The 144179-nt window shown below is 34.0% G+C and overlaps 10 protein-coding genes, 2 non-coding genes and 1 pseudogene across 27 annotated transcripts in view; 9 read left to right on the plus strand and 4 right to left on the minus strand.

Moving 5' to 3' along the window:
• Window positions 1-1588, plus strand: part of LOC108346883 (protein NUCLEAR FUSION DEFECTIVE 4) — a 5582-nt gene extending 3994 nt beyond the window's left edge. Inside the window, exons 2-3 of the mRNA XM_017585944.2 lie at window positions 1-664; window positions 1028-1588. The exon at window positions 1-664 is cut by the window's left edge and continues 211 nt beyond it. Coding sequence (XP_017441433.1) covers window positions 1-664; window positions 1028-1505 — 1142 coding nt within the window. The 3' untranslated portion in view covers window positions 1506-1588. The remainder of the gene's footprint in view (window positions 665-1027) is intronic.
• Window positions 1589-16266: 14678 nt separating this feature from the next.
• On the plus strand, window positions 16267-63532 carry LOC108347374 (uncharacterized). Of its 6 annotated transcripts, XM_017586571.2 has the most exons (27): window positions 16268-16636; window positions 18319-18399; window positions 19324-19461; window positions 21474-21584; window positions 21666-21716; window positions 21828-21928; window positions 22765-22858; window positions 23419-23550; window positions 24985-25245; window positions 25342-25420; window positions 26594-26685; window positions 26793-26876; window positions 28917-28991; window positions 29754-29801; window positions 29984-30079; window positions 42972-43201; window positions 43672-47168; window positions 47242-47330; window positions 47468-47548; window positions 48311-48382; window positions 48454-48550; window positions 48720-48774; window positions 49191-49319; window positions 49411-49528; window positions 59522-59604; window positions 62702-62769; window positions 62845-63532. In XM_017586571.2, the coding sequence occupies exons 1-27, from the start codon at window positions 16472-16474 to the stop codon at window positions 63120-63122; spliced, it is 6405 nt and encodes a 2134-aa protein (XP_017442060.1). In that variant the 5' UTR covers window positions 16268-16471; the 3' UTR covers window positions 63123-63532. The 6 variants fall into 6 exon arrangements, 5 of the variants coding, with proteins under 5 accessions (XP_052724154.1, XP_017442060.1, XP_017442058.1 ...); XR_008245181.1 differs by lacking the exon at window positions 59522-59604 and having other exon boundaries at window positions 16267-16636; window positions 62845-62985; XM_017586569.2 differs by having other exon boundaries at window positions 16269-16636; window positions 62702-63532.
• Window positions 63533-70946: 7414 nt separating this feature from the next.
• LOC108347651 (uncharacterized) lies at window positions 70947-74784 on the minus strand. 3 transcript variants are annotated; one of them, XM_052868425.1, is made up of 4 exons: window positions 74528-74784; window positions 73111-73147; window positions 72356-73025; window positions 70947-71857 (listed from the first exon to the last, which is right to left on the minus strand). In XM_052868425.1, exons 3-4 carry the CDS (start codon window positions 72961-72963, stop codon window positions 71164-71166), a joined length of 1302 nt encoding a protein of 433 aa, XP_052724385.1. In that variant the 5' UTR covers window positions 72964-73025; window positions 73111-73147; window positions 74528-74784; the 3' UTR covers window positions 70947-71163. The 3 variants fall into 3 exon arrangements, with proteins under 3 accessions (XP_052724385.1, XP_017442526.1, XP_017442525.1); XM_017587037.2 differs by lacking the exon at window positions 73111-73147 and adding an exon at window positions 74315-74369; XM_017587036.2 differs by lacking the exon at window positions 73111-73147 and having other exon boundaries at window positions 74528-74782.
• Window positions 74785-85893: 11109 nt separating this feature from the next.
• On the plus strand, window positions 85894-87751 carry LOC108346932 (uncharacterized). The gene has a single exon (XM_017586002.2). The coding sequence runs from the start codon at window positions 86122-86124 to the stop codon at window positions 87532-87534; it is 1413 nt and encodes a 470-aa protein (XP_017441491.1). The 5' UTR covers window positions 85894-86121; the 3' UTR covers window positions 87535-87751.
• Window positions 87752-88264: 513 nt separating this feature from the next.
• LOC108346357 (glycine-rich protein A3) lies at window positions 88265-94992 on the minus strand. Of its 5 annotated transcripts, none has more exons than XM_017585431.2 (3): window positions 94937-94992; window positions 93756-94127; window positions 88265-88738 (listed from the first exon to the last, which is right to left on the minus strand). In XM_017585431.2, exons 2-3 carry the CDS (start codon window positions 94114-94116, stop codon window positions 88524-88526), a joined length of 576 nt encoding a protein of 191 aa, XP_017440920.1. In that variant the 5' UTR covers window positions 94117-94127; window positions 94937-94992; the 3' UTR covers window positions 88265-88523. The 5 variants fall into 5 exon arrangements, with proteins under 5 accessions (XP_017440920.1, XP_017440918.1, XP_017440919.1 ...); XM_017585429.2 differs by having other exon boundaries at window positions 94837-94946; XM_017585430.2 differs by lacking the exon at window positions 94937-94992 and adding an exon at window positions 94714-94828.
• LOC128194143 (U1 spliceosomal RNA) lies at window positions 89898-90042 on the plus strand (annotated as a pseudogene).
• LOC128194175 (U1 spliceosomal RNA) lies at window positions 90879-91038 on the plus strand. The gene has a single exon (XR_008245489.1). It is a non-coding gene; the product is annotated as a U1 spliceosomal RNA (small nuclear RNA).
• Window positions 92728-92887, plus strand: LOC128194181 (U1 spliceosomal RNA). The gene has a single exon (XR_008245494.1). It is a non-coding gene; the product is annotated as a U1 spliceosomal RNA (small nuclear RNA).
• A 778-nt stretch (window positions 94993-95770) lies between the features above and the next one.
• LOC108337408 (uncharacterized) lies at window positions 95771-100099 on the minus strand. The gene is made up of 8 exons (XM_017573928.2): window positions 99806-100099; window positions 99145-99201; window positions 98365-98440; window positions 97964-98043; window positions 97768-97817; window positions 97607-97691; window positions 97361-97459; window positions 95771-96384 (listed from the first exon to the last, which is right to left on the minus strand). The coding sequence occupies exons 1-8, from the start codon at window positions 100043-100045 to the stop codon at window positions 96163-96165; spliced, it is 909 nt and encodes a 302-aa protein (XP_017429417.1). The 5' UTR covers window positions 100046-100099; the 3' UTR covers window positions 95771-96162.
• Window positions 100100-107373: 7274 nt separating this feature from the next.
• LOC108346232 (uncharacterized) lies at window positions 107374-112102 on the plus strand. Its single transcript, XM_017585249.2, has 5 exons — window positions 107374-107640; window positions 108451-108567; window positions 110031-110065; window positions 110618-110718; window positions 111756-112102. Exons 1-5 carry the CDS (start codon window positions 107462-107464, stop codon window positions 111840-111842), a joined length of 519 nt encoding a protein of 172 aa, XP_017440738.1. The 5' UTR covers window positions 107374-107461; the 3' UTR covers window positions 111843-112102.
• Window positions 112103-121248: 9146 nt separating this feature from the next.
• Window positions 121249-122216, plus strand: LOC108346779 (protein FAR-RED IMPAIRED RESPONSE 1-like). Its single transcript, XM_017585826.1, has 2 exons — window positions 121249-121527; window positions 121674-122216. The coding sequence occupies exons 1-2, from the start codon at window positions 121249-121251 to the stop codon at window positions 122214-122216; spliced, it is 822 nt and encodes a 273-aa protein (XP_017441315.1).
• Window positions 122217-124018: 1802 nt separating this feature from the next.
• On the plus strand, window positions 124019-135011 carry LOC108347425 (ribose-phosphate pyrophosphokinase 1). Of its 5 annotated transcripts, none has more exons than XR_001833883.2 (10): window positions 124019-124180; window positions 124260-124445; window positions 126363-126611; window positions 127192-127335; window positions 128169-128336; window positions 130005-130074; window positions 131700-131781; window positions 132812-132971; window positions 134393-134795; window positions 134872-135011. XR_001833883.2 is itself a non-coding variant. In XM_017586654.2 (9 exons), exons 1-9 carry the CDS (start codon window positions 124073-124075, stop codon window positions 134612-134614), a joined length of 1389 nt encoding a protein of 462 aa, XP_017442143.1. In that variant the 5' UTR covers window positions 124019-124072; the 3' UTR covers window positions 134615-135011. The 5 variants fall into 5 exon arrangements, 3 of the variants coding, with proteins under 3 accessions (XP_017442143.1, XP_017442144.1, XP_052724351.1); XR_001833882.2 differs by having other exon boundaries at window positions 134393-134791; XM_017586654.2 differs by having other exon boundaries at window positions 134393-135011.
• Window positions 135012-135141: 130 nt separating this feature from the next.
• LOC108347426 (glutathione S-transferase F9) lies at window positions 135142-136793 on the minus strand. The gene is made up of 3 exons (XM_017586656.2): window positions 136564-136793; window positions 136438-136486; window positions 135142-135779 (listed from the first exon to the last, which is right to left on the minus strand). The coding sequence occupies exons 1-3, from the start codon at window positions 136705-136707 to the stop codon at window positions 135292-135294; spliced, it is 681 nt and encodes a 226-aa protein (XP_017442145.1). The 5' UTR covers window positions 136708-136793; the 3' UTR covers window positions 135142-135291.
• Window positions 136794-144179: the final 7386 nt, after the last annotated feature.

Genomic DNA, 144179 nt, shown 5'->3' on the forward strand with positions numbered 1-144179 from the left:
TTCCAGTCCTGATATCTCTTCTAGTACTCCTCCCAATTCTCCATCAACCAAAGCCTCAACCACATTCTATTGACACCATTAAGCATGATTCATCAATCTTCCTCTGCCTCAACATCCTTGCCCTTGTAACAGGCCTCTACCTCATCTTCCTATATTCCTTCTCTTACACACTTGCCACTGCTCGTGTAATCCTTGTAGGTGCCATTTTTCTCCTTGTGCTGCTCATTTTTGTTCCTTCTCTTGTCTATTCTATGAAATCGTCTAGCTTTTCTCTCCCCACGAGTTTTTCCTTCTTCTACTCAATACTCACTCGCGTTGACCCAGATGATAAAGAGCTTTACCAAGAGCTCATTACCATCGAAGACAGCGCGGAGAGTAAAAGTGCACAAAGCACAAGAGAGAAGAAAAGTCTCTTGGAGAGAGAGCAGCTTACTATGCTGGGGGAAGAGCATTCAATTAAGTTGCTAGTGCGTAGATGGGACTTCTGGTTGTACTACATAGCATATTTCTGTGGAGGAACAATTGGTTTGGCTTACAGCAACAACTTGGGGCAAATTTCCCAATCACTAGGACACTATTCTCACATTTCTTCTCTTGTCACACTCTACTCCACATGTTCCTTCTTTGGTCGCCTTCTTGCCGCCGCACCTGACTTCTTAAACAGGTATTGATAAAGTTAGCTTATGTTAGAAGTCTTATATCGACTAAAGATAATAGGATTGCTACATAACTTCTTAAAGAGGTATTAATAAAGTTAGTTTGTGTTGGAAGTCTCATATCGACTAGAGAAACTGCATGATATAATGTGATATAATGTGGTCAAAACATGAGTTAATAAGCATGTCACTAAATAGGTGTTAGTTGGGAGAACTCTCCCCTTAAATGGATTCAACTCAACTTACACTAAGGATCTAACAAAGCATGGAACTTATTGTACCACAAGTTCTAGAAAAAAAATTGTATTTAGGATCACTTTGATTCCTTTTACAAAGTTACTAATGAGCTAATATGTTGCATGAGAATGCAGGAGAATGCACTTTGCAAGAACAGGGTGGTTTGCAGCAGCCTTGGTGCCAACACCAATTGCATTCATTTTGTTGGCCATATCTGGTAGTGGAGCAGCATTGCACATAGGCACAGCCTTGATAGGGTTGAGTTCAGGCTTTGTGTTTTCTGCAGCAGTGTCTATTACCTCAGAGCTATTTGGTCCAAACAACGTTGGAGTGAACCACAACATCCTCATCACCAACATTCCTTTAGGTTCATGTCTCTATGGCCTTCTTGCAGCTTTGGTTTATGATTCCAATGCAATTAACTCAACCCATGAAATTTGGCTGCAAGAAATGTCCATGTGCATCGGGAGAAACTGCTACCTGCAAACATTCATTTGGTGGAGTTGCATTTCAATGGTGGGCTTGGTTTCAAGTTTCTTCTTCTTCTTAAGGACTAAACAAGCTTATGACAATTTTGAAAAGAATGATAACAGCAACAACATAGCTACATGATAAGAAAACTCTTATGTGTAAAGGAGATTGTATCATTATCTTTCAAGTGTTCATCAATTATAAATACAAAGCAATATCAGAGAGATCTCACTTTCACAAAGAGACAAATTATAATAGAGTAATGGTACTATGACATACTTTTATATTCATTTGACACAGAATATAAGAATGAAATAGTTATAAAAATGTAAATTTTTATATTTTTTAAGAAAAAATAAATAAAAAATTAGAAAAAGTAGTATCTAATAAATGTAAATGTTTGTCAAAGAATATTTTTCATTTATAATATATAACTCACTCGTTAAAACGTTGTTTTAGATAAAGATTGTTGATTTTGAAATGAATGGATAACTTTTATTGCATGTACTTTTAGTCCAGAAGTTTAGGATAATTTTTATTTTGGTCCTAAAATTTTAAAAATATTTGCAGTCCATTAAAAAGATAAAGAAAAGTTATTTTAAATGTATGTCAATTTTAGTTTTGCACTAAAATTGTAAGTTTTCTAAAATCATGGAACTCAAATCAAAGAAAAGATAAAGAAAAAAAAAATCTCATATTACAATTGATTAAAATTAATTTAACTCGAAATTTAATGGTTAATGCTATTTGAAAGAAAATATTATTTCAAGACTAATTATGCATAAGTAAAAAGCATTTTTTTATCAGTTTTAGATATATGATTTGTACCATTTTTTTTCGTTTCATTTTACGTAGTAACTATTAAAAGAACGTCAATAAATCATTTGTTTTTTAGTGTTGAAGCTTTTGATTTTATTCTTATTCGAGTTTTCAAATGGCACTTGAAATATTCAACTTTTATCCAATTACTCTTTTTTTTTCACATACTACATTTATCTAATGACGGCTATAATGATCAAAATAAATGTATTAAAATAATAAAGAAAAAATGAATGTATGTTGTTTTAATGTAACATTACAGTAATATATCTTATATAAAGTGGTAAAATGGCCCCAAGTCAAATAAGGGTCAATGCTTTTCACCTCTAGTTTCTTTCAATACTTCCATGAGGTGTATAAAATATAAAAAAAAAATACTTTCACATACATATTTTTTTTACATTCATTTGATATTATCTTTTTTATTTTTTATTTTCTTTTTTCTTAAAAAAATATAAAAAAAATTCTCTTTTATAACATTTTATCTTTGACTAATATTTAACATAACCTAATTATACCATAAACATAACCTAATTTTATTTTATCTGATCCTCCGGACATTTTCTACACCCTTTTTGTTTATCTCCTTTGTGTCACAGTCACCACTATTTCTATTATATGTCATTCATATAACAATGAAAGAAAAATAGGAATGACAATATAACAGAAGAATGATTTTTCTTATTTCATATTCATCATTAAAGAAAAATTTTATCTTCACTTTCATATTCAAACACAATAAATATGAAATTTTTGTTTCATTTCCATCTTCACCAAATAACGGATATACTCTTATATTTGTACCTACACCATATTTACTTTCTTACCATTTTATCATCAATTAATTAATTTTTATAAAATTATAAAAAAAATCCTTAGAAAGAAAACATAATATTATCAAATATTTAATATCATAAGAATTTATTATCATTTCTTCAATATCAAATATTTAAAAAAAAATTATAACTATATACATTTTAAATTAGAATAGCAAATAAAATTTCAAGAAAACCAAAACAATTATTAAATTTGCAAACGTTAATAAAACAAAATTGATAAAATTTAAAACCATTTGTAAAATATTACAAAAAGAAAACATATATTTAAATTTAAAAATATTTTAAACGTCTCTTTATTATCATTCTTTAAATTATAATGAAATCTTTTTTTTTACACACTAATACACATCGTAATACACCACTTGAATAAAATCACACATAAAACAAAAATTAAACTAATATTAATTGAAATTTAATATAAATATTTCATCTTTTAAACTTCAATATAGGTTGGATAATGATAAAGAAGATTACATTAAATTATTATAGTGTAAAATAAACAAATCTTTTTCTATACAAGTGATATAATTACTAATGAATTAGAAAATAAAAATATTTATATAAATATATCAAAACAATATTTTACATGATAAAAATAAGCAACAAATAAAAATATTAAAAAGAAGTAAAAGTAATTATATGTGTGTTAGAAATTATTTGATACACCACTAAATAAAATCACACAAAAGAAAATAAAAGTATAATTAAAAGTATGATAAGATGAAAATATCTTAAAGATGGAAGAAAACTTTTCAGATATGAAAATATGAAACTTTTCAGATATCTTAAATATGAAACGAGTGGTATTGTTGAAAGATAATGAAAATTGTTTTAGTAAATAAAAAAGGTTCTTTAAATGAAAAAAAATTAAGAATAAGAGAATAAAGGAGATAATTTTTTAATATTACCTAATAAACGAAGAGTTTATACTATTCAACACTTAAATTGACAGATAAGCATTCTCATGAGAAAAAATAAATAATAAATAAAAATATTAAAAGTTAATAGAAATATCATATATGAGATATAAAAAAATATTTAATTTACATATATCATTTAAACATAACTACATAAATGTTCTAATAAGAGAAAAAATATTTTGAAAATGTGAATTGATTTTATGGTAAGTTCATCCATTAGACGAATGATGTCAAAAGTGGAAAATTTAACCAAACTCAAGTAACAATTTATGTTAGTTATTATTAAAGGTTTAATTGCTTGCATTGTCCACAGTTTGGCTGCAACGTGTCAAATTAGTCCATCTTTTTAAAAAAGTTTCAATTACGTCCAAACTTGGTTTAAAAGTGTCAATTTTGTCCAAACGTATGTAAAATTTGCTTCAATCAAGTCCCTTCCGTTAAATCCACATAAACGGAGAGAGAAAAAAAAATTAACGTCCGTTTATGTGGATTTAACGGAAGAGACTTGATTGAAGCAAATTTTACATACGTTTGGACAAAATTGACACTTTTAAACCAAGTTTGGACGTAATTGAAACTTTTTTAAAAAGATGGACTAACTTGACACGTTGCAGCCAAACTGTGGACAATGCAAGCAATTAAACCATTATTAAACGACTTCACGTGTCAACCGACTATATATAATAAAAAGTAATGCAAATAACAATAAGGAAATAATATGAGAAATGGGCATGTAATAGTCAATTCTATTAATGATCCTAGAGTATAGAAAATAAGGTCGAAGCCCAAACAAGGTAGCCATGCAAAAAGCATCATGTTTGGCCGACGACCATCAAAATTATACTTAACAAAAAAAAAATTCATGTGCTACCACCCTTATACCAGAATGGACTTTTGTGGCCTCACCCAACCGTTTAGATAGATCTTCATTGGCCTTTTGAGAGTCTTCCATCTCTGCCTGAGTGACCTTTAAATCCTCCAATGAGGTAGTGTCTGTAGTGTCAAATTGGAAGGCCTAGGCCATGCAAATGCTTGCCCGCACGGTCAATAGGAGTGCATTGGGGGACAATAGTAGGTGGCCTGGTGATACGTGGGTCATGCATAGGAGCCCTTTCCCCCAAAGAAGGACACTTGGAAGTGGGGGCCAATGTAGAGGTCGATCGGGTACTAGACATACCCTTCTTAGCAATTTTGTTGCGGCTTTCCATCGAGCGATAATCTTAGCGAAGACATCGTTTTCTGGATTCAAGGATGCCATTATGTTTGAAATAAAGCATAAAATTTAGCCAAATTAACAACCACAGGTTAGAAAACACAATACAATTTGTTTCGGTTGAATTGGTCTGAAGGTCGATTGTCCTTCCTTACTCTGCTCTCTTTTAATCTTCAATCCTCTCTGAGAATGCGATCCACTCCAATGGGTTATTGACCTGTATAGGGGTGGGCAAATCAAACTAAACTGCACTGCACTACTAAAAATTGTATTGAACTAAAGACTAGTTCAGAAAAACTAAACTGCACTAAAAAATAGTTCAGAAAAACTGAACTGAACTGCTTTTGTTTTATTAAACTGAACTATACTTAACTGTACTAAACTACACTATAAACTGAACTGAACTACTAACTATACTAATTTTGAACTGAATTATACTAATTTTAACCAAGAACTGCACTAACTATACAACACTAACAACTACAGCACTAACTAGTAAAATTGCATTAATAAAACTGCACTTCATCCTGTAAATTAAACATGAGAAGAACATCATTAATAAAAATCAAAGAACATATCATAAATCAATCTTGACGAGTACATATAATATAATGCTAAATAAAACTTACAAACTGAAAATAAGTCTTTATAAACTCTTCAATACAAAATAGAACTTCAAAACTCCAGCACATAATCCTTTTCTAAAGACAAAAGGTATTAACACGCCATCACATGTATCATAAAGCAGTAACCAACAAGATTAACCTGTCTCAACAAGACTGACAATATTCTGCGTGTAGCTTCATGCATTTCATTGTCACGTGCAGCAGCAAAAGAATCAATCTGTATCCAAAAATGTAAAAACACAAATAATACGTAAAGTAGTTTTCCAGAAAATCAACAAGTGAAACAAAGCAACTCTATATCAACATTCCTCGTTTTGTTACCTCATCCAGAAATATAATAGCACCATTTGGAAGATTGTTTGCAAGCGAAAACACTTTCCCTAGAAGACGTTCACTTTTACCATAGAACTCAAACATTATTGCCTCAAGTGGAACATATAGTAAAGGGACACCCTGCCAAATCAAGTTCACCGATTTCAGTTCACTCTATATTTACCCCTCATAATTAATACCATATTGCAGACAATGAAGAACCATATGCATAGTTATTATTGCCCTTTATGTGATCATATTGAATACAACTCTTTACACATGAGCTCAGACGTTTTATAGTTGTTTTCAGTTAACCAGATAACATGAAAAAGGTTATATTCAGTTATGGATAACTTAATTTACAACTAGTTAATTTGATCAGCCCTACCCCGCCCAAAACACCAGCCCAAATCAAAGATGGAGGTACAATTTTATCAATCTATTTCCCTTACCCCCAGAATTACAGCTGGCAAGAAGGCCAGCTCTTCCCCTGTGCCCAAATAGTAACTCTATTTCAATTAACAAAAGGAGTCCTTGCAGCCACAGTTGCAAAAAGAAGAGGTATTTACAACTATTGAAGCAAGTCTCTTTGAAGCACCTAGACTCATCAAATGAATTCATTCTTCACTGTGACCACAACATTCTTAAAGCATAGCTCTGAAATAAAAAAATAATTCTACAGAAAATCACAATCAACAGTGTAGCTTTGAAGCTTACAGAACAGACATACAAACCAAACTGTGTAGAATGAAAACATGCACAAACAAAGTTAGGATATATTGTAATATTAATCAACAGTAGTCAATACATGGTAGAGCTTTCCCCATCAAAAACACAAGATCAATTGAGCAACAGTTTGAAATGACAAGTTAAAAAGGTGTTATATTGTACTCACAAAATCAACTCCGATGGTGCTTATGTAGCTTTCAATGTATGAATCATCCTGTAGCAAAGCATTGAAAAACAATATTGAGCATTTGTGTATTGTTTCCTAGACAAAACAACATGAAAAACAAAGGGTTATAGTCTTACGCACATGTACTTTAGATAACTAACAAATTGTGGCAAAACTTCAATAATCCAAATTAATAGCAACACTTGAAGGTCCCACTTCATCTTGAGAGGTTATCTCTACAAAAATAAAATAAAATATTTCATAATTTTTTAACACTTAAAATATAAATTAAAAAGTATATAAATTTGTCATATAATCTCACCTTGCTCAAATTTATCAAGTTCTTTAGGATCCTCATCAAAAAGTATAGAGAAAGGTGTTCCTTTTAACCAATCTTGTGTGCAAACAAGCACTTCCACTATTTTAGGCGTTAGGCAACTACGATAAGGACTAACCACTCTTCCTCCTGTACTGAATGCACACTCTGATGCTACGGTAGAGATAGGAATGGCTAACACCTCTCGAGCCATGTTTGCAAGGATAGGAAATCTAGTCGAGTTGACTTTCCACCAATGTAAAATATCAAGCTCAACTGACTTCATATAAGGTTCAGGATCCTCTCTCAAGTATTTATCAAGCTCTGATATATAATCAAATCTACGTCCTGTAGCTCTTAGGTAGAAACTCATGCCATGAGGATCATCATCATCATCATCTAGTTGAGATTCTTGTTGGCTACTTTGAGAACCCTCCTCAATACCTTGATATTGTTCATAAAGTGTTTTTAAAGATGACAATAATTTTGATTTCAATTCACTAGCCATACTAGATTCAAAGAGGTAGTCAATGAAGTAATTAACAAAATCCAACTTACTCCTAGGGTCAAGCACAACAACAATCAATAATAAGATATTAATTCCATTAGGATTTCCCCAATATTTTTCATACTTGCCCTTCATCGTCATTGCCATCAATTTTATGCTCACATCACTACTCTCAGAATATTGTCGAATCCTTTTACCAATTCCAAACACCTCCTTCATATACATATGACTCGTGACATAAGATGAACCAGAAATGCGTAGGGTAGAGTCATAAAATATCTTTAAAAATGGTAGAATAGACCTCGCATATTCCCAATCTTCTTCTAATGGCACACCATCATTACTTTTGGCCATTTCAACCCCAAATTTCTTATCTTGCATATCTAGCAAGACAAAGGCATCTTTATACTTCAAGCTTGCCTCTAACATTAAGTAAGTTGAATTCCACCTAGTTTCAACATCAAGACAAACAATACCTTTGTAAGAAATTCCCTCTTGTTCAACACATGCCTTGAATCTAGCAAATCTAGCCGGAGAAGATTTCACATATTTAACTGCACTCCGGATTTTTGAAATTGAATCTTTTATCTCTTTTAAGCCATCCTTCACAATCAAACTTAATATATGAGCACAACAACGCATATGAACATATTCTCCCTTCAAAACAAGACAATTCCATGATAACATCCTTCTTTTAAGGTACTGGACCCCAACATCATTTGCGCTAGCATTATCCACTGTGATGCTAAGGACTCGCTTCAACTCCAAATTATTCAAACAAGCCTCAACATGTTTAGCAATGAGCTCTCCTAAATGTCCCGTTGTTTGAGAAAAATTCAAAATTTTCTTTTGAAGTTTCCAATCATTATCAATAAAATGAGCTGTTAAACTCATGTAATTTAGGTTTTGGATTGATGTCCATGTGTCTGTAGTTAAACAAACCCTCTCACACTGCTTTGATAGAAACATTTTCAACTTTGCTTTTTTCTCTTCATAGAGTTCCCATATTTCACGCCTCAATGTAGTGCGGGATGGGACTTCAAATCGTGGTTGCAAGGATCATACAAAGTCACGGAAGTCCTCATTTTCCACAAATCAAAAAGGAAGCTCAGACTTCACAAACATCTTCACCAACTTCATTCGAGATGCATTTTGGTCAAATTTAGAAATAGTTGGTGAAGGGCTAACACTAACTTCTGCAATTGATGATGAAAGCTTTTGCCTTTTGAATGCTTCTCTATTAGGATTTTCTTTACATCTCGCCAAATGATTCCTTATCCCACTTGTTCCAGCCAAATATTTAATCAAATCACCACAATAATTGCATTTGGCCTTCTTCTCAGAATGTGGTTTTTGTTTAGTAAAATGTCCCCACACATCTGATCGACCCTTACTATTCTCAGTTGACGATGAATCGATACAAGGAGGTAAATAATCCATTCTAGAAGTATTTGGTGTGAGGGTTTCTACCGTTTCTGACATTCACGTCACTACATTAATTAAGAGTTCAATCAAACAAAAGGCAAATTTATCTAAATGATGATGATATTACGTATCTAGTTAAGTGTTAAAGTACCTAGTCAGTCTGTACTCACCCAATAATTTCAAACATACTAGTTAGATAAAAAAAGATTAATATCTATTTAGATTTTGAGTTAACAAAAGGAAGAGAAAAGAGGACCCAATAGAAATAAAAAGAAATAGAGTAGATCAGCAGACTGCACATCAGCAGTCATAGGATGATGATAATAGTTTATAAGCTTTGGATATGTTTTTAATTTATAGACTTCTAATGTATTCACTAATGGTTTATTTAGCCGATCTAATTTCTTTTTCAATACTTCTATTTTTAAATTGGATCAATATGTTGCTGCAGTGTACAATCAAATGACCTTTAATGAGATTCACTTTGTTTAAAGCTTACCACACTCATTTTTGAAATTGAGCTAGTTTTTAATATGTTAATATGCACAATCTGAAGCGATGGTAACAACACCATAAAGACTGATGCTGCACATTAATGATTTAATTCAATATTTTGTATTCCCATCTGTTTTCATGTATATATCAAGAATAGACTAGATGAGTATAAGATAGGGATATTTTGATATCAAATAGAGGTTTTAATCATGCTTTTGGATACCTAAAGCAGGAAACAATGTAAATATTTTTTGTATAAAGGTTGCGGCACCCAATTGTTCCAATATATATTTATATATATATATATATATGCTGATAAAAAAACATATGTACATGGATGTTAACTTTGACACAACACAACAAAAGTTAAAACTAACAGCAAATAAGTGGAAGGTAATTCAAAGGTTTAGTAAAGTTATGCCTATTGATTTATCATATCTAGAACATAAATAATCATAATATTTTGTCCAAAAAAAAGATGTACTAACACCATTTTGTTTATACTCGGCTGAAAATATTCTTGTTTTAGCTTTGAACTGTGAGGTGAGAATAAGTGTCATTTCTGCAACAATTTGTTATTTTGTCTCTATTTTATCATATGCTTTTCTCCTAAACAACATAACCCATCATATTAAACTCCCTAGACCATTTATTATAATAGTAAAATACTCATGCATATCTGCATCACAAGATGCTCACACGTTGCAGCTTGGAATTCATATCCAAACAGGTAATGCTAACACAGTTTATGGTAGCTCTCAATGTGAATCCAGCAGGGTCGTGTCTTGTATATTATGCCCACAGATTCTGTGGCTACTTTCTCTGTCTCGTGAACCAACAGGGACACAACCATACCATTTCTTGTATTCTCATACAGATAAAAAAACAAACATTCAATTAAATAAAACAGTAGCTACGAGATGAAAATTTAGTGGTAACATACAACAGTCATACCAGATGGTAACAATCAACACAGAGAAAAAATATTGGGAGAGCATGGATTCCATCTGTCAAAAGCTAAACAAGACACAAATATGCCAAGGTAAAAAAAATGCTGAAAATCACTTCGAACAATGCGACTAGGGTTCACAGCAAAAGTTCACAGTAGCCTGGTAAACTCACCTTTGACGAGGGCGAGTCTTCGACAACAGTTTGGCGACGGCAGAGTGCGGCAAAGCCTTCAACAGTGGCAAGTCTTCGACGACGGCAAGTCTTTGACTACAGAGAGTCTTCAACGGCAACGAACCTTTGAGAACCTTCAACGGCGGCGAGCGAACCTTTGACGAGAGGACGGCGAGTCTTTGACTACAGCAAGTCGGCAACGAACCTTCGGAAACCTTCAACGGCGACAAGCGAAAACTGTGATGGAGAAAGGGAAAAGAAAACCTAATTTTGAGAGAAATTGTGATTGAGAAAAAGAATTGGGAAACTGAAACACAGTTAACTGGTTAACTGTACTAGAATAAAAACAGTTCAATATTTTTAAACTGAACTATTAATAAGTATAATTAGTTTTAAGTAAAATTAGTTTAAGTTTTTTAAGTTTAAAACAGTAAAAATAAACTATAGTTTAAGTTTTTTTAATTAACTATGCCCAGCCCTAGACCTGCAGAATACACTCCGACGCTCAAGTCAGATATGTTTCATAAAGAGGTATATATTTTATTATGATAGAAAAGGATGATTGTACCTGACATCAGTTGTATTATTTATAGAGTTTGTGGCAGTCAAGTCCATTGAATAGTTATCAGTATATTTGTAAAGCATAAGGTAATCTGACCTATTAATACCTGATAATTGCCCATGAATGACCATTAACTCCAATCGGTATATTTCATATAGTACATAAGCCCCCCAAGCCCAATCAAGCTCTTTTATTCGAAAGAGGTGCATAAGAATTATTATGAGCTTTAAAAGAGGTCGCTCACGTTGTATTTAGGGAGTCTATCTTCGATGCTTCAAGTCTTCATTGCTCTCTGTACCGAGCGGCGAACTCTAGGAGTTCTCTTTGGATCTGTTCCCTAGACTGAACAGAAAATGCTAAGAGTTCTCTTTGACACTTTTTCATGTGCAAGAGATTTTCACTCCAAAAAATATGCTTTTAAATAAAATAAAGTAAACGCTTCAATATTTTATAATTTATTTTTATAATGAAAAGGCATTGGAACCTGACAAAGTTGAACCTGTTGAGTAGTTGACTAATAAGAGTTCTTTTTCGAAGTTCCTGGGTTGAGCGGGGATTTCTGAAGTCATTTTTCTGACTTCCCCCCGAGCGGCCTAAGGCAGGAGTCATTTTTCTGACTTCCTGCGTTGAGCGGGGATTTCTGAAGTCATTTTTTTGACTTCCCCCCGAGCGGTCTTGAGGCAAGAGTCATTTTTCTGACTTCCTACGTTGAGCGGGGATTTCTGAAGTCATTTTTCTGACTTCCCTCGAGCGGTCTTGAGGAAGGAGTCATTTTTCTAACTTCCTGCGTTGAGTAGGGATTTCTGAAGTCATTTTTCTGGCTTCCCCCGAGCGGCTTGAGGTAGGAGTCATTTTTCTGACTTCCTACGTTGAGCGGGGATTTCTGAAGTCATTTTTCTGACTTCCCCCCGAGCGGCTTGAGGTAGGAGTCATTTTTCTGACTTTCCCCCGAGCGGCTTGAGGCAGGAATCATTTTTCTGACTTCCTGCATTGAGCGGGGATTTCTGAAGTCATTTTTCTGACTTCCCCCGAGCGGCCATTATAACCTGACACAGTTGAAGGTATGTCTGAACCTTTATGCACATGATATTTTATATTTATAAATTTAAAATTAAGAGTTGGTAGAACCTGACCAAGTTGAGGTCTGAACCTTCCTGCACATAATATTTTATAATTTATAATTTAAAACTAAGAGTCAGTAGAACCTGACAAGGTTGAACGCAACTGTGAAACATCATGTACATAATATTTTATAATTTAAAATTAAGAGTTGGTAGAACCTGACCAAGTTGAGGTCTGAACCTTCCTGCACATCATATTTTATAATTTATAATTTAAAACTAAGAGTCGGTAGAACTTGACAAGGTTGAACGCATTTCTGAACCATCCTGTGCATAATATTTTATAATTTATAATTTAAAATTAAGAATTGGTACAACCTAACCAAGTTGAGGTCTGAACCTTCCTGCACATAATATTTTATAATTTAAAATTAAGAGTTGGTAGAACCTGACCAAGTTGAGGTCTGAACCTTCCTGCACATAATATTTTATAATTTATAATTTAAAACTAAGAGTCGGTAGAACCTGACCAAGTTGAGGTCTGAACCTTCCTGCACATAATATTTTATAATTTATAATTTAAAACTAAGAGTCGGTAGAACTTGACAAGGTTGAACGCAGCTCTGATGTGCAGAATATTTTTACTCACAAAAATATGATGAGTTGAACAAATATATTATAATTTATAAATTATAATGAAAAGTGGAACTTGTCAAGGTTGAACGTAGGCCTGAAACTTCCTGAAAGTTCTCAAAACAAAAGACATGCCTTTAGGAATTATTACGAAATTTTTTACTCTTGTTGCAAAACCTGGTGTTGATGCGAAGTAGCGATGTCGAGATCGAGCGTGCGTCTGGTTCTTCGTGGCTTCATGGGGATGTTGCTCGGTCCCACGATGGGCACCAAAATGTTTCGATTGAATTGGTCCGAGGGTCGGTTGTCCTTCCTTGCTCTGCTCTCTTTTGATCTTCAATCCTCTCCGAGAACGCGATCCACTCCAATGGGTTGTTGACCTACAGAAGACACTCTGACGCTCAAGTCAGATATGTTTCATAAAGAGGTCTATATTTTATTAGAATAGAAAAGGATGATTTTACCTTACATCAGTTGTATTATTTATAAAGTTTGTGGCAGTCAAGTCCATTGATTAATTATCAGTATATTTTTAGGGAATCAAACCCAATAATCAATAATTAATACCGTATATTTGTAAAGCGTAAGGTAATCTGACCTATTAATACCTGATAATTTCCCATGAATGACCATTAACTCTGATCGGTATATTTCATATAGTACACAATTGAAACCTTACTGAACACCATATTACATATATCGTTACAGTCAATGAGACCGATGAGACTTCGGGAAGGGAGGCAGAGAGGTAGCTGGTCAATTAATCTAACCTCTTATAACTTCCCAAGCGTCATCATTGACTTTGTCCACGATGTTAGTTAACTTGGGTTCTCCATTTAGTAAAAGAGAAATTTCGGCTGACCATTATTAGTGTAAAACTTCGACTGACAGGTCTTCTTTATTACCACCTTAAGGTAGTTCGTCTTGAATCCCTTAAAAGAGGCATTAAACAGAGTGAACAATCACTTCCCTTTCTCGAAGATCAGAGACACCCAACCTCTTCTCACATGCGGGCGGGTTCGAAAGAAATATAGAAAGCAGGGAAGAGTGAGAGTAAAATTGAGGGCCTTGCAAATCACCTCAAAAGCCTACATAAACGCCCACCCATTCAAGTATAGTTGGGTGGGAGCCAAGTTCAGCTCGCTCAAGATGCTCATCTAGAACTTGCTGAAGGGTAGCCGAATGAGCAAATCCTTAAAGAGCTAAGAGTAGTCATAGAAAAAAAATCATACTTCCTGTGGAAGATTCACTCGTTCTTCTTGCACTCAACAAGCTTGAAGTATTCGGCCTCCTCCACTTCTTTAACCAAGGTCACCCTACCAGCAAACTTCCCTAGAGAGTACCTTGTGTTGAAACATGATACATACTCTCCATCTTCATGAGGAGCCCAACCATACCCTAGAACGGGCGAGACAAACGATCGCGACCCATCTCACTCCCCTGTGGCATCCACATCAATCACAACTACTTCCCTCACATTATCTCGAACAATGACATTATTCATATTTACATCAGTCGCCACATCTCCCGACTCTATGTCCCGCTTAGTTGATCTGAAGATGGATGACCTGACCGATGACACAGATGATGACGACACATAATCGACATACCCTTGACCTCCCTTCCCTTCAGACTCCTCAGACGAAGACAAAAGAACAATATACATTATTACCTTAGAGAGAAAGATATAAACGTTCGGTACTTCAAAGATAGTTGAGAGCACTGGTGAAAATGACGTTGAGCCCCACTCATATTTATTGTTGAAATGGGTGTCCTAATAGATAAACCCCAACCATCAAATAAAGGAAGATCTAACGACCCATATCTTGTAACCCTTCGTTTCTTGGGGTGCACGAGTACCAACGTGCCATGTGTCCTACTTTCAGTGGTTGTAACTTCTCCTCAACTATCACATCTCCTCAACTATCACATCTCCTCAACTATCACATCCCCTTAAATTGTGGTTGACGGTTATAGCTTCCCAGTCGATCGGTCATAGAGAGAAATCAACCTCCCCCAAAGTGTCCAATATCGTTTTTGCAGCAAACCCCTTCACATATCATGGTATGCTCGGACTTGGGGGACCTGCGTACTGTATGGTCGTCCAATTAACCTAGGACCAAACGGTCCACACAGTTAGGAATGTCAACGAGACCACCCAGAGACTGAGTAGTTGTACCATACAGACCTAAGGTCACCCTTAAACAAAAATTAGACTTGATGAAAATTAGTTTACAACAAAACATGATTAACACCAATCGGGCCACGATTAGGTCGTCAGTAATCAAAACTCATCCCGAAATTTATAAATACAAGTTTGAGGTAAAGATGTACGGATTGCAATTATTATGTATTAACTTCTGAGCTTGCCAAATCTTTACCAACTTTGACATCGAAGTACTTTTCGAAGGACAAACGATAAAATAGATAATCTTAACTCCATGGAAATAATTATAATATAATTATTAAAAATTAAACATGTTTAATTATTTGAATTTTTAATTAAATTTAAATAAAATTATTACATTAAGTTTTTGTATTAAAATAATACTAAAAACCTTAAAAAAAAATTGATAACGTATAAAATAAAACTTATTATTTAATAATCTTGTGTTAAAGTAAACAAAAGTTGAAAAAACAGAAAACTGATTGACAAACTTATAAAAAGAGAAACCACATAAAAATAATTATAGACTCTTAATCGCAAAATTAAAATTTGTCTTGACGTAAATTTTAATACAATCTCTGAATTTTAAATATTTTTTATATTAACGATATTTTAGTGATATTTAAACTAAAACGTATCAAATAAATAGATCAACATAAAATATCATTTACCACGTAATTTTTTTTAAATAAATTGAATTAAAAGAAATATATTTTTGTATTTAAAGTTTCAAAGTGGATAAAAACAAATTCGTTAAAATTTAATGGTTACAAATATATTTAGAAAAAAAACTAATTATTTAATACTTATGTGTTGAAGAAAAAAAGTTGAAAAAGCATACCAACAAAACCGATTGTTTTATGATTTTATATTGAATATTTATCCTTCTATAATTAATAATTAATTTAATAAATGGATGCAACTCATAAATGTTTTTCTATATTCCAATTAGATTAAATTTAATTTCAATTTAATTCGAATAAATGCCGCCTGTGCAGTGGAGGGTCCAAAACATATTGAAGGCTTGGTTTGGGTTTTCTTTTCTTCTTTCCAGTGTTGTTATCTGTGTCTCCATGAGTGACACAATCACAGTGCAACGGAACCAATGCATAACATTAAAACCATAAAACCCTAACGATTCACGGAGTGAGCGTTTTTGTGTTGTGAATTGTGATTATTGATTGAATCGGTGGAATGGAAGTGGAGTTGGAGCCTCGCGTGAAGGCGCTTCCGTTCAAGGTGAAAGCCACGTCGCGAGAATCGCCGTCGCAGAAAGCTCTCCATGTCCTCGACACCGACCTCCGTACTCATTGGTCCACCGCCACCAACACCAAGGAGTGGATTCTTCTAGAACTCGATGTCAGTCCCTCTCTCTCTTTCTTCAATGCGGCTCAACATTTTCTTCAATTTTCATTCTAATGCTTCTCATAATAACTGTGATAATAGTAATTTTCCTCTGACTTATTCGGGTTTGTAGTGCTATAATCACTTCATATACGGTGAATGATTGTTTCCTTCGTTTACTTTTTGAACTCTAGGTCTGCTTCCTGATCATGAGCTTTATGAATGAATACAGCTTGAACTTAGGTTTTGTACTTTCGATTATAAACGGTGGATGACTGTTTCTTTCGGTTGGTTTTTGAGCTATATGGCTATTTTAAGATGGAGAACCTTGTTTGTTTGTTTAATTTGGTGCATAAAAGACGGAAACTGGTACTTAGGTTTTGCACTTTGGATTATAAACGGTGGATGATTGTTTCATTTGGTTGGCTTTGAACTCTACGGCTGCTTCGAGACACAGAACTTAATTTGTCTGCTTAATTTGGTGCATAAGTGAGTGAAACTACAACTTTGGTTTTGCACTTTCAATTTTTTTTTAATGATACCTCACTCTCTTTATATACAGTTAATGATGTTTCCATTAGTTGGATTTTGAACTCTAAGTCTGGTTCAAGATGAAGGACTTCATTTAATTTGATTCCAAAAGGAGTGAAGCTAGATCTTAGGTTTTGCACTTTTAATGTATTTCAGTACTTGATTGCTTGAGCAGGCAGTAATTAGTTAATATTAACAGAGTATTCGGAATCATATTTCTGGGGTTTATTTATTTTCTATGTCTCAACTCTTGAGTAAGGTTTTAAATTGCATTTTCAGTTTTATTGGGTTCTGTGACACTGGGAAATTGTGGAAAAATGTGGCAGAATGCTGCCACAATTGTTGTTGTGTAGACCTAAAAAACCTTGATGTTGTGGCTGAAATCACAGTGATGGACTGTTTTTTAAAACCTTGTTTCTTTGCAATAGTTATTGAAGGGATTTTGGTTGGAGTCACAGATTAGTGATATTGAAATGGCTTAAGTAAGTTTCAGGTGTCCAATATATGATCAATTTTTAGCTAATAATTTTTTTTTTCAAATTAGGTACCTAATAAAGTATAAATTTTTTGTTTTAGACCTTGAAAGAAATGTTTATTTGTATTTCTTCCGTACTATTATGTTTATTCTTTTAATTGATCCCCGAAATATTTATAATCTTTTGATCCCTCAGCTAACTATCAAAATGTTTTTTATTAAATGATGATGTATCCTTTCGGTACACATAACAAAAGGTACTTGATGTTATCATTCCTCAATGTTCTAGTTTGTGTGACATGTTTTTCAGCTTAACAGATACTTGAACAGTTAAATTGAAGCAGGTAACGGAAGAAACTTGAACCAACACGTTTAATTTTTAGGTACCCACTTTGAGAAAACAATAATGAGTACCAAAATAAAAGAAAAAGTGGTCATATATATTGGAGACCTAAAATTTATTTAAGTCCACCCAAATTTGAAAACGAAAAGGAAGGGTTTGTTGTTGCATAGACCGTGGATAGGATTGATGCAGCAAATGGTTTGTTTGTTGTGAGTTTTTGGGGCCTGTAACAGCTTTTTCTGTGTTGCACATGATTCAGTTTGGAAGCAGTTGGACATTTGTTATTGTATCTGTGATGTTTTGTGTCTCCTTGTGTAACTAAATGGTAGTTATGTTTGTTTGTTGCAGGAGCCTTGCCTGTTGTCGCATATACGGATTTATAACAAGTCTGTACTTGAGTGGGAGATTGCGGTTGGCTTACGTTATAAGGTTACTGGCTGGAAGTTGTCAATCAATGATCATTGACAATTCTTATTCTTTTCCTCTCGTAATTTTTATTTCTTTATAAAGCCCGTGTAGTCAAATCTTTTTGGGGTCATTTTTGGTTAGTCAATAGTTTTTAAAGGGAAAGCATATGGTGTACCTCATGGTGGGATGCATATTTTTAGATCTAATTAGTGCTGAATAAATGATGATATAACCTGACGACAACACGAATTAGCAAGCAGGTATTACAAAAAATTGGCACCTTAGACAGCAACAAATATAAATTATGTTAAGCTTTTATTGGATCAACTGGTTTGGACTGTTTGATATTACATCTTTCAAAAGCATAATTGTGGTCTGGACTGGAAATTGTGGATAAAATAATTTACTTTAGTGTTTATTTTTGGGTTGAATCTTTGGTATTACAATACAATGAGAATTTATTAGTCTCATTGTCTTTTATTCAAGGTTTTCTGGAGACATGTTCTGGTTTTTTACTGACATAGTATTATCAACATGGTGCATGCTTCTTGAAATCTTTCTAGACAAGATCATTCTTGAATATGATGTAATTAAGCTGTGCTGATTAAATGAAATTATTAAATAATTGATTGGGAACAGTAATGTTGGCTAGCATTCATCCCACAACTTGTCTGTATGGAGGGTGGAGGTAAAATCGTTGAGTCACACTTCACGTGGATCCCACTTTATTTTCAACTGAATGTTGGTTGTTTCTGTTCAGCCTTTTAATAAAAGAAATGCACTTACAATGTTAAACTGTGCTCCTTCAATTCCTTATTTTGACAATGATGATGTGTTATTCCTCTGTAATTAGACATGGTTTATTTTGCTTTTAATTATGCATATTGCAAGATCAATGACACTGTGGTCCATGCTTTGTTGATTACTTTCATATTGGCTTCCCAGCCAGAGACATTCCAGAAAGTTCGCCCACGTTGTGAAGCACCTAGACGTGACATGACCTACCCTACAAGTTACACTCCATGCCGATATGTGAGGATATCTTGTTTGCGTGGAAATCCCATTGCCATTTTCTTTGTTCAGGTATTTTATCATAGCTTTACCATTTATGTTTCCATCATTTTTTATTATTCTAGAATCTAGAGTTAAATCCTATGCATGAGTGAGATCTTTTTCTTTATTTACTTTAAGCCATTTGGTTAGTTAGTTGCTTATTTATAACAGTATATAAAAGGAATAACCTCTGTTGGTGTACACTTCTTTTAGATATCTTTATCCTTCAAATATAGTATAACCGCCAAATCTTTTTAAAAAGAAAATGTTAGAGATATGAATCAATTACATTCTAATATTTTCCATTATTAGATATTGATTTTGTTCCTTATTATTGTATCTCTTCTTCATTATCAATAAGAATAATCGTGTGTACCTAACATGAAATTCATTATATTCCTACTCAGTTTCTCTTCTCATCATGGTACATGGTACCAGAACAGTACCATCCTCCATGACCTGTTTTGTCACTATTCTTTTTGACAGAAAAAGTAGAACAATTAAAAAGTAACCCTCTATACAATCCGTTCACTTAATCTATTTCATCTTGGTTTGTGTAGAAAAGACTCTCACATTTTGGTGTTCTCTATGCATTCAATGTATTCTCTTTCCTCTGTATCCCTCTCTCCTTCTTTCTTCTCATGTGGATAAAACTTTTTCATTCTCTCTTTTTACTTCCTTCTTTATCAATGGAATGTGATAGATACTAGAAATAAGAAAGCACACAATAGCTGAATAGTCACTTTATTATCAAAGAAAAACAGAGTGCATATCCCAGAAAGAGAATACAGATCTGTAACAGCACAAAAAAGGGTAATTCTAGACAGTTAGAGAGTGTCTAGTCTCTCCCGATTCCCAGCCAATTCCAGCCCCCCCTTCTCCCCACTCTCTTTCCACTCCTTATACCCCAAACAACATAATCACTCCTTTCCTACTGTGCCAGCTCAGCAGTTTGTTATATAGAAAGATTCTTCTCATTCTCTCTCTGACCATTTTGATCCCCTGCTTTGCCCTTCCATCTTTGTCTAACATACACCTTAGATATTTTGGGTTTGGGCCTAACTATTTCCGGGTTCCTATCAGAATGCCATTAATTTTTTAAATTACCATGCCTGTGTTGCTGCTATTTATAACTTAAACCTGAAAGCTAGATGCTCAACTCTTTTTATTTGTACTTTTAAATTTCTGTCTCTGTATTTTGTTGGGTAGAGGGAGGAAAGTATGCAAGACAGAAAACCAACACCTGACAAATATAAACTGCAAAGAAAAGTATTTTAAAGCTAATGTATGCAAAGCTGCACTTAAAACCCTCCCAAAGATTTTTTGTTGTCACCTGCCTAATATTTCGTAAGCATTTTCTTGAAAATCTCTTCTAATCTGTCCTGTCTCAAAATAGCAACATTGTAAACCAAAAGGCTTTTCATAAAACACTTTGTTAAGTAGTGAACTTTAAACTTAACTCAATCTTACAAAATTAGCTAGTAAGGTGATGTTTACATCCACTTACATACTTTAAATTGGCCTTATCACTAGTCGATGTGAGACTTTTAACACAATCTCCTCATGCCGAAGTATATACATCTTGTGCATGAGACTAGATATTAATGAATGGTCTGATAGCGAGTGGAACAATATGTCCAACAAATAACAAATTTCGCTAGGATAAATTCTAAACCATGACTTTGATATAATGTTAAGTAGTGAATTTTATGACTAACTTAACCCTTCAAAACCGACTTGTAAGGTGAGGTTTGCACCCACTTGTATATTCTAAACTAGCCTTATCACTAGTCAATATGAGACTTCGAACACACTTCTTGACAAAGTTTTTTACTTTTTGCTCTGTCACTGTCACACTTGTCTACATTGATTGGCTTTTTTGGAACTTACGTTTCTTTGTTGTTGTTGTTTTTATCTACTTCTCTATCCTCCATGATTGTGTACTCTTCTCTCTTTCTGCTTCTAATACAATTTACTTTTTTTAATGAAGAAAAGGTTCATTTGTTACCAACTAAGCTTGTTTTGTCATCTGTGTCTTGCAGCTAATAGGAGTTTCTGTGCCTGGTCTTGAGGCTGAATTTCAACCAGTTGTTAATTATTTGCTACCTCATATTTTATCTCACAAACAGGATCCTCATGATATTCATCTCCAGGTGGATTACCTTACTGCTAATATTATGTAGTTTAGTTATTCTATTATCATTCTTTCTTTTCTGATATTTCATAGTTTACAGTTGTTGCAAGATGTGACAAGTCGGTTGCTTGTATTTCTTCCACAATTAGAGGTAGACCCAAGCATTTTTACTTTCATGACTTTATTCATCATTCCTCCTTTTTTCTCTTTTGTTTGTCCATATTTTTGTTTAGGTCATTCAGCATTGTATGTAAAACTGCAGACAGACCTTTCCAGCTTTCCAGATAATCCTGAATCTAACCTACGATTTCTTGCCATGGTTGCTGGTCCTCTTTATCCTATTCTTCATGTGGTAAATGAAAGGTTTGTTTGCTTTCTATATCTTTCCCACTGGACAATTATTTTTCTTTAATTGGAAATTATGATCTATAATACCTGTTTGATAAGAGAAAACATAATTTTAAACAAATTTTTTCTGTAAAACAAACTGACAAATTGTTATTTGTTAGATATTTTAAATGATATGCTCTCATATTGAAGTGATACTTAAATTGCATATTTTGCTTAGTCGGACATTGTAAATTTTACGAGTTTTCATCTTGAATACTGAGCCATTTGATGGGGGGAAAACTGCTAAAAGTTCTAAAAATTATGTAGCAGACATGCAAAAATTAAGGTGGATAAGAAATATAATAGAAAATATCATTTTTGGAATGAATGTGTTTGGGATGAAGTCGGAGTAGCATCAGTTGAGGGGAATGCAAAGACTTGCTTTGAAGTGGTTTGGTACAAGAAGACATCCCATAAAGGCCATTAAGGGGATAAAAAAAGATAGTTTAATACTTCAAGTCAAATGGACAGAGCAGGGACACCTTAAGTTTCGGAGGAAGCCTTTGAAAGAGGCTATGGTTAGAATGCTTTTATTGATAATGTGGTTTTTTATAGAATTCAATGTTGTTAATCGATCCTTGTAGCCTACTATACATATGGGATTTGCATTGTTGTTGTGCTTGTTTTTGAAACTAATTCATGTGGTTCTTGGTTGAAAAATGGTACAGATACCATTGCTAAACACAAACCCAATACGCATAAGTTACCTGAATTTCTCTAAGTACATATCTTTTTTCAATGTGTGCTTGTTCATGAATGGTCTATTTGTTGTTCATAATTTATCTAGCAAAGATTTTGTTTAATTACAGGACAAATTCAAAACCTCCAGGCAATATCACTGATCTTGATGTCTCTAAAAGCAGTCAACTGTCACCAACACTAACAGTTTCCTCTAACTTTGAGGTACATTCCCCTACGTCTATTGTTTGCTACACCATGGTTTTCCTTTCTTTGATTTTTACACAATAGGTTTGACTGTTTCCATAGTAAAAAATGAGAGAACGAGCTCCAGTTAACCCTGGAAGTAACTTCCTTTTAGGTCTCCGAAGGTCCAGATAACCTTCAAAGTCATTTTCCATTAGGTCTTGAAAGGTGCTAAAGTGACTTCATGACTACCTGTTTATTTTGTATCTGATACTGGAATCTTGTATAATTAACCATCAGCACACATAGGACTGACATATCCTAAACTGTCCTATTACCTGCTTAATCTCCTTAAGTTTGACATTTGGTGAATTCTTACTGTATATTTCTGCAGGGGGAAGTGATTTTAAATGATATTTTCTTTGTTGATACAGATTTTTTTTTTAAAACTTTTTCCGTTTTAATTTCTGAAATCCAATCAATATTTCGTGTCTTGTACATGCTTCATATTACTTACCCTCCCTGTATTTTTATTATGTGATGGTCATTCCACATGTATGACCCCTCTATCCATTAACCTTATTTCTTTTTTCTTGCAGCCAAGGAGATCACGTAGTGCATCACCTTTAATTTTATCTCCATACCGTGCCATAGTTTTTAGGCCAGATGCAATTTTTGTGCTTCTGAGAAAGGCATATAAATATTCTGAACTGGGCTCTGTTTGTAGAATGGTATTTATCTCTCACCCATTTAGTTGTTTATCTATATATATGCTGTCAATAAAGTCTGCTCAACATCATCTAGAGTACTCTCGCTTGAGACATTATTTTTTTTTTCCTGAAAGAATAAGAATAATATCATGTGGACATTTCCTTTCATCTTTCTTATATATATATATATGTGTGTGTGTGTGTAATAACCATAATATGATTGTAATGTTATAAAAACAAATATTTATTATAGATTATCTACATCCAAATAATATTATTAAAATTGTATAAAAAACATTTTATTATATCCAAATAATAATTTATTACAGTAATATTGTCATTATTTATCTTAAGTAATACTGTGATTATTTATTCACAGTCAATATATAATTTTTATTTTTATGTTATTAAACTTTAAAGTACATATTAGGAATCATTCTATTTATAAGAGTTTATTTCTTTATTCTTTATAACTTATGTATTAACTTTTTTTTGTAATTATCGTAATAAAAAAATTATGTGAAATAAGTCTTTAAATAACTTTTAAGAAACAGAAATATTTATTTTTTCATTTTAAAAGACTTTTTATGCTTTAAATCTTTAAAAGAAAAATATTGATGTTATATTAATATACAGGTAACTAAATAAATAATTTAATATTTGAAAATGAATTATTGAATTTTTCTTATTGAAATATATAATCTATATTCTATATTGTAATAAAATGTGTGCAATCTCTACTACAGTTTTCTCGCATTTTATCCTCTTCCTTTTTTTGTTTTAATTTTTACTGTTACAACACTCTGTTTTATGTTTTATCATCAAATATTATATTATCATACTACAACAATACCAAAAGAACAGGAATAATACTAAAATAAAATTATATTATCCTATACTGTTGTAAAAAGTTTTATATTATTTTTTTCTTATAGTAAACATGACATTTTTTTATACCTTGAACTAAATTATGAATTGTTTCATCTAAATATTGACTTAAATATTAATTTCATATATTAAATAAATCTCTGAATTATTTCGTTTCTTAATTTTTAAAACTTATGTGACATGTTTCAACTATTTGAATAATAACAAAATGTTAAATAAATGTCTTAGAATCTATGTTTGTATTTTAATTCTTTTTGATAAGTTATAATATTGAATTTTTAATAAATTAATAATATGAATAATATCAATCTAACTAGTATCATAATTAATAAATTTTGCATAATTCATATTATAAAAATAAATTACATTAACCTAATTAATAATAAGTGAAATTTAAATAGTTAATGTAAAAATAAAAAATTTACTGCACAATGCATGGATACATGATCTAGTTCAAATGCTCTTGTTCTTTTGAGCAGAAAGGGGAATATCTATGTTTTTCTTTTATCTGTGTTCAATCCATTGTTGCTAATGTGTTCTTCTGGCATATACTGACCTTTATTTCAGGCATCTAAAATTATGCTCAAGCTCATAAATCCTGATACTGATCATGATATATCAAACCCTCTAGACGAAGTAACTTCTCTTTTGGAAGATAAATTAAATTTGGAACTGTCTAGTCCTTTAACTTTAGTTGATTACTCAAACCTGTTTGGAGACGAATTCCGGATGCAAGATGAGCAGTGGGATTGCAGCTATCTTAATGTATTAGATATGGCGGTGGTAGAGGAAGGGATCCTACATGTCCTTTATTCTTGTGCATCACAGGTTTCTTTCAAGAAATGATATATTATTCCTTGGTGTTGATTATGTTGTCATAATTTGCACTAGTTTGTGTACATTGTTTAACACTGCAGTTTACAGCCTGTTCTTTGCAGCAAGTTGGCAGAGAGATCCTCGGACTTTTGGGCTGCACTACCACTTATACAAGCTCTGCTGCCAGGTTAAGTGTTTCGAATGAATTGTGCTTGGTTTTGGTAGCAGATTCCGGGCACAATGAATCCATAACAATACTGAATTTTGGAATGGAAATCTTGCCATGACCTTTTTCCCTATTTGAGGAAAGGAAATTTGAGTTTGACTTAGTTGCACTTTTTCCTTTCCAACAAATGATATTAGGCCTTGCAGCTTTCCCTGATACACTGCCCCAATTTGTTCTAGTCATAGCATGCCCATGTGCTGTCACTTCCACTGGTGTCAATGTCTAGCTGTGTCAAATCTCCGATCATGCTCTGGCCATGTCAATCACCAGCTGTTATTAGAGAGTTCATTGGTCCTTGTCTGATTTGATCCATAGTTATCAATCATGCAGAATAGTATCACAAATGTGGTGGATGAGGTGCTTTTCAGATGAGTTGCTGCCTCGTCGTGTCTTGTCATTTTCTAATTTTCCGGGTTGTAGAGCACCTTGCAACATCTTCCTTTTTCTTCAGTCTGGTCAACCTCTCTCTCTGCTTGTGTTTTGCAACTTTTGGCTAGGAAAAATGGTTGAGTGAGAAGGCCGTAACTGATTTTTCTATGGAGGCTTCCTAACAGATTTGCAAATTGCATAGGAAAGGGATAGCTTTGTTCCATTGATAATTTCCCTTTTTTGTGTTGCTTTATTTATACTTTTTTGAAAATGGAGTTTCTTATATCCCTCAAATTCTATATACATTATTCGCTTAATGAATTTATTCCTTTATTAAAACAATTTGTAAAAAAGAATAGTTAGCATAGAGTAATATCATGGTAATTTAGGAAACTAGTAAAATGTGGACAGGGAGTGGGGAGCCCTAGAATATTGTTTGTCTATCGAGAAACTGGTATATCCCTTCTAAACTGTAAATTATATTCCCTGTTTTATAATTCAATATATGTCAACAACAATTTCTGTTGTTTCATATTTTTATTTCAAAGGTATCATTTAAGAGATAGATTATCATCCTTAATTAAATTAGTTAGCATAGATGAAAATTACGTTTTCCTAAATTATTGTTCAGGAACATAAACTTCCAGTTGTTTTAAATTCTGACATAAAAATCACATTGTTTTAGATTATATAATATATTTTTTTTTGTCATAGTTGTTACGATTCTGCTATGTTCAATATTTGGCTTCTGCTTCGTTTTTGTAGCTCTGCGCCCATGGGTGAGCAATTCTTTTGATGTTGTTGATGATACATTTTCTCAGTGGAAACAACCTATTGTTCAACAGGCTTTGTCTCAGGTTATATTCCTAAGGCATTTATAGACCCAACTGGCAAGATGTTTAAATTGTGTACTCTGTAGCATCTTATACTTTTCTTCTCTTGATTATGTGTATTATATTTGCAGATTGTTGCTACAGCAACATCAGCCACCTATCGTACGCTTGTTCATGTTTGTGCTGGTTATCTGTCATCCTACTCACCGTCTCATGTTAGTCAACAAATTATTTCTCAATATTAAACTAAAATCTTGTTTTTTTTCACGCATAGTATGTGTCCGTCTGCTTCATTTTGAGCTGTATAAATTGAATATATCCTTTTTCAACTATTTGCTTTTCTATTCTCTTTATTTTGAGGTAGAAACAGTTTACTCTAGGTTGGATTAAGTTTTCTATTGATAAAAGAAAAAAAAATCTGCAAGATGAATTATAAAACAGAGAACAGAACCTACAAAGAAAAAGTAAATATGGTAAAACCAAAAGATGCACAATCCCTTAATGTAATTAGCTTCTGTTTCAATGAAATGCTTTTAAAACCATCAAACCTGCATTTGCCAAAATGTCCAAGATATATATTTCACTGCAAGACAGCAGCAGGACACCTTTAGGACAAAGTATGGAAGAGATTGAAATACTCAATACAGCCATCATGTATGTAAACAATACTCATCCTTGCTAGATCTTGGGCTTAGATGTTTGACAGATTTTATTTTGTGTCGAATGGGAGAAGACTCTTGTGAAAAGAAAAGAGAAGTTCTGGTTGGAGAAAAAAATAAAATTTAAAAGACCTTAAAAAAGAAGGGATATTGATGGTATGAAAAATAAACATACCAAATAATCTTAGGAAATAAACTTTAAGTCTAGCTCAAATTCACAAAACAGGTTTATAAGATAAGATTTGTACCTATATACTACAATGGTCTTATCTTTAGTCGTTGTGTGATCTTTAAAGATGTGTTTGGATTAGGAAGAGGATTTAAGGAGACCTAGTGAATGATTTTGAATGAATGAAAAGCGGATTGTGTTGTTGTTTGGATTAAGAGAAAGATGGTATGATTTAAGTGGATTTGAGATGAAAGTTTGTGGAAGTTTGTGTATGATATGATGAGTATAACAGATTAAAAAAATATTTTAATAGATAAAATTAGATGATTACCATTTTAGTTCTGAAAATAAATATGATATAAATTTAAATATAAATATTATTATTCTTGTTATTTTTATTATTATTTTATTGTTATTTATTATTATTATTTATTATTATTATTATTATTGACCACCAACCTGCTTCTTCATCTTCCTTGTAATGGTTCTTCTCCAGCAACACAAAAAGCAAGCATATCTACCCGCCATACAAAAATATTATTATTCTTATTTATTGTTTGAATCAATTCTTCAATTTGGGAATCGATTCTTTAATTTGAGAATCAATTCTTTGCAACAAATGAATCTCCCGCAGCTCTTGTACACAGCTGTAAAATGCAAAATGCAAAAGAGTTGAAAAAATATGGTAATTCCTGTATTTATCTGCACAAATCTTCTCATTTTTTAAAGATGGAAATCCAGCACTCTCCCTCGACACATTCATTTTCTTGTAAATCTGCTGAAACAAAACGGAAGGATCACCCACTCTCACTTGCTCATCAACTGTAAATCTGTTGAAACAAACAGAAGCTAACGAACCAGATGAATTTTACATTCACTTATGTATAGTAATTTGGTGATATCTTTAGTTGATATAATATCTCTAACACACCCCATTTTGACGATCACCATCTTAAAAGGTGTGAATTTTAGGCCTAAATTAGTTTCACAAAACTGATTTTTAAGATGAGGTCTACACCCTTGTATGTACTATAACTTAATCATAACTCTAGTCGATATGAAATCTTCAACAGCCATGATAGATAGATGATTGGAAGGTCACACCCATGGCAAAGAGAAACTACAAAGCACGAGTTTGGCAAACTTGAAGAATGCCCACTGGATATGAAGAAAAAGGACCAGATTAATTAAAAAGGACAAGTTATTGAATAGTTGACTTGAAATTTAAGATTAGAAAATTTGTGCTGTTGCAACTCTGTTTTGTATAAATTTTTGCTAGTATAAATTATCAAATGGATGAAAGTTCTTGCACATCCATGGTGATATCAACAAGTTTATAATGTAGATAAACCAACGTCTCAGAAGGTTCTATTGAAATAATTTTCTGTTCTGGGCCATCCACTGATTGGATCTTTTCTTTCATGAAGGCCAGGGCTGCTTGTGTACTGATTGATCTGTGTTCTGGTGTGCTAGCGCCATGGATGACTCAGGTGATTGCAAAGGTACAATTGAACCTTCTAATTTGATTCCTGTGGTATTTTCAGCTATATTTTTGTCAGTCCTTTTTTTGGATCCAATTTTATCTTCATCTTTACTGTTGTAAATAGCATATTATTATGATAAAAATTGTTGAAATGTAATGTTTATTATTATTATGTCTGAGAACCCAACTATTAGGTTAGGGTTTAAGAAAGTGCCTTGACTTTTTGTATTCTGCTTCTTTGTACTCTGTAAGTATAGTAGTAAAATTGTAACAGTGTAATATGTTTTACTTCGTTCAAGTTCTTCAAGTAAAATATTCTCAAATCTCTATAGTAATTGGAAAAATATCTTCATAATCTTCGCATTCATTTCAACATATTTTTATTTCCTTATTTTAAAGGTTTTTTTATTATTACAAATAGAGATGATGAGAATTTAATTTGTGTGATTGTTATCGATAAAAGTAATTCTTTATTTTTTTCACGTAGTTCAAGTATTACCACTATTATAATACAAAAAACTGGTGTTTAAGTTTGGTCTGTCCTTGTCATTTTTAAACTTCAGGTCCTGGTTCTTGCTCACAATCAGCATGTCTGTTCTTACATTAATTGCTAATTTTTCTTTATGAAATACATTGTTAGGCCATTTTGGTTAATGTGAGTGTTATTGATTATTGAGCTAATTTTTTCTGACCAGCTTAAATAGTGCTGCAAGAAGTTATAATGTTAATTCTTTTATAGCTATGTTTTATGTTCACTGTCTATGGACATCTTTTTGCACAGGTTGATCTCGCATTGGAGCTTTTGGAGGATCTTTTGGGTATAATCCAGGTATGACTGTAGTTCTTGCTTTCTTAACGTATTTCACAGCACTAAACTCTGTCTCCATGCACACGACCTTTTCAACTGTGTTAAATGATTTTAGGTTGCGATGCTAGAAAGTGTGTTCAATACTCCATCATTCTCTGGCTTTTTGTTATGGTTCCAAATTAAGAAATTGTCATGTCTGTCAGGATGCTCACAATTCACTTGTTCGTGCTCGTGCTGCCTTGAAATATATAGTGCTAGCTTTGTCGGGGCACATGGATGACATACTAGGAAAATATAAGGTACTTGCTGGATGAGAATAAGAATTATTATCTTTTCCCCTCCTTATCATCTTATTGATATTGTGCTTTAGCTAATAGATCGGTAGTTTCAATGCCCAACTAATGTGCTATATATATATATATATATATATATATATATATATATATATATATATATATATATATATATATATATATATATATATATATATATATATATATATATATATATATATATATGAAGAGGCACAATCTATATATGAAAGATAAAATTGTCTAATTAAAAATAGCACAAAAAATAGCTGCAAAAGGTGAATCCCTGTTATATAATGGTATAGGTTATTTGTTAAAGGATAAAATTGTCCAATTAAAACATGACACTAAGCATGGTTACAAAAGGGTGTATCCCCTTTATATTATGATGATGCTATAGATTTGTTAAAGGATAAATTTGTCTAATTAAAAGATAACACAAAAAGTAGTTACATAAAGGTATATCCTCTTCATATAATAGTGTACATAAGGAAAAATGGTTGTGTTGTCTTAACCAAGCTATTGAATATAGTGAAAAACCTAGATGGGAATAATATCCCTTGTGTAGAAAGTACACATAAGGTAATGTATTTATAATAAAGAAAATATGGACTAAGTGCAAAATACAAATAAAAGTTAATAACAAAGTAACTGAAGGTAAAAGATAAAGATAAAATATCTAAGATATTTAATAATCTAATATATTTAACACTTTCCCTCAAACTGATGCATACAAATCGTATGTACCAAACTTGCTACAACTATAATCAATTCTCAGTTTCAGTAAACACTTAGTGAAAATATTTACTAATTGGTCACTTCAGTTAATGAACTTAGACATGATGTCTCCATATACAATTTTCTTTCGAATGAAATGACAATTAATCACAATGTGTTTGGTCCTTTTATGAAAACAAGATTAGTACTAATCTAAATCGCAGCTTGATTGTCTATGTCATTTGATTGACATCTCCAAATTGTAACTCTCTAATCAATTGCTTAAGCCAAACAAGCTCACAAGTGGCTGATGCCATAACTTGATATTCTACTTTCACACTAGACCACAACATTGTTCCTTGCTTTCCCAAGAGATTAAGTTACCACCAATGAAGACACAATATCTAAATGTAGATCTTCTATCAAAAGGAGATTCTGCCTAATCAACATCTGAATAACAAATTGTATGGTTATTCGAGCAATATAACAACCCCTTTCAAGGAGACCTTTTAATGTACTTTAATACATGGATGACTGCATTCCATTGATTTTCACATGGGGAATTAGGAAATTGGCTTATCATACTAATTGCAAAGGAAATGTCAAGACAAATAACTGTAAGATAATTCAATTTTTCAACTAGTTTTCTATATTGGTTAGGATTGAACATAAGCTCTCCCTGATTTGGTAAAAGTTTAGCATTAGGATCCATGGGTATGTTAATAGATTTTGAATTCATCAATCTAATTTCCTCCAAAATATCCAATGCATATTTTTTGAGATATAACAATACCATCATTGGATTGTGTACCTAAGAAATATCTGAGTTTGTCGAGATCTTTGGTTTGAAAATGGTTGCAAAGATGTTGTTTCATCTAGGAGATGCCATGGATGCCATAGTTGAAGAACAACCATGACTATACTTAAGATTGAAACTGTAAAATAATTCTAGAGGGCTTAATTGATCCCTCTCACAATCTTCTATTTATAAGAATAAATTGATACACAAATACATGATAAATAGGGTAACCCTAGACACAATATAATCATGATAAATAGGGTAATCCTAGACATAATATAATCATGATAAATAGGGTAACCCTTGACACACTATAATGATGATAAAATAGGATAAATATCCTAACACTCCCCCTCAAGCTGGAGCATACAAATTGTATGTACCAAGCTTGGAACAAATAAACTCAATCCGAGGACCCCTTAATGACTTGGTCAATACATCTGCGAGTTGATCGTTTGACCCAATAAACTCAGTACATATTTCTTTGGTCAACAACTTTTCACGAACAAAATGACAATCAATTTCTATATGTTTAGTCCTCTCGTGAAACACTGGATTTGATGCAATGTGGAGAGCAGCTTGATTGTCGCAATACATCTTCATAGTATGGATGTCACAAAATTTAACCTCTTGAAGGAATTGTTTCACCCATATAAGTTCACATGTTAGTGATGCCATTGCCCTATACTCGGCTTCCGCGGTTGATCGAGCTACTACATTCTGTTTCTTACTTTTCCATGAAATAATGTTTCCTCCCAGAAAAACACAATATCCTGTTGTAGACCGTCTATCAATAGGTGAACCTGCCCAATCTGCATCACAATACCCAGAGACATGAATGCTTCCTTTATCTTCATATAACAATCCTTGCCCGGGAGCCTTCTTTACATACCTTAGAATGCGAATGAGAGCATTCCAATGGTCAATACATGGAGCCTGCATGAACTGACTAACCACTCCAACTGCAAAGGATAGATCTGGCCTTGTAATAGTGAGATAAATCAGTTTGCCAACCAGCCTCCTATACCTCTCTGGATCGGAGAATAATTCACCTTCTTCTGTCCTTAATTTCTGGTTTGGGTCCATGGGACTGTCTACCGGTCTACAATCAATCATGCCTGTTTCTTGTAATATATCAAGAGCATACTTCCTTTGGGAGATTACAACTCCATCTTTTGATTGCGCTACTTCAATGCCTAAGAAATATTTGAGACTTCCAAGATCCTTGGTTTGAAAATGTCTACACAAGTACTCTTTTAGTTGAGATATTCCAACAGCATCATTTCCTGTAATGACAATATCATCAACATATACTATTAAGTAAACACATTTCCCGAGAGAAGAATGACAATAAAAAACTGAATGGTCTGCTTCACTGCGTTTTAGCCCAAATTTTTGAACAATGGAGCTAAACTTTCCAAACCAAGCACGTGGGGATTGCTTGAGGCCATATAGAGATCGATGCAATTTGCATACCATACCAGACTCCCCCTGAGCAACAAACCCTGGAGGTTGCTCCATATAAACTTCTTCCTCAAGATCACCATGTAGGAAGGCATTCTTGATATCCAATTGATGAAGTGGCCAGTGACGAATGGCTGCCATGGCAAAGAAGAGACGAATAGTAGTCATCTTGGCTACAGGAGAGAAAGTGTCACAATAATCAAGACCATAAACCTGAGTGTAACCTTTTGCAACAAGCCGAGCTTTGAGCCGATCAATTTCACCATCAGGGCCAACTTTAACTGCATACACCCATCGACAACCAACCGCCTTTTTTCCTGGGGGAAGGGGCACCAGCTCCCAAGTATTACTGTGGTCAAGAGCCTGCATTTCTGCAATCATAGCTTGTCGCCATCCAGGATGATCAAGTGCTTCTTTCACATTCTTGGGTATAACAACAGAGGACACTGAGGATAAAAGAGAAAAATAGGAGGGCGACAATCGATGATAGCTTAGAAAATTATAAATGGGATGAGGGTTCCGAGTGGAACGAGTACCTTTTCTGAGGGCAATAGGCCATGCTGAATCATTTGCACCAGGAGGCGTGGGAGGAGGTGACGAGGGAGAAGAATCTGAAGTAGGAGATTCACCATTGTCTTGGGGAGGTGGACTATCCATTGGGGCCCTGTGTGGGATGATCTCAGTATGTGGAGAAACAGGTGTAGAAGGATTGTGATCATGACTGGGAATGACAGAGACAGTGGAGCTATTTGACTCAACCATTGGAATAGGAAGGACCTGCTGGAGGATAGAAACATCCTGAACAGATGGAGAGAAGTAAGGAGTCTGTTCAAAGAATGTGACATTGGCAGACATGTAATACTTCTTAGTTTCAGGAGAGTAACACCGATATCCTTTTTGAAGTCGAGAATAGCCTAAGAAGACACATTTGAGAGCGCGAGCGGAGAGTTTGTCTAGACCTGGAGACATGTCATGAACAAAACATACACAGCCAAACACTCGGGGAGATGTATGAAAGAGAGGATCATTAGGAAACAAAATGGAGAAAGGGACTTTATTATCAAGAGAGGAGGAGGGCATCCTATTAATAAGATAACATGCAGTTAAGATGGCATCCCCCCAGTGATGGACAAGAATATGGGCACCAAGCAAAAGGGTACGAGCAGTTTCAACCAAGTGTCTATTTTTTCGTTCTGCTATACCATTTTGCTGTGGTGTATGAGGACAAGTAGACTGATGTAAGATACCATGGGAACTCAAGATGGCAGAAAAGGAGGATGAAAAATACTCTTTGGCATTATCACTTCTTAATATTTTGATTACTTGACCAAATTGATTCTTGATTTCATTCAAAAAGGATGTAAAGATAGCTAACAATTCAGAACGATTTTTCATAAGATAAACCCAAGTACATCTTGAATATTCATCAATAAAGGTAACAAAATATCTATAACCAAAGGAGGAGATACGACTAGGTCCCCATATATCAGAATGGATGATGGAAAAACTAGAATTACATATTGATTGAGACCTTTTAGGAAAGGAAGATCTAACATGTTTTCCTAATTGACATGACTCACATTCTAAGGTTTGGAGACCACTAAGTTCAGGACACATCTTTTTTAATTTGGACAAATGAGGATGGCCAAGTCGATCATGTAGCACTTTAGGATTAAGAGCAGCAACACAAGACACCCTTGGACGAGATCCAAAATGGTATAATCCGCCAGCTTCATATCCTTCTCCAATCTGTCTCCCCGAACCACGCTCCTGTATAACAAAAGATTTATGATCAAAGGTTATTGAACAATTTAACATTTTAGTCAACTGGCTTAAGGAAATTAAATTAAAAGGACAATTAGGGACAAAAAGGACTGAGTTGAGATTGAGGGAGGGAGACAAAGAAACATGACCGACTCCTTTGGAAGAAGTTTTAGATCCATTTGCAAGGGTTATGAAATGAGGTTTTTCTCGAAAGGAAATAGATGAGAACAAAGAGGTATTACCAGAAATGTGATCAGAAGCACCTGAGTCAATTACCCATGAATTTTGACATTCCATAGATTGAGAAACGCAGGCTGTTGATGTATTGGGAGATTGAGATGGTTGTGCCAAGCTGTTAGACTTTAACCTTAAATACTCTTGATATTCATCCTCAGAAAACATAGAAGTAGAGGTTTCAGTTTTCAAAGTGGAAGTTTCAGTCTTCGAAATATTGGCGGTTTTGGAAGGGAAACCATGTAAGGAGTAGCAATTCTCTTGAGTATGACCCATCCTTTTACAATATGTGCATTGAGTACGTCCCCGACCTCCTCGTCCTCCTCCTCTAGTGCCACGTCCTCCTCTTCCTCGTGTGGCAACCATGACAGATGGTTCCACTAGTTCATGCGCTTCTTGAGTTTGAGATACCGGGACACACAGAAGGCGAGTGGTCAATGTTTCCATAGAGGGGACCTCATGACTAGTTAGAAGTTGATCTCTGAGATGATCAAAATCGGGATGTAGGGCACGAAGGATCAACACCATGTAGAATTTGTCTAGTTTCTTTTTTATATCCTCTAATGGATCTACTTCCAAAAACATCCTAAGTTCTTCGACAGCAGATTGGGCTTCAGTCATGAAGGACACCATATCATGGTCTGCCATTTTAAGAGATGCAAGTTTATTCGTAGTGTCATAGAGACGTTGAATATCGTTGGCATAAATGCTTTGGGCTTTCTTCCAAAAGGAGTGACAAGTTTTGAAAGCCCTCAAAGATACAAAAAGTTTGGGTTCCACTGATTGCCATAACAGGGCACACAACTGGAAATCTGCTTGTTTCCACTGATCAGCTTTTTCAGTAGGCACATGGCTTCCATCTCGCTCAAGGTGGTCATAATGCCCTTGGCCAAGGAACCACATTTCAACGGCAGCAGACCATGATAGATAATTTTTTCCATTTAGCTTCTCGGAGGTAATTGATGGACTTCCAGAGAAGGAAAGAGTACTGCCAGACGCCATTTCTGAAGAAGACGAATAGTACTAACGAAGAACAAGAAAACCCTAAGGGTTTAAACGAAGGAAACTTTGACAGTGATGGACGACGGTGGCCGGCAATGGCGGGCGGTGGCCGACGGTGACGGTGGCCGGACGGTGGCCGGAGACGGTGGCCGGAGACGGTGGCCGGACGGTGGCCGGCGACGGCCGACGGTGGCCGAAGGTTGACGGTGGCCGGCGGCGGGCAGCGGCGGGCAGCGGCGGGCGACAAAGAACTGTGGCGCCGAACAAATATATATTACGAGACAGAAACCAGAGCGGGATCTACCCGCTCTGATACCAACTTAAGATTGAAACTGTAAAATAATTCTAGAGGGCTTAATTGATCCCTCTCACAATCTTCTATTTATAAGAATAAATTGATACACAAATACATGATAAATAGGGTAACCCTAGACACAATATAATCATGATAAATAGGGTAATCCTAGACATAATATAATCATGATAAATAGGGTAACCCTTGACACACTATAATGATGATAAAATAGGATAAATATCCTAACAACTATAAAGAAATGAACAAAAGTCATCTTGCCATTGGAGAAAAAGTATTACCATAATTCAACCCAAAAATTTAACCTTTAGCCACAAGACGAGCTTTGAGGCGGTTAGTAGTATCGTCAAGACAAACTTTGATAGCAAAAACCCACCTGCAACCAACAATAGACTTCCCAGACGGTAATGTGACAAGCTCCTAAGTTTCACTATTCTGAAGAGCACTTAGTTCATCTTGCAAGGTTGACGCCAACTAGGATGGGCTAAGGCATCATCGAAAAATTTTGAAATGTTCACAAAAGAAATAAAAGAAAGACAAGTGTAAAAAGCCGAAGATAATCTATGATAACTGTTAGATGTTAAGGATTTATTTTCTGTTAGTTGGGCTTAGCCCATTCTGTATTAAGGGCATTGGCCCTTATGTTTCACTATAAATAAAACTACCCTTAGTGTATTCAATACACAAGGGGATATTTTCTCCTAATCCTCTCCATTTCTCACATGGTATCTAGAGCATAGGATTAGGTCCAGCCAACTCTAGTTTCCGGCAAAACTCATCGCCGCCGCCGCCGCCACTGTGGCCGCCGCTGTCGCCGCCGCCGCCTCCGCCGCCGCCGCCGCCGCCGCCGGAGTTCCAGAATTGACCGACGACCACATCATCGGCATCGTCTCGCCCGGGCGACCACCGTGGTACAAATATCGCAGCCAACGGACCAGTCACGCGCCTCCACGCGCCGCCGCCAGAATCGCCGGAGCCGCCGCTTCCCACCGCGCGTGACGGCGCGTCGCCGGAGAGTTCCGTCGCCGATCTGGACCGCCGTGATCGCCTCCTCGTCCTCTTTCTGGATCTGTGATCGTTGCGTCAATCGGAGTACTTTGGATTTTTAGGGTTTCTCCTTCTCCATGGCATCTTCCTCTTCTACGAACACTTATGTTGGTGGCTCTTCTTCTGATCCTTCAATATACACCAATTATGTGAATGTACACTTGTCTATTGACAAGTTAGATGGCACAAATCATGCAACATGGGCGTCTGACATCAAACTTTGGTTGAAGAGTCAAGGGTACTTAGATCACCTTACTCAAGATGTGACTACTGCTACAACGGATGACACTTCCCGCTGGATGAAAATTGATGCTCAGCTATGCATTGTCATAAAATCCACCATTCACTCCTCGTTGAAACAAATGTTTCGATCATATGAAACATGTTCAGAAGTTTGGGCACAGGCGAAGTTGTTGTACACAAATGACACTCAACGCCTGTATGGTGTTTGTCAGGACCTATTAACTGTTATTGGTCCACGCAATCATGGTTCCATGGCCGAATATTTGGGTAAAATTCATGCCCTTCTTCATGATTTTAATGATATATTACCTCCTGCTCCCACTCCTGCTGAAGAACTGGAACAACGATCAAAGTTCTTCATGTTGTTGGCTTTATACGGACTCTCTGATGATATCTCTCATGTCCGTGATCAGATTTTGGGTTCTCCTGTCATACCCAACTTTACTTCTACTTGTTCAGCTCTTCTGCGTATACCGAGCAAACCAGTCACTGAGACATCTCCTCATATTGATGACTCCTCAGTTATGGCTATCCAACGTAATGATCGAAGTCGGCCTCGCAGGCAAAATAAAGGACGTGTTACAAAATGTGACCACTGTGGCAAGTTAGGCCACAAAATTGATCAATGTTATGCACTTCATGGACGACCTCCTCGACCTGTAGCAATGGCCAATTCTGAACCATCTGGAGACCCTCCTACTTCATCTAATACCGTAGAAAAACCTGCAATCTTTAACGAATTTCTCAGATGGTATGAGGATCGTCAGCACTCTAGTTCCACTACATCTGCATCTGTTGCACGTACAGGTACACCTTTTGTTGGTCTGACTCACTTTCACTCCCTCGGATCTTGGGTCCTTGACTCAGGCGCCACCGATCATATCACTGGTAACAAGTCCTTATTTTCTTCTTTGTCATGTCCGGATAACTTACCCTCGGTAACAATGGCTGATGGGTCTAGAGTCTCATCTCATGGTGTTGGTACTGTTGATATTTTTCCGTCCATATCCATTGATCATGTACTTTATGTTCCCGGGTCTCCTTTCAACTTATTGTCCATAAGTCGTCTAACTCGTACCCTTAATTGTGTTATCTCATTTACTAAAGATTCTGTTTGGTTGCAGGACCGGAGTTCGAAACACATGATTGGCACAGGATGTGAGTCTCATGGCCTATACCATCTCCGCCCTTCTCCACATGTTGGCGTAATCATGGAGTCACCATCCCTTCTTCATGCTCAGTTAGGTCATCCTAGTCTTGCCAAACTACAACAACTTGTCCCGAGATTGTCACAATTATCAAGTTTGTCGTGCGAGTCTTGTCAGTTAGGAAAGCATACTCGTAGTTCCTTTCCTCGTAGTGTCTCACAACGGGCATCGTCCCCTTTTTCATTGGTTCATTCTGACATTTGGGGACCTAGTCGTGTTAAGTCCAATTTAGGTTTTCAGTATTTTGTTACTTTTATTGATGACTACTCAAGATGTACTTGGTTGTTTTTAATGAAGAATCGTTCTGAGTTGTTTCCTATTTTCCAATTATTTTTCAATGAAATAAAAACACAGTTTGGGGTTTCTATTCGAACTCTACGTAGTGATAATGGTCGTGAATACCTTTCTCAATCGTTTACACATTTTATGGCTTCTCATGGTATTCTTCACCAAACCTCATGTGCTTATACCCCTCAACAAAATGGGGTGGCTGAGCGCAAGAATAGACACCTTATTGAGACAACTCGTACTCTTCTAATTCATGGTCAAGTACCCTCACGTTTTTGGGGTGACGCCGTTCTCACGGCATGTTATCTTATAAACCGCATGCCATCTTCCGTCTTAGATAACAAAATCCCTCATTCTATCTTGTTTCCTCAAGATCCTCTACATCCTTTACCTCTTAGAGTTTTTGGGTCTACTTGTTTTGTTCATGATTTTAGTCCTGGTCTTGATAAGTTATCTCCTAGGTCTCACAAATGTGTCTTCTTAGGATTTCCACGGTCACAAAAGGGCTATAAGTGTTTTTCCCCTTCCCTCAATCGTCATTTTATCTCTGCTGATGTTACTTTTGATGAATCTTCTTTCTACTTTTCACATCTATCTTCGAGTTTTGAACCTCCACCTGTTACTGTTGATATTCCTATTTTCTGTGATTCTCCTAGTGATGCTCCACCCATTTTGTCTCCTCCTTCTTTGGACTCTCATTCACCACAGGATCGTCCTTCACCACCACCCCTTCAGGTGTATAGTCGTCGCAATCGTCTCCCTCATGACTCACTTCCAGTGCCGGTTCCTGTGTCTCCTCCGGCTCCAGCAAATGAGTCTGACCTGCCCATTGCCCTTCGTAAAGGTATACGCTCTACCCGTAACACTTCTCCCCATTATACTGTTCTTAGTTACCACAGATTGTCACCATCTTTTTATACATGTCTCTCATCCATTTCTTCTGTGTCCATTCCCCACTCTGTGGGTGACGCCTTAACTCATCCTGGCTGGCGTCAAGCTATGCTGGATGAATTAAGTGATTTACAGAAAAGTGGAACTTGGGAGCTTGTCCAATTACCATCTGGAAAGTCTGTTGTTGGTTGCAGGTGGGTGTATGCTATCAAGGTTGGTCCTGATGGCACTATTGATCGTCTCAAAGCTCGATTGGTTGCCAAAGGCTACACACAGATTTTTGGTTTGGATTATGGTGATACCTTTTCTCCAGTGGCAAAAATGACCTCTGTTCGCCTATTCATTGCCATGGCCGCTCTTCGCCAATGGCCTCTTCACCAACTTGATGTCAAAAATGCTTTCCTTAATGGTGATTTGCATGAAGAAATTTATATGGAGCAACCGCCTGGCTTTGTTGCTCAGGGGGAGTCATCTGGATTGGTATGTCGTCTTCGCAAATCCTTATATGGACTAAAACAATCTCCTCGGGCCTGGTTTGGTAAATTTAGCTGTGTTGTTCAACAATTTGGTATGTCTCGCAGTGAAGCGGATCATTCAGTGTTCTATCGCCACTCAAATGCTGGATGTATCTACTTAATAGTGTATGTCGATGATATTGTTCTCACAGGAAGTGACTATCTTGGCATCTCTAAGATGAAACAACACCTTTGCCATCATTTTCAAACCAAAGATCTTGGCAAACTCCGGTATTTTTTGGGTATTGAAGTAGCACAATCCAACACCGGTATTGTCATATCTCAGAGGAAGTATGCGTTAGACATCTTGGAGGAAACAGGGTTAATGAACTCTAAATCTGTTGAGACACCTATGGATCCTAACATCAAACTCCTACCAAATCAGGGGGAGCCTTTCTCAGATCCTGAACGGTACAGAAGACTAGTTGGCAAATTAAACTATCTTACTGTTACACGTCCTGACATTTCCTTCGCAGTTAGCGTTGTGAGTCAATTCCTAAACTCCCCATGTGAAGACCATTGGGATGCGGTTGTTCGCATACTGAAGTATATTAAAGGATCACCTGGAAAAGGTTTGCTATATGGTCCTAACAACGATACAAAAATCGTTTGTTATTCAGATGCTGACTGGGCTGGTTCCCCGTCTGATAGGAGATCTACTTCTGGATATTGTGTCTCTGTTGGTGGCAACCTAATATCATGGAAAAGTAAGAAGCAAAGTGTTGTGGCAAGGTCCAGCGCAGAAGCAGAATATAGAGTTATGGCATCAGCTACTTGCGAGCTTGTGTGGCTTAAACAATTACTCAGTGAATTGAAATTTGGAGATGTCACTCAAATGACACTTATATGTGATAATCAAGCTGCTCTCCATATCAGCTCTAACCCTGTCTTTCATGAGAGAACCAAGCACATTGAAGTTGATTGTCACTTTATTCGAGAAAAGATCATATCCGGAGACATCAAGACTGAGTTTGTTAACTCAAGCAACCAGTTGGCAGACATATTCACTAAGTCCTTACGAGGACCTAGAATTGATTATCTTTGTAACAAGCTTGGAACATATGATTTATATACTCCAGCTTGAGGGGGAGTGTTAGATGTTAAGGATTTATTTTCTGTTAGTTGGGCTTAGCCCATTCTGTATTAAGGGCATTGGCCCTTATGTTTCACTATAAATAAAACTACCCTTAGTGTATTCAATACACAAGGGGATATTTTCTCCTAATCCTCTCCATTTCTCACAATAACTTAAAACAATATATTGTGAAGAGGGATTACGGGTATAATGTATACCTTTTCGGAGGACAATTGGAAGGTCATACTCAGTTATTGGAGCTAGAGGAGACAAGTAGTTGGTACTTGATTTGAGTCACATAGTGGGTGTTGAGAACACTATTTGCAATTATAAACTTGAAGTGGTGGTGAAGATTCTGACAGTGGACAAGGCACAACTGGAGGACCACAAATAACGGGAATATTGACTGTATTAGGAATATTCACTTTAGATGAAGACATATAAGAAGAACAATGATATTTGAAGTAAAAAAAAGACTTATTGAAGGTGGCATCGATATAAACAAATTAGCATATAAGAGAAGGAGAAAAACACTTGTATCCTTTTTGTGATCCAGTAATAACTTTCAATACCAGGACTAAAACTATGAACAAAACATGTAGACCTAAAAACTTTTAGAGGTAAGGGATGAAGTTCATGAGAAAATAAAATAGAATGAGGTATTTTATTATCTAAAACCGAAGACAACATGCAATTAATGAGATCAGATGTAGTAAGAATAACGTCATGCCAAAAAATATTGAGGAACCTCACCATGAATTTAAAGAGTATGAGTTGAAGATAAAAAATAAAGGTAAGATATCTATCTAAGATATTTAATAATCTAATATATCTAATATATCTAACAACCACCATTGAGTGTGAATTTCGTATTGATTTAGTTTGGTCCAGCCAGCTGATATGGTGACACTGGCAGCTACTGTTTCTGTTCCTTGTAGTGCAAACAGTTAGTTCAGTGAGCTAACATGTTTGTGGTTGCTGGCTGTAACTGTTTCTGTTCCTTGTAGATCAAGCTACCTGTAGGTATATAATATTTGTTGTAACAGAATTCTAAATGGAATAAGAAATCAAATTTTCTTTCTTCAGTTCTGTCTCTCGTCTCTGTAAACTTCAACAGAGAGTTGTAAGTAGTATAAACATCTCATTGGCCAATAACTTTTGTCTTTTAGAATTTCATTATCTTTACATTTTGTCCTTATTGATTTGCTGGATATGAATGATGAATAATTTAGTGCTTTATCTGTGAAGTTGTTGCTTTTCATTTTTCCTAACAAACAAAAAAGACCCAACTAATTTTAAAACTATTTAATGTCTCTCCAGGAAGTTAAACTCAAAATCCTCTTTCTTGTTGAGATGCTGGATCCTTTTCTTGATCCTGCAATAGCTGTGTCAAAAAGCAAAATAGCATTTGGAGATTTAGCTTCCTCATTTCCAGAAAAGCAAGAACAGAATTGTACAATTGCTCTAAATATCATCCGTTCTGCTGTACGAAAGCCAGCTGTCCTACCTTCGTTGGAATCAGAATGGAGGAATGGATCTGTGGCTCCTAGGTATGGCGTCACTTACTGTGCTGTACTGTACTGTAGAAAATATAGTTGATATTTTGGATAGAAAATTTATCTTGTGGCTTATCTTTTATATCTATTTACATGGAAGATAAACCAAAAGTAAATATTTTATTATTTGTAGCTTATTCCCATTAATAAACAATAGCTTTACATGTATATAAATGGGTAAACATGTTGCAACCAAGAATTAGGATTAAGCTTCTTTTAAGACTTTTATATGTATATGTGTACATCAGGTAGATAGAGAAATAATAATAATTTATATAAAAATCTTCAATGCCCAGATAAAATGCATGTGGATCTCTTTGTGACTATGATAGTTCTTTTTAATAACTAAAAACTAACAAGACAAGTTAATTGTCCATTCCATTGATGTACCAAGTTTAATAATAATAAATTCTTAGAAACTAAGCAGATTTCTTTAGTTTTACACATTTACTTTATATCTGCAGTGTGCTTCTATCAATATTGGAACCGCACATGTGTTTGCCACCTGATGTTGACCTTTGCAAGTCAGTTTTACGACCAACTGACCATGAAACTGCATCTATTTCACCTCTTTCCTCTGGCATTAATGGTGGAGGTACTTTTTCTAAGTCAATTGGTCAAGATGATTCTGATGGAAAAACAGATGTTTCAGAAGCAGCAGGAAAATCTGATTCTGCTGAAGATCGTAGTCTACTTTTTTCCCCACCCGAGCTGCAGAGTATGACCTTGACAAATTTCTCTAATGTTCCTAAGCAAAATAGCTCTATTTCTAGCATTGGGGATATGAACTTGGAATCGAAAAACATGGCTGAGAAACATTCCACCGATCATTTTCTTACTAATATCTTGGATGCTGGCCTTGGTTTTGAATACTTCAACGTGCAGGCAGATTATTTCCAACTTCTGAACTATAATGATTCTGAACTTCGTGCTTCTGAGTTTAGACGCCTGGCTTTAGATTTGCATTCTCAGAGTGATGTTACTATTGAAAGCCATGATGCTGCAATTGATGCTCTGTTGTTAGCTGCCGAATGTCATGTAAATCCTTATTTTATTTCTTCTATTGGAGCCTCTTCAAAACTTACTGACTTGTTGAACATTAATGAATGTAAAACAGCGCATCCTCGTGATAAAGCTAAAGTGAAAAGAACTTCTGGAAAGAATAAACCTAATCTAGACACTATTGCACATATAGAGAGAAAAAGAGATAAACTTGTTTTTCAGATACTGCTTGAGGCTGCTGAATTGGACAGGAAATATAACGTAAGAGTATCTGGTGGAGAAATTGGTCCTTATTCTGCTGAAGGTTTTGATGAACAGATTATAAAACTGTCTCCCCTAGATGTACAATATGCTGATGCTCTAACCTTGGTTCGACAAAACCAAGCCCTACTATGTAATTTTTTGATCCAACGGTTGCAGGGAGACCAAATCTCAATGCATGAAATTCTCCTGCAGAGTCTTGTGTACTTTTTGCACACTGGCACTAAATTATATTGTCCTCCAGAACATGTGATTGATATCATTATAAAATATGCTGAAGACTTGAACAGGCTGCTGGCATCTTTTCATCACCAGCTGAAGGAAAGTAGTTTGTATTCAACACAGGAAAGAATGAAAGGGGTAGAGCGACGTTGGTTACTGCTACAGAGATTGGTAATCGCAGCAAGTGGTGGAGGTGAAGAGCATCATTTTGGAAATAATATACAAAATAATTACTTGTGTGGAAATTTAATTCCTTCTTCAGCATGGATGAAGAGAATTTCTCATTTTTCTGGTTCTTTATACCCTTTGGTTAGATTTCTTGGTTGGATGGCAATATCTCGTAATGCAAAACAGTATTTGAAAGACCACATTTTCCTTGCATTTGATCTGTCTCAGCTGACATATTTACTATCCATTTTTGCTGATGACCTAGCTGTTGTTGATGATGTTGTGAGTAAAAAGTATGAAGAGCTAAAAGTTGATGATTCACAGGTTGAAAACAGTTCTGCTAAAACAGAGTTTGAACGAGGTAATCAATGTGATGAGGAACGATCCTTTTGTGCAATATATCCGGAACTCTGGAAGTTCTTTCCTAATATGAAAAGGAAATTCAAATCTTTTGGAGAAGCCATTCTAGAAGCTGTTGGTTTGCAGCTGAGATCTGTTCCTTCCATTCTGGTGCCTGATGTTTTGTGTTGGTTTTCAGAGTTGTGTTTGTGGCCATTTTCTTTTGCTTCTTCAATTGGAAGTGATCATTTAAAAGGTTATAATGCTAAGAATGCCAGAGCGATAATCCTTTATATACTTGAAGCTATTATAGTTGAACACATGGAAGCTATGGTTCCTGAGGCTCCCAAGCTAGTTCAAGTGCTCGTGTCACTCTCAAGTTCTACATACTGTGATGTGTCATTTCTTGATTCTGTTTTGCGTTTGTTGAAACCTATCCTTTCTTATTCTTTGTCCAAGATTTCTCATGATGAAAATTTATTGGACGGTGATTCTTGTCTGAATTTTGAGGAATTGTGCTTTAACACTCTTCTCATGAAAATAAAACAAAAGAGTGAGGTCGAGCACAATTCTGAAGATAAAGGATACAATACAGCACTGGCTATTTTTATTTTGGCATCAATCTTTCCTGATTTATCTATTCGATATAGGAGGGAGTTTTTGCAGTCTTTATTAAATCTGGCAAACTTTCCGGCTTTTTCCCCAACAACTTTTTTCTTTGATTATCTCAGTGCATTTCAATGTGTTATGGATAATTGCAAATTACTATTACTGAATAACTTAAAAGAATTGGGTGTGGTTCCTCTTCAGCTATCCCCCTATCCTCATGCAAATGGTGATGGACTTTTTGAAGATAACTTAAAACCAAATTCATGGTTTCTTAGTGATGTCTGTCTCATTGTTTATGAGAGTGATGTTCATAATGTAGATAGTAACAACTCTATTGCTGATGTTGGTCATTGTGACTTACCTTCTGATTATTTAGAAGGATTTTGTAAGGACATAGAGGGTCTCATTTCAAACCTTAATCCAGCTATTGAGCGCTGTTGGAATCTTCATCCTCAAATAAGTAGAAAAGTATCAATAGCATCAGCCGAATGCTATGTCTTTTCAAAATGTTTGACATCAGTTTCTCAAAAGTTTCATAAAGCTGAAGATGATCAAAATTCTTCAATCGAGTCATCTGACATGCTCACACTTCATTGGAGAATTGGTCTTCAAGGCCTTTGTGAATTGGCTGTTATGCTTCAAGAAAGCAGTTGCTGGGAAGTTTCTTGCTTGATGCTTGATTGTTTACTTGGAGTACCATATAGCTTTTCCCTGGATGGTGTGGTAGGCATCATCTGTTCCACAATAAAAAATGTTTCTTGCTGTGCGCCAAAAATCTCTTGGCGTGTGCAGAGTGATAAGTGGTTAACTTCTTTAATTGCTAGAGGCATCTATAACAGTCAAGAAAGTGAAGTTCCTCTTATTGACCTATTTTGTACACTGCTGGTCCATGCCGAACCTGAGCAACGTTTTATAGCAGTTAAGCATTTGGGAATACTTCTTGGCCAGTGTACGAATGGAGAAAGAGCTGTGATGAACTCTAAAATTTGCTCTGACTTCATTCCAAATAAGTTAGTTTTATCCATTCCTGATTATGTTTTATCTCGTCTGGTTTCTAGTACTTGGGATGAAGTTGTTGTACTGGCCTCATCTGATTTGTCAGTACATTTAAGGGTTCATGCGATGGCACTTCTTTCAAATTACATTCCATTTGCTGAGCGCCATCACTTGCAATCTTTTCTTGTGGCAGCTGATGGCATATGTTATTTGTGTAATGCAAAAGCATCTCAAGATGGTCCTTTCCTGCAACTTTCATTAACTCTTATTGCTTATGCCTGCTTGTACTCACCAGCTGAAGATATTTCTTTGATTCCTCAAAATTTATGGGAAAATATTGAAACTTTGGGGTCTACAAAACATGGTATTGATCTTTATCCTTGCTGTCTGTATGAAATGGCGTACTAGAAATTTGGATTATATTATACACCTTCTAGCTTTTCCAGATGGCAAGCTCGGAGACCTTGAAAAGAGGACATGTCAAGTCCTGTGTAGATTGAGGGATGAAGGAGATGAAGCCAAAGAGGTATCTTCTGTAATGAAACTAGTCATTCATGCCAGTTTCAACAAAAAAACCATTAAATCCTTTTCCCGTCCATAGCATAATTTTGTATTTTGTTTTATCTTATCTCAATGAATTCTAAAATTACGATTCTATGCAAGGCCCTGAAAGAAGTGCTTTCTTCGTATTCTTCAAAGCAGTATGACCCAGACTTTGCTAATACACGTGAATCTATTAATCAGGTAATAATGTAATATACTTAAAATAATCATATAGTGTATAGCTGCTTATAGTGTTAGCAACGTATGTCCAAATAAGCAGTATGTCCAAATTTTGTTTGCAACGTATAGTGTATAGCTGCTTATAAATTTATTGTCACGTAATATCTAATCCTTCCCTAGTTTGTGGACTCTGAGTGAATAAACCAAAATTACTATTCTTTGTTTTGATTTTAATGTGTCAGATAGCGTATTTAACACATGTTTAATATGTGAATAGCTATTAACTAGAAATTATGGATGCAGTTACCACAATTAAGGGATTTGATTTATTTGTATGCATTTATGATTGATTCTATTGTACCCTGATATATCATAAAACGACTGTAGACAATGAATATATTGGTTGAGATTCCAGTTTGAGATATGGTCAAATATTATTATATAAGTGGATGCAAACTTTACTTACAAACCAATTGTACGAGGTTGAATATACAACACAACTTTCAGACATTTTTCTTTTGTAAACTTGGAAGTACAATTAAATTTGCACTGCTGTTGGTATATAACTTATGATTCATGCAAGGGTCTCTGAACATGTAGTGAAAATATTATATTTTTTCAATTGGGTAACGAAGTATTTCAATCTATTTATACTAAAATTTATGTGAATTGGTCATCCGTTTATACTATTTTCAGCTGGTATGCATCCTGGTTGGTCATAGTAGCCAAATTTTCGGCAACTGTTTTATGTCATATTTTCTTAATATATTAAGTTTGCAACAGGTACTTGGCAATTTAACAGCAGTGCACTCATATTTTGATTTATTCTCATGGAAGATCGAGCAAGATGATATGGTACGTGTGATCATTGGCTAAATGCATTTGTTATTTATATGATTAGTTACATATCTTTGAATACTTTCTAGGAGCTCGAGGAGGCTGAGTTGGAGCTAGACATTATACGAAAGGAACATTCATTACCAGGAAGAATGGAGGATTCCAAAGAATTGAGTCAGATTCCAGGTTTACCCCTTTAGTACATTTTGGTCTAGTACATATTGATTCTTATAACCAAGTGACACAAAAGTCTTCATACACTTTTTTATTGTTGTCTTGTAACTTCTTCATTGTTATAGTTGCTGAAAATCTTCCTCCCTCCTTCAAATTTGATTTATAAATTTGAACTTTACAGCCAACAAAAAGGATGTCTCAAGGCTTCAGCAAATCAAAGAGTGCATCCATTCCCTGTAAGTGGTTGTAGTTTTCTCTTTCAACCAGTAGTAAACATCCTCTTGGAAAATAATGCTAATTGTAGAAACCCTGTAGATTTACTCACTTTCGGTTTTATATTTGAAATATTTTCTCTTGCATGGCTTGATTTAGAGGGTATGCTTTTAAGTATGAGCTATTCTGTAAATCTCCCTGTAGAAGTATTTTCTTCTTGATGGTTTGATTTGTAGGGTTTGCTCGTCTTTAAGCTTGAATCATTTTATGATTGGTTGAAATCATTGGCAACTATGGGGTTACTGTCAATTTTTGTTGTCTGTGTGTGTTTTAAACGTTATCTTTCTTTTCGGTCTCTCACCTTTTTTGAAATCTTAACCATTTATGCTGTTGAGGAATGTGGCAAAGTATTTGAAACTTTTTTATATTATGTTATCAGAGAAAAGTCCAAACTTAAAGAAGATATTGCAGCCCGTAGGCAAAAGAAACTACTTATGAGACAAGCCCGTCAAAAACATTTGGAAGAAGCGGCTGTACGGGAAGCAGAACTTCTACAAGAACTTGATAGGTTTTAGCTCTTGTTGAGTATTTTGGTGCTTGATATTGTATTGTTTTGATATTTTTACTGGAAGTTGAGGATTTTAGTAACTATTCAACAGGGAAAGAACAGTTGAAATGGAAAAGGAGTTGGAAAGACAAAGATTGCTAGAAATAGAGCGTGCTAAAACAAAGGAATTGCGTTACAATCTGGACATGGAGAAGGAGAGGCAAACACAGGTAATCCCACTACGGGAGTTGTTATTGTTAAACGTGATGTAAACATGTAATACTGATATACTGATTCATACAATTATTTAAACTCGTAATCCCACTACGGGAGTTGTTATTGTTAAACGTGATGTAAACATGTAATACTGATATACTGATTCATACAATTATTTAAACTCCTAAGTTATTTAACCCAGCACATTAAGACTTACTAAACTTAATATTCTAGAGAGACTATTGAAGTTGGCATGTAGTTTCAAACATAGCTGAGGCAAGGACCATTTAGTAAACAATCTGTCATTAGATTTTAAATGTGAGTCGCAATTTGTATAGGCTCAACCACTGAATCACCAGTTCAGTTGGAGAAAATTTCAATATGCTCGGTCCTTGTAATAATTTCAAGATATATGTAGGTTGCTTGGTTATTCCTAATCCCCATTTACACTGAGACCAGCATTACATTAACCCAATTATCAAGTGCAAACTAATGCTTCTTTGTGTTCTCTGGTTCTCCATTAATGTCAAATTGCAGCCTCAATACCACACTTTTACTACTTGTTATGATGTATGGAACAAAGCCAAGAAAGTTGATAGGTTCAAAGGGAAGGTTTACAGTTGAAGGAAAACTGTATGGTTTATTTTATTGTAAGGTCGTTACTTATCTGTAGTTAGTTGCATCTGACTTCTATAAAGTTAGAATGGATAGTTTTAGCAATTACTATCTTTATTTTGTAACTTGTGAAGGTTAGGGAGGGAGAGTTTGGTTCTCTCTAATAACCATAAAGTTGTATGTTGTTTGGGTCCTCTCTCCAGAGGAAACCCAGTTAATGTTATAATACATTTTACAGTAAAGATAATGGAGTTAAGATCTTGTGTTGGATGTAAGAGAGAGTAAGGAACTTGATTATTAAGGACGATGGAAGGCATGTAGTTGATCAAATAACATGTTAGAACAACATCTCCCCACAAGCGAAGAGGAATATTTTGGTGAACAAGAAGGGTACAGACAGTTTCAACCAAGTGTCGGTTCTTTCTTTCGGCGACACTGATTTGTTGGGTGTGTGAGAGCGAGATGTTTGATAGAGGATACTGTGTTAACTCAGAAAATACTGAAATTGGGAAGAATCACGAGCATTGTCAGTGCGTAAAATTTTAATAGAGGTGCCAAATTGATTTTGAATTTCAGTTGAGAAACATAGAGATATAGAAAAAACATCAAAACGATCTTTCATTAAAAAATAACCAAGTACATTAGGAGAAATCCTCCATGAAAGTAGCTAAGTAATAAAAACACAAAGTAGAACAAACATAACTAGGACCCCAAATATCAGGTGAACTAAGGCAAAAGGTGACAAAGCACTTTATTAACTCGAGTACCATATATATGACGAGTGTGTTTTCCTAACTGACGAGACTTGCATTGAAAAGATGAACTGTGAGACGTATTAGGAAGCATGAGACACATTTTGGTAGACTAGGATGACTTAAGCATTAATGTTCAAGTGCTTGAGATGTAGTGGAGATACAAGCAACCGATTGTGACCGATAGTGTAATTGTTGAGACTAATGTTCTGCTCCAATCGTCTTTCCAGTATGTTGATCTTGAACAAGAACAAAATTATTAGTAAAAAGGATAGAGTAATTTTTGGTGAGTGAGCTTGCTTATGGAGATTAAATTTAAAAGACACTCAGGAATAAATAGCTCAAAATCTAGGGTAAGATTAGATTGTTTGACCAATGCCATTAACTTCCATTTGAGAGCCATTTGCCATAGTAACAAAGGGTAAAGAATCCAAATAAGTCAATTGAGAGAAAAGGAACTTGTTACCAAACATATGGTCAAATGCACAGAGTTAAGAATCCAAGGTCCAAGGGAGGAGGGACTGAGAAATATAGGCTACAAGATTACCAGACTGAGCAACAACGGCGACAGGTTGTGTGGCTGCCTTGTATTGGAGGAACTCATTATAGGAATCAACGTGTTAAGAAGTGGACTTTAAGCCTAACTCAACTCCACAAAACCGACTTCGAAGGTGAGGTTTGCACCCACTTATATATTATAGATTGGCCTTATCTCTAGTTGATGTGGGACTTTCAACACCCCCCCCCCCCCCCCCCCACCTCATGCTGAGGTATATACATCTCGAGCGTGAGACTAGACATTAGTGAGTGGTCCAGTGGTCCAGTAGCGGTCCGATAGCAGGTGAAACAATAGGTCCATCAAACAACAAATATCGCTAGGATAGGCTCTAATCAGACTCTGATACCATGTTAAGAAGTGGACTTTAAGTCTAACTCAATCCCACAAAACCGGCTTGGAATGTGAGGTTTGTACTTATATATTTTAAATTAGTCTTATGTTTAGTCAATGTAGGATTTCCAACACAACGGAACTTGAAATCTCATCAGATGGTTTTGGAGAATTGACCTGAGCAATATTAGTTGTCTTATGTTGTTGTGGTATTTTTGTACGACATTCTTCCTCAGTATGACCATACCGTTGACAAAAATTGCAATGAGGGCGTTCACCACATTTTCCACTTCGTCCCCCCTGTAGGAAGATTGGGGCTAAAAAGCAGAGGAGTTAGTTTGAGGTACATGAGATTGATCAAACATGTGAGGAACAAAGAGGCAAATTAATTGTTCACTAACGGTGTTGTTAGATGGAACAACTGTGCCAAATAAGATTTGATTGTGGATAGAGTCAAACTCTGGAGGAAACCATAAAAAACTTGCCACGTTGTTCAGCATGTTTGTATGATTATTAGTGAAAGGCATCAATGACTCAAAATCATCAATTAAGTGATCGAGCTTACCAAGATATGTTTGTATATGATGATTTTCCAGCTTCACTGTGATAAGAATGGAAATATTCTAACACTCCCCCTCATGCCATGAGGAACCTTCAACCTATGACTTAGGTGTTGAAATTCCTTGGTGTTAACCAACTAATAGCACTGACTCTCCTTGGAGACTTGTAAATAAATGACACAAGCCATCAGGAACATCACAGCTGCTACAATACGCAAAGCTAAACAAATATTATGAAAGGAGGATAAGGAACAATGCTGAAACAGAGGTATAATGCTGAAATAGAGAGTTTTTTTTTTTTATTTGGTCGAGCGAGACGAACGACAGTGACGCCTTGTGATTCCGACACCAGAAAGGTGGCGTGTGACAAACAAGCGCCGGAAGCTTATCGGAGAGAAGTCGTGCGTGACAAGATGAGAATGAGGCAACGACTAGGGATGGGTCGCACTCCTCGAGACGCACAAAACCCCTAACTTCGCCAGAGAAAATGTGACAATGGCGGAGGCGAACGTCGGACAAATGTGGCGCACATGGCGGCGCCTAGATGAGAACTAGCCCTCTCGCTCAAGGAGACGATCCAGATCACTAGTCGTTGGACTAAACTGTGGCAGCAGATGGCAACAGAGGACAATAGACGATGGTTGGCAGCGGACGGTGGTCGGCAGCGTACAGCTGCGGACGGTGGGAAACAACGGATAGCGGCAGACAATGACGAACGACGTCGGGAACAAAAGTTGATGGTGACAAACTTCTACAACTCCTCATAGTGGCAAAACAGTGCTAGATGGACAACGACAAATGGCACCAGACAACGACAAACGATGTCAAAAAGCGACACAGCGCCTGGACAGCGGAAAACGGTGCCTGGACAGCGGAAAACGGTGCCTGGACAGCGGCAAACGGTGCCGGACAGCGGCAAACAGTGCCTGGACAGCGGCAAACGGCGCCTGGACAGCGGCAAACGGCGCCGGACAGCGGCAAACAATGCTTAACAGTTGCGGACAACAACTAAGGTTTGAAGACTAGACAAAATTCAGAACGAAACTGCTCATTTAGGTATTTTAGAAAAGATGAAATTTTTAAGGCCGCTGGTGGCGGCGCTGGCCACCGGCGGCAACAAAGACCGAGTAGGAAGAGACTCAGACAACCTGCTCTGATACCAACTTGAGATTGAAAGTAATTCTTGAGGGCTTAATTGATCCCTCTCATAATCTTCTATTTATAAAAATAAATTGATACAAGAGTACATGATAATTAGGGTAACCTAGACACAATATAATCATGATAAATAGGGTAACCTAGACACAATATAATCATGATAAATAGGGTAATCTAGACACAATATAATCATGATAAATAGGGTAAATATTCTAACACCTAGATTATGTAACGGTTAATTTCCTACAAATCTGCAACAACTGATTACATTTTAACAATGTTGATGACATTGTCCTTACTGGTGATGATGAGATTAGAATTCGACAACTCAGAGCACCTTTCACAACAATTTCATACTAAAGATTTGGGCTCTCTTAAATATTTCATAGGCATCTGTAATTATCATTAATCAACACAAGTATACTCTTAAAACTGGTATGATTGACTGTTGTCCTTGTGATACTCCTATGGATCCAAATATCAAGCTTCTTTTGGGTGAGGTGGAGCCATTGAAAGACCGGGAATATATCACCTTCATTAGATCTGACATCACTTTCGTGGTTAGTGTGGTAAGCCAATTTCTAAATGTCCCTTGTTATAGCCATTGGGATGTTGTGACATTTATTCTTCGATACATAAAAAATGCTTTAGGACGAGGATTATTCTATGAAGACAAGAAATACTAAGATCACTTGTTACTTTGATGTGGATTGGGCAAGATCACCATCAAATAGAAGATCCACTTTTGGGTACTGTGTTCTTATCTAAGGAAATCTATCTCATGGAGAGAAGCAAGAAGCAAAATATAGTTGCTAGATCTAGTGCATTAGCAGAAATCGTGCTATGGCAACAATCACTTGTGAGCTTACGTGGCTTAGGCAACTACTACTACAACTAAAAATAGGGGACATCCATGAAACAAAGCTTATTTGTGACAATCATGCTACACTTCACATTGCATCAAACCTGGTCATTCCATGAAGGAACCAAATACATTGAGATTGATTGTCACTTTGTTAGAGAAAAGGTGCTCTCTAGCGAAATCATTACTTATTTGATCAACTTTAGCAATCAGTTAGCTGACATGTTCACCAAGCCTCTTAGAGGCCCTCAGGTTGAGTACATTTGTAACAAACTTGGTGCATATGACATATATGCTCTAACTTCTAACTTGAGGGGGAGTATTAGAATGTAATTAGTTACATATTTGTGGAGAATTAACTATTATTCTAGGAAATTAGGATGATTGATTCCTAATTATTAGGTGGAAATTTATAAGTGATTCTGTAAATTAGTATAAATACATACTGTGTGGTCTCCATTAGACACACAATACACTAAGCAAATATACTTTTCTATAATTAAAGTATCCTAATGTATTGGATACAGATATGTGATACAAATTGAAGTATGAATACATTATTGGTTGGGCCTAACTCACTACTAAAGTCAAACTCAAGGGTGGAGGATTTCCAGGTCTTATGGGAAGCATCCTATGTGTTGCCAGACAATGTGGAACATCTTTTCACTACATTTGACTGGCAATGCTGAGGATGGAAAACAAAGCCTAGGGTCATCAACTTTAAGCTATACAGAGATTTATTGAGTGTTCTGGCAAATGCAGATCCTTCCTAGGCAATAAATCTAGGTAGTTGCTTGACATAAACTCCCCTTTTTCAATTTGCCTCGGGAGGAATTCTAGATACCAAATTATTGAAGAGAACTATGAAATAGTAGAGAAGATTAGGAGAAATCTCCCTTATGTGTTTAGCATACACATAGGGTAGTTTATTTATAATGTAAGATAAGGGTTAAACCCTAAATACAGAATGGGCTAAGCCCAATTAACAGAAACACACAACTTAACATCTAACACTCCCCCTAAAGCTGGAGCATATAAATCATATGTTCCAAGCTTGTTACAAAGATAGTCAATTCTAGGTCCTCGTAAGGACTTGGTGAATATGTCTGCCAACTGGTTGGTTGAGTTAACGAACTCAGTCTTGATATCTTCGGATATGATTTTTTCTCTAATAAAATGACAATTAACTTTAATGTGCTTGGTTCTCTCATGGAAGACAGGGTTAGAGCTAATATGAAGAGCAGCTTGATTATCACATATAAGTGTCATGTGAGTGACATCTCCAAATTTCAATTCACTAAGTAATTGTTTAAGCCACACAAGCTCGCAAGTAGCTGATGCCATAGCTCTATATTCTGCTTCCGCGCTGGACCTTGCCACAACACTTTGCTTCTTACTTTTCCAAGATATCAGATTGCCACCAATAGAAACACAATATCCAGAAGTAGACCTCCTATCAGGAGGGGAACCAGCCCAATCAGCATCTGAATAGCAAACGATTTTTGTATCGTTGTTAGGGCCATATAGCAAACCTTTTCCGGGTGATCCTTTAATATACTTCAGTATGCGAACAACTGCATCCCAATGGTCTTCACATGGGGAGTTTAGAAATTGACTCACCACACTAACTGTGAAGGAAATGTCAGGACGCGTAACAGTAAGATAGTTTAATTTACCAACTAATCTTCTGTACCGTTCAGGATCTGAGAAAGGCTCCCCCTGATTTGGTAGGAGTTTGATGTTAGGGTCCATAGGTGTCTCAACAGATTTACAGTTCATTAACCCTGTTTCCTCCAAGATGTCTAACGCATACTTCCTCTGAGATATGACAATACCATCATTGGATTGTGCTACTTCAATACCCAAAAAGTACCGGAGTTTTCCAAGATCTTTGGTTTGAAAATAATGACAAAGGTGTTGTTTCATCTGAGAGATGCCGAGATAGTCACTTCCTGTGAGAACAATATCATCGACATACACTATTAAGTAAATACATCCAGCACTTGAGTGGCGATAGAACACTGAATGATCCGCTTCACTGCGAGACATACCAAATTGTTGAACAACACAGCTGAATTTACCAAACCAGGCCCGAGGAGATTGTTTTAGGCCATATAAGGATTTGCGAAGACGACATACCAATCCAGATGACTCCCCCTGAGCAACAAAGCCAGGCGGTTGCTCCATATAAATTTCTTCATGCAAATCACCATTGAGGAAAGCATTTTTGACATCAAGTTGGTAAAGAGGCCATTGTCGAAGAGCGGCCATGGCAATGAATAGGCGAACAGAGGTCATTTTTGCCACTGGAGAAAAAGTATCACCATAATCCAAACCAAAAATCTGTGTGTAGCCTTTGGCAACCAGTCGAGCTTTCAGACGATCAATTGTGCCATCAGGGCCAACCTTGATAGCATACACCCACCTGCAACCAACAACAGACTTTCCAGATGGTAATTGGACAAGCTCCCAAGTTCCACTTTTCTGTAAAGCACTTAATTCATCCAGCATAGCTTGACGCCAGCCAGGATGAGTTAAGGCATCACCCACAGATTTAGGAATTGACACAGAAGAAATGGATGAGAGACAAGTGTAAAAAGATGGAGATAATCTGTGGTAACTAAGAACAGTATAATGGGGGGAAGGGTTACGGGTAGAGCGTATACCTTTACGGAGGGCAATAGGCAAGTCAGACTCATTTGCTGGAGCCGGAGGAGACACAGGAGGCGGCACTGGAAGTGAGTCATGAGGGAGACAATTGCGGCGACTATAAACCTGAAGGGTGGTGGTGAAGGACGATCCTGTGGTGAATGAGAGTCTAAAGAAGGAGGAGACAAAATGGGTGGAGCATCACCAGGAGGATCACAGATAAGAGGAATATCAACAGTAACAGGGAGAGGTACAAAACTAGAAGATAGATGTGTAAAGTAAAAAGAAGATTCATCAAAAGTGACATCAGCAGAGATAAAATGACGATTGAGGGAAGGGGAAAAACACTTATAGCCCTTTTGTGACCGTGGAAATCCTAAGAAGACACATTTGTGAGACCTAGGAGATAACTTATCAAGACCAAGACTAAAATCATGAACAAAACATGTAGACCCAAAAACTCTAAGAGGTAATGGATGTAGAGGGTCTTGAGGAAATAAGATAGAATGAGGGATTTTGTTCTCTAGGACAGAAGATGGCATGCGGTTGATAAGATAACATGTCGTGAGAACAGCATCACCCCAAAAACGTGAGGGTACTTGACCATGAATGAGAAGGGTACGAGTTGTTTCAATAAGGTGTCTATTCTTGCGCTCAGCCACCCCATTTTGTTGAGGGGTATAAGCACATGAGGTTTGGTGAAGAATGCCATGAGAAGCCATAAAATGTTTAAACTGTTGAGAAAGGTATTCACGGCCATTATCACTGCGTAAAGTGCGAATAGAAACCCCAAACTGAGTTTTTATTTCATTGAAAAATAGAAAACAACTCAGAACGATTCTTCATGAGAAACAACCAAATATATCTGGAATAGTCATCAATAAAGGTAACAAAATACTGAAATCCTAAAGTTGACTTAACACGACTAGGTCCCCAAATATCAGAATGAACCAATGAACCAATATCATATGTTTCGAACTCCAGTCCTGCAACCAAACAGAATCTTTGGTAAATGAAATAACACAATTAAGGGAACGAGTTAGACGACTTACGGACAATAAGTTAAAAGGAGACCCAGGGACATAAAGTACATTATTAATGGATATGGACGGAAAAATATGAACAGTACCAATACCATGAGATGAGACTCTAGACCCATCAGCCATCGTTACCGAGGGTAAATTATCCGGACATGACAAGGAAGAAAACAAGGACTTGTTACCAGTGATATGATCGGTGGCGCCTGAGTCAAGGACCCAAGATCCGAGAGAGTGAGTCAGACCAACAAAAGGAGTACCTGTGCGTATAACAGAAGCAGATGTAGTGGAACTAGAGTGCTGACTGTCCTCATACCATCTGAGAAATTCCTGAAAGAGTACAGGGTTATTTATGGTATTTGATGAAGTAGGATGGTCTGCAGACGGTGATCGGGGAGGTGGATCAGAATTAGCCATTGCTATAGGTCGAGGAGGACATCCATGAAGCACATAACATCTATCAATTTTGTGGCCTAGCTTGCCACAGTGGTCACATTTTGGACGTCCTTTACCTGGTTGGCAAGACCGACTCCGATCATCAAGTTGGGCAGCCATGGAGAGGGAGAAACCCTAAAAAATCCAAAGTGCTCCGATTGACGCAACGACAACAGATCCAGAAAGAGGACGAGGAGGCGAGCACGACGGTCCTGGTCGGCGGCGGATCTCGCCGGCGACGCGCCGGCACGCGCGGCGGGAAGCGGCGGATCTGGTGACCTTTGCGGCGGCGCGTGGAGGCGCATGGGTGGTCCGTTCGCCGCGATCTTTGTACCACGGTGGTCGCCCGGCCGAGACGATTCCGATGGTGTGGTCGCTGATCGATTCTGGAACTCCAGCGACGGTGGCGGCGGCAACGGCGACGTCAGCAGCGGCAACGGCGACGGCAGCAGCGGCAACGGCGACGGCAGCAGCGGCAACGGCGACGGCAACGGCGGCGGCGATGGGTACCGGAGACTGTGGAACTGGCTGGAACAAAACCTAAGTTCTAGATACCATATGAAATAGTAGAGAAGATTAGGAGAAATCTCCCTTATGTGTTTAGCATACACATAGGGTAGTTTATTTATAATGTAAGATAAGAGTTAAACCCTAAATACAGAATGGGCTAAGCCCAATTAACAGAAACACACAACTTAACATCTAACAAGAACAATGTTAGATAGCATCCAAATAACGATATGTGCTGTTGTATGATATATTTGTTTAATCACTTGTAGATGAACAGTATTCCTTATAAGTGCCATGTGGAACAATTCCTGCAATCCTTAAGCATACTGCTAGTGGGTTGTTGAATTCCATTCTGCTTGTCTTTTTCAGTTCTAGGCTGTTGTTTTATGATTATATATGGATATGAATATTTTTCCTTTCCTTAATCAAAGAAAGTAGCAGAAGTAAAAATTCTGCATCATGAGTTGAGTAGGCTTAGTAGTTGCATATTTTCCTGCTTAGGGCTTTTGAAATAACTTTTACCTCTTAAATTATATGCAGAGAGAACTACAGCGTGAGATAGAGCAAGCAGAATCAGGACTTCGACCTTCTCGGCGTGATTTTTCATCCTCCACTCACAATAAGTAAGCTGTTAATCAGTTACACAAATACGGTGTTCTGGATTTAAATTAGTTTCTTTGTCTACTCTGTTGGAAAGAATGGATGAATTTTGTGCTTTTCCATGGTTATATATTTGCTTCATGGAGTTTTGTGGGTTTCTCATTCTATAGTAACCCTAGGAATAGATTTCGTGAAAGAGAAAATTAAAGATCTGGTAGTAAAGGGCGTAAGAGCTGCTAGTGGAAGCATATAACCAGAAATACCTTCCTCTAGTTTGGTTCACCAAGTATAGTTTTTTTGGATAGGATACAGTACAGTTTTAGGCACCAGCTACAGTTCTTTCTAGATGCAGTACAGTTTCAAGCAAGCTCTCTACGATCTTATAGTCGTATTTTCAACTAGATGATAGTGGCCGTATGAATGCAGAAAATGTGGATGGAAGCAAGGTTTCCATGGGTATCAACAGTTTTGTAGTGATGATCAGACTAGCAGATTTGGATCCCAAAGAATGGTTGAGGGGAACCAAGTGGTATCAAGGATCAAACTCTTCAGCACTTGGCCATAAAGCATAAGCCAAGAACTAGTCTATATATCTTGTTGGAGATCCCACTAGAGATATGGTTCAATTATAGTTAGTGTTGTTAAAATCACGAGTAAACTCGCAAACTCGTACAATCTAGCAAGTTTGCACTTCCAAGCGAGCTAACATGGAGACTGGATCGGAAGTTGGGTGGATCAAAGTGATTATGCGAGGATGCTCGATGGATCGGAAGATTGTGCATTGTGTAGATATTTTGCATATTGAAACCAAAGGAGAAGACCCACATGAGGCACGAGTTTCACAACAACCATTGTTGACACCACCAATGCACTCATTGGCGGTCCCACCTTTGCACTTGTCGCCACCCTTGCAATGGCAATCCCCTGCGATTGTCACCCTCGGGATTACTTGTGATTGTCGGCCTCACAATTTGATAGGCTTTTTTAGTCAAGAAGTCGATCAACACTCTCCTCCTCTCAAGAACACAAACAAAAGCAAAATAGTATGTGTATTATTGCTGTATGTATGAATCAATGTACAATGTCTCACTCCTAGGAAGCCCTCTCTCCCTCCACGGGAATAGATATCCAGTCTATACCCAAGTATACAAAAGAATTAACTAACCCCCTGTACAACACACACACCCTATTTATAAGGTTCCCTCCTTTACTCACTCAATAACTTTCAAACAGCCGTTCCGGCTTCCTTAACTTTAATACTCTCACAATCCCATGTGATTGTCGCTCTCGCTATCGGCAACTCTCTTCGTCCTAGTTGTCCATGCTCACCACCCTTACTATCTTTGGTGCTCTCCACCCTTGCTCATCACCTTCGCTGCTGCCTTATGTTCTTCTATTCCTTTTTCTATTTGCACCTATGTTGCTTTTACTCTTTTGTGTATTGTCTAGGGTTTATTTTGAATTTGAAGAAAAAAGATGGGATGACCAGTTTTTATGAATTTGTAAATTTATTCATTGTTTTATATGGGTGTTTTATGAATTATGAACTTTTTTAATGATATTATTAATTATGAACCTATTCTATAAATTATGTATGAGTTATTTTTATCATTTATATTATTTTTAATGATACTTCTTTTTATAAATATAAGTTTTCATCAACTTTTTACGATGGTGCTAGAGCCTATCCTAACATAGTATGTTAGGTCCATCATGACACCCTTATGTTATTAGACTACATACAAATATCTAATCTCACACTTGCGATTCAATTTTTAGTAGAGAATGTGTTGGATATCTACTAAAGATATGGTGAAGTTATAGTATATAAGTGGGTGTCACCTTATAAACCAGTCTTGTGATGTTTGAGTGAGGCTTAAAAGTCCAGTTTCTGAGAAAATTCATTTAAGTTCTACTTGTGAGAGTGATAAGATTCTAAATTTAAATGGGAAAGAGAATATATAAGGTGATGCGAGTGAGAAAAATGAATGCTAGAGATGCTGAAACCGATGAGATCATCTAAAATATTCTAAAGATGACATGATAAATATTTCTCATATTTCTGTCTAGTTGAAGCTCACTTAGCTATAAACTTGTTAGAATAAATAATTTATTTCCCAACAAATAAATAAAAACCATACAAATTCAGTTTTACCAAAAGCAATCTTTTAAGAGAACTCGACGATGTTTGATAAGTAGGAGAAATTGTTAGAAAGGTAGTTGGAATGATCATTAGCATGCTAAGCGTGTAACAGTGTCTTCTGGGATAGAGGCAACGCTGGTGCACATAGGGTGAAGATGTGACCAGATTAGTGCATTTGGGACTCAGATAGGAGCAATGCATCTTGGGCAAAGATGAGGCAGTACATTTGAGAGAAGTGTTATTCTAGCAAATTGTAGTCAATTTTTTTGAAGGTTGGTGAGAATTTGTTCATATAGAGAAGTTGACTGCACCTGCAAGTGATTTCACCCAAAAAAAAATTGTTTAGAAAATTAGAGTGGCAAACCAGATTAGGTAATAGAAAAATGGTGAAAATCATGCTAGAAAGAAGAAATGAAAGAGGGGATTAATTGGAGTTCTATTTTTTTGGGGAAACTCATTAGTGGAATACTGACAAAATAGGTCACGAGCATATTGAGAGCGAGAGAAACGGATGCAAGAGATCATATTGGTCTCTTGTTTGCTATCATGGCATTGGTGGAGGGTGACTTCTAGCTGTATTTTTGGCCTTTTGGCGCAGTAATGGCAGTTTCCTTCCTGTCTCTTTTTTGGTTGTGTTGTTTTAAGTTTTGTTTTTGTCTTTCGAAGAATATCATTGTCAGCTCTGGTTATGTTTCCTTCCTAATGAATAATATTTATTTTTCAAGGGGGGAGAGGGATAATTATCTGTAGAAGTGGCTTGTAATTTTGATGTGGCCTAACATGTGACCTGACCTGAAAATCCCATGCCATGGTCCAAGAATCATTTTAAAAGTTTGAGTCCTTTTCTATTGGTCTCTTTGCTACTATTACATCCTCTTCTGTTGTGTTTTTCTTAAAATACTTGACTCATTGTTAGTTTCGAGGCTGGCATTATAAATTGCTTCATGTGGTTTTCTGGGTTTCTCATCTTGTTTCAGCCGACCCAGGGATAGATTCCGCGAAAGAGAAAATGGAAGATCTGGTAATGAAGGGAGCACTAGAGCTGGTAGTGGAAGCTTACAGTCTGAAATTCCTTCCACCAGCTCATCAATTGTACCCTCACCGACTATAGTTCTTTCAGGATCTCGGACATTCACGGGACAACTTCCTACTATTTTACAGTCGCGTGACCGACAGGATGACACCGGCAGCATGTACGAAGAAAATGTTGACGGAAGCAAGGATTCAGGGGACACCAGCAGCATTGGAGATCCGGAATTAGTCTCAGCATTTGAAGGCCCGTCTAGTGGATACGGTTCTCAAAGGCACAGTTCAAGAGGAAGCAAGTCAAGGCAACTTGGAGAACGTAGGGACAGAGACAGCAGACGTGAAGGGAAATGGGAAAGGAAACATTCTTAGCTACTGGGCATGGAGTTGTGCATTAGATTAGGTCTCTGTGTGTATATAATATAACAATATATACATGCGCAAAACCAAACCGTGGGAATGGACATTTTTACAACTTTAATTTGGGGAATTCTGTGCAGAACCTTGGGCAGCATGTCTCTTTGGTCTTGCTACATGGTTAAACAGTGTTGTAGATTAGTATGTATAGCTGAATTAGATGTTGGTCCATGTTTCTGTTCAATAGTTTGGAGAACTGACAGATTATTCACATGCATGTATGCAAGATTAGATCATTTCCCCTCCAACCACTGTAAATGATTGAAATTTGATTGTGACTGTAAGTTTACCCTATGACCAAATTTGTTTTTCATCTGTTGTAATAGATTCCTGGAAATGAAACATTTTACCGTTGTAACCGTTTTGATTGGTGTTCAATAAAGTAGATGTTGGATACCAATGTTAAAGTTAGCTAATTCGGCTTACATGAACTAAAAATGAGTTATTAAACTTAATTCACTTTTGACTAGCAAGAAATTCTATATGATTTGATCTATCGCTTAAAAATGTCACTTAAAAATGTTTTATTTTTTAAATTATTTTATATATTTATTGAAGTATGAGGTGAATTGATTCAATTTATTTTTTTATATAAATATAAATTGTTTGCATATTTTATTAAATATTATTATAAAATTAATAGTTGAAAATATTTAAAAATATTTTATTGTTTTGAATATTATGTATATTTAGTGAAGAACAATTAATGTGGGTTAATTCAATTTTTTTATAACAATACAAAGTGTTTACTTATAAATATAGTAGTGAAAAATTAAAATGAAAATTTATATAATTTGAAAAATAAATAAATTAAATATTTAAATTATTCAAATATTATAAAATAATATTTTTGTATTTAAAATTTTTCAATTTGTCAATCTGATGAAATAATTATAATAAAAAATTCATAAAAAATGATAAAAGTTAATAACAGTTGTTGGTGGATTACCAAATTGACTTTTAGTATGGTTGAAATCTATTTAACTTACATTTAACATTTTTTTTAGTTTAATCTGATTCGAACTTGTTTAGCTTGATAATTTACGTCTTGAAATTTATTTTGACATTTCTATTGTTGGAGAGGGTGAGTTTGTATCATAGATTTCCATCTAAGATAACAATGGAGGAATCTAAGTTATGCAATTGCTTTCCGCTACCATAAATGTTTCCAGGCATGGGATCCCACTGTCATTGCCTCCACCTGCTCCGACACCATCCTGGCCAACTTCTCCCTCCACCCTCTCCTCCCACAAAATCACTGGCTGAACCAAAAATATAATATATTTATACTTACAATTTGTGGAGTAAATTCAATGTTTGTTATATTATCTAAACTACAGTACAAGAATGATGATCAAAAACGAAAAAAGAATCCTATTGTTCAGAAATTAAAATTGACGAGTTTGAGACTTCTAAATCAGGTTGTAGAAAAGAAAAGAAATGAAGATGCAAAATTTTGACATTTCATCTTTGTGAGTTTCTCGAGTTAAAAACTCAATACATCAAATTATAGAACTGATTCTAAGAAGAATTTTCGAAAGCCGTTCTTAATAAAGTATAATTGACAAAAAGAGAAAGGGTAAAGATTTAGAAAATTACATTGGTTTAAAAATATTGAAACTTTATTATTTTAATATTAAATGGTTTTAATATAAAGAATTTATTACAAATGAGTTTTATTATTTTAAAACATTACTTTTTTATAAATATTTTTTTAGAATTATTTGACTTCTCTTTAAGAGTTCTCATCATTTGTTTATCTAATTGATGGTTTAATGGTTAAATAATCTGATGGAGTGAATTGGCTTTGTGTGGTTTGAAGTTGTCTTATGGGTGTTAAGTTGAAGGATTGAAAATCTGGCAATTTGAGTAAATTGGTATTCATTCAGACACCTAAACCTATTCTTGTATCATTCAGTGCATCAGAGTTACCAATTTGGTCATTTGAACAGGTTTCTGGTTCACCAATTCAAAGTGTTGAAATTTTTGTTTTCTGGTATGGCGTTTAGCAGCCCTAATATGGCGTTGAGTGATCGATTTGTAGTGAGGGTCTAGGAGCATTTCAGCTCCAGACCGCTGAGCACTAGGTCTGTGTCACTGAGTGACCAAAACTGTGAATGGTTTAGCGTTGAGTAATGACAAGGTACTGTTGGGTGTCAATTACCACTGAAGATGAAGATGAAGATGCGAGAGCTTTAGTGTTGAGTGCTCCATGTTGTGGGGGGTTTTGCACTAAGCGTTAGTCTGAGTGTTAATGGTTTTTGCGATTTTCTAATTATTGTTTGTTTTGAAGTGATTTATATATGGATTCAATGCATGCTTATTTTGAATCGTTGATGCTTTATGGATTGTGGACATGTATGGAGTTTATTTAAGGCTTAAATGCTTACTTGGTCCCTATGTTCAGTGGTAATTTTCAGTTTAGTACCTGGTTTTAAAAGTGCATACATTGCATCCCTAAGTTTTAAAAATTGTATAATTGAAGTCCTATCCATTTAACGGTGTTAAAATTGATAACATTGAGGTTACTGTAGATGTGAGCTATGCAAGAAATGATCTCGTGGCAAGCAGAGTTTGGGTTACGTATATATTAAAAGTTTAGGGTTTTAAATTGGGGAAATAAATCCCCAATTCTGGTTCTCTTCCTCTCGTGGGTTTGCAAACCCCAATCCCCAATTTCCTTTTCTCTTCGTTCTACAATGGTGGAGCTGGTTTTTAATTGGGGAAATAAATCCCAATTTTGGTTCTCTTTCTCTCGCGGGTTTGCAAACCCCAATCCCCAATTTTCTTTTCTCTTTGTTCTACAATGGTGGAGCTGTGGGTTGCTCCTTTCTCTTCCATGGAAATCTTAGCATTGCTTCATTCTCCCTTAAGAAGTCGTTTTGTAAGGTGTGAGGTTGATGACGGTCTCTGAGAACGAGTGGCGTGTTTCAACGGTTCAACCATCGAGTCTCTGAATCGATACGGCAACGCTTGGTTCCTCCCTCGCTTGGATCGGACCATTGGTTCTCTCTCCTCCAAAACGCCACTGTATATATCAACAACCACCGACCTTTCTTTCCATTTCTCTTGATTTACTTTTTGAGTCGTTGACTCAATACCGAGTCCCCTCTCTTCCTCCGAGTCGGACTCGTCTTTTCCAAAGACGACTCTCGCCGCTTTTATAAGCAAATCGAGAAAATTACTATCGCATCCCTGAAATGACGTTTGAACGTCGTTAACTTCATTGTTAAGATTTTGGTTGTCGTTAAGTTTCTCTGAAAGTTGAAAGCTCTTACCTAGAAACCCTTCTTCTTGCTCTTCTTCGATGTTGTTCTGAAGCGTGGCAGAGACCCTGTCGGTTCTAGAAGATTTTGATTCTGTAAGGGAAGAGAATCTGAGATTCAAATCCCTTTGCTGGGAAAGGATTCTTGTTGTTCTTCTCGTTGTTTTGTAGAGGGTGGAGTGGACGAAATTATGTGGAGAATCTTGAAGAAGCACATTTGGGTCTTCGAATAACCATGACTTAAGGAAGCCATGGGAGCAAAGAAAAACTTTTATTTTTTCTACCAGCGCAACGGTTTTATCGATAGAGTTTGGGTGAAATCTATGCTTTGATGATGTGAGTCTTTGTAGGGAAAGAGAATTGGAAAAAGATTCTAGGCAATAAAGCCTTTATTTGTTAAGATTTTTCAAAATGATTAAAATTATTACCTTTCGTTGGAGAGAGAAGGTGATGGTATTTAAATTTCTCCACATTGGATATGTATTTTTCCACATCAATTAACATTTAACGCCGTTTCTACCAACTTAACGGATAGGAATTCAGTTATACAATTTTGAAAACTTAGGGACCTAATGTATGCACTTTTAAAACTGGATACTAAACTGAAAATTACCACTGGACATAGGGACCAAGTAAGTATTTAAGCCTTTATTTAAATATGAAATTGTGATGATAATAAGTTTGTTTTTGTTTATGGATATGATATGTGTTTGGTATAATTTCATGGATCTCGTGGGGAGATTCTATGGTGGCATTTCTGTAGAGTATGTATTGATGTAGGGATTCCGTATTGGGGGTTATCTTGACACTCTAATAGTCATCAAATCTCAAGTAGAGAAGGGTGAGGTATGTCGTGAAGAGTAACAAGAGGTCCTAATTTAGGAGTTTTTTCTTAGTTATAGATGATTGACAGTCTAACCTTGTGTGTGGTAGCTTGGATGATCAAGTTTAGAATGAATTATTGTATGTCTTATATTGATTTATTTACCTGTATTATGTGCTTACTTCTATAATATGAGGATGATGTTAAAACTTCTTTTAGGTTTTTATTTCAGTTTTTGTAACTGTGTGAGATGGGATTTTCTGTATTCCAATAGTAAAACTCAATTTGGATACTTTTAACGAGTTTAATGTGGATCTCACATTTTTATAGTTTTACTTAAATTGGTTAAACTTTAAATTATTGTTGAAGGTTTGTGCCTCAAACTTTTGTTACTTTTTGTTATTCCCTTTACATGATTTTTTTTCTTCCATTATATATTTGCCTAGACAAAATTAGTCCTACAACTGATTATTCATCTTGAAAGTAATTTGCTCGGTCTAATGCTTTGAGTTATCTATTGTAGCTCAGTTTTGATACTTTGCCTTTGAGGTCCTCCTAGAGGAACTTTGTTTGTGGGATTTTATTCTTGTTACAATTTAGTAACTTGGATCTTTTAGTGACACATTTGTGGTCTTGTGTTAAAAGAAATAAATGGGTCGGAAAAAAGGATTAAGATGTGCACATCTTTAAACTATAAAAGAAACTAGTACATATAATCGTTCAATCGTGATAATTGTGTGGTATTCTGAGCTTTCTTCGGAGTTTTTCTAGTTTGTAGGCTCCATTCTATACCTTATAGTATTGGTCAAGCTAGCAGCACACATGAAGGATAGTCCTAATTGGAGGTGAGCTTCCCTCTAACTCCTCGAGCATCCCCTAACAACTTTAACTTGGTGTCATTAGCTGAGTTGATCACGTTGTTCTCCCAAGTTTAACTTCATCTTCAGGCCGCTCCACTACTGTTTGCTGGGATATGGTGTTGATGAGGGACGAGTTGGTCGACAGGACAACTTTTGAACTCGTCACATAGCAAATTCTTGCTTCTTTTGGGTTTGCTGGTAATAATGGTCCTGTGTAAATCAACACAAGATTTCAGCACTTCCCATCACTTCTCAATATGGCACGTTACTTGCAATGTTAGCATTTATTCAATATGTAGATAAATTCATTTATTTTATGCTTGTAATATAGTTTTCAACATTTGTAGCAGTTTATTTTTATCTTGTGTCATGGTAGGACTTGGATTTGATAATCTACTCATATTCCTTGGTAGCCAAGCTCCTCCTATATAAGTCGAGAGGCCGAGGTCATCCTTTGTAGTTCAAGCTTTGAGGTCAAGGTCACCCTATGCAAGCCAAGCTTCAAGACTAAGGTCATCCTATATCGGCTGAGCATTAAGGCCGAGGTCATCCTTTGTAGGATAAGCTTCGCGGTTGCGATATTTGTGTATATGGGGCTCGTGTTCAGATTTGAAGGAGCGTTCGTGATTTTCTTTCTTTCTACATCGAGTTGTCCTACTTTTTCCTCTCGGAGCTCGGCACTGAAAAGGTCGATCTCGGCCTCTACTGGATTCTCGCTAGGCTATAAGGCTATGCAAAACTCAGCTAGCCTTGCTTCGTGGCTAAGGTTAAGGAGATGATCTTTTAAATTTTTTGCAAATGATAGTGATGATTGCTTTCATCATCCTCTCAAATTTGGACCTGAGCTTTCAATGGGCTGAATAGGAACATCCTTCTATATTGTAGTGACTTCAAGCCCTGGTGCTCCACACCTACATCATCAACTAGTATAAAAGATCCAGAGGCATTTTACCTATGAGGGATACATCCACATTTTCAGTGTCATCACCATCATAAAGAGGGAGGACGATACTTTTAGGACCATTGAAAAGCTTCTCATGTTGGCAAGTTTTGTGCTTATGAACAACAAATCAACACTTAACATTGGTAGTAGGAGTGTGGTTGCGACCGAGGAGATTCTATTGTCAGTCAGCTCCTGTCGATTTTTGTAGGTCAACTTATTGTTGGATGCACAAGGCCTCAAGCTCGATATCATATTGTTGCTCAACAAGTTAACTAGGTGTTGCTTGTTACGTTGTTTGTTTTGTTGGATTTACATGTATATGGATGTCGCATGATTGTCATTGAGTTGGACCCCGTCTTGCGAGAGAGTTGTGAGTATCAAATGATCTTACTTGGATCTTGAGCGTGAACTTGCGAACAAATGATAAGATCCTAGTGGTGGTTTGATTGCTCCTTTTGTTCGAAAAGAGTCTTCTTGCTGTTGAGAGGAGAAATATTCACTTGCAAAAAACTTGCTGACACTCAAGTCAGTAAAACAATTAGGAATTTTTATATAATCCAATGTATTAGTGTTTAAGAGAGGGTGTAAGAGTGAGTATTCCTTGAAGAATACTAATTATATTTATAAAATTAACATAAATTCTAAATCTATGTTTCCGTTAAAATAATACTTACTTAAAAGTTATAATAACAATATAATAAATAAATAAATAATAACTGTCACACTCTTTAATCTTAAAAAATTCTTACTGTCGCACTCTTTTGAGAATTGATTAAAAACAATAGTGAACATATTATATAATAACTGAATAATACTAATAAAAAGCTAAATAAAACTTAGCATATAATTATCAATATTAGTTCTATTATTATGAATTTGAAATTTATTATGATTATGAAATTTCAACTTAAGTTTATTGAATGCTGTGATTTAGAAGTTTTATTTTGTGTGCTATATTTATTCGTGTATAAATATTTTTTATGAAATTTTAATTTCAAAAATTTTGATTAAAAACATTTTCCAACATTTAAATATAACTTTAAGAAAGATAAAATACAGTCTATCAGAAAATAAAACTGTAAACATAACATTGTATCATAATCAATCTTAAATTTAAATTGTATAACATAATTTTTCACATAAGTAATTTAAATATATACATATATAATGAAACATAAAAAAAAAGTGAGATTTAAATATAATTCAATTTATATAATAAAATTTACATCTACTTGTTCATCACCTTATCTCTAATCCATGTATATTATTTGACAAGTGACAAACCAAGCTGTGTTGACATGTGAGAGAAGCATATATACCTGCATTACCGTAAGTATATATAATAAATTTATTGAGTTAATAATAATTGCTTTAAAAGTTATATAAGAAAAAAAAAATATTTTGTTAAAAGTATACTATTTTAACCTTCAGTGTTTAAAATTAAGCTTTTATCTGTATAACCAAAAAAAAAGATTAAACTCTTCTTTGAATCAACTAGCTGCCTAGTTGATATTCATTTTGAAGATAAATTATCTTGTCATGTATCAATTAATAAATTGGGAAAACTATTGAAAATTCAAAGTAATAAAATAACTATATATTAACCTAATAATCAAAACATAAAATGTGTTGAAAAACTTCAGTGGATATGGGCAAAATCTAAATGTAGATATCACATTATTTCCATAGAATTGAAGAGAAACAGGTTCAAATTCAAACACATTACAAATTCAGCAACTATTATCATGGATTCAAGTTCCTGAAGGACTCTACAATGACAATTTGTTTGTTTAGCTTAGATATTCAGAATTATAAATCTGTTCTTGTTATGAAATTCAGCCAATGGATGATACAACAGCTATGAAAAAAAACAGAACCCTTTTCAGAATGAGGTCAATTCTAGAAAAAAGTTCATTAACTTGATATTGTTTTGTGCACCTTAATTGTACAAGCATCAGAATGCTAATAATATGCTGAAAAATTCACAAGAGAGCAATGCAGGGCACTAACTTAAGCTGTACATTTTTCTAAGCATTGCAGATAAACAAAGGCAGAAAATTCACATTTATGATGGTGCTTACACATGCATTTTTGTCTTGTGTTCTTCACATAGAATGCCAGAAACCTCTTCTCACCTTCCTCCTGAAAGGTTTACATGCCTGGATACTGAGGTCCACAGCTGCTGCAAGTGCCATGAAGATGGCAGCATCCTCGACGCATGTCACGTGCCGCATTGCGAGTTGGACCAACGGTTTGCTTTGCTTTCCTTCTCCTTGAATCCTGCAACTCATGACAAAACCTCCAACCAATGGACTCAGTCCACCAAAGTCTCCACTGCTTTGTGGACTTGGTATTGGACTTGCTGCTGCAGTTACAGTTCTCAGATGTTTCTCAGTGTCTATGAAAAACTCTCCACCCTTTTCAGCACTTATGTGTATTTCAGACATGAGGAGTTCACCTCCCTCTTGAGCTTCAGATAAAAGATGGAACTTGCAGCAAACGGTATCTCTGATGCCACGCTCACGCCATGCTTCGAGCTTTCCCCATGGATGCCAGCTCTCGGATCGGCCTGTGTCTGGCCGAACAATCAACCAAGACCCTGGGTTGGATCTGGCAACCCAATCACAACCTGAAGATGGAACAAAGGGAGTTGTTATGAAGGCTGCAGCGACGGCCGAGCCAGAGAGATCGTGTATCGTCACCTTCCACCCCTTTCTTTCTCTCCTCTCTGTCTCCAAGTTAGAAATCTCGTTAGTAGAGCCTGTCCAGTACGCACTCAACGGATCAACCTGGGAAACCCTGTCATTCCATAACTATCAAAAGTTTGATCAACAACAAATGTTTAGACTACCGTTGCATATCCTAAGATATCAGGCCCAACTGACAGAAACAACAAAGAAAACACACTACCAATTTTCTACTTCAAATACTGATTTGAGGCAGTGATTTAATTCCTTGGTCCAAAAATCAGGATTCAAGTTCTTATTAAGATAAGACTTTATTAATTTAAGCTTCCATTGGAGAAGACTCGTTAACTACATCAGTCCACGTATATATCTTGGTAAAAGTGTTTTGTCTGAGCTTTAGGATGCAAAGAAAAGTATAAGTAACACAAATCTCAGTCATTTTAGAAGAAACCAATGGTTGATATTTAACACATCCATGATCTCACAATGATATTGATTTCAATTTTAAAACTTGAATGCATGTTATATGAGAACAAAATGGTGACTTTTAAAGATTTCTGAGAAGGGTCAACATGATTGGAAGTGAAATAGATTGCAAGTTTCATATCACCTGTCCTTACTAAACTTGCAACTGAAGATTGGCTGCTTGATAGATCCTTGCAGTTGAACTATCTGAGGACTCAATGTTGTGATATCTTCAAACTGGAATACATATCTAGGGTCAGGATCTAGTTTCACTTTTAGATGTAGCTCGGTACCCGGCTTTCCATTCTCCTGTTTGTTCTTGCCAATACCTATCCACCCATTAAAAAGAATCAACGGCTTTCCTTCACCCCACTCGGGGTCGACGTGCATTTTAAAGATCCCTATTTGCTGCCTTTTGATGCCGACTCCGCAATGGGAGGCCTTCCTCCCTGAAAACACAGCAATCTCCAAACAACCATGAGTGTTGGAGAAGCATCCAGGAGCTAACAATGCTTTTAAATCAGACTCCTCGAGGTAAAAGCTAGAGGCAATGTTCTGAGTGTCAGGTGGAACTTCTGCAGAGGATATCACAGGGACTGAAGATGTTTGAACAGGAAAACCTCGAAGCCGAATCTCACAAACACAAGGTAGTGAGAGTGTTTGAATTCCAGATTTTCCGGTGTGCAGTTCAATTCCAGTCCATCGCAACCCCAGAGAACCTATTGACAACCTGATGAAGGCCTGAGGATCCATGTTTGTCAGAATTGCCACCCCATTATTGCTTTTAAAGCACTAGTTCACAAAATGTAGATGCCCTGGGAAACATAAGACAGAAACAAGGATTAGGTAGCAAAGAGAAAATTAAGCATGCATTTGTTTGATTAGTATCAGAAAAATTACCAAACAATTAAAATTTATGTCCTTATACAAGCCATGCCTGAGAAAAAAAGAAATATAGCACAATGAACCAATAGTGATGGATAAGCAAATATTTACACCGTGTTGTCCAATTTCCACATGACTATATGCTGATATCAAAAGAAAGAGACTGCACTTAGATTTAGAGATTCTATGTCAGAATTTTCTACATTACATTAGAGTCTTCTGAAGGAGAAACAGATCCAGAGTTTTCAAATAACATAATTTTGTTTCATGCCAAAAGTGCAGTGGAAAATGATATTATTTCAAAACATTTATTCAAATGACAGTTAAAGTGATTGCTATGAAAGGAACAAAAGTGGTATTTACCAACTTTGAATTTAGATTCTTAAAACACCATAAAACTACTGTACCAAGTATACCATTCTCTAACAGGTGAAAGCTCATTTCTTAGTAAAAGAAGATGGAATATAAGCTGGCTTTTCAAGGGGGCTAAACTCTGATCATACACCAAGCAATCAGTTCAGGTCACCAATCAGATAAATTTTCTGTTTTTCTTTGACTTTAAGCAAAGATATTAATCAAACCAAATCATGAGTATGACAAATTAGGTAGAAGGAAATTAACAGAATCAAATAACTGATCAGGTTAGCTCAAACCCATTTGGAAGTTATGAGGCAACCCTCATCTTTGACCAAAGCCCCAATCACATGTTAATATGCCAATCTTTGAACAAAATCAAAAAAGTCAATTAGACCTTCCATGTTTTTTCTATCTATTATGAAGAATATTAAAATATCAATAACACTCATGCCCCCAAGCATCTCTCTCTTCAACCTAAGATAGCTTGCATTTCCAGAAACCAAAAGCACTTTCCAATTACGAGACTTCTTACAAGTTTACTTACACCAGAGTCAGAAGTTAGCAGTATAAGTATATAATCATCCTCAACAAAACTCAAGCACCCCATATATCAAATGAATTGAGGAAACAGAACTGAATAAACCAATTCCACAAACTCAAGCACATGAGAAATTTTTGCAATGAACTTAAAACTGTTACAGAAGCAGTCAATTGTGATGATGCAAAAAACTCTCAACAAACAATTCATCCAAGTCTGAATTTGCAATACACAAAAAAGCAGCAGGTGGAGCTCAAGAACAAGAAACAGAATAAAACAAAAAGTCAAAGTCATTAGGCACATAAAAATGCAACTTGAGCTCACCTAGTTCACACATAATGCACCAAACTCCCTTATCCTTTCACACAGGAGACAAAACCTTAAAAAATACATTGGCTCAGCCTCACATGCATAACAAGAAATCCCAGAAGGAAAAAAAACAGCAAAGTAAAATAAAATAAAACCAAAAAAAAGAAACCCAGAAAGAAAAAACAGGTTTTTTAACATGACATACAAAACCCAGCTGAAAAATCTCACCTTTTGCAGCCTCCAAATCCCAAAACTGGAAAAGGGTCGTTCCCAACAGAAGGGTGTTGAACAAAGAAAGCAAGAAAAGGGAAAAAGGAAGATGAAGGTATATATTATGAAGCAGAAGATGATTGTGCACAGATCACGAGGGTAATAACCCAAAAATCAATGAATGTTTGCACAATCTCTTCTTTTTCTGTGGCATGCTTTTGTGTTTTTGTTTATGAGAAAGAGGGGAAAAAGAAGAGAAAGATTGAATATAATAATATAATTATTAGTTTAATAATTCACAAATTATGATCTCTACACCATTTCTCACGAAACAGACGGAGAAAGTAAAGGAATCACATTTGTTTTTTCTTTCTTTTTAAGACATTCCAATATACATGATTATGGAATTTTGACAAAAGAATTTAAGGTTTAGTTCTATTTTTAAGAAACACTCCAATGTCTAATTTTAGTCTTAAGATTTTTTTATCTAACTTCATTGCCTTTTAAAATCATTTCTTACTTTATGTGTATAGTAAACTCTCAAAAGTTAAATACTTTAGACAAAGAAAACTTGATAGAATAATTTCATTATTATGATTATAAATAAATTAAATCCAAGTCAACAAATTATGACAGGACTAAAAACAGTACAATTAATTTCTTACTATTTTTAGTTTTTAATTTCTTTATAAAAAAAAAGAGATAAAAAAGTTATTTCTTATGATAAGTAGGGAAACATTTTCTAAACAAATTCTCCATTTATATTTTTAATAAAAGTAGGACGAAACATGATTACTTAAAATGAGGTGTAAGCTTAATTCTTTTTCCAACTTTTGCTTTTGAACTTTTAAACTTTTATTTTTGTCCCCTAATTGATTAGTGATTCAAATTAATCTATTAAACTATCAAATTAGTCTACAATTTCTTAAGATTATCAGTTTTTATTTTTATTTTTATTTTTATTTTTACTTTTACACATTGATTTTACAAGTAAAAGCCCATAATGTCAAAATAGTGTAGATTTTGTGATTTTTTAATTAAAAGCTTTATTTATGAATTAAAAACAAATTTCTCTACTCTTTATTTTTTTTCTACTCCAAAAAGATATAAATAACTTCCCAATTTTCAATAAAGAAATTTCTCTACCTGAAAAAAAAAACTCTCATACCTAAAACTTCCATTAGTTATTTGATGTTTGTTGAATTATAGCCTGTCTTAATTATTTAATAATTAATTTAATAGATTTGTCTTGCCAAACCAATATTATAGTATTTTATAATTAAAAATTAAAAACTTCACAGCTGTCTTTAGAAGAAGAAAAAAACTTTGAATATTTAAAAACAAATGATCAACAACCAGAAGCTTGTATACGAAGTATGAACAGGAATAACTGGGAACTTGGATTTTGTGAAAGAGTCTGACACTATAGTTGGAAGATAGAATCATAAATATTAAATACAAAACATTATCTTATATAACACGTGAAACAAAAATTAAAATAAAATAAAAATAATTTATTGATAAACTAAAAAAATTATGTGTTGCTCAGAAATTAATTTTAATTTGTGAAAAAAGTTTATATTAATTTTATAGTCTTTTTAATAAATTCAATGAACTGGTCGTGAATACAGCTGTAATGAAAAGAGAGTGTAAGAAATGAAGTTACGAATCGCTATCAGATGCATGTGCCTCCCTTCACCTGTTCCATAATCTTCTTTTTCTCTCTCCTTTTTCATTCATTTTTTTAGTGTATTATACCAAAACTTGTTTTGTTTTATTCAAATATAATTTTGCAACTGTTCAATCTCTACTATTTATTTATGTCCATGTTATTTATCGCAATTAATAATATCATTTTTTAATATATATTTTTTATTCTTGAAAATTATTTTTCTAGCACATTTTATATAATTTCAATATAATGTTTAATGATTATTTTTTGGTTTTAATAATTATTATCATAACTATTTTGTTTTACTTATAAATTTCTTATCTTTATTTCATTGTTATTTAATGTTTTTTATGACATATTTATATACTTAAATTTTTTATATAGAAATTTAACATTAAAAATTAAGATGTATATGTTTTATATTTTTTATTATGGTTTTTTTTTTCTTACTAAAAGATTATCTAATTGATATTTTAAATAATAAAAATACAACTCTATATATATTGGTATTTTATTTTTAAATAAGGTCTTATTAGACATCGTTCTTATCATTTTACAAATTTTATAATAAAGATGAGCATAATATTAATATCTCAAATGTGAATATAGGATTGAAGATGAAATTTTATTTAAAAATAAAAATAAAACAGTTAAACTCGTACTTATTTTCCTCGCATATAAAAAAAATTAATATACATAATTTCTTTTCAAAATTATCTTTGAATTTAATTTCTTTTATAAAAGTACATAATTACTAACTTTATTGTAACCTCTCTATTAAGCTTTTAAATTTTAGACATTTGTACATCAAATTAATATAGAAAATAAATTAAAATATATTTTGAAATTTGCTTTTGTAATTTTTATTAATGGTTCAAGAACTTTTAAATTTTCAAAAATACGAACTCGTAAACATGACTATATGTATTTTCGTTATTATTTAAGATAATATATGCTATCTCACTTTGATTTTCGAAAAATTTTGTCTGAGAAACTGTGAGTTATCATGGAATAGGCGTCAATTAACAGTGTTTGAATTGTTTTAGATTAATATTTGTGATTTATGTTGACTTAATATGAAAAAAAAAACTATTGTTTTTAAGTATTTTAGAGATTTTAAAATGGTGAAAATAATATTTCGAAATTTAAATATAACGTCTCGTTTTACTTTGTTCACACTGAAATAATGATGACTAGTTTTATTAAACTTTTTTTTCAGAAAAAAAATAGCTTTTTATTCTTCTAAAATTATCCAATATTCGAATTTAGTTTTTGAACACGTTATTTAAACTACTTCTCTTGTCAAAAATATACATTTAAATATTAAAATGAAAACTAAACTTCAAAATTTTAAAAATATTAAGAAATGTATTGTCTATTTTAAAACACAAAATATGACTCAATAAATTGATCATAATATAACATCACGATATACAAGAAATTCACTAGAAAGCATATTTACAAACAGAATAAAAAGAAAAGGGATACGTTTTAAAATTTGATAAAAGAAATAACTTAAATTAATAAATATAGTTATGACTCATTAATTAACTTTATCACAGGTTTCCATTAAAATATGTTCAACCTAACAATAAATAAATGATTGGAGTATTGTTTCTCGTGTTTAGTTTAGTTTTTAAAACATCACATTATCATTAAAAATGCGTTTTTTAATGTTTATAATTAACTATCTCACAAAATAATTTTATAATTTTCCAAATTCAAACGATTTTTTACCCAAGAAAAGTAATATTACTTTTACTAAATTGTTTAATGTGATTAAAAAATTAAAATGGTAATAAAATTATCAGTTTACTCCTGTATTTCCAAAAACAAATATCATTCAAAATTTTGAGAAATATTTTTTAAATTGTTTTTACTATTAATGTTGCAAGAGAAGATGATGCACCCAAACAACAATGGCTTTAATTTGTAGCACATTAATACCCTTTTAACAATTTTCAAAGCAATCTAATTAATTTCCTACACGATTTTATTACAGCCATAAATATACAATAACTAGATTAAGAAGCAAACTATTTGTCTTTTAATACAAAGTCATTTCTGAAAATAACTTGTATAAACAAAGTTAATTTGTGATGTTTAATTGTTAATTAATCACAATTTATAAGTGATTTCTTCTTGTTCTTCACTCTTTGACAAATTGTGTACAATTTGACTACTAATAAAATATGGTTTTGGTAGGTATAAACTTGAATGAGAGAGTTTGGTTTTGACCTTTATTAATGGCCATTGAAAAAAATCTTTGAAATCTAAATTGCAAGTTGTTTGCATGAATTTTAATTTCCCACAAAGAATCTTATAATGTTGCTTTGAATTTTTGTTTGTTTCGTCAAAATAAGTGCTTATTCAAGTAACATGCATCATGGTCTTATTGTATAATGTAATACTTAGACAATACTCTCTTTTTTTCAAATGTAAAACAAAGATTAGTTTATAGTAATATTCTTAATCACATGGGATTAGCTAATTGGGTTTGTTTCAAGTTTAATCACTTTTTGAAAGAAAATATATTTTTCTTCGTGTACTCCCTTCATTACTATATGCAACCCATATTAGCATAGAAAAAGACTAAAATACCCTCGTACTGTACCACGTTACCTTCGAGTACACTTTAATTTTCAAAAAATATTTTCTTAACAAAAATTTTTAACAACTTTTTAACAACATTTTAACAACATTTTAACAACGTCTACATGATAGTTTGTGATTGGTATGTTTCAAATACTTTTTAAAATAAATTCAAATAAATCAATAAAATAGTAATACATGATTAGTTGTCAAAATGTTGTTATAAAAATTTGTCAACATACCGGAGTCCTTAATTTTTATTATCGTTGTACTCAAGAAGGAAAATAAAAAATTTATTCCAAAAAACTCTTTTAAATGTATTTCGTATATTTTGAAAAATTATTTCGAAAATCATGTTCTTGAATGCAAGTCATGGAAAGTTTGTTTCAAAAATTTATTTCAAAAAACTCGTTTTGAAATATGTTTTGGAAAACTTATTTTAAAATTTCAAAAAAATATTTAGAAAAATATATTCCAGAAAACTCATTTTAAATATATTTCACGAGTTTCGAAAAAATTATTCTAAAAGTTTTATTCAAAAAATCCCATTTTAAAAACCATATCCTAAAAAAATTCTAAAACAAGTAATTTGGAAGTGATTTTTATAGAATAAAATGATCATTTAAAAAATTATGAAGATACAATTAAAAATTATATGAATACAAGAAGAAAAAGCCTAAGAAAACAATCATAGTCCCATTATTGAAGAAAATATTTTTAAATTTAAATGTTATGTATAATCCATGGACAAAATCGCATTAATTATATATGTACCATTGTGTCATAACAATTTGGAAGAAAAAACAATGACATTTTAGGTAAGAAAGGTATGTTTCAAAACATCACATGCCTTAAACACAAACATGGTCCAAAGAAGTAACCAACATAACCCAAACAACAATTTGTTAAGTATAATTGTGTCATTAAATTTTGAAAGAAAAAACAAAACTTTTTAGGTAAGGAAGTAATGTCCTTAACACAAATACGATGGGGTCAAGAAAGGCAATTGCTTGCTTTATTTCTGTACTTTATTTTCATAATTTCCTTTCACACCTCTCACTGACAGAATAATACCAATAACTTTTTAAAATCTTTTCATTTCCGAAAACAACCTTAAGAAAGTATTAAAAACTTTTACATTATATGTTTTAAAAATATTATAAAAGTTATATTTAGAAAAATAAATCTTTAATTATTTTAAATTACTCATTCTGGAATTCGTGCTATTCAATAAACTTATATGATAATAATTTCGTTGGCTAAAATAGTAAAGCCTTTGATTATTATTTTTTTTTCTCATATTTGGGTTGACTTGAACAATCTATATGATCTCAATTCACAAAATAAACTTTTAAGAAAAAATAATAATAAAAGGTTTTTAATTATATGCTTTTGAGACTATTTTATAATATATTTGAAATTATTTAAAAAATATCATCATGTAATCAATCCTATGGTAAAAAATATAAAAAATGATAGAGTTAAAAGTATAGTAAGACGTAATTATTTGAATATTAAAGGGTTTTAATCTAAATGAACGAATTTTATTATTTTAAAACATATTATAGAGTTTTCAATAATTTCTCTCTATTTTGTCTAATTGAAGAACCAAGACTACAAGATTGATTCTTGTAGCGAGCTCTTTAATTTGGATCGATTAGTTTCTCTATCGCGTAAGTTAGTTTTCAACTCCTTTTTCTTGTTCACTCTTTTTCATGGTGAGAAGGAAGTTGAAAATTTTTCAAAAGTTGATGTTAACTTCTAGGTTACAATTAACTCAAAGAAAACACAAACAATTTTGTGGAGTAGACCTTCAAAGTTTTCAAGTAAACTTTTTTGAAATTAACATAAGGTATTTTTTCAAATCTTTCATCTAAATACATGTTGTCTGAGGCACATAAGATTATTGGATTTATGTTTGATGACACTTGCATGTGGATCTTTAATCCAGGTAGAAAGATACACAAATTAACCAATAATAAGAAAAGGGTTTTTGTCATAAGAAAAACACATGAAGATTTGAAGAAAAATCTTTTTCAAAAGGGAGGGTATGATAACATATCCCTACAAATAGACTTTTGTGTTGGAATGGATAGTCTTTCAAACAATTACATCCAACACAAGACAAATAAAAGCTTCAAAGATGCTCTTACTCTCCAAGACCTTGATCATTCATTTGATTTAAGGTGTATAATTCTTGGGAGTTATATTTTTCATCTACTCACTATCATAACAGTTGCTCTAACTTGTGTTATAAGATTGGTATTTAACGCCAGCGGAAAATATCACAATGACTCCAAAGAAGATGAGAAAGTTTGCCTAAGTTCAAAGTTGAAGTTTTGAGGGCAAATCCTTTTCAAGAGGGAGAAATGATGACATACCCCTTAGCCATGGTCAAGCATCTACAAGAAAAGTGAAGTCATCCATGAAGATGGTCTAAATTTTGAGCCGTCTTTGGAGCCATCATGGAGCATAGCTTGGAATAGTATAAGTTTCTTTAAGCCATGTATTTTGGCAAAATAGTGTAGATTTTTTTAGACCATATATTTCAGCTAAGTACGTAGGTTTGTTTAAGGTTTTTATTAAGGTCTAACTAGTATAAGATTTTTTCTTAAGCTAGACTTCCAAACCATGTGAAAAGTATGTGTCATGTGTCTTGCTTCCATTGGAGAGGATTTCGTTCTAGTAGTGGTCACATAGCATTTTAAGAATGGAAAGGATTGTGATTTGTGAGTGGCCACATGTCCTCCCCTCATTGGAGAAAATTTGTGGACACTTGTCCCCTCCTTAAAAGGCCTCATTTTTGGCTAATGAGTGAAAATGTGGAAGATCATGCTTTTAAGGTTTTTAAGAGACACCCTTGCCTATATATAGACGTGTCTTCTCTCTTGTAATCATATTTGATGTTGAGTATAGTTATGCTGCCCATTTTTTTACCATATTACTCATCTTAAGATCAAGACTAGAGCACCCAATGAGGCAACTCTAGTCACCTTCCTCTTTGAGTTGACCTAACCTCTCTTAGATCCTTCAAACACCACACCACCACATATGGTTGTGAGCTTCTAGCCTTACAAACACCATAACTTTCACATTTCCAACCCCTATCCTTGATGATCCACTACATTTCCGCACCATATATCTTCAAGGGACCATCTCCATAGCATCTTTCTAGCTTTAGCCCAACCGAGCTTAGGAGATTGTTATCAGGGTTTAAGACCAACTACCTGGAGATGGTAATAAAGGAGACTGGTCGATCAAAATTATTTTTTAATAATGGACAACCTAAGTTTCCCCTCTACTGGATTGAGCAATCTAGGAGGTTGACCTTGTGGACCAAATCCGCTATGACACCCGTAAAGAAAGAGTTGATTGATCTCATCAATCAGCTACCCCTTCGCATCCCCTCCCAAGACCTCATAAATCTATTAAATCAGAAGCTTTCTATAGTAGAGTGTTCGATAAGCTTTTCATTATGTAATGTGTTATAATTGTCATTTTTAACTTATCTAAATTTCGTATTTTATTTCGTATCTCATGGCATCGTATAATACTATAGATTCCAATGCTTTCACTATGTTGGCCGCTAGACGAAAGGCTCAAGATAAGGATAGTGGGGAGGGTACTTCGCATGCTCCAACTACTACCACTATTACTCCCTCTCGTATAGTTCAAGATCTGAGGATCGTGAGTCCCTCTCCTCAGGTTCCGCAACCCACTCCCCTCACGGTCGTCCCTCCAACCGCCCAAGAGAAAGGGAAGAGAAAATATTTCATGGGTTCTGCAACGTCAGGACCCTATGGCAGCGGGTCTGCAGAAAATCGAAGTCATAAGTCTTATACATAAAGCTTGTCAGTTGAAAAGTTTTCAATTGTCAGTTTCGTAGGACCCTATGACAACGAGTGTGAGAACAACCGATGTCAAACGTATGCTATGACTTTGTTTTTTTTTTACTGAGACCTATATATTCACGAAAATTGAAAAAATTTCATAGCGCCTTTTTATGCCTCGGTAACCGAAACGTAATAAGTATGTTAAAAAGTTTTTTTTTTACTAGTAATATGAATATATGTATTAGAAACCAAAATAAACCAATGCAATTGGTAGAAACTATTAAAAATCCTTGAATTATTACTAGAATGGTTTGAACATGAGTTAAAAATGTAACAACAATAAAAACAAAAAATGGAAGAGAGAAAAAAATAAAGAACATGCCACTTCCTTGAGAGAAAGGTAAATACAAAGGAAAATCACCTATTAAATTTAGAAAACTCAAAATACATTTCAGATGTGTGCCTCTCGTTATGGTACAAATGGTATAGTACATATTTATATAAACTAGCTATGGAATATAAAAAGTTTACGGATTTTTTTTATCAGTGCACATACCTTTCCAAACAAACAAGGACCTTGCCATGATATAGGAAGAATTTAGGAAATTTTTGTTGGGTTAGTACACTTACTTTTCCAAATAAGACCCTTGGTTTTGGAAGTTATTATTACATTATTCAAACATAAATGAAAAAGCCAAGGTGCGACCATATTTGAACTACTAAGGATTACATATAAATGAAACTTTGACATAAACAAATTCATGTTTGTAAGGGGAATCCTATGCTTCTATATCAATAAAAAGAATCTTGTAAGAATAAACATGCGATAACATGGAGTAAGTAAATGCAAAAAAGTGATAAAAATGAGACCACTCATGTGGTTAAACAATAGTTGAAGTTATAAAAGAAACTATAACTTTAAATTATCATAAAAAATATGTACACATACTCACAACTCACAAAAGCACGACTATTTCATCTAGTTACAAATACCAATTATTAAAATTGACAAATATTATTGATTTTGAACATTTATATTAAAATTTTAAATAACTAAAATTTAAACATTATAGTAGATAATAAGTATTTTATTTCAGAATTATAGAATGACACCCATCATAAATATTATAATTATTTTTAAATATAAAATAATATTATTGTTAGTTTTAAACTCAAATTTTAAAAAAATAAATTTTAAATAAATATTTTTACCATTTAAAACACAAAAACTTCCTAATTTTAATAATAAAAAAGTTTTACATATGTTGTTATTCTAAGTCTAATAAATTCAAAATCATTTTTATTATCATCAACTACTCCAAACTTATTTCTACTTCTTTTCACTGTAAAATAACATAAGGATATAAAAAGTGTCACTTTTTATATCGATGAAAGGTACAATCGATATGAAAAATTTTCTTATCATCTGACCCATTATAAACACTTTCTTATCATCTAGTCCATCACAAACACTCCTTCACAAGCTTGAACCTTCATCATACTCACATCCAATCCAAATCTCCATCATTAACTCTTGTTCTAGAACCCATTACCAACTACTAACAATCTCAAGCAACCTTTTGCACTCCACGCACCAACATCATCTTCAATTCACTCAACAACCACAAAGTGATAGGGGGCTATCTTCTTTGCAAACTCATTATCTCCATAACAACCATTCATCTCCTCCATGGAACACAAAACAATACATCTCTATCACACAACTCTTTGGTTCTCCCTAACACATTCAAGAACTCTTCATCACCTTATGACTAAACAAAATCAACCCTCACCTTCCAACAACAAACCCGCATAGAACAAAACCGCTCTAACCTTGCCAACACCCACACATGGCCATAACTAACATTAACATCACCTTTGACTTTCACAGGCACAAATTCAATCCCCTTCACCATCGATTCCTCCTCCATCTTCATTTTTTGGCACCTACATTCACTCATTGAAATTAACCAAAAGAGAAAATAGAGAGAAGAAAGAAAGAAACAATCGCCCTATGAGTTGAAGTTTCAATCGGATGCACGATGTGATGGTGGCGGGGGAGCAACAACCTTGTGTGACAAAACTTTATATTGTAGAGAAGGTAAGAGTTAACGTGCTTCTCATTCGCATTGGTGATGTGGCTGTTGGCGGAGGGCGCAACATGATAAGTCTAGACGTGCATAGGACCTCGCACATTGGGGAAGAAAGAAAAAAGACACATGTTGTCAGATGATGAAGGAGAAGGAGGCAATAACGATAAAGGAAAATAAGGAGAACGAGGGTTAAGGATTTGAGAACCCTCTATTTTCAAATATAAAATACTACTTTCTGTACTAGTTATAATTAAACCGATATAAGAAGTTTTTTTATTTATTAAAAAAATGTAATCCACTTTTTATATAAGTTATAATTAGAAGATATAGAAAATTTTCTTATTATTGCAAAAATGTTAGTGCATTATTTTCTATATCTATTATAACTTATAAAATGTTTTTCCTTTTTTATTACATAAATATTATCACATTCACTTTCTATACTTATTATAACTATTATTTATGTATAAAATATTATTTTATTTACGATTATCTCACCATCCCATTTTTTATACTTAATAAATTATAACTGGTATAAATAATCGCAAAGTATTTTACATTAATATATGTTTTTTTTACACAATGAATCATGCTTGTTAATTCAAAATAACAAAATTTAAAATAAACAATCCATATAAGAGGAGATACATCGGCTCGTGCACTAAATATTATGTGGAGCGGACAAAAAAAAGTTAACTCACATTTGTTATGAAAGACGGGTTGGTCTGACCCACTTTTTGTAAACCTAATGCAAAACTAGACAAAAGAGGATGAGATGAATCCATTACCACCCTTATCTCAAACCATCTTTTATTTCATCAGTTTAATTTAACACAATTTCAAAAAAACTAAAACAAAACCTTTCAAACATTAATTAAAAGTATAAACAAAAAAAAATTAGTTTAACCCAATCTTAGTATTTCGAACTTTGAAATACTTTTTGAACTTCTTTTTTGTTATTATTATTATCAGCCCTTTAGTTTTTAAAAATTTAGTAATTTTTCATTTCATAACTGTTTAAAAAATTAAAATGAAGTTATGCATATATAACATTTCTAAAATGGTTTAAATAGGCCATATATGTTTTTCATACAACAAATAGGTTCAATAAGTTAAAGTATAATTATAAAGAAACTTGAGAAAAAAAAAGATTTTTTGTTTCAAAATATTATAATTTCTACAGACGTCATTCCAGGAAATGCAACCATACACGACTTAACAGTAACACACAACATAAGCCATATCTGCGAAGGACAACAACACCATACGAGAAAGAATGAACGAGGATTAGGGATTTGTGATTGCAGTGCCTTCCAAAGAAACCTTCATTTCTGAAAATTTTCTTCTTTTTAGATAAAAACTTGATACTTTTTTGAACAAAATCTGTTATTGGTGTTGTGGGCATTTGAAATCAAACTCAAGATGAACCTTTTACTCCCTCAACACCACCACCTTTCATTCTCCCAATGCCCCTTTTTCCACAACCCCATCAAAACCCTCCAATTTCTTCCCAATCCTCCCGCACGTGCGAGCACCGTAATCCGCATGGGTGGGGGTCCCCGCACGTACCCGGGTGGCGTGTCGAAGTGGGTGTGGAAACGGATGCAGGCGAAGAAGGCGAAGCAGCTACTGAAGGCGCGTCTGTCCAGGGAGCGGCAGATATACGAGATGAGGAAGCGGGCGGAGCTGAAGGCGGCGGTGTCGGAGCTGGAGCGGCCGTGGGAGGTGGTGGATAGGGCGGCGGCGGCGGCGCCCAATCTGTTCTCTGTTGGGGCTGATGAGCAGGTGAAGGTTCTTGCCGACAGGTTTCAGAGGCCTGGTGGGTTTGATATGTGGAGTGAGAAGGATGGGCCTGTGTTGTTTGAGACCCCTGATGAGTTGCCATCTGCTAGGTTTTTCCCCAAAGGGGTGGTGCACAGTGTGAAGCCTTATAGGAGGGTTGATGGGTATGGGCTGGTGAAGGAGGGGTATGATGAGGAACGAGGGGGTTTGGTAAAGGGGGATGCTTTTGATGATAAGTTGAGTGAGAAGGAAAATGGGGGAAAGGAGATTGAATTTGGCGGAAAGTTGAATGAAAAGGGGAATTGGGGGAAGAAATTTGAAATTGGTGAAGGTTTGAGTGAAATGGGAAATGGGAGGAAAGGGGTTGTGTATGGTGGGGATTTGAGTGGAAATGGGAATGGAAAAGGGGTTTTGTTGGAGGATGTTGATGGAGAAATTTCATCTTTTAATGTGAATTATGGGAGAAATGGAGTTGAGGGTGAGGGTGAGGGTGAGGTTGGTTTGAGAAGGAATGGGAATAGGAGGAGGCTTTTGTCTGATAATGTTGGTAGAAATGGAGTGCAGTCTCATGGGAGGAAGGGAGTGGAGGGTGATGGTAGATTGAGAAGAAATGGAAATGGAAGGAGGGTTTTGTCTGATGATGTTGGTAGGTCTAACAATGGAGGGCGATCTTCTCGTTTGAATTATGAGAGGAATGCAAATGGAAGGTTTGATGGTGGAGAGCATTCTCCTCCCTCTTCAAATTTTGAGAGGAATGAAACAAGTTTTGATGGCAGGTTGAGGAGGAGCAGGGGTAATGGAAGGAGGGTTTTCTCCAAGGATGTTGTTGATGGATCTAATGAGGGAGTTGGTTCTGTCAGGAAACAGAGAGGGGGCAATTCCATTAGAGGCAGAAGTGGAGGAAAGTTTGCTAACAGGACTTTAGAGTATGCTTCACCAAGAGGAAGAGGTAGTAGAGGTGCAAATTCTGAAGTTTATGACATGGGTTTGCAACAAGATGGGAGTTATGGATTCCAGCAGAAGCATGAGGAACCTGACTCTACAAGTTGTTAGAGCCATGGATTCTTAGTCTAATCATTCTAGGGGTTCAACAAGTTTTGCTACCAATTACTGATGATTTGTCTAAAAGGGTGCATGTCATGTCCTTTTGATATGTATGTCTGATCTGTACATGTGGCAAATCAAAACTAGACTAGTCAAATGTCATTGTGTGAAAGTATATTTTGTATATATATTTCTTTGAATATCAAAAGATAACATTGAATTTCTAGTTTTTTTCTATTTACTTGTTAGCACAGATGCATTTATATATTTGTTTGAGAATGTTTACATCTCAGAGCACTTTGAGAGTGTTCAGGAAACCTCCAATGAAGTTTACAAACCCCTCCCAACTCAGCCTCTGCATATCCTGAGAGTAATTCATAATTTATCGTTTAATTTAGTTTAAGGAATCCTATATGAGTGTAACTCAATTCTTAATAGTCAAATTAATAAAACAATTTTCTGCAAATTTTTATTTTAAACAGTTCAACTTTTTTATACAGTTCAATTTAGTTCTATTGAAATATTTTAAAAGGACTCTAAGTGTTAAGCAAGTCAGTTTACAGTAATTAGTTCTTCTATCAAAACACGACTTGAATATAAATATTTCACCAAGCTATATGCGTGATCTTAAAAGATGTTTTTCATGTTTTCCACTTGGTTCCTATTTCTAAGAAAATGAGTATGTATTTAGTTTTTATTATAGAAGATTTGGCATGATAAAATTATGCAGTGTCAACGATCTGTTTGAACTGGTTTGATGCAAAAGTAAAAGGCTCAAAATGACAACTTTAGGTGAAAGAGTAAATAGTGTGAGCTATAAATAACATGCATGTGAGATGTTTAGATCACAACCAAGTAGCTGCACATGGATGCCACGCAGTAGTAGTTTCTTGCTGTCAAATTTACTGAACTGCTATAAAGTAGAGATTGTAAACATTATTCACCCCACAACTCATGACCTTACTCAGAATTACATATTTAACACAATGGTCACTTCATCACTTCCACCTTTTCCAACCATGTTTAAACTTGCCAAATCCAAACCTTCCATGTTTCCAACGTTTGCCAAATTTCCCATGCTTGAACTTTCCATGACCAAAATAACCACCATGTCCATAATGATGATGTCCATGAGTCAAATGGTGAGCACCATAAGCAAGAGCAGCTGCAGCAGCACCCCCTGCTAACAATCCTCCCATGCCAGCTCCACGCCCTACATATCAGAAGCCATATAAGAAGTCATATCAGAACTATTTACCAACAATAACAATAGAAACATTATCTCACTAATAAGATAACATGGCTGTTATTGTTGCCTATTTAAAACTGGTTAATTGATCAATACATTTTACTTGAAGAAAACAAACTAGTTAATTGGTCAATACATTCTATTTGAAGAAAACATAGCTAGGTGAATTTAACTTCAACTATTTGGGTCAACTGTGAATAAATAGTAAGCAACAATTAAGATATCTCCAAACAGGGGATTGAGAAAGCCAAAACCCAGGTTTATATGTTGCTGAGTATCAACATTCTTGAAGCATGTTGATCTTTTGCTTAACAATTTTATGAACATAAGATCTCCTCCAATACTTTATCAGTCTCTTAGTGAAGTATGAACAGGATACTATTTTGTTAAACTTTTCTATACCATGTTCACCAAGATTGACTCATAAATACCTTTTACAACCCTTATGGTAATTTGTAGTAATATATCATAATGTGCATGCAGAATAGTCTCTATTGAAATTCATATTTTTGATAGCTTTTTGTTCGTCAAAGTGTGTGCATACGGATTTTTGTGATATTGTTTTGTTCGCATCACTAATTCCTTAAGGTATAATGCTAGCAGACTTACCTAGGTATGTCAGTAATGAGCTAGCCTAATTGGTTAAACCATTCTTATTTTGTAACTGATTTGGTAAAAGTACCTGCTTTACCAGGAAGAACACACGATAAAATAACAACAAATGGATACCACTCTATATTTCCCATTTCATAATTCACTTTAGAGTATTTGTATTAGCTGCATGTTTGTTTAGGACCAAATTAGTCATTATAGCTTCACATATTTTGGTCTGTTTAATGCAGATTTTGTGATTGATGCAGTTTTTGGACACGAATCCAAAAACATATTCTTACTAGACATTTTGAATTAGTTTCACAATAAATGATATTTTTTTCCTCAAAATATTTAACTGAGTTTATAATCCACATATTTAACTTATCTGCTGATTTATTTAAATGTCCTTGGTTATTGCATTCTGTTTTTCCATAATCATATAGAAACGACTCAAAGTCCCATATCGAGATATTCAGTATATTAGTAAAAAGCATTAGCTATAAAAGAAATACTTGTGGCATTGAGAAACATACTTACCTGGATGGGGTCAATGAGTGATCAAAAAGGCTCATAGCTTAGACCTCTGACCTTCATTGCACATAGAAGGGTGCTGTTCTAAGGTCTGCGACCTTCATTGCACATAGAAGGGGGGCTTGTGTTCGCGCAGCCTCTACTATGTGTAGTTTAAATCTTTCTGTATTAAATATAGGTCTATTCTAAAATGATTTCAACCTCTACTATGTGTAGTTTAAATCTTAAGTATTGAGAAGTTCTTGTTCTAAAATGATTTCAATCTCTATTATATATAGTTTAATGACGAAACACTTCTTAGGATTTAAGACCAACTTCATAAAGGTCACAATAAAGGAGGCTGGTTGGTCAAGGTTTTATTTGAATAAGGGTGGGTCGAAACCCTCGAAGGGTCTTTTCTCATTGGGTTCCAAGTAAGCTAAAATCTATCCAATGAGGAAAAAACCCATTTTTAAGGAAGCTAAATGAAAAAAAAACCCATTTTTAAGGAAGCTAAAATCTATCCAATGAGAAAAAAACCCATTTTTAAGGAAATGATCTCTTTTTGAACTCATCTTTCGGATGTGGATTTGTGTGACATACACCATGGAAACTCTTAAGGTTATTAACTCTGTTGAAGAGTTATAGGCAGCTTAAAATAGATTTGGAGGCTGCCTTAAAGGCAAACGAAAACTTGAATCGCCAATTTGAAGAAACAAAAAAGACTAACAATGAGGTTAAGAAGAAGAGTTCAACTTTTTTTATTGAGGTCTGAACTGCATATTTAACTTATTTGTTTATTTTTTAAAATGAACAATTTTGTGAGTTAAAGTGAAAACAATTTGGATAAAAATGATTTTGACATTTTTATACCATTAGTTATTGTATTTTGTTTTCCAAGAAGAGAAATTCACCTTTCAATGAAAGTCCCACATCGATATATTCAATATATTAATAAAGAGCATTAGCTATAAAATAAATACTTATGGCAAAGAAAAACATACTTACCTGGATGGGGTCAATGAGTGATCAATAAGGCTCATGGCCTAAAACTGCGACCTTCATTGCACATGGAAGGGGTGCTGTTTTAAGGTCTGCCCTAGTGGCAGAGCCTACATCATAATTTGTGGTAGAGGGGCTTGCGTTCGCGCAGCTCCTACAGTGTATAGTTTAAAACTATAGTTTTTGTTACTTTAACTTAATTTATTTTGATGAGTGCCCCTACACTGATGACATTTGTGTTTTCTTGGCTGTATGCTGTTTTTTGTCTTAAAAGATGATTCTTTTTAATTTGGTTGTTATAAGTCCATCTTGCTCTTCAGTAAAGTTTTCTACATGCAGTACTCTAATGTCTGAATCCAAATGTTTTAATGATAAATGTATAATATGAGCTAATTAAATCTGTGATGTATTTATAGCTACTGAATATTAAATCTGTAATGTATTTATAAATTTTGAATATTAAATATGTAATGTATTTATAAATTTTGAATATTAAATCTGTCATGTATTTATAAATTTTGAGATAAATTTAGTTTAACGACTATCTAAAAAGTAATGATATCTATTATGTAATTATTTTTAATGTTAACTCTGCTCATAGTCTGATTGATAGTTCAATCGGCCGTTTTATGTGAAACCAAAAGAATAGTATAACTGTTCGGTTCATCACTGATCGAACGGTACACATGCTTTAAGTCTGAGCATGTCTTCCATAAAGGAGATGAGAAGAGATTTGTTGAAGGCGAGGGGGTGACCATGCATGTTATAGTGGGAGGGGTTCCGTCACACTGCTCATCCAAAAGTGGTTGCTCGCGTAAGTAGTTACCGTAGCGATTAGAGAGAAATGTAACTGGTGTGAGTAAGACATATGGATTCTCAACATTCATGCAACCGTTTGAAATGAGAGGTTGCATTTCGTGGATCATCAGATCATTTCAATGACTAAGATTCGCCTGCAAAAATCGCTTTTTCAACTATAAATAATGGGTGCGTTCGCTGTCATTTTCACACTTACTATTTTTCTTACTTCTTACGACCGAGCGTTTTTACTTAATCTACTATACTAAGATAATAATGGTGGATTGGAGTCGACATTGTTGTCCGTCGGCTCTTCTATCCTAGAGTCAACTGAGCAAGCCAAGACCTAAGACCCGTGCGTCCCACGCTTGTCACAGTTGTTTCCCCCACTTCCAAGATAAGGAAAAGAAAGTCGTCCCGAGAGAAGTCTTCCTCCTTGCAAAAGAGGAGTTCGCTTGAAATGTCTCTTCTCACTAGGTCGTAATCCAAACGTTTGGGTCACCCAATGAACAAGCTAAAACCTATCCAGCAAGAAAAAAAGTCTATTTTAAGGAGATAATCTCGGAAAAAGTCGTATATATGACCTTTGAACTCAACGATTAGGTTGGGATTTGCATGATGTACTATGTGAGAACTTCTAAGGGTACTGACTTGGCTGAAGAGTTGCAAACCGCTGAACAAGACTTTGAAACGGTTTTGAAAATGAACGAAGATTTAAATTGTCTGTTTGAAGAAGCGAGAAAACCAACAAGAAGGCTAAGAAGAAGGTCTCAACTTCCCTATCATAGACTCCAACTGCACATTTAACTTATCTACTATTTTTTTACATCAACAATTTTGAAAATTCAAGTCAAAATCATTTGGATCAAAAATGATTTTGACATTTTTGTGTCCTTGGTTATTGTATTCTGTTTTTTCATAACCAAAAATACACTTTGCAGTCACATAGGTACATTACTGTAAAAACGACTTAAAGTCCCACATCAAGATATTCAATATATTAGTAAAGAGCATTAGCTATAAAACAAATACTTGTGGCATTGAGAAACATACTTACCTGGATGGGGTCAATGAGTGATCAGAAAGGCTCATGGCCTAGAATTGTGACCTTCATTGCACATAGAAGGGGTGCTGTTCTAAGGTCTGTCCTAGTGGCAGAGCCTACATCATAATTTGTGGCAGAGGGGCTTGCGTTCGCGCAGCCCCTACTATATAGTTTAACTTTTCTTCTATAAAATCTAAGTTGATAGTTTCTTCTAAGATAAGTAGTTAAGGCTTTATGGAGAATATTTTGTTCTAAAATGATTCTAACCTCAGAATCTTTGGACTGTTTTCTCTGCAAGTATTTGATGCATTATTATTTAGGTTGGTTTCATTACTTTTTTAATGATGTTTTCATGATTTTAACGAAATATCTTCATAATAAAATAAAATGTCTTTTTTCCTGACATGTGTTTTCTTCGTCGTATTCTGTTTATGACTAAAAAGAAGGTTCTTCTTAAAAGAACTTCAATCGCACAGAAAGGTTTTTTATGTCTCACATTGAAATATCCAAAAGGATAGTAAAGACGGATGAAACAAATGCTTGCGGCATTGGGCAACCTTTTTGCTTGGACGGAATTGATTATAGGCTCATGGCAGTGACCTTCATTGCACTTTGAAGGAGTTCTGTTTTAAGGTCTATTTGAGGGACAGATAATCCGGGTGACAGTCAGATTCTACGTCATAGTTTGTGATAGGAGATTGTGTTCGGGAATGATTTGCTAATTTTTGATAAATGCTATAATTTTCTACTTAAATTAAGTTGTGAATGATTTATTTGCTGGTATTATTTTATTATTGTTGTATTGGGTGTATTATTCTTACTTTCCAATTTGAAGTTTCCTTCCATGGGTGGCTTACTAAACCTGGGTATGATATGGTTTGTTGATATCTCAAATTTCATTGTGACAAATTCTAACAGAATAATGTGAAAGTAAATTCTAAGTATCTCAATACTATTGTGTATGGGAAGGGAAAAGTTATTATTTTCAAGACTTCAAACATATATAATCTCCATAGTATTGTTGAAGTGTACCTGCAGAATATGGAGGCATAGCTTGTGGATAACCATGTGGAGCAGGGTAAGCTGGTGGATAGTACCCTGAATGAGGATAAGCATTAGGTGGATACCCTCCAGGAGGTGGATATGCTGGTGCTGGTGGTGGTGGATATGCAGGTGGATATTCTGAAGGATAGTGACCAGAATGAGGATACCCTCCTTGTGGTGGTGGATATGCTGGTGAAGGGTAGGCTGTTGGAGGGTACCCTCCTGGAGGAGGGTAACCTGGTGCTGCATATCCAGTTGGAGGAGGGTAGGGAGGTGCACTTGGATACCCTATATGTGGAAATATACTTCTCTCACTTGACTCATCATCATCATCTTTTCTATTGCTCATCTTGATTCAACCTTACAACCAAGAAAAAGAAAAAGGATGTTAATTTATTGTTCATGCTGATCAATGAAAAACAGTTTTACATTTACATCCAATCACAAACCAGTTATAATTTAAGAAAAATTTATAAGTAAGATGTTAAAAAGGAGTTTACACCAATCTTTTCAAGGATGGAATGAAGTTATTCCTTAATCTTCACATGATTCAGTAGATCCATGCTTCATGGACCAAAAAATCAATACTGATTTTTTGTATAGTGTCCTTTCAGAACAAAAAATGATTCAGGATAAGTTCATAAATATCCTGAACAGGAGCAAGGAAAAGATTATAGAACTAAGATCAATAACATAACTTTATTCTCTTTTGAAACAAGTACAACCAATATATCAATATCTAGCATGGATAATCAAGAACAATGTTCATTACAGCATTCAGAATCTATCAGAGTTTGATCAAATCCATGTTTCCTTCATCATGTTCATGCCAAAGGATAAAGGGGAATCTGAGAAGAAAACAAGAACAAAAGCACTAAAATTGGCACAATCCAATAACCATGAAGAATCCTGTTGATCATGTTGTATAGCATATACAAAAATTTACCAAAGAAAAGAAGAAGAATCATGACATGTCAATCAAACCAGACTGAAAACAGAATTCATTTCCACACAGAATATTAAGCAGCAACCATGGAAAAGAAGAATATGATTGTTGCTTCATGCTTACTCAAAGGGAATTTGTGAATGCTTTCTCCAAAATATTCTAAAGTTGATGAAAGAAGATAATTGCCTCCAAAAGAATAAGAATGAATAAATTGAAACTTTACCTGTTCCTATACCTATCATTCTCTTCATTTTGAGAAGCACATGTATATTTACGCGTTTACGTTTTCTTGAAAACTGTTACAAAAACAATTTCCAGGTAAAAGGGCATGAAATAGTTTAATGATTTTTAATATTAAATTAAATCGATTAAAATATTTTTAAATTGTGTGTATACTAAATTTATCATCATTAAAAGAACTGTTTAACAATTAAATTAATTTTGTAGGATATTTTTAATGTAATTATAAATTTTAAAAATATATATTTACACCATGGGTTACTAACCAGTTATAACTTTTGTTGCTCATGAATAAAATAACGAAAACAGTTGTTTTGTTAATGTTCGTAGAATCCCGCTGTCCTTTTCCTTTCATTAGTCAATGTTGGTGTGATGTTAGGTATGCAGTTACATTAATTTTAGTAATTGCCAATAGTTTTTTTAGTTTAAAAATTAAAAAAAGAGAGGATAAATTACTTGCAGACAATCAAGCTTGTTAGACTGCAATCTTTATTTTATTTTAATTACTTTTTGAAATATTCAAACAAAATTGTTGATTTGAGTGAAAAGAAAAAAGAAATATTCAAACAAGATTTCTAAAGAATACCCTCCTCTCATAAGACATGGATGAAAAAAATATATTATCCTTTACACTACTTTGAACCTCACCTAAACTATGCCTACCATTTTACCAACCCTACCTTATAAATTGCATGGATAACTACTTGTATACTTTTTATTGTATTTGAAACTAAAATATAGTTTTTTTCTCCGGTTTCGGGCCTTTGTATCAGAAAAACACATGAAATCATGAATAATCCAAGTTGAGTCTAATAAGGAAGGGAAAAAGTTTGTGCCTTTTCTTTCCACAAAATTACTTTTCAACTGTCGTAGTACTTGATCATATAAAAATACACTTCAAATACATAATACAAAAACCCTAAACCTTAACCAATTAGGTATGATATGTGCACCATGAGAAGTTCATTGGCAAGCATTCTAGTAGGAAGATGTGAGGTTTTGAATTGTAGTTGAACATGTAAAAGAACATGGACCCTGCAGACAAAAAAAAGTCCAAGCATGTTGATAAAATTTGAGGTGTCATATGGGGTGCACAGTGTGTCTCATGAGTGTTCCTTTCCATTTATGTCTGACATGGATAAGGTTGTCCATTTTGCTTCATAGTAGGAGAGAAAATCAACAAAGTAGTCAATCTTGAGAACTCATCATTCATATCTGTTTCTGGTACAATCTTCTAAAGATTTTTGCACCTTCAAGTTCTGCATGGATCTCTCTCTCAGTCCTTATTCCCATGGGGTTGCTTAACAACCACCCTTCACTGTCACACAACATAGCTGGGTTGGAAACATCTATGTGTTTCAATGCTTCAACTTCATCAAACTGATTTCTCATGTCAAGTGCCACTTGAAGCACATCAGACTGTACAAATACCTGTCATAACACAGTAACAAATGAACCAGAATTTCAGTTAATATCTCCAAAATAAGTGTTAATATCAGTAAAAGAAATATTCAGAACCAAAACATGAATCTGATAACAAAATGAAATAAAGAACCTCAACATTTCTGTAGGTGTCCTAATTTTACACTATATGAAATGATACACGCATAGTCTTTATGCAAATGACTTTCCAAAATCAATATAAATGTGAATACAAATTGAGTCAGAACTAGAGTATATGATTGTTTTAGGAATTCGGATTCTCTGCTGGTTTTTTTGGTGTGTCTTTAAAATACATTGATGGAAATTGATTTTGATGTTTTAAAATATATTAAAAAGAATTTTAATATACCAACGTCAGTGTATTTTTAATGTTCAACAGAAGACAACACCAAAAATCCCAACATAGAATCTGGACTCTTGTTTTAGTATATCAGTTGCTTCCACAATCTTTATGACAGTGACTACCCAGAATCAATATAAAAGCACAAGAGGAGAGGAAAAGTGTATGTGAGAAAATTTTGTTTTACTCATTTCCTCTGACAGATATAGAAAATGCCATTCCATGCATTATTACCCCCATTAAGGTAAAACACCATTTAGAAACTCTCAAGCGTGTTGCTGATAATTGTCTTCTAACTGGAAGATTATATATTATACATCACAAGTCAACTAATGTGTCAAGTATTTTCGCAGATTTATATTTCTCAAAACCTAAGCTTTTTCATTATTAGTTCCTTTGAAAATAATTAAAGAGTAACATACATATCTCAACTAAATAAATTCATACCATGGTCCATCTTCAGTCTTTACTTATGGAGCAAGCTCTTGTACAACCAATGTAAAAAACATCTAAATTGTAGCAATTAAAATAAGACAGTATAGTATAAGAAGGAAAGCTCACAGAATAATATTTACCAAAACTCTAGATGAACACGCATGAGTTTGCAATCATGCAGAAATATACCTGTCCCCCTGGCATTAAATTGTCCACTATAGCACCAACCAAAGGCTTCTGGAGAACTCTTCTTTTATGATGTCTTTTCTTGAAATGTGGGTCTGGACACTGCATGTGTTGGGTGAAATCACTTAACCACAAAGGAAAGACATTTTTTTTATGTAAAACCCTTAAGTAATGACAACGTAGCCAACAAGCCCTTAGCTCTGTGGCACCCTTTTCTTACATTGCAGTGCTACACAGAAAACAACTCACCAGAATTGAGACTAAGACCAAGGGCCCAGGATATGATTCTACCAACTGCTTGAAAGAAATTGTGGCATTTGCAAACATGAAATGTCTGGCATTTTAGTGTAACAACAGTCATTACTCCAGCATTGAAAAAGAAAAACATATATAGAGTTTTAGGACAGTACATGTTATTGAGAGCCAGATCCTTTGCCCATGTCTCAGCACGCTTGACTATCTGCACAAGTATTGCATTTTCAGACAAGATATCCCCTATATTCAAAGCTTAATGAGCTCAACAGATAAGAAATAATAACTGATTGAAAGAAGCAATTATCGAGGGCATTTCAAACCAAAAGTGATGGAAAGAAAATGATTCCATACCCTTTCCCGGATTTCCAATCCCAAAAAGTTTCTCTTTTTAGGAGTTCTTTTAGCCAACCACATTAGAAACCTGCCACTGCCTGACATTGTTTACAAATTACAACATCAGATATGCTGGAATAGGTGTACTTAGTGAAATGATTCATTGATCCTAGTCCAATATATACTTCTTAATGGCATTTTTATCTCAAGGGTAAAAATTAATGAAAATGATTGTTATATCAATATGAGCAAGATATTTTGATTCAACAAACCAAAAGCCAATTGCAACCTCGGTATTATATCATGTAAGAAACTAGTTCCATCTTTATTAACTTCACTTCCATATACATGATATGTGCCAGTCCATAACAGACACACAGAAATGCACCAAATAAATTTATCATTGAAATTCAGGTTACCACATCCAATGTCCACCATGAGTGGCAACATTGGGTCTGCAAAGACATGGTTCCAGTCTGGTACTTGTGCAGGAACCTATAAAGAAAAAGAGCCACCTTCAGTAGAAAGCAAAAGACTACTTCAATGCATGATGAATGATTCATTGAACCAATAGTCCAACTCTATGCCACAAAAGCTATTTAACTGCTGTTTCTGTATCTGCCTCTGGATCTCCACAACAATGCATCACAAGTTAAATTTTGATACACTATCAATGCACAGATTTACATACTGTCAATTAATTACTAATCCTTGTAAATATGACGTTTAAAGTAATTATTACAGATGTCAGAAATCTTATCATGCATAATCATAGAGTAAAAGACCTTTACATTTTGAGCTTTCTATTTACATTCTTAATTCCTATACCTCTTTGTATAACAACTTGAATAAACGTGGCAAACAATGAATAAATTGAAAGCAAATGTTGTCACAAAAATTACACTTTAAGTGAAACATACTTTTCAGAACATGCTCTACGTCAGTTGGACTTCAATGGAAAACATGGAACTTTGTGAGTCTCATTTCTTATTTAACAAGTCTCCCTCGTAATTTTATAATTTCCAATAAATTTTAACCCATAAGATAATTCGTGTGTTGAAGATTGTGTCACTTGCACTCCTATTTATCTATATATGTAATATCATAGATTCATACACAACTTACAAAAATAATAATAAAACACGAACATAGCTAAAATAATTGAATGCATACATTGAATTTATAAAGAAACACATTACAGAGAAAGAAGCGCTTAGAGGATTAACATGTTGCCTGATCCTGAGGTGACCCATATCCTGAAATTGGATACACAACATAACATGGTTAAATAAATAAACAGCAAATCCTAAAGTAAAAAACTAACACACACACTAACAAACTCATAAATACAGTAGTTCCTCTTGTATTATGTTATGCATCACACAGATTAATATTTTTTTAAACCACCATTATAGTCTCTAAAAGTGTCTAATACTGTCACCTTAGTTCCTGAAACTAATAAAATTCAAAATAAGTCTCACAAAGTACAATTCGTCAATCAGAGTGAACTAAAATTGAAGACATAAAATGATAGCAGTAACATATAATTAGGAACAAAAATGTCAACAAGCGATTAAGTTTAGGAACCCAAATGAAAGATGGGAAATTTCAGTAACTTAGTTAAATTTTCTTACTTTTAAGGACTAAGGGTGCTTTAACAGAACTACTATTCTCTCTTTTCACTTTTGAATTACAACTATATCAATTTTGTTCTTGTTTTGAAATATTCCAATGTGAAACAAAATCATGGGTTTGAGAGAGGGAAAATCACGCTAAACCATTAAGTGGACGTATCAAAATAACAGTACCCGAAAAAAATATGTATATGATTTATATAATGAGGAATACAAAAAGGGTTACCAAGTTGTAAGAGAGATTGAGGTCAGCATATTCCAATGCCACCATTTCTGAGCTTCGTTGATGTGCCTGTTGGAGTGTGGATTGAGCTGAAGAGGACACGTGGCAGTTTGCTGAGAAAGAGAGAGAAGAAGAAGAAGGAGGAGGAGAAGAAGCGAGAAAGGGTGAGAGACGTAACATTAGTTGCGAAGAACTCTGTAATTGCAACAACAAACGAGAGGAAGAAGAAGAAGAATAAGACATTTAACGTTGTTGTTGGTGTTGTTGTTTATTCTACTTTCACTTGTTCTGTTTTGTTTACCCCTTTGCGATTTTAGTTTATTTAAGGTTTTGGTGACTAGTGACTAATTTATCCCTAAAAAATGACTAGTGACTAATTTCTGAATTAAATTTTCATATAGACAAGTGCTTGAAAAAATCATATAAGTTTTGTATGGATATTTGATACATAGATATAAACTTTCTTAAATTTATATAAAAAAATTGCAATCAAATTGATTAATTACATAATTTTGTAAAACATTATTTTAATTAATAAACTCGTGTGTATTGTTTAATTTTTCCTTTAATGAATTAAGTACTTGTTATTTTACTAGTAATCTTACTTATCTTCACATTTTAAAAAATTAAAATAAATAATATTAGTGTTATTATAAAATGATAAGTAATTTTTAGGTTTAATCATTTCGGACATCCCTATTTCTGCAGGATGGTCTCAAATAGGTCCTCGTATTGTAAATGTTCTCGATTAGGTCCTTTATTGTGAAAAATTGAATCAATTTAGACATCGTCGTTAGTTCCATACTAACACCGTTAAAGAAGGTGACACGTGGTTTTTTTGAATTTTTTAATTATATTTTAATTATTTTTATTTTTATTTTTTATTTTTTAAAATAAAATAAAGAAAAATGTCACATGTCAAACTGATATTGTGCCACGTGACAATGACAGTGTGACATGGCATTGATAGTGTCACGTGTCATTGCATTAGTCTCAATTTGTTCCCTGTATTTTTATTTTGTCTCAATTTGATCCTGTAATTTTATTTTGTCTCAATTTAGTCTTAATTTTAAAAATTAAACAATTTTTTCCCTTCTCAAATTCAAAAAAAGTTTAAATTGTATATAAATCTTAACAAATATTTTTATTAAAATTGATATTTTTAACAAGATTAAGTTTAATTATATTTATATTTACTTAATCATATAAATGTTAATTATTTTATTTAAATATATCTATAAGGGTTTAAAAAAAGAGTGACATAACATGCTGGTATGAATTTTCGTAATGAAAGTTTCCATGGAAAATCATGAAAGAAGAAACTACCTTTAATTACCGTTTTCACGAAAACTTTCTCCAATTTTTTATTAAAAAAAAAGTGAAATTTCACATTAATAATTTGTTCAATGAGCTAACTCATTTGGAAAATTCACAACACCACTGCTTTATTAAATCCTTATAGGTATATTTAAATAACATAATTAACATTTATATGATTAAGTAAATATAAATATAATTAAACTTAATCTTGTTAAAAATATTTAATAAAAATATTTTTTAAGATTTATATACAATTTAAATTTTGTTTGAATTTGAGAAGGGACAAAATTATTTAATTTTTAAAATTAAGACTAAATTGAGACAAAATAAAAATATAGAATCAAATTGAGACACAATAAAAATATAGGGACCAAATTGAGACTAATGCAATGACACTGTCATTGCCACGTGGCACACTATCAGTTTTACACATGGCATTTTTAAATTTTACTTTTAAAAAAAATTAAAAATAAATAAAAAATAAAAATAAAAATAATAAAAAAAATAATTCAAAAATTCAAAAAAACCATAAATTGACACGTGTCACCTCCTCTAACGGTGTTAGTACGAAACTAACAGCGACGTTTAAATTGATTCAGTTTTTCACAATAAGGGACCTAATTAAGAGCATTTACAATACAATGACCTATTTGACACGATCCTGGAGAGTTAAGGATGTCCAAAATGATTAAACCTAATTTTTACTATTTTTTTTTTAAAAAATTATTGAATAATAAAGTTATCATGTTATTGATTTTAATCGTAATATCACTCTAGATACCTTTTATTTTTTTTAATAAATTAGGTTGATAGAAGAATATATTGATTACTCTTATATTGATACATCAATTTATTCTTGGATTGATGATGATGATTATTTATTGGATTAAACACATATATGATTTCGGATATTAATCACCATAATATTGATTAAAATATGATTAAATTGTTATTAGGTTAATAAAAAGATAAAAACTCATCATGATTACTATAAATAAATATTTAAGATATGTTTGTTCACACACATACATCATTACATTTAATACCTTTCCAATCAGTCACTTACTAATTTTAGTATTGAAGTACCTTATGTAAGTATCATCCAAACGATGTTAGATAGGAGGGTGCAAGACAAAGCTATCCAAAAATTTGCAGTACTCAATTGACCCATACCAAAATATTTTGGCTCGGCCATTCGGCCTCAACCTTTCAACCTCAACCATTCAGTCAGTCATGTGGCTTATTCCATTCGACCTCAACCATTCAACTTGGTCATTCGACCTCAACCATTTGGTTGCAATTCGAACTCAACCTCTAGGCCTCGATTTCTCTGTCGACTTTTCAGTCTTGACATTTTGGGTTGGCCATTCGACCCTCGATTATTTGATCTCAATTTCTCTGTTGACTTTTAGTCTTGACATTTCGGCTCGACCATTCGGCCTCAACCATTTGGTCTCAACTATTCGATCACAACCATTTGGCTCGGCCATTCAGTCTCAACCATTCGACTTTCACCTTTCGAACTCAACCATTCGATCTTAACCTTTAAGCTTCTATTTCTCTGTTAACTTGTTAGTCTTGACATTTCAGGTCAGTCATTCGGTCTAACCATTCGACAACCTCAACCATTCAATTAACTACTCGGTTTCATCCTCTCAGTCTTTGATCAGTCTCAGCCTCTCGGTCTCATCCTCTCATGATCGAGCTAAAACATTCGGGTAAGGGCATGTTCCTACCAAGGAACCTGATGGAAGAAGGATCCAACTGATGATGTTCGTCCTCTTTTCTAGTTCAGATTCCAGAAGTTCCTAGGAGAAGTTCCGCTGATTCCATCTTCCACTAGAATCAGTTGGATCCTTCTTCCATCAAATTCCTTGGTAGGAACATGCCCTTACCCAAATGTTTTAGCTCGATCATGAGAGGATGAGACCGAGAGGTTGAGGTCGATCAAAGGTCGAGAGGATGAAACCGAGTAAGGGCGAAAACTCCATTCGGTAAGGACGAGTTCCAACCAAGGAACCCCTACTAAAAACTCCATTAGGTAAAGGTGAGTTCCAACAAAGGAATCCCTCCTGAAGACTCCATTGGATAAGGTGAGTTCCAATCAATGGACCACTCCAGAAAACTCCATTTGGTAAGGGCGAGTTCCAACTAAGTAATCCTTATCAATCAGACTAAAACATTCAAGTAAGGGTGAGTTCCAACCAAGGAACCCTTCTTAATCAAAGTACAACATTTAACATATACAAGATCCAAATACTTTTTTCTTTTCAACCCCCTTCATCCATTCAGTTACAGGTACTCGAGCTTGGGGGGTCAGTGTATGGTACATACCCTTTTGGTCAATAAGTTTGAATGACTGATAAAACAACCAAGCCGATTATGCTTAGGTTGATCACCCTTGGGTTGTTCACCCTCGGGCTGATCACCCTTGGGCCGATCACCCTTGGACCGATCACCTCTTGAGTCGATCACCCTCGGGGTGATTGTAACACCCAAATATTTTAAAGGGTATTACTGATAGTAGAGATTAAATTAATTTGATATCTCATATAAACAATCAAACTTTATTTCAATTACTCCAAAGTACAATACCAAACTTACAAACTTTAAACAATATAGTCTTCACCATTGAAATTTCAACTTATAAGTTTTACACAACATAATCTTCCCAATACAAATTTATTCTTTTTACAAAAATCCCTGAAAGTTTTTCCCCGCATCTCTCTCATCTCTAAGCTTTTTCAACCGCATCTGCAACATTATCTAATCACATATAACATGAGTTATATGATCATAGTACAAACAAATAAGGGTAAGCCAACCATATCATAAAATCATTAAACTTGTAATAAAAATATTATAATCATGTATTTCTGCAATTGATAAAATATCATTATTCCGATGTCATTAATTCATCATTATCAAAATCATCTTTCTCATTTCCATAAATCTTACAAGTGTACCATGCTTACTCATGAAGCCTTATGGTCAGACCGCTCTCTGCCTGCTTCCTTAAGCCTCACTTATATACTATGTCTTACTTTCTGAAGCCTTATGGTCAGACCCCTCTCTGCCTGCTTCTATAAAACTTACGAATCATATGTTTATGTCAAAGCCTTATGGTCAGACCACTTTCTGCCTGCTTTCATAAACCTCAGGTGTTACTTTGCTCATACCAAACTCTCATGGTATAACTCGAACATACTACTCCCGGTAGTAAACATCATTTCATAAGTAATGATTTCTCATATCCACTCCAACATTTCATAAAACCAACAATTCATACCCTCTTATCCACCTAACTCAATCATGTTCATTCTTTAATCATGAATTCATAATAACCCGTTTTGGTATCAATAAATTAAACATATTGCCAGATATCATGCTTCATATTATAAACTCATTTTGCCCATAACGAGTATAACTCAACATATTTTCACCAAACAAAGATCATGGATCAACCAAAATATATCAACATATCTTAGGAACTACATATTAAAGTCTGGGCTCAATGTAATGATAAATAAAATATATATGAAATTTTTACCATGATAATATTATGCATCTACAATCAACTTGTTTTATTTTATTTTCATCCTAGTAGAGATTTTTCTTTACCCCAATTGGTCACCGGAGAGGACCCAGATGTCTGAACGCATCAAATTCACCTTCGACGCCAGCACATATGACTAGTCACAACTGACTGGACCAGGCCAGGGCTGCTCTATGATCAGGGATGTGCCAACTCAGGTTTTTAAGGTTCCTCTATCCTACCAACAAAGAAAGGCCCTCAATAATTAACAATTGATTTATTTAAATTATCTACCATGTTCTCTTATGCTCTAAATTTGAAATGCCAAATTTTAATGTGTTCACTTCCTCTCATAACAACCTCAAACAATATCTGTACATCTATTTAATACCCATATATAAGCTATTTCAGAACCCTTACTTCAGACCTTCCAACAAGATCAATTTCAGCCAACAAACTCATTCAAAACAGATTAAATTCATCACATCACAACATGTACAATTTCACAGTTTCAGTTATCATACCCAATATAATAAAAGTCATAAAATAGTTTCACAAGAGCACACCAGTTCAACATTCATATGCAAATATTTTATAAAATAAATTCATACAAAAATAATTAGCTCCCATTACCATCAAAATAATATTAATATAAAAATTTAGGGGAATCAAGAAGTTGAATCTGGCAGAGCCGGTTAGACAACTTCTCATCCTTCCAGAAAGATGCAATAAAAAAAATAAATAAAACAATAAAATTTCTGGGGAAACAAGAAGTTGAATCTGGCAGAGCCGGTTAGACAACTTCTAATCCATCCAAAAATACAATATAATTAAATAACAAGAACAATAACATGTCTAGGGAAACAAGAAGTTGAATATGGAAGAGTCGGTTAGACAACTTCTAATCCTTCCAAAAATGCAATAAAATAAATAAGTAAAACAATAAATAGTTTGGGGAAACAAGAAGTTGAATCTGGCAGAGCCGGTTAGACAACTTCTAATCCTTCCAAAATACAATAAAAATAAATAAGGAAAGCAATAAAATGTTTGGGGAAACAAGAAATTGAATCTGGCAGAGCTGGTTAGACAATTTCTAATCCTTCCAAAATACAAAAAAATAAACAACTAATAACATACAAATGGCATAACATAATCAACATCACATTTTACAACTATCACACTTGGATATCATCACAGAAGCATACTCTTATTTAAATTTTAAGATCATACAGAAACAAAATACTCCATATTCCAGATTTAAGATCAGACAAAAGCATAATATAGCATATTCCAGACTCAAGATAATACAAAAGGAAATACTCAAAGTTAGCTCCCCTTACCTCTATTCCAGACTTAGTTTCCTCTTCTCAAACCGTTCTCCGGAAACTTCCAGAATTTCCCCTCTTCAACTAGAATTTCCTCCAACTCTCTTCTCTCACAATTTCTCTAGAATTTTGGTGCAAATCTTCAGCCTCCCCCCTTGGCTATTTATAGCCAAAAAATTTTACTATTCATTTTTACTATTCATTTTTACTATTCACTTTTACTATTCATTTTTACTATTCAAAAATTATTTTTTATTCACAATTCTTATCTCTGAATGATTAATTCTACGTGGAATGTTATCTTCCACAATTTATTTTAATATATTTTTTTTAACTATTCACTATTCACTATTCACTATTTACTATTTACTATTTACTATTCACTATTCACTTTTCTTAAAAAAAAATCCTAAATAAGTTATCAAAAATTTGAAGCTCTCCCTCTAGAATTACTATAACTTTATATCCAAAAATTTACATTTTTCTATCCATTAAAATTATTATTACTAATAAAATGCTAAAATTTACTATTATAAATATTTTTTTTTTTCATGGGTGTTACAGTGATCACCTTGAGTCAATCACCCTCGGGATGATCATCTTGAGTCGATCACTCTTAGGCCAATTACCCATGAACCGATCACCTTAACAAACCGATTGTAAAATAAAGATCAAATTAACACTTAGCCATGATAACCATGAATTAATAAATTAATGTTGATTAAGGTATGCTTGAGTCGTGATTAGACCAACAAAAAGATAAAAACTCATAACGATTACTATAAACAACTATTATAAATAAAGATATAAGATATGGTTGTTCAAACACATGCATCACTGCACTTAATACCTTTATGATGTGTTACCTATTGACTCTAACACGTGAATATTTTCTACCTATATCATCCAAATAGTATTGGATAATTGTGATGAAAGACAACACTATCCAAAAATTAAGTGAACTTGACCTACCTATTCCAAAATAATTACATTACATTAAGTTCAAAAACTTGATTTTTTTAATATGTAAAAATAAATAAATAATATAATGAGATAATACAACGCTAACTTAACTCATAAAAAATCAAATGGCAGATTCTCAGTTAACAAATATAAAGATTTTAAGTATTTTTTAAATAAAAGTATAAAGCTTGAGCTTCGACTAATCTCCTTTACTTACTCAACTTCGTTAATTATAAAAAATTCAAATAATTACTATAATGCATAATTTTAATTTAAAATTAAAAACGAAAATGCATTGTTTGATTAAGAACTTAGTCTCTACATAAATTTTACCTTGAAAAAAAGAGTATAGATGATTTTTTTCTCTCACTTGCTTTGGTAATTGCTTTTACAAAGAATCATTAAACTCTTCAATCATGTAATTAAACAAACAATAATAAAATTGAAAATGGCTTGAGGGAAGGGTGGAGAAGAACCGAGTTCGTTTGGTGCTGGAAAGAGCAAGACACACAAGGCATGGCGGTTAGGCAAAGAGCAGTATCTGCACTTCCAACCCTTTTACGCACTCTTCGGAAAGAACCGTTAAAGCCTCACAGTCATGTCAACGCGTTACCCTCTCTTCGACGCGCTTTCTCTTTGTACGATCAGATCAACCTCATCGATCAAGTCCCCGAAGACCAGCTCCGATTTCAAGGGTTGGTACCAACCTATCTTCCCCTTTTGTTTTTTGTTCATGGAAAGTTTTAAATTTTAGTTTTTTTCATGTGGGGATTGAGGAAGAGAGTTGAATGTAAAATGGGTTTTCTCCAATTTCATCTTCCCCTTTTGTTTTTGTTCATGGAAAGTTTTAAATTTTAGTTTTCTTCATGTGGGCTTTGAGGAAGAGAGTTGAATGTAAAATTGGTTTTCTGCAGTTGTCTCAAATAACATGGTGACAGGATGTATAACTTGATGCAGAGAGTGAAATTGATTGTAATATTTTTGTTCCTTGTTTTCCATTCTTGAAATGGGGTGTTTTAGATTTTAGTTTCCTATTCTTCTTCTTCTGTTAATTTAGGGTACGAGGAAGAGTATTGGATGTGAAATGGGTTTTCGTGAATATTCTCAAGTAACTGGACTTACGGACTTAACTTGGGTGTAATTTCTGTTCATTTTTTCTTCATTCTGGTATGGGTGTTTAAAATTTTGAATTTTTAATATGGGGTTCGAGAAACAAAGGTGAAAGGGAAATGGGTTTTGTAGAATTTTCTCAAACAACATGGTGACATGATGATGTAATTTGATGCATCGACTTAGCTTGGTTGCAATTTCTCTGTTCCTTTATGCCTTTCTGGGTTTTTTCTTCTCATTCAGAAAGCAGGGGTGTTTTAAATTTTATTTTTTTTCAGTAATGGGTTCAAGTAATAGACTTAATTGATTGTGAAATGGGCTTGTAGCATATGATTTTTGCAGTTACTTAACATGTCTGTAAATTATTATTATTTTGTTTATTTCAATTTGTTTAGGTATAATGATACGGGGTTTACGGTAAATGGGGTTGAGTATGAAGGAAGCTTACTTTGTGTTGGAAATTTGCTCATGTCTTGGAAACCTAAGAAGTTTTCAGAGATCACTGCTGATAGGTTTGTTTGTTCTATGTTCCTTGTCTCTTCTTCCTTATCTTTGTTGGTAACACTTTTATTCAAATAAGCATTTATGCATTCTCCTGTTCCTCTAAACCCCTATATATGAATGAAGCTGTTGTATTTTATCGTTTCTTTTACAGTTAATATTTGTCCTGAAATTGATCCTTTACGCCTAAAGTTGAATAAAGAATGGAGTGTTAACTGTGCTGCCTTATTGATTCAAGTCCAAGGTTTCCAATTTACCTTTGAAGTTTGAAGAAAAAAACTGAACTTACATTAACTCATAATAATATTTCTGAATGTATGTATACAACCTTAACATATCTATAAGCAGAAAATAATGAAGCAACAAAGGTTATAAACCGATAGTCAATCTGTCTAGTAGTGTTTTCTTTTTCAGTTTTGAAACCTGTAAATGGAAATTCCACTAAAAGCTAGAAATTGTTGCCTCTCACAAAATGGCGTTTTGAAATGGTTGCAACATGAATGAATCGTGTGCACGAACATGCTATAAGAACTTAGGTAGTGACCACTGTCTTACTGTAATGAAGTTGATCTAGTATGCTGGCAGATGACGACCAGAAGAAACCTTAAACCTTACTATGCTACACCACTGCACTGGAAGCCTCACAATGAGAGCTTAACCCAGAACACCACTCTTAAATCAAAAGGAAGAATTGTGAAATACTTCTGTGGACAAAGCAATAAGCAAATCACTAGTACTATCGCGCAAAAAAGTAGCCACAAGTGTGGAACATACATAAATGAAACTTAAAACAACTTTTAGAACTGAACTTGAGAACCAGGCAAAAGCACCATTGGCAAACCTATGACTTGCATAGGTTAGCTTGAGATAAAACTGCCAAAATCAGGAATGAATGAAGAACTTGAAAGGCAAACACCTGTGTCAAAATGTATTCAACACCAAGTGACATGACATGTCAAGCTCTTGCATGTTTTGGCATGTGAACAGCTGGGAAGTAAACTGATGTTGCTTTGTGCATGGATGACGAACACTTCTGATTCTCTGTGGTTCTTTATTTTCTGTATTTTGTATTTGCTTGCTTTTCTCTCATGCATTCCTTTTCTTCCCAAAGTATTTGTAGGACCCATTGTTTTCTTTAATCTTTTGATTACTACTTTTAAATTGCATTACTTGGATTCCTTTGTAGAGGGTGGGTATTTATAATGTGTTTATTATCCTTCTTTAATCGTTATTTTGTATATCCTCAGAATTGAGCACACGAGAAATGGATGATAACATCTGATAATTGGCAATTATTAATTCTACTTCCAGTTTAAAGGATGTGTGCATCGTAGTGTAATAGTTATGTTATGAAACATGCAGAGAAGCGACAAGAAGTAAATGCAATATAACATTCTAGTTTCATCTCTGTTTGTTTAGGGGAAAAAGCATTATGTTATCTTGCTCTAATATGTTATCTTGTCTCTTCTTACAGCTTGTCACTCTTCCAAGTTATTCGCCCTATTCCAGGTAGGATTTTTAGTTTTGACATTCATTTTGCTTTTGCTTAACATTCTGTCTCTCCCAAATTTTTGTGAAGTTCTACTTTTCCTTTTATATTTCCCTTTTGGGATTAGGTAGGATACTTCATAATCTTTTATTCCCTGAATGAATAATTAATGAATGCATGCTGTAATTTCTAAATCACTTTAGAAGTGGTTGACATACTTAAAACAGGTGGGTCCTATACATGCAATACATTGAAGTTAGTTTCATTGTATATATGTATGTTGTTTGTTGTAGTTTGTTAAGTTAGGACCTTAAAGTGGATACATATCTCTCTCAAATAATGAAAATTAGTAGAAGTAATATCATTTCAATTTGTTGTGTCCTATCTTTTGTAGTGTCCTATCTCTATTTCTCTTTTCTTATCTTTGATATTTTGTTCCATATACAGCTAATTACTTTTAGTTAATTTCAACACATTGCCTTTTCTTAATATATTATTAATTGAATGCTGTGATTGCCTATTTAATTGCTTTTGATCTATATTAACTGACTCTTGGAAAAATTATTTGCCAGAGATTTTGATTCTTGGCTGTGGAAGGAACATTCAACATGTAGATCCTGAACTGAGACGGTTTATACGATCTACTGGCATGAAATTAGAAGCTGTAGATTCGGTATCTATATGATTTATTTGGTTTGAGACTTGTGCTTGATTTTATTAGTTCATCTTACATTGCTGGTTTGGTACTCATTATTATGTTTTTATTAAGTAATCTAAGTAAACTAGCACTTAGGAGGTCCTTGTAGGTTGTGGGTAGAGGGAGGCATCAGAATTATTAAACTTGTTTCTAAGATTTAGAAAGAAATGGATTTAAGAGGATAGACCAAGAATAGAAAAAATGAGACGAGCTTCTCTGAAAGTTAATTTGACTTCTGTGTAAAATAAAAAAGTGAAAATTTAGAGGAGGTATATGAAAGAACTTCTACAAATTAGTTGATGCATAAGCTAATTTTTAACTTATGGAAAAACTCATTTCAATTTTTTCTTATCTATCTCTTCAGAAGTTTTTAAATGGTTAGTCCAACAGTTCATAATTCTAGCATGATGGTACAAATGATCAGTGGAAAATTTAATTTTGACCTACTGTTTTAAAACTAATTTACATTATCATTCAACCATATGTTGTCATATCACTGAAAGAATTTGGTAGAAACTTCCAATGTGAAACAAAGTTTATAATAACCAATGTATCAAATAAGTCCTGGGAAATATATGTTGGCAAGGTTGACCTTTTAAATGGAGAGAATCTTCTATAATTTTCATTTTATTTGATCAATGGTGATAGATAAGTTGCATCTATGTGTAATTATTACTGAATAATGAATTTAATATATGGTATTAATACCTTAAGACTTACCCATGCTATTATTCTCATCCAGACATTTCCAAATGGTGTAAGAAAGATTCCAACCAAAATTGCTACTTTAACTGGTTCTTTGAATTTTGAATGTTACATGATTTGTTTATTATTCATCAGAGTTTAGTTCTATTATGCAGTATCAGTATAAAAGCTTGTTACACTTCCAACTTACTAGAAGTTACCCTATTTATGACAACTATTTTACCATGCATGGAAATCCATAACTTGATGACTGCAAAAATCTATATACTGAGTTAATGCTAATTAAATGCTTTTGACTGTTTACACAGAGAAATGCAGCATCAACTTACAACATACTGAATGAAGAAGGTCGAATTGTGGCTGCTGCACTTCTTCCACATGGAGTTTCTGCATGAAGCCTGGACTGTTCACATCCATTCCATTAAGGATCTTAACCCAATACTTTGAGACATGCTTTGATTTTCACGTTTAGAAAGTTTTGACATAGCAATAGCACAATGTGAATCAAACTCAACATAGTCCTTTGATGTCTGCTAAGGCTTTCAAGAGTAATAAAGAGAATTGAAATGTATAGACTGCAGCAAATCCCTGCAAATTTGGACTCTAGTTACTTACTGGTTCTTTGGCTTGAATGCTATCTCACTTTCTCAAGAGTTAATGCTATTTTACTTTCTCAAGAGTTGAAAGGAAAATGGCTTGAATCAAACCTTAACTTTTACTGTCCCAATAAACCCTTTATGGTTTGTCTGGATGAGATAAAGGAAAATGGAAAAGATCATATGCTATTATGCGTGCTTGGACGATCTACAAAAACACTTTTTGCATAGAGAAATGATAGTTCTCCATGAAAGTATTTGTTACATAATCTATGCAATATTGGAGTTTAACATCATTATGGACTTTATTATATCTTTTTTATTTTAGATTGTATATAGAGTTTATCATTAAATTGAATTTTATTACAATTTTAATTAAAAAAAGTTGTTATTTTTTTTAGGATTGAAGAAAAAAATTGTAATTAAGTGAGTTAAACGGTTTGATCATCATTTCATGGTGGGTCAGTTTTTGTGGTGAAAATTCGTGATGAATTAAATTAGGATAGGTGGCCATTTAAGAGCATTTTTAAAATGAGCATTTTACCTTCCATAAAAATAACTTCCAGAATACATGTGTTGGAAACTTTTCAAAACTTTTTGGAATAAATTTTTCGAATTTTTTTGAAAATAATTTAGAAAAAGATTTTCGGAACAAGATTTTCGAAAACAAATTTCGAAATGAGACTTTTAGAACAAAATTTTCAGAACCCATAAAAAATGTATTACAGAATTATCTTTCCGGAACGAATAAAATGCATTTCGAAACAATTTTCTAGAATTCCTGTAATAAACATTCAAGAATGTAAATAATGTCTTCGGGACAAATTTTTCGAAACAACACTGCATGAAATATGTTTCGGAAAGAACTTTTCGAGTGTAATTGGAATTTTTTTTTCTCTGTGAAGCTCGTGATTACTAATTCAAAAAAGTTTCTTTGATAAGCGTATATTTGCCAACGATTTGATTGACCTAATTAATTTTAAAAATAGAGATTTAGAAAAAGATTTGATTGACCTAATTATTTTTAAAAAATAGAGATTTAGAATTGATAAGGCTGAGGACAAAATAGGAAGGAAAATTTATGAAATTTAGTTTCGCGCTTTCGGTATTCTTCTTTCAATCACAGTTACGTTATGTCATCTCTCCCATTCTTTCATTTCTCTCGTTCTTTCATCTCTCGTTCGAACCCTACTGCCGCGTTGTGTCTTGTCACACTTTTGGACCTCCTTCTTGTGCTTTGTCGCTGTTTTGGACCTCCGTCCTGTGCAACATTGAAATCGTCTTCGATGTGGCTGTCGAGCATTGATATTTTGCCTTCTCGCTGTCGTGGTGTTTTTAGGTAAGTTGAAGTGCGCGAACCGTAACCATGTTTTCCAGCATTGGCGTTTTCGTATTTCGGTAACCCTAACCATGTTGTCATTGTGGATTGTTGTTTTGTTTATCTTATAACTGCAGGTCTAATGGCAGCCGAAAAAGGAAATGTAAGATGAAATTTAATTTTGTTTTTATAGATGATGTGTTACCCTCTGAATTTTAGTTAATAATAATGTTTTGTTAATTTTGTGTAGTGACGCCTTCGTACCTCGATGGACTCATCGACCATTGTTGAAATGAATCGCTTACTAGAAAGGGTCATGTAGAACGCATTAGGATGACTCCATTTAGGTGATGTTTGCATATTCTAAGCCCTTTGGAGGTCAATTTGAAATTATTGAAGGTGATGGTGTGCCGCTGGGCTGGGCACGATGTTAGTTTTAGAGTTAGTCAACAATTGGTCCCATTTACTGTTTTTGATGTGTTCATGAGCACAGGTTTAGAAAAAGGTGGTTTAGACATCCCTTTTGATGAATCAGTAGTTGGATTTGTTGGTCAAATGTTTAATCCAAAAACCACCACTTTGAAGGAGCTGATCGACATGTTTAATGTGATTGTCCAGGATAAAAATGTCAGAGCGGCTGCAGCGGAATGGTTAGCGTGGGAACAAACCAAGAGGGGGGGGGGGTGAATTGGTTATATTCAAATATTATCCCTTTTTAGTCTTTTTCTCTTAATTTCTTACTGAGCAGATAATTAAACGTAAATAAAAGAGTAAGGGAAAGAGAAAAATTACACAGGTATTTTATCCTGGTTCAGATCACTAAGATCCTACGTCCAGTCGCTTATCTCAAACAAGATAAACCTTTTTCACTATCACAAAACTATTACAAATATTAGTCACACAGAAAAACAATTTGTAACAGTTTAGAAATTACCACCTCTCTTGAAACCTCAAGAGATGAACTTACACCTCCTTTGAATCTTCACAAAGGATGATCACCTCCTTCGAATGCTTCACGAAGGATGATTCTCTTCCAGACACTTCCTCAGACACACCAAGGATGATCAAGCTATTCCTCTGTCACCACAGTACCACTTCAGGACTTTGCAGACAAGAGTTTCCTTAGCTTCAGCAATTTCACAGAGTTCTCACAAGAGTTCAGAGATTTTTGCACAAGGGAAGAGTTGTGGTTGAGTGAAAAATGAGAGTCTATTTATAGACTCATCCAAAGGCTCCTCCATTTTCGCTTTTAGACTTTCTGACTGTGTTAATCGATTAGCTACAGTGGTTAATCGATTAACAACCCAACGAATACTTCAACGGCTCTAAAAACGGCTAGTTTTTCAAACGTTCACCTTGTTAATCGATTAACAGCCCTTGTTAATCGATTAACGTTAATCGATTAACACCCTGTGTTAATCGATTAACACTGCAATGCTGGGCTTCTTCATGGCGCACTGGAACAATCGATTAACAGCCCTTGTTAATCGATTAACGTTAATCGATTAACACCATCTGTTAATCGATTAACACTGCACAGAATTTTGCTTCTGGTTTATTTTTACATCACTTTTGAATGCATACATCAAACTACTAATTCTCCTATGTTTATACAGTTATTACAAAAGGTTACAAGTCTTCAAAGATCATTCTTCATGAGTCTTCATGAGTCTTGGTTGTTCTTGACTTGATTTGTACATCATCAAAACTTCATCTGCACATTTTGCTAACAAAAAACATTGAGGTTGATGTAGTATGTAGGTTATATATATTAATGTGTTTGGTTGCATTTTATTTTCCTAGGAAGTATGTCTATGTTTGTAACATGCCATGTGCAGTGTTAGATGACTTAGACAGTTTGTGTCTATACGATTGGGGCACCGGTGTACATAAACATATTGTACATAATTTAAATAAATTTATGAAGAAAATAATGTCGGGAGGTATCGCCCAGTCACTGAGTCTTAGTGGCACTGTGGCCGTGTTGCAGGTAACATGATTTATAATTTTTAAACTCAATGAAATGGACAACATTATAAAATATGGGTCACTATTTATTTTGATATTGTAGGCTTGGGCGATTGAAAGACTTTCTTTGCATGGTCATGCTTCTCCCAGGAAGTTCCCGCGCATATTGCGATGGTTCCCATATAACTCAAGGACCAAAAATATTGAACATATCTTTCAGACCAGAGATGTAAGTCTTTCAACCTTTGTTATATGTTATTTGTAAATATTGATGGTCGTATTTCACTAATTTTGTTGTTTGTGTTTGGTATAGTTAAATCTGGAGTGGTATGTAAGTAACACAAATCGTCAGTTGCCCGAAATCCGTGCTGCTTTCCACATGGATGACAGAGGGATGGGTGAAGAATCGTTGACTAAACGATCCAGGGTTGAAAAAACAGATGATGAAAGCTCTGATGACAGCACTTGGGAAGCAGGTGTTGATGAGAGAATGAGGAAAAACAATCGAGATATCATATCATTGAATGCCAATATTGGAGTTCTTACGAGGGAGTTAATTGAAATTTGTCAAACTCCAATCTTTAATGAAGAAGCTACATGTGGTACTGATGAAGAAGTTGGTGGTGGAGGTCATGAAGCACCTGCAGGTGGAGGTGATGAAGAAGGTGATTGTGGATTTGATGAAGAAGCTGCTGACGGAGCTGCTGAAGACCCTACATGTGCATTTAATGAAGTACTAGGGGATGACGAAACTGCGCATGAAGATGAGAAAGTTTCAGCATGTCATCATCCAAGTGTTTGTATTAAAATTGATGATGATGGTGATGATGATGAAGGGGAGGTGGTACCATTGGCGATTCCCCCATTGCGCAGTTTTGTTGGTGATCCAACCACTACTGTCGATGTTGAGCAATTGTACTATGCAGTCAGCGTAAGAGACAATGTACACAGGTAATTGATGTGAATTGTATTTGTCATTGGTGAAAGTTGATTGTTTTTTATTGAATAATATTTATTTGTTTAGGGTTGTATGTGAAATAATTGGGCAGACCTTGAGCACCACTCCATGTTACACTTTAGCGCCAATCAAATACGTTGATAACATGGTAAGTATTATGTGACATTGCTTTGTGTTTAATGTTGGTGGTTATGTTAATAATTTCTACAATTTTCATTGGGTAGGTGGTGTTATTTGCTTGTACGATTTTTATGTACTTTGGAAAAAGGTTGTCCGGTGTTGTTAAGAGGATTCATTTCAGTCCATTATACTCGGTAAATAAAATTTGTTATCATATCATATATTTGATTATACAAATTATGTGTAAGTCATTTTGGATTGATGAATTTGAAATTGTCCACAGCACCATATTCTTACTGATTATAGGAGACGTCCACAAAATCGTCATGTCTTTACTCTTCATAATTACAACACCTATTTGCGTTCTGATCATTTTGGACTTGGAGACATTGCCACAGCTGACTTTGTGAGTTAGGTTTAATTTGTGATGACAATGTTTGCCCACTTTTATTTGTTCATGTGTTGACATTTGATTTTCTTTCTTTGTAGTTGTTTATGCCATTTGTCCATGATGATCATTGGTGGTGCTATTCAGTGAAACTTAGTACATTATAGATATTTATGATTGACTCATTGGGCAGGGGTATCAGAGATCAGAAAAGGATTGACACAACTGTTGTAAGATTGCACAATTTCTATTGAAAAATAAATTGTTTATTGTCATTTAACCCTGTATTGTTTAACTTGTTATTGTATTTCTTAATTGGTAGGCTGAAAATCTTCAACGATTTTTTTGCATCTTGTATAACCGGAAGGGAGTATTGGCCCTTTGTCTGTTCAACAAGCAAATGTCCCATCCCAACCAAACTTGTAAGTTGTTATAACCATTGTCTTTAAATATTTGGTGTTGTCATTAATGTAGGTTGTGAGAAGTGCTATAAGTTGTGGTTGTATTCTTTCAGACATGATTGTGGAGTTATAATGTTAAAAGCAATGGAAATTTGGGATGGAGAGAACAAATAAAATAGGAAAAACATGCCTCAATATACGAATGTAAGTACCATTATCACTATTACATAAAATTAATGATTGTGTTAATTTCTAAAGTGCAAAATGTTGGTTTCAGGAGGAGTTGCTTGAGATTAGAAAGAAATATGTATGGGAGTGGATCCTCGACAACAAGAACATTAGAAGAATGGAAGCGCTAGCGGAATATGGAATGTTGTAGGATTGTTTATATATGTACAGATTGTGATTGTAACAAACAATGTTTATATATGTACAGATTGTAACAAACAATGTTTATATATGTACACATTGTTATTGGAATAAGATGATAGCTTTCATGATTACTTTATGTGCAATGTAATTTTTGTTACGTTGTGTGTGTTTCGATGAGAAAGGAACGCGCAAAATTAATAAGTATTTTAAATGAAGGCAATGGTTTACAAAGTGAATTGAACTCGTAAAACTTGTAGAGGTAAAAAACACAGAAGTAATCGATTACAACTGGTTGGTAAATGATTACACGAGTAAAATGTGTGTTTTGTACACTCACTTACACTCCAGGAGCCAACTGTGGTAACCTGGGTGACCACTGTTAATTTGTAACTTTCTCACATAAGTCTAGTGGTCTTGAGTTGATTGTGGTGTTTAAGTTTCACTAGAGGGTGGGAAGTCATGTTTGGTGACCCCATGATGCAGGAAAGGAACATTGTTCGTGAGATGATGAACTTAGGTAAAGTGCTGAGACTTGTGCAGGAAAAAACACAATGGTAATCGTTTACAACTGTCTGGTAAACGATTACACGAGCAAATTCTTGATTTTGTACAGAAACTTGATATGCAGGAGCCAACTGTGGTAACATGGGTGACCACTGTTAAAATTTGTAACTTTCTCACATAAGTCTAGTGGTCTTGAGTTGATTGTGGTGTTTAAGTGTCAGTAGAGGGTGGGAAGTCATGTTTGGTGACCCCATGATGGAGGAAAGGAACACTGTTTGTAAGATGAGCAACTTAGGTGAAGTGCTGAGACTTGTGTAGGAAAAAAACACAGTGGTAATTGTTTACAACTACCTGGTAAACAATTACGCGAGCAAATTATTGAATTTGTACACAAAGTTGAAATGCAGAAGCCAACTGTAGTAACATGGGTGACCATTGTCAAAATTTGTAACTTTCTCACATAAGTCAAGTGGTCTTGACTTGATTCTGGTATTTAAGTGTCAGTAGAGGCTGGGAAGTCATGTTTGGTGACCCCATGATGGAGGAAAGGAAAACTATTTGTGAGATGAGAAACTTAGGTGAAGTGTTGAGACTTGTGCAGGAAAAAACATAGTGGTAATCGTTTACAATTGCCTGGTAAACGATTACGCGAGCAAATTCTTGATTTTGTACAGAAAGTTGATCTGCAGGAGCCAGCTGTGGTAACCTAGGTGACCACTGTCAAAATTTGTAACTTTCTCACATAAGTCCAGTGGTCTTGAGTTGATTGTGGTGTTTAAGTGTCTCTAGAGGTTGGGAAGTCATGTTTGGTGACCCCATGATGGAGGAAAGGAACATTGTTTGTGAGATGATGAACTTAGGTGAAGTGCTGAGACTTGTGCAAGGAAAAACACAGTGGTAATCGTTTACAACTGCCTGGTAAACGATTACGTGAGTAAATTCTTGAAATTGTACAGAAACATGAACTACAGGAACCAGTTGTGCGAACCTAGGTGACCATTGTCAACAATTGTAATTATTTGGCATAAATCCAATGATTGTTTTTCTACACTTCCTCATGGAGGAAACAAACAGTCTATGCAAACAAATGAATCTCAAACATTTCATTAACGTCAACAAAATACATCATAACATCACATTTATAACAATCAACATGGTCAACGTACACAATATCATGAAGTCTAGGTTTTTAATATTACAGTTATCCCTCAAATATTTGTAGTGGTCATAAAATAATATTACAGTTATCCATAAAAAACTAATGCTTCTTTGGTTCTTTGGATGTTGATGGTTGGTTAGATGAAGGAACCAATTTGCGAAGGATGTCATCCACATTCACATTGTTTTCTGCCCACATAGGTAGTCGAATGACAGATTTCGAGGTGTCCTTCACCAGCTCAATTGTTGGAGGACAAATTTCAGTTGGAAAAACCTTCACTACGTTGCGATGTACAATATTTAGGTAGTAGTTTTTTCGAAATGCACTGAAGGATTGGACCTAAATGAATACAAAATTAATATAAAGAACACCATCAAAGGTAAATAAAAGTTATTGTAATTTAAGTAGTGAATGGATGAGTTACAAGATTGAGTAACATAACGGAACCAACTCCGATATTGTCTCCAAATTCTGGATCTTGAAGAACTTTCTTGTGCAAGGAAGCCTTCATTGTGGCTGTTGGCTCTTGCTCACATTTAATCATTAAATAGTTTACTCAAACGACTAATGTTGTAGTTTAAAAGAAATAATACCTTGATAGTCAATTGCATGTCTCCCAAACCATTCGGCTTGCACTCTTTCAATATGCAAGAAACAAATGGAAGGACCTGTGATGATTTTGCCTCATTAAGGGAATTTTCCATCAGTTACGAGAACTGTAATTATGAAAATCATATCAACAGAGAATACATATCGTCTAAGTCAACATTTTGATTGAAATGATTAGGAGAAAAATTGTACCATGGTGTTCAATAAACATTTGTGCCCATTTCCAAGCATTCGAGTTGAAATCTCGTTCATATGTTGCCTGAGCAACATCACGAGCAAATTTTTGAGTGGATTTTGGTTGTTCTGTTTTTGTCCTATTCAAGAAAGCCGCTTGAACATTATCTACTGGACCAGGTATAAGCGATGCCGAAGCATTGCATTTTTTCAAAAATGATTCAAGGACGTCATCATCATAAACAAGGTCTTCCCATGCATCCATGATTATCCTGAAATAATCCGCAACAATTTCAATTCCAAGTTAAGGACACAAGAACAACGAGAAGATAACATTACCACATAAGAACTGAAATAATTGTAAAGGACTTACAAATATAGTCAACAACTTCATTGCATAACAATGGGTATGTGCCACATATTTAAAGACGTTTAGACCAAGTTATTATATTTAAATTTTAATGTTTACTAATAAAATATAATTTTAATACTTTTCCTATTTCATACATCAATTTATGAGGATAGCTTGGTTGATTAACGTGCCTGATACTTTTTGGCAAATCTGATGAAAGAGAAAATCTCTTAACTTGCTAGAATAAACTTGCATTAAATGTGGGGAAATGAAAAGTGAATTGCATTAAATGTGGGTTATGAGAGAGAAACACTTTTTTGTCAGCAAATTTAATGCATGCTTCGTAAACCAAACTAAATGAATGCATTATGTGACAACATACATTGATTTCCTTGCAAGACAAACCTATTTACTTGAAATGGAAAGTACTTCATCTTTCTTCCTTAAATGTCAACTTTCTCCCTTCTACCATTCGGCTTCATTTAAGGGCAAACTTAATGTTTGAGAGGAGGTTGGTTACGATCACTTCACCTTCATTAAAGGGCACAATAAATCGTCGTGTGTAGGTATGAATGTATTTCTTTCTCTTTATTTAATTTGAGGAGACATTAAATTCTACTTATTATTTACTTCCATTGTTAGTTTTATGAATGTATTTTATTGTGTTTATTTAATTTAAATTTTATTTGATGTTCATACCTATTTGAGTATGAAATATTAAATGAAAAAAAAAGATATCCCTTAAATCTATATGTTCATAGGCATTTTCTTATGAATTATTATGTGATGGTGAATGTTTATCAATAATGAATTCTCTTATTTGTAGTAGATGAATGATCACTAAATTTTTTTTACGTTGCATTGTGATCATGCTTCCTATACATGGTTGTGATGGCTAACAACACAAGTAATGTGCCTGAAGTGTCTCAGTTTAATGCCAATATTGATGATCCTAATGACAACTTATTTGACTTGGAGCCAACGTTGCATATGTGTTTTCAGAAAATGGAAGAAGCAAAAAAATTTTACACAAACTACGCCACTAGATGTGGATTTGCTGTGCGGACAAGAACTTCTAAAAAAGATAACAACAACAATGTGTACTGCTTGAGATTAGTTTGCTCAAGGGAAAGGAAATATGTGTCTTTCATCAAACCCGAGGTCAAAACACTTCCTAGTCAAACCAAGCAATGTCCAGCTAGGATAACCATTGCAAGGAAGGACGATAAATGGTTTATAATGACCATTGTGCTACAGAACAACCATGATCTTTGCTCGAATACCTCAAAGCTAATTCCTGGCAATAGAAAAGCATGCAAGCTAAACACACCTTGGAGGTGAACGATGATGCAGGAGTTCGGATTAATAAGAGTTTCCTTAGCATCGTGACCGATGCAAGTGGATTTGAAAACATGGACTTCGTCGAGCGAGATGCGCGAAACTACATTGGCCAACACAGAATATCTTTATGTAAGGATGGTGATGGTCAGGCCCTCCTACGACACTTTTCATCAATGAAAGATTTAAATAACGAGTTCTTCTATGACATTGCATTGGACGAAGGGAATAAATTTTGTAGTGTCTTTTGGGCAGATGCAAGAAGTCGAGCAGCATGCGAAGAATTTGGTGATGTGGTGTCTTTCGACACCACGTACTTAACAAATAAGTATGACATGACATTTGCGCCTTTTGTCGGAGTTAACCATTATGGACACTCCATTTTACTTGGTTGTGGATTGCTGTCGTCGGAAGAAACTGCCTCATTTGTATGGTTGTTCCAATCTTGGCTTAGATGCATGGGTAATAAGGCTCCTGATGGGATTATAACTGACCAATGTAAGGGATTATAACTGACCAATGTAAAGCCCTTTAAGAAGTATTATGCTCTGCCCGCTTGTTTTGAAAATTCTATTTTAAAATGTATCTCACATGTTCTCCAATAATTTATATATATATATATATATATATATATATATATATATATATATTTATTTATGTTAATTTTGTTCAATGTGAGACTCATTTTTTTGATATTCAATGTCGTATCAAATTTTGTAAGTTATGTTCAATTTGATCTTTTTTATAACGTTTAAATTGTTAACTACAGACCGTACATATTGACAATGTTCGAATGAATTGTTAGATTGTTGCTTATGTGATCGTCTTGCATAATGAGAGTTGTTTACGTTGTCATTGAACTACACTGTCAACCACCATTGGAGCCACCACCGGAGTAACTTCGTTTCTCCACTATCATCGCAAGTGCAGCACCAAGAGGAACCACGAACCACCCGCGTCTTCATGTTATATCCTCCACTTGCATTTTGAACCATCGTAAGCCTTCAACCCAAAATGCAAATGCATCCTCTCGAAGCCTCCAATTGCAAACCTTACCTAGCTATGATCTAAAATTGAAACATCATGAGACGAAAATAGCAACGAACCACCAACAAAACGTGACAGCAACGCAAGCAACAATTCAACCACTATTGAATCATAAATCACAAAATCCCAAATCGTGAGCTTCACAAGATGAACCACCCCATGAACGCAACTCACCACGAGCATCGAACCATGTTGTCAACAACCATTAGAGCCACCACCAAAGTAGCTTTGTTCCTTAACCACCATGACACATCAAATTTCACCACCATCGCGAGTGCAACACCAGCAAGGAAGAACCATGAACCAACTTGCGCCACCAACGTCTTCATGCTATCTCCTTTACACTTCGAACTGTCGTTAGCCTTCAATGCAAAATGTGAATCTATATTCTCGAAACCTAATCGCAAACCACATATAATACATATTCAGAATCGAACCACCATGAGATTAAAATAACGACAAACCACCAATAAAATGTGACAACAACGCAAGCAACAATTCAACCACCATTGAATCCTAACAAATCCTCAAATCATGAGCTTCAAAGGATGAACCACCTTAGAAACGCAACTCACTATGAGCCATCAATCATCACACTAACGTCAATATCGTAAACTTGAACGAATACGCATATGCACCACACACGAAAGAACACTTGTATGAGAAATAAATCAAAGCATTTTGTGACTTAGACTAACCAGATTTGTATTCTCGTAAAAGTGAGACTTTTTATTTTTCTGGCAATATTTCAACAGATTTCTAAGTACTAAATTTCACATAACATCTTACTTTTTGTGTTCACAAAATTTGGATTAATTTATCAAATTAAGGATATTATTTTTTATGATTAGATATATCTTTTTGTTTCTAAATTATTTAAAAGAATTGTATTTAATTATTAAAATAAACTATATACTTATTTTATTTTAGTATTGCATAAAAATAATGTAAAATATTTTTTCTAATAAACAGTACATAGATATTATACTATAATATATGTTGACTTTTATGAAATGCAAGGACAAAATATTATGTAATTTAATTAAAAAATAAAATACAATTTTATAGAACATTTTGAAGACAAAAAACTTACTTAGTTTTATTTTTTTTATGCTATTTATAAACTTTGTTCTTGATTTAACAATATTATATTATTGTTTTATTTATTTTTAGTTCAAGAGAAGCTGCAAAATTTTTAGTATCATTTTGTAATTAACACAGTAAACAAAATATATTATAAAACACATAAATGAAAAAAAGGAAATATAAAGATAGCTACGCTATCTGAAAATATCATCGTGTTCAAAGGTTTCGAAACGCCATGTCCACTCTGCAACTTCACTCCGCTCCCACTTCTTCCTCTTCGTTCGCTCCGATCAGCACTTCTCGCTTCTTCCAAACCTCTCGCGTCTCTCTCCGAAACGCCGTCGTAAGTGAACCTGCTTCCGATTCTCTCGTTTTCTTCGCTCTATTTATGGAACTGTTTAACGGAACGCGCGTTTCTTCAGCGCTGCAAGGCGATAGAAGCAGTGCAATTGGAGAACGGGAGGCCAAGCGCCAGCGAGTTCGTCGTCAGCGGAAACGCGATTCCGAGCTACGTCGTGGCGCCGAACGCGCGGATTCGTGATTTGGTTCACCGGAGCGACACGCGTCTGAGAATATTCTCCGGCACCGCCAATCCCGCGCTTTCTCAGGTCGTGCTTTTTCTTGAGCGATTCGTTTTGCTTTTGGACATCTGGAGTAGGAAAACTAGAGTTCGAATATGTAGGAAATGAAATGATGAAGAGAAATTAGATTTCATTGAGGAGACTTTAATGTCGATCGGTAGGTATTTTTAGTGTTGATAAGCGATCAGAATAAAGCATTGTTTAGATAACTTTTTCACGAAAACTTATGAGATAGTAAACTTAAGAATATAAAATGAATTAAACTTCTTTCATAAGTTGATACCTCAACTTTTAGACAAGTTAGACGAGAGAACTTTTGTAAAATTCAAAATACAGAAGTTGTTTGAACATTTAGGAGAAACTCAATTCCTCTCGTCTCTATTTTCTTTTCTTATAAGTGTTTATGAATAAGTTTATTCAAATGAAGTGTAAGAGTAATTAGAATTAGAGTTATACTTTGGTAGTCCATGTGATAAAAGTTTTCAATAAAAGAGAATAGGTTACCGCGGTGTCACACCAAAGATCATAAGGAATTGTATACAAATTTGTTTGGGAAGTGAATAAAATCAATTGGTTAGGAGTAAACATGTGTTTGTTTAGTAGTTGACTTTATGTGAACACTTTACGAGACAATAAAACCATGATTTGTCTGCTTGGTTTTATGACATGAGAAAAGTGTTACTTTCATGACCTGTGTTCTGAACTTGATACCAATGAAACATGAAGAGATTAGTAAATAATAACTTGATTTAGTCCCAGGCCTGCCGAATTGGGCAATAGATAGCGGTATTGCATGCCCACATATTTAATACATAATTTTGTCTCGAACAAAATTGCCTGTGAAGGAGAATACCTGCAGCGAACCACAAAAATAGGTATTGGATGACTGAGATGGAGATGAAAATAGAATAGATACCAGTCAATATTACTTGAATAAATAAGATGGCAGAAAAACAATGAATTGAACCTACTCTATTGCGCTGTTGATTGATGTATATATTGGAATTACATAATAAGGCAAGACCCTTACCTTAAACACTACCCCTAAAGCTGGGTACGTACAAAAGAAATAATAATAGAATAACATTACATTTTAACAACAATAGATAGGTTTCATATCATTCCATTTTATGTTAGACTGTTAAACTGTTCCTGCCAATGTCATTTCGTTATCCTTTGTTCCGTTCATTTTTGTCGATCTAAAGTTAGCTGAAGTTTTTTGTACACAGTCATTGAGTCATGTACTCACATATCAATAAATCGATGTCTTTTTTGTGTAGTAGTTGTAGTACTCAAATTTTTACATTGACACTATTGAAATGAAAAAACAAAAATAAACTTCAGTTGGGTATGGAATTTTTTGCACAAACTAATTAGTAATTTTGTTTTAACATTTTAAGAGTAATCTACTCTGTAATTCTGATTAGCATATTTCATTGAAATGAATTCTCTAGCTTAGAGTGAGTAATTTTTTTTTCATTTGATATTTTTTTTTTATGATTGCGAGAGATCACCTTGTTTTATGTTTCTAAGATTTATTTGTTTTCGCATTTTGATTACAAAACCGTTTCCTCGTTTTTAATGTGCATCCAGATTTTAAAGATTTGTACAATAAACGTTGGAAACAACCTTTTGTTTTTTGTTGCTTCTTGTGCTAATAATTAAAATAGGAATTTTAAAACAAAGTGACAGTTTCGTTATTAAAAAGTGAAAACACAAAATGAAAAAAGAAAACAAGTAAATGTGCCATAAACAAACACCACTCTATTTTTTCCATTTCCTTTTGTTCTCTATTTATTTATTTTATTTTATGTAAGATGGAAACAATTGGTGTGGTTAGAAATGAATGTATGTAGTTTTATGTATTAATTTGAAGTCTTATGTTACACACATGTTATTCTTTAATAATTTACTGAAATGTTTGATTTCCATGAATTTAAGTAGGAAATTGCGTGCTACCTGGGTCTGGAGCTTGGAAAAATTAAGATAAAGCGTTTTGCTGATGGCGAGATATATGTTCAGCTCCAAGAGAGTGTCAGGGGGTGTGATGTGTTTCTTGTGCAGCCCACATGTCCTCCTGCAAATGAGAATCTTATGGAGCTTCTCATAATGATTGACGCTTGCAGGAGAGCTTCAGCAAAAAATATTACTGCTGTCATTCCATATTTTGGATATGCCAGAGCTGATAGAAAGGTCTGTTTATCAGCTTACATATGTACAGTACATTTATTGTTTGTGATGAAATTTGTCCTTCTCATTCCATCATATCCCCCAGGATGTTTGAAATTGTGCTTTTTGTTACTTGCACAAATTCTGATGTAACTATTCATAAACCATCGTATGCCAGTTTTCTAAAGACATATGGTACGCTTATGATAGAATAAACCATTATTAAATAATCTGGAAAAACGAATTATTGCATAAGGCTCATATCTCAAGCTGCTTAACCTTTAAATATGACCCATTTTATTAGTTATTGCAATTTGTGGCAATTCTAATATTGATGACTACTTTATCCCTTTGCATTAATTTATTTGTCTCAATTAGTAATGAGCCCAAAGAAGATAACATTTCTTGTATTGATAACTTTTATGTTCACCATCATTCACTAACTCTGCCAAAAGCTTAAACTGTTGGATGAAATGCATTTTTTGGTATAGATTATTTAGTTGTAAATAATTGCTTTGCTTTTTTCAAAGCATTTGTTGGAAAGAGAGAAACTAAACTTCCAAATTCAATTTTGGTATAAGATGCTTTTCATCTACTGTTTCAGACTCAAGGGCGTGAATCCATTGCTGCAAAGCTTGTAGCAAATTTAATTACAGAAGCGGGTGCAAATCGTGTCCTTGCTTGTGATCTTCATTCTGGGCAGTCCATGGGTTATTTTGATATTCCAGTTGATCATGTATATGGACAGGTAACGAGCTATTATGTCATTACCATATAATGGCTTCCAAGAATAACTTTTTTTAATCTATTAAACTCAAACAAACATTCCTTGGATATTCTGTATATTTGATAGTCAGTTCAATATTTGTTTTATTGGTGCATCTCAATTCTGGACTGAAATAATACACTTCTGGTGGCATGCCAATTTTATTGTTTATAATTATATGTTAATTTAAGTTTGTCATAAAGAAACTTGAAATCTTGGTCTTTTTAGATGTATAGAAATCTTCTAATTTTTTTTTCTCCGTTCAATCACACATGGACTCTGGTGACTTGCAGCACTTTGTTCTCTTGTTAATAAACCTTTGAACCATCCCTTAGTATCTTCTAGTTATTTGCTGTTCTTCGTAAATTTTGGTATGGAGACCCTTTCATGCATTTTATTGTGCCATGTGTTGTGCTGGGGCAGGTTAAATTAAACAAATTGTTATCCTAATGCCAATGTCTAATTGTAATGTGTTTGTGATCAGTAGCAATAATGAGAAGTATTTTGTCTGTGCTGCTTTTCAGTTTGTCCATGAAATACATGGTTAACTGCAAAATGTACGTTGAAGTCTTTGCTTGGATGGTTAGTAGTGGGTTTCTTAATGGTTGGGTTCTAAATTGATGTTCTTGGAGGATTTCATGTAGTACTGTGTTAGACTATTCTAGGGAAAAATATATAGTATTCAAATTGGTACCTGTCATTTTCTGCAAAATTTGAGATCTAATGATATGTTCACTTTGTATTGGATTTCAATAATCATGGATTAATGTAATTGAGTCATTGGTTAATCATATGTTCTTTTGTGCCACTGCCAGCCTGTCATACTTGATTACCTTGCCAGCAAAACTATTTGTTCAGACGATTTGGTAGTTGTCTCACCAGATGTTGGTGGTGTTGCCAGAGCACGTGCTTTTGCCAAAAAATTATCTGATGCTCCCTTAGCTATTGTTGATAAAAGGCGTCATGGGCATAATGTTGCAGAGGTATGATTCTTTGTAAGTTGGAGTTTAGATATCTTTACTAAAAGGGTTCAGAGTCAATGACTAAAAATAAGGCTCTTGGTAGCTTGAAATATACAGAATTCAGATAATTCAAATTTAGTTATGATACACAAATTTAGAATTTTTAGTATGACTTAAGATTAAAAAAGGAAAAAATATATCTTTGGAGGGCTTGAAAGTCCCCTCTTACTATCTTCTATTTATAATGATAGAAGTATGATATAATGAGAAGATGAAAAATCAAAAGACTGCACTAGACTAGACACTTAGGTGCGAAACTAGGTACAACTCATAGGTATAACAGGATGTGGTTCCCAACACGTTACTTTCCACCCAGCTTTTAATACTTATTCTAACAGCATGAAATAAGAGTCTTGGTTGTTTTCCACTTGTAAAATGATTTATATCTTTGTTATTTTTCAGCTCATGTTAAATTGTCTCATATGTAAGACCAACTATTTAAAATCTGGTCCTGGACAATACATAATTAGTTTGGCCAATGTTTGAACTAAATGACATAATAGTTATATAAAATAATTCAGTTCTTACACCCACGCACACAAACATATAACTCTAGATATTTGGAATTGCACCATCCCTGTAAATTTCAAGTATGAGAAAAATATGTGTACACTTCATATACAACATCCTTTTCATCATCAAGGTTTCTACCAATTGATATGTTTCCACAAATAATTTAAAGTTATTTTATTTTTATTCACAATTATTGGAAATGTAAAACTCCTCCTGTTAAGTCCCGACCAATGAACCTACAAATTCCATCGAGTTGTAGCTGATTGAATTCAGGTAATGTAGACATTCCTTCATTTTCACTTTGAAGCATTTTCAGTTTGTATGAATTTTTTGGAAAAATATGGCACAATTTGTTGTCGTTCTTTGTCACATTGCATGAATAGATTTAGCAATAGAATAAGAACAAAGCCTTATCCCACTTGGTGAGATTAGACATTGGCTTGGTTAGAGTCTAAAACTTTAGGAAAGGATAGATTTAGCAATAATGCAATTTCAATTTTGTTATTTTTCTGACAAAAAAAATACTGGTTGAACATTACTTAATTTAAAACAACCTAGTGGTAGTGTACTATTTCCTAGTTCTTCCTACGACTGTTTGGTAAAATTAGTTGAAAAGGTGGCTGAAAGTGGGAAAACTAGGGTAAGAGTTTCTAGTTAAACTAGTTAATCAACTAGCTAGTAATTGTCAGATGACAGATAAAAACGTGATTAAATCGATAATCTAAAAAGTGTAGTTATAAACTTGGTTTGCATTTCCCTCACAAACTCATCTATGATCTGGTAACCTCTGCTTGGAAGTTTTATACATATATATACCAATTTGTAGACAGTTGGTTTTTAGTAACCTGAATCAAGTCTGGTTCTTGGGTTTGTCCTGGGCTTCCCAGATTGAGCATTTTGGGACAGTTCAATCCAGTCAGAACTTGTGGCAAGTTCCAAATCAGTTACCAGACAAGTTTGAGTTTTAAAACATCGCCTAAGACCTTTGATGGGTGGCCACTGACCAATATTATTATTCCCTTACAATTGATGATAAATCATAGTTTATAAACTATTGTTCTAAACTAAAGCACCTTCTAGGATTTGTCTTGTGATTGGTTGAATCTCATCTTGCAGGTGATGAATTTGATAGGTGATGTAAGGGGAAAGGTAGCAGTTATGGTAGATGACATGATTGATACTGCTGGTAAGTCAGTAAAACTCTTTATTTGCTGGAGCGAATGATGATAGTTTGTCTCTGATCCTTATAATCACTTTGATTTGTTCCCAATACTTGTGCAATATCTTTTTCCTCCCTTTTTCTCTCCTATTTATGTTTTTTTTCAAGTAAAATGGATTCATTTTCTTATTTTTCGTGGTAAATGGTGTGAACTTCTGTTGTCTAGTACCCAAAGTAACTATAGACACCAACAAAATCTTCATTTTAGCTTCAATAAAGATAATTTTTAGTTTGAGAATATTAAAGTTGGATGTCTTCTGCTATTGATTTTCAATATGTTTTATGCAGATACAGTTTCTTTTTACTTTGTTTTGTTGTTTTTTTTTTCTTTTAGTTTTAGTACACAAATGAAGAAATATAGTGGGTATTCTTGTTTATATTAACATTATTTTCGGCTTCCTAATATGTTCTTTATATCTTCGAGTTAAAAACAAAGGTTTCCCTCTGCTATCTTTCTCTCATTAAAGAAGTCGGTGAAGACGAGGAAGGAATTACTGTTGTTTTGAACCCTTTGTAGTTATTGCTGTTTTGAACATTTTGGTGGTAGATATATGAACATAACCTTTCTCCCAAAAGGATAGGAATGTATGTGTTTAGCCTGCTATTTTGGAAACTATTTTGAATTATTCTCTATAAAATTAGTTCAAGCAGAAAGAACGTAACAATGAGATTTTTTTTTTATTTGCATAGTTAAGTGAAGTTAGTCCTTACCTTCTGATAATTACTTGGTATGCTTTACTTTGGACAATGAAAGAAATATGGTTGAATTTAGAGTTCAGAGCTGTCTTGTTGGAGGACATTATTTAGAGTAGATGTTAGTAACTTTTGATGTTGCATTGGGTTGCCATAGTGGTGCATATGTGAAATTCATGAATTTGTGACTTAGTAATTAATAAAAAACTTGAATTGAATTGTCATTTTAATTAGTTATTTACTGTATTATGAATTGTTTGAGCCCTTATTTGTACTTCCCCTTGTCTTGGTAGTAGTTTTTTTGGTGAAAATAAATGCTTGCAGATAATTGTGGAGGTAACTTCAATCATTGAGTACTTGAATTTTTATACTCTAACTTAATCTTGTGAATTTAGTACAGATTTACAAAACATTGAAATTCTATTCAGAATGTTGAATCTGTGCTACCTCTCTTCTAAAATGGCATTATCATGGTTGGAGTTAAAGCGAGAGAATCCAAATTCAGTTGTATTTGATGTTGTGACATCCTTTTTCTTTGTCATTCCGTGACATTGGCATCAATGCTTCTATCTTCACATTTAATTAGATTATAACATGATATATTTTCTAGGTCAGTTCCTTTTTCCAGATTTTGAGTGTAATAGGCTTAAGCTTGAGCGGGCATGTTAGACATGAAAAGTTATTACTAGCTCTGTATCTAGCAGCATAAACTTCAAAGAATTAGCTCCTTGGTATCATACATACCATTCTATTCTTTTGTGGTGATTATTTTTAGCTGAAATTTTGTGTAGGGATAGCTTACACTTCTAAGTGTTTTGTTTATTTATGTATTCTTTTATTCAGCAGTATGACTTGTTTGTCTTATCAATTGTTCTCAATAAAATTTGGCTGTCTTGTAGGGACTATTGCCAAAGGGGCAGCTCTGTTGCATCAAGAAGGGGCAAGGGAAGTCTATGCATGCACCACGCATGCTGTTTTCAGGTATAATGGCTGCTATATAAATCAGTTATTTACTTAAGGTTTGTTGCAAAACACTTCTATGGTGACATTTTGTGGTGAATCTGCAACAAGGGCCAAGTATCAACAGATTGTTTTCCTTCAGGTTTTGATTGAGTTCTTTGTTTCATTATTTTGGCAAATACATGGGAAAATAAACCAGTGGACGCAAGCTGTTTTAAAAATCCCCTACATACAGAAAAACCTATGTAGTAATGGAAATGTGATTAGAGTTGTAGAAAAAGAAGTTTCTTCTATTAACCCAAAAGAATACAATCTGAGTTTCCCCTCATAGGATAAAATCTCCCAGTCAATCCCTTTCTTATGAGGCAACATTCCTTACTTTTCCAATTTTCCCAGCCCCAACTTACAAACTATTTATTCTATTATGGGGGTACCTATCATGTACTACTTTTTTTGCTGTTGCTGTTTCGTCTTATGCATTGTGTATTCCCTTTGAATTTGAAAGCCAGGAAGTATTACACCGTTGGTTTCTCATTTGGTGATTAACTGATCTAAGCGGCCTAGAAATCTTTAAGTATGTGGGTACTTCTTGGGTGGAGGTGACAACCTCAATCAGCTTTCTCTTGTCCAACGTGGCCTGTATTTTATCATGAAAAAATTGATGGTAGAAACATGGATTACTAGTTCTCCTGAGGAAGTTGCAATACTCATTCAACCTTCCTAATTATTTTTCTTTATATTTTGTCCCTATGCGCATACCTTTTCTTTTCCTTGAGCATAAGTGGGTGTCTGGGTAGATTTGAAAACTGTAAAAGCCTTTTTGCCTCTTATATGGTGTGGGAGCCTCACTTTTCTTGTGGATAGAAAATTATTTGTATTTATAGAGATAGAAAAAATTTCCAACGTTTGTTCTCCTCTTTTCCGGTGGCCTGTCATTAATGGATATATGAAGTATGTATTGCAATGATGGTTATTAGCATAAATGTACAATTATATCCCTTGATGTAAGGCTGTTTTACTCATGATTTATGCATCGTTCTTGTCTTTGCAGTCCTCCTGCTATAGAGAGGTTATCAAGCGGTTTGTTTCAAGAAGTTATCATAACTAACACAATTCCAGTAGCAGAACAAAACTATTTCCCCCAATTAACTGTCCTGTCGGTGGCAAACCTTCTGGGCGAGACTGTATGGCGAGTTCATGATGATTGCTCAGTGAGTAGTATATTTCTGTAAAATAAGTTTAGTTGGTTGTTTCTTATTCATGATAGAGAAAACGAGACCATCCTCAATACTCATGCATATGCATCCTTGCGTACGTATAGTATATTTTTTCAAATAAATTAATAAAAAAATCATTGTTTTATAGCTTTGGCTCTTCCTGTTCATCACTAGATTGTATTGATAATCGCATGTCGGTGGTTAGATTTGATTTCTAATAATAGTTTAGTATGTTAGCCTTTTCACTTTTGTCAAACAAAATTTCGGTTAAGATAGAAGTTTTAATTTTGTATGGGATGAAATGGTGCCAAAATTAGATTTATGTTGCAATTTTTTCCTTTTTTCATTTATCTTCCTTGTCAGGGTGGAATTGAACCTTATTCAAGTTTGGGCATTGATTGAACAATTTGTATCATTGGTAAGCACGTTCCAGCTTAAGACACTGCGGTAACAAGCGGCAAAATTGTAAAGTTCTATTATAGTGAAAGCTTTATGTTTAAGGATACCCTTATAGAGAGCTGTTTCTGGAGATTTTTGTACGTACAGAATATGTTATAGGTATTGGAAATCCACACTGGAAGTCGCATGGCGTCTTTGTTTTTCGTTTTAGTACAGATCTTTAAGTAAAAATGGTGAATTTTACTCGACGATTGGTATTGAATTGTGTGGCTATGTTCTCAGACATTCCATTCCTTGTCCTTGTGTGGTCATAGATTCATATCAAACCAGCTCAAGCATATACTATATATATTGCATGATTTCAAGTATCCTTAAAAATAGTTTTACCTTATTTAATGACTTTTTAAAATGAAAAATAATAATGCAAAAAATCAAAGTGATCATGATTATTCTCGGAATTGAGTGGACTCCGAAATTATTGTTTTATTTATTTTTCTCTGAACGGAAGTGGGCATCAGCCACAACAGAATGCCATCTTTATACAGTGCTCAGTAAAATGTAAAGGTTTATTGTTAACTACTTTTTTTTAGTGGTGTAGTTAATTGTTAGGTATAATTGTCAGTTCAAATGTTTTTTTTTTCTCCTGCTTGGATCGAGTTTTCTTTTTCTTCTTAAATTAAAGTTAATTTTTTTTAGTTCCCGTAATTTATAAATATTCACTTCTAGTTCTCGTCATAAATGACGTTATAAATCCTTTGTTTACACGGCCAACATCGTATAACTCAACATGTCACTATTCACTTAACTTAGAGAAAGGATTCATCAGGGCACAACATCGTGAGGAGAGTAATGGAGTCAGTGTTCATTATGCAAGGGGTCTAGTTGTACGTCAGCTTCAATCGTGGCATTTTCATCTCATGATTTACACTATGGATGAAGCTATTGGAGATGTTCTGATTGGAAATTTGTGTTTTTTTATATATTAAAAGTAATTGAAATTGTCTCTGATTTTGTAGAAATCCAAATCGTGCACAATTTTTAAACGGGTAGATGTAGAGGAGGACGTAGAAGAGGAATGTGGTGATGAGACTAAGCAACAAGTAGAAGTGGGAAAGAAAGAAGTTTTCCACGTGCGGAAGAAACTATTTGCAGAGAGAAGAAAGGGTTTGATTTTGCTTTGTGTTGTAGTACTATGTTGGGCAATTATAATATGGTTGTGTAATGTGCAGCCCAAATGAGGGCCCAAATCAGAGCTTTCCAGCCCACCAAAACATTAAACAAAAAAAGAGAGGAGAGAGTTAGTTACAAAGGAAGCTGACAAAGTAGAATATTCAGAGGGCAGGTTCATACTAAGGCACTACCACAAGGCGTAGGAACTTTTATTGGAAGTACATTGAATGAAAGGCATGTGTGTGGTGGGTGAGCTCTTGGTCTGATACCTTTCTTCTTTCTGCTATTATGTAATTCTCTTCTGAACAATTTCTCCTTTTGCTAGGTTGCTGGTGCTAAATGCTTTTCTGGAAAGTTCTCGTCTATTATTAACACTTCTTTTATTATTCTAATTGGGCTGTTAACAATTTCATAGTGTTCAAACTGTTATTGTTGAAGGGAGGATATTCAATTTTTTTGACACAATTACTCCGAGTTCCAATTACACTATTTCGTTGAAATTTTCTTCTCTGTTACATTGATGCTTTCACTAAGCTCCATGGCTAAGAATACCATAATGAAAGAGATGCAAGCGATGATTAATTGGATCAATTGGTGAAACATAATAAACTCAAAATGGCATTTTATTTTGACCATGAAAGCCTTTTACATAGCTTTGATTCACATGTTAACACCAAACTCTTATCATATGGTCCAGAACTACTACGAAGAAAAGGAAACATTTTATTCGGAGGTGAAAGAAAAGCTAAGACGCTGTTACTTTCATCTCCTTAAGCACATCATAAACGTTTTTGTAGGTCTGAAGAACCTTCTTCCAAGAGGGTCTGCTGCTAATATCATCCCACCAACGACTCACATTCTTCCTTTCTCTAACCATAAACCCTCTTTCCATTTCATTCACCAAATAAGAAGTAAATTGAAGATGGTTAAGATCAGCAAGACTGAAGAAATCCCCTGCTAAGTACTTTGTCTCGGATAGCCTCTTTTCATAAATGTCAAGAACTTTTTCGAGCTTTTCCTCATTCTCTTTAACGGCCTTTGGGTCCATTGCTTCACCATTTAGTACAGAAGCAAAGTACATTTTGATCAAGTTGTAGATCGGTGGAGTATAGTTATGCCCTTCAACTTCAAGCCATTGTTCCACAAGCCCTCTCTCTTCCATTGTCTTTCCCAACAGATTCGTCCCTTGATTTTTGTACTTTTCTGCATAATACCTCAGTATTGCCCGTGATTCTGCACAATCACTTATGTTATATTAAATCTACGTATAAACAAAGAAAAATGATTATTACTAACGGTACCATCGTGATACATTTTTACATTAATTTGAGACACAATATAAATATAAAATAATAATAAAAATATAAATTTTTGTATTTAAAAAAAAAAAAGATTATTTGATTTACATCTAAATTTTTTACATTCATTTGACACTATCTTTATTTACTTTTTATCCTCTTCTTTATTAAAAAATACAAAAATTTACATTTTTATAACCATTTTACCCGTATAATTTGTGTCAAATGTAAGAAAAAGTGTGTCATGATATCATTACTTTTTTCTTTTAAGAAAGAAGAGAATAAAAAATAAGAAAAAATAATAAATGAATATAAAAAATTTGATGTGTCAAAGTATCGTTTTTTTTATCTCAAATGAATGTATATAAGAATATAATTACTCATAAACAAAATACGAAAAATGAAAGAGTAATGGTATTATGACACACTTTTACATTCATTTGACACACTATAGAAGGATAAAATAGTCATAAAAATATAAATTTGTATTTTTTCAAGAAAAAAGAGAGTAAAAAGTAGAAAAAGATAGTATCAAATGAAAGTAAAAGTTTTATGTGTTAAAATATCATTTTTCAAAGGGAAAAGGGACAAACCATAAAGAACATAATCCCCATCTTGAACAAGAGGCATCAGTCCAAAGGGCTGCAAACAAGAAGCAACAAGGAATGAGATCTGACATAGAATGCCTAAAATTCCATAAAGAAAGAAAGAAAAAGAACCTGCAACTTGAGATATTCGGGCTGTTTGTGTTCTCCCTTAAAGCCATCAACATGCACAGTTTCGAACTCAACTTCCTTCTCAATCAGACACACTATCACTCCCTTAGTGCTTCCATAGTCTGGGCCATACACCTTCACCACCATTCTTATTTGCACAATAGAGCAATATTACAGGAAATTTGACGCAGGAATGAACGTTAAGCTTCTGTTCTCTTATACTACCAACCTTAACAAAAGGACAATGAAGTTTCATGACTGGCTAAGGAAAACGGACCACTTTATTCAATAATTCTTCAAGTGCTCAAAATATTAATTCATACCAAAGTTAATAATGGTATTGCATTAATAACTATAATAAAAACAAAAACGGTAGTAAAACACTATACAATATTTTTAATTACGACCATCAAGGTGGATAAGGCTTAATAAATATAATAAATATTTAATAAATATAATAAATAATAGTATTAAAGCACAATTCAATGTCTTATAAACAAGTGATGACAAGAAGTGAGAAGGTGTTATAATTTACCTATTCAATTTTAATCTTCTAAAGTAAAAATTCATTTTAATCCTAATATTCATATTTAAAGAGTGTGAAAATTTTCTCTTCTCTTATTCTCATCAAAGTAGTATATTCGTACCCTAAAAAAGTTTTATTATAATTTAGACACTAATTTTTTTGATAAATAATTAATGTTAGTGGTCAATTTAAAATCTAATTGGTTATTAATTATAATTTCTTATTCATAGTGATTATTTTAGAGACTAATGATTTTTAATTTATAAATTAGTATATAAATTAGTCAATATAGTGACTAATCATTTGTTGTTTCTAAAATTGATTGTTATTTGATAATTTTTTTTGTAATAGTCATATTTTACTTATTCATTTACTATTTCAAATATTAATTTAAACAATTGTTTACAGAAATAAAAAATTACAACAAAAATACATGATATGGTAAAGTATTTAATGCAAAAAAAATTATTATTATATAAATATTTTTAATATCTGTGAATACTTTTATTACCTCTTTTTTTTAATTAGATATATGTTTATTAATAATAAGTAGGATAATAAAATGAAACTATCACTAGAACCACATATAGCAAAAGTCAAATATTAATCTAATAGTCAAATTCCAATAATATAAAAATTATAATTTGATTATAAATTAAATAATTATATTCGAATAATAGAGTTAAAGTTGATTTAAAAATAATTTTAGAAATATTTAATAAAAATATGAATTTTAATAAAAATATTAGTATCATACTTATATAAAAACTAAATTTGATTTAAATTTGCAAAGAGGCTTTTAATTTGAAAAAATTTAAATTTAAATTGAAACAAATAAAATTATAAAGACTAAATTAAATGTAAAACATTCAAAACACTGTCATTATCAAATTATATTGATAGAGTCGTGTTTCAAAACACTGACATAACATGTGAACATTTATAAAAAATTAAAAAAATAAAAATAAATAAAAAACAAAAAACTATAAAGGGATACAAAATATATATTTAACTTATTGATATAATAATTATATAAATTTTACAAAACATCAAGAATTAATTGAAAAAGAAAAATTTGAAGATCACTTTAAAATATCTTGACAAAAATTAAGACCAATTGATTATTTAAGTTAATAAATTAAACACTATCATTTCTTTTATTGCACTATTTAAATATAATATACCATTGAATGTAATTATATTATTTTACATATATAACGTATGATACTAATAATTTTATTAAATAGCATTAAATAATTATTTAATATTTTCCGATTTAATATTCCAAACTGATCATTACATATTATACATTCAATTCATAAAACGTAACTATTATGAAATATTTTTTGAAGCTTTTAACCGTATATTAATTAATACAATAATGTTTTTAATAAAATTACTGGAAAATGAGTGCAACAAAATTACTGGAAAATACGTGCAAACATACACACATATCAGTAAAAAGTTGTGTAATAAAACTATAAAATTAATCCAAACCTAATCATAAAAAATTGTTTATTTGAATTTTTAAAAAAAATTATGTTCTGATTAAATTAAATTAAGTGAATTATGTTCTGATTAAATTAAATTAAGTGTATATATAATTTGGTTCAAATATATATTTAATAAAAAATCAAACTAACCCTTACCAAAATCCTCCTAAAATGTATAATAATTTCACTTTTATGTTTTACTCATGAGAGTCATATTAGTATTAGAATACCTTATATAAAACATAATAAATTAAGGTAAATAATTTATTGAAAATGGTCAATCTGTATAAAAAAACGAAGACCCTTAAAATTAAGTAAAAATCGAATTAAAACTGTAACATCCCAAATATATAATAACCACCATCATATAACATAGGTGTCAACATTCAAATAAAACGAAGACCCTTAAAATTAAGTAAAAATCGAATTAAAACTGTAACATCCCAAATATATAATAACCACCATCATATAACATAGGTGTCAACATTCAAATAAAGAGAATAGTTAGAGCATGACTTGCGATTAAGTATGAGATTACAGTCATCCATAAAAGAAGACAGAATTTAAACTTAAACAGTTTAGAGTATTCAAAATGTCATGAGTTCAAAGAGAGAAAATCCTAAGTAGACTACACTACAACATCAACATCCTCCAGTACTTGCTCCAAAGGTATCTCCTCAACCACATCTGCTCCTATCCAAGTGGATGATCATTACAAAGGAAAAACATACACAAGCAACACATAACACAGAAGCAAGAGTGAGCTAGATGAACAAGCAACATACATAAAGTACAATCCATCAATATCATCATGTTTAGTTACATATAAAAAGAACAATCAAAGAATACCATTCAAACCATGCATTAAGTACTCAACACGACTCATCCGGATTTGTATAATTGTCGAACTATTGGTCATCTTTGCACTTGCATAGTTCTGCTGGCCCTCCCCAACACTATGCAAGGTAAATCCTCATACCAGTCTATGTCTAAAATCTAAGACTATAGATGAGGACCTCCCTCTACTCTCACCACTCACACCGTTCTTCTCTATTTGAGCATGAACAGTGCTTAGAGTGTAGGGATAAACTTACCATTTCAAAGCTCCATACATTTATACAAGTCAACAACACAACCTCTACAACCACTTCCAATCATCTCACCCCGAGATTTCCAAATCATACTCAGTTACATCATTCTAATTCGTAGTCATGTTCTTTCAAGTCACACAATCCAAATATATATAAACATACATGACACTCTGCCAAGAAAACAACATTAATCAATCCAATACACATTACCAGACAATAACAGTCCCAGGAGAACTAGTAAACAACACAAAACCCCGTAAACTCATACTTAGATAAGGAAAATAACTTTGAAACCATCACCAACAGTTTCAGAAAGGCCCAAAACCCCTAAGACGACCTAGAGAACGTCCAAAAATGATATTCGGAGCCCCGAAAACCACCCAAAACTGTCCTGGATGATTTTCTGACGACAATAATCGATTATCATATGTGATAATCGATTATTTGCAAGAGCTTTGAAGATGATACAACTCTCTGACTAGAATAATCGATTATCAAGTGAGATAATCGATTATGCTTATCAGTTTTTGACAACAACGTCTAATATTGATATAAAACATTTTTATAGATGAAAGTAAAGTATTGCATTGGTCATTTGGATAGGAATTAGATGTACTAAACCAACTCAAATTCTACTCCAAAACATCAAACTCAATAACTAGAGGACCCCAAACCCAATTCTAACACTTTGTACCTATTCTGACCAATTTGGTGACTCAAACAAGTCACAATCCACTTGCTAAGACTGCCCCAATAGCCCAATTATACCCAGAACCCCTAACTCTTAAATTCACTACCTCACTTCCTCCAAAAGGACCTAAAACACTACTGAATCACCAAGTTTTCTACCTAGCTAAAGTTACAACAGATTTCACACTCCAAATCACTTCTAACATGATCCAATACAGTAATTAAGTTCATCAAACTCACTATAAAGCAATCAATCACAGTTCCATCAATTATGTCATTTAATTCAAACCATCCTATGTACTTCAAATCCAAAGTACCGTACAAAACCGCACAACAGTCCAAAATTCAACATGCATTCATTTACAAAGCAGATTCAAGAAATAAATTCAAAGAAAAATAATTAGCACCACTTACATGATTCATAATATATCTAGTTCAATATCCTTTAAAATTCTAATTAAAAATACTCTACCAAAATTAATCACAAAAGATTAAAAGAAATATGAATACCTAAAATATAAATAATTTTACTGACAAATATACTCAATCCAACAAGAAATATCGATGTTCTAATACTTACAATACATAACGAAAAAAATGTGTATATTTCAAAGTCTTCAAACGAAGAAAAGAGACAAGATAATTTTTGGAGGATACCAACATGGAAAAATTATTGGCACTAATAAGGTAAATCTGAAACCTTCTTTATTTAGTAATGTTCTTTTGTATATGGTCTAAAACACAACCTATTAAGTATAAGCAATTGTGACAATGATTGTGATGTTGTTTATAATAAAGATCAATGTATAATTAACAACAATGATGAGATTAAATTGTTTAATGCTAATTGAAAATGTAACTTTTATAAAATTGATATGGACGAGTTATTAACTCAAAAAGTTCTTACTTTTTGTGACCATAAAATAATATTATTGTCAATGGCATAGGAAATGTGCCCATGCAAGCTTAAGATTTCTTGCAATGCTAAGTAAAAATGTCTCATAATAGGCTCATAAGACATGTCATTTAGGCCGAACAAATTTTACTGTTCAGAGGCGACTGCGAGCGTTGAATTGAGAGTGAGAAGGTGTTCGTTTGTGCGGATTTGCAAGCGGTGAAATGCATTGATTTGCGAGATGAGACTGTTTCTTTCATCTCGCTAAAATGAGGAGATTTGCGTTGATTTCTTCGCAAATTACGTGTGTGCCCTCATGATTTTGTTAACTTTGCAGTTTCGATGTGCAGCGCTTGTAGCCCTAGCTGGCGAGATTCTCTGCCATTGACACAACCATTCAAGACGAATAACGGGGTTGATTGCAGCTTGATGTTGAGGACAACTTGATGGATGAAGATGAAGTTTATTGAAGCATGGCGCTTGAAGAAGAGGTGGTTCATGGGCGTGTATTCGGTTCCACAAATCTGGTAACTGATTCTAGTGGTAAGAAGAAAATGAAGATGAAGTTGTATTCGGTTCCACTCCTTCAAGAAATTGCAGAGAAAAATGTATTCGGTTCCACGTTCTTGTATACGGTTCCAGCTTTGAAGAATGCGTATGCAATAATTAGTTCCCCAACATTCTTCCTCCCTTGTGCATGGCTTATGCGTGTTGTGGGCTGATGCGATTTTGATGATGGTTGGAGTTCGGTGGTGATGGAGTTGACAATGAAGTTACAGAGTGAGTTGGTTGTAAACTCGTAACTAGCGACTTTTCGCTGCACCTTCCAAAGTTCACTGTCGGAGTTGAAGATTCCGTTGCCGAGGAGGTCATGGAGGGGGTGGATGAAGCGTTCACCCTTTGGGTAGTTTTCGAATCGGGTTTTGAGCATATGTTCGACGTTGTCGGGATTGGCCGTTACGACGATGTTGAATTTGTAGGGGCGGGACATGACAACGGTGTTGGTGGGGCAATCATTGAAGACTTGGGTGGTCCATTCGAGGAAGCAGTGGCGGTTTTTGAGGAATTCCAATAATCCTCCGATGAAAGGGTAGGGTCTGAAGCATTTGTTGTTGTGGGGTTTTTCTCTGGCGAAGTAAACAGAGAGAACGAAGAGAAGGACAAGGAAGTGGAAGGACAAGAACTCCATGTTCGTAGGCAGAGCAGAGAAGAAGTGTTGATCATGTGTCTACTTTTTTTATTTTTATTTAGTAATAATAATTAGTTAATTAATTTAATATTTTTCATAATTTAATTATTATTTATATTTTCATATACTTTAATAAATAATTATTATTATTAAATAAAAATAAAAAAGTAAACTTAAAAAAAGAAAACTTTAACACTTGAAAATACGATTAATATATTGAAATTAAATATGATAAACGTATTTCCAAAGGTTAACATATTTTATTTAAATTTTTATTTTAATTTTGTAATATTATTTATTTTCTTAATAATTAATATTTTATAAATTAAAAAATTAATATATATTAATTTTATAAAAAATATTAAATTAATTAATTGTTTATTATTATTATTATTAATTAATTCAAAACGTAAAAAAAAAACCTTAACCATAGTTGGAAATACTTGGTAGTAAATTATATTACAAACAAATACTACATTTAAAAATAAATTCATTTTACTACATTATAATTTTTTAATTTTTAAAAATTAATTATAATTATTATTTATAATTTTTGTCTTTTTATATACATTTTTACAATTTCATATAACATTTTATATTACTTTAATACCTAGGGACATTTTGGTAATCTTTAATTTCTATCAATAAAACAAATTTTTTAAATCTATCACATCAATCAAATCCTACACTAATTCTCACAAACTTTACTTCCAAATCCACTCTCAATTATCCACAAATCCACTCAAAAAAACAACAAAAAAATTATCCTTAAATCCATTCAATTATTCTCCCCCAAATCTTCTCCCACAAATCACCTCATGTGAACGAAACATTAAAGACAATATTCTCTATGAGTCATGTATTAAAGACAAAAAGTCAAAAACTCTATCAAAAGTATAAATGTGGTATCCAAAAAAAGACTTCTTGAACTAATACACTTGCCTTTTTTTGGACCAACTAGGACTAAGTTTTTAAGTGGTCTAGTTATTATTAATGATTATACTAGATGGAGTTGGGTAAAATTATTGATCTTCCAAAGTATTTTGTATATTTTTTAAACAAGTTCAAAATTAAAAAGGGTTTAATTGTTTTTGTTATAAGTGATCACAGTCGAGAGTTTGAAAATAAAGATTTATGAAACCTATTTGAAAATTGTAACATTAACCATAACTTTTCTCCTCGAAGGACACAACAACAAAATGATATTGTTGAAAGAAAAAATTGTGTTTCACAAGACATGGCTAGAACAATGCTTAATGCTAACTTCATATCGAAATAGTTTTGAAAAAAAAGTAATTAATACATGTTATTTACAAAATTGAATTTACATAAGAGCATTGATTAAGAAGACTCACTATGAATTATGAAAAAAAAAAAAAGATTCAACATTTTTTTAATCCATTTGGGGTATAATGTTTTATTATAAACATAAAAGAGAGTTTGGGACAAATTGATTATAAAACTGAAAAAAAGAATTTTACTTGGATACTCTGAAGCATCAAATGCCAATAACACATAGAACTCCAGAACATCTACTATTGAGGAAGATGTATATGTAAGATTCAATGACCATAGCAACTCGAGTTTTGACGTTTAATATACAATATATAACAAAATATCGTTTAGTGAGTATAACGTCTAAGAGAAATGCATATTTGGACATATTTGTTAAAAGCAAGCAAGATAAACAATGACATGTCAATTATAAAAGCTTAAACAATAATTGTCAAAAGCG

This window comes from Vigna angularis, chromosome 9 (genome assembly GCF_016808095.1).
Source record: "Vigna angularis cultivar LongXiaoDou No.4 chromosome 9, ASM1680809v1, whole genome shotgun sequence".
Taxonomy (NCBI): Eukaryota; Viridiplantae; Streptophyta; class Magnoliopsida; order Fabales; family Fabaceae; genus Vigna; species Vigna angularis.

Bases quoted from the DNA above. Each gene is read 5' to 3' on its own strand.
- LOC108347374 (XM_017586569.2), top strand. From the start codon at position 16,472: ATGGAAGTGGAGTTGGAGCCTCGCGTGAAGGCGCTTCCGTTCAAGGTG. The intron at 28,992-29,753 runs GTACAATTGAAC...CTTTTTGCACAG, and splicing joins TGACTCAGGTGATTGCAAAG to GTTGATCTCGCATTGGAGCT. The intron at 43,202-43,671 runs GTATGGCGTCAC...TTATATCTGCAG, and splicing joins AATGGATCTGTGGCTCCTAG to TGTGCTTCTATCAATATTGG.
- LOC108347651 (XM_052868425.1), bottom strand. From the start codon at position 72,963: ATGGATCCTCAGGCCTTCATCAGGTTGTCAATAGGTTCTCTGGGGTTG. The intron at 71,858-72,355 runs GTGATATGAAAC...ATGGAATGACAG, and splicing joins TGCAAGTTTAGTAAGGACAG to GGTTTCCCAGGTTGATCCGT.
- LOC108346932 (XM_017586002.2), top strand. From the start codon at position 86,122: ATGAACCTTTTACTCCCTCAACACCACCACCTTTCATTCTCCCAATGC.
- LOC108346357 (XM_017585431.2), bottom strand. From the start codon at position 94,116: ATGAGCAATAGAAAAGATGATGATGATGAGTCAAGTGAGAGAAGTATA. The intron at 88,739-93,755 runs GTACACTTCAAC...TCTGATATGTAG, and splicing joins TATGCCTCCATATTCTGCAG to GGCGTGGAGCTGGCATGGGA.
- LOC108337408 (XM_017573928.2), bottom strand. From the start codon at position 100,045: ATGTCTTATTCTTCTTCTTCTTCCTCTCGTTTGTTGTTGCAATTACAG. The intron at 97,818-97,963 runs GTATGGAATCAT...ATACTTGTGCAG, and splicing joins GATTGGAAATCCGGGAAAGG to ATAGTCAAGCGTGCTGAGAC. The intron at 96,385-97,360 runs GTATATTTCTGC...GTGTTATGACAG, and splicing joins ATTTAATGCCAGGGGGACAG to GTATTTGTACAGTCTGATGT.
- LOC108346232 (XM_017585249.2), top strand. From the start codon at position 107,462: ATGGCGGTTAGGCAAAGAGCAGTATCTGCACTTCCAACCCTTTTACGC. The intron at 107,641-108,450 runs GTTGGTACCAAC...CAATTTGTTTAG, and splicing joins GACCAGCTCCGATTTCAAGG to GTATAATGATACGGGGTTTA. The intron at 110,066-110,617 runs GTAGGATTTTTA...ATTATTTGCCAG, and splicing joins AGTTATTCGCCCTATTCCAG to AGATTTTGATTCTTGGCTGT.
- LOC108346779 (XM_017585826.1), top strand. From the start codon at position 121,249: ATGGTTGTGATGGCTAACAACACAAGTAATGTGCCTGAAGTGTCTCAG. The intron at 121,528-121,673 runs GTCAAAACACTT...TCCTGGCAATAG, and splicing joins TGTCTTTCATCAAACCCGAG to AAAAGCATGCAAGCTAAACA.
- LOC108347425 (XM_017586654.2), top strand. From the start codon at position 124,073: ATGTCCACTCTGCAACTTCACTCCGCTCCCACTTCTTCCTCTTCGTTC. The intron at 126,612-127,191 runs GTCTGTTTATCA...CTACTGTTTCAG, and splicing joins ATGCCAGAGCTGATAGAAAG to ACTCAAGGGCGTGAATCCAT. The intron at 127,336-128,168 runs GTAACGAGCTAT...TGCCACTGCCAG, and splicing joins TTGATCATGTATATGGACAG to CCTGTCATACTTGATTACCT.
- LOC108347426 (XM_017586656.2), bottom strand. From the start codon at position 136,707: ATGGTGGTGAAGGTGTATGGCCCAGACTATGGAAGCACTAAGGGAGTG. The intron at 136,487-136,563 runs GTTCTTTTTCTT...TCTTGTTTGCAG, and splicing joins CCGAATATCTCAAGTTGCAG to CCCTTTGGACTGATGCCTCT. The intron at 135,780-136,437 runs GTTTGTCCCTTT...GTGATTGTGCAG, and splicing joins TGGGGATTATGTTCTTTATG to AATCACGGGCAATACTGAGG.